Source organism: Manis javanica, chromosome 17, assembly GCF_040802235.1.
Source record: "Manis javanica isolate MJ-LG chromosome 17, MJ_LKY, whole genome shotgun sequence".
In the NCBI taxonomy this organism is placed as follows: domain Eukaryota; kingdom Metazoa; phylum Chordata; class Mammalia; order Pholidota; family Manidae; genus Manis; species Manis javanica.
In genome coordinates this window covers 36,293,344-36,437,522 of record NC_133172.1, presented here as the reverse complement: position 1 = coordinate 36,437,522, position 144,179 = coordinate 36,293,344, and the positions used below count along the sequence as shown (strand labels likewise).

At 41.6% G+C, this 144,179-nt stretch overlaps 1 protein-coding gene, 2 long non-coding RNA genes and 1 other non-coding gene across 7 annotated transcripts; 1 reads left to right on the top strand and 3 right to left on the bottom strand.

Annotated features, from left to right (window-relative positions):
- Positions 1-6,920: 6,920 nt before the first annotated feature.
- Positions 6,921-18,074, bottom strand: LOC118968923 (uncharacterized). Its single transcript, XR_005056801.2, has 3 exons — positions 17,965-18,074; positions 7,322-7,459; positions 6,921-6,976 (listed from the first exon to the last, which is right to left on the bottom strand). It is a non-coding gene; the product is annotated as an uncharacterized lncRNA (long non-coding RNA).
- A 21,612-nt stretch (positions 18,075-39,686) lies between these two features.
- IRX5 (iroquois homeobox 5) lies at positions 39,687-64,047 on the bottom strand. 2 transcript variants are annotated; one of them, XM_037001465.2, is made up of 4 exons: positions 63,435-64,047; positions 61,977-62,382; positions 61,032-61,808; positions 39,687-39,805 (listed from the first exon to the last, which is right to left on the bottom strand). In XM_037001465.2, the coding sequence occupies exons 1-4, from the start codon at positions 63,681-63,683 to the stop codon at positions 39,741-39,743; spliced, it is 1,497 nt and encodes a 498-aa protein (XP_036857360.1). In that variant the 5' UTR covers positions 63,684-64,047; the 3' UTR covers positions 39,687-39,740. The 2 variants fall into 2 exon arrangements, with proteins under 2 accessions (XP_036857360.1, XP_017528326.2); XM_017672837.3 differs by lacking the exon at positions 39,687-39,805 and having other exon boundaries at positions 60,712-61,808; positions 63,435-64,041.
- Positions 64,048-64,301: 254 nt separating this feature from the next.
- LOC108404974 (uncharacterized) lies at positions 64,302-119,595 on the top strand. Of its 3 annotated transcripts, XR_012127031.1 has the most exons (9): positions 64,302-66,073; positions 71,036-71,101; positions 72,053-72,170; positions 75,704-80,113; positions 80,963-81,070; positions 82,397-82,577; positions 114,918-114,992; positions 116,969-117,101; positions 119,262-119,595. It is a non-coding gene; the product is annotated as an uncharacterized lncRNA (long non-coding RNA). The 3 variants fall into 3 exon arrangements; XR_012127032.1 differs by lacking the exon at positions 114,918-114,992 and having other exon boundaries at positions 119,265-119,595; XR_005056812.2 differs by lacking the exon at positions 114,918-114,992.
- On the bottom strand, positions 114,519-114,620 carry LOC118968936 (U6 spliceosomal RNA). The gene has a single exon (XR_005056819.1). It is a non-coding gene; the product is annotated as a U6 spliceosomal RNA (small nuclear RNA).
- Positions 119,596-144,179: the final 24,584 nt, after the last annotated feature.

Here is a 144,179-nt window from a genome sequence, read left to right as displayed (position 1 = left end):
GTAGAGAGGGGTGACACTACCTTGGAAGGTCAAGAAAGCATCTTTGTAAAGTAACATTTGAGCCGAGAGCTGAATGGCAGAGAACAGAGACCCTGACAATGTTTGAGGGAAGAAAATATCCCAAGCAGAGGGACCAGCAGAAGGAAGAGCAAGTGCAAATGTCCTGGGGACAGGAGGGACCTTGGCACTTTGGAGGGAATGAAAGAAGAGTGACAAAACATAAAATGAGGAAGAGATGGATATGAGATAAGAGGTGAGAAGCTAGATCATGGAGATTGGAGGTTCTCACTCTGAGCTCTGCATTAGAATCGCCTGGGGAGCTCTTGACAATGTACCATGCTCTAGAGATGCTGATGTAATTGGTGCAGGGTGAGGCCCAGATGGTAGTTTGTTTCAAAAGCTCCCCAAGTGATTCTACAGAGCACTATGGTGAGAACCAGTGGCATGGGTCCTTGTGGACCAGCACAGGAAGTCTACTTAATGTTGTGGGAATCCGTGGGATGATTTTAAAAGTCTTCTCTGCTGCTGGGTGGTGTATGGATCTAATAGGACAAGAGTGGAATGAAGGAGTAGGGTATACCTAGGAAGCCTTGGATATGTGGGGCCCTGGGCCAGTCTTTTTTCAGGGCCTCTGTCTATATAAGTGATCTGAGTCATCCAAAAGTCAATGAGCCAGCACTGCTCAGGTGGCCAGAACTCACAGGATCCAATGAAAGAAATAATACAGTGGCCACAGGGAGTGATCTGCTTGCCAGCCTGCACTCCTGGAACTATGGTCAGGCTGTGGGCACCAGGATGACTCCACAGGTCTGAGTTCTGGAACTCCTTGGGACATCTGGTCTACTAATGTGTGTGATGGGTTAGGACAGAGGCTTGGAGAGGAGGGGACTGTGACTTAAACAAGTCCGTATCTGGACTCAGGGTGCCCAGTGGCACTGCTGGCCCCACCTGGTTCCAGGAACTAGAAGGGGACTTAGACTTACAAAATTTCAAGAAATGACTCCAAAGCACAGAACCCACTGAGGCCCAGCACCTGAACAGGTCTAAGGATGACACTGGGAGAGAGACCAGGGGTGAAGGTAAGAGATGATGGCAGCCTTCAGGAAGGGAGAGGCAGAGCATAGATGAAAGTGGATTGATCCAGCATCCAGGTTATACTGGGGAGGCCGAGCCATTCTTAGGAGTGGTATTTATGACAGTGGTAGTCATCGGGGCTGTTGAAAAATGCTTGGTTTTTTTGTTTGAGGATATATAATAGAATCACACTTCTTTGCTCACCTGAACTTGTGTGTGGCCATGTGAGTGGCTTCAGCCAATGAGATGTAAAAGATAGTGACTCGGCATGTTGAATAGAAGTTCTGAGACAGCTCATAGTTTGTCATGCTTTCCCTCTACCTGTGAGATAGAGCCTCCAGAATAGTCCACAGGGTGACTGCACTGAACAGACATCCCCCCACCCCACACTGAATGTGCCCCATGAGTGAAAAATCAGCTGTGTTGCTGGAAGCCTCTGAGGTTGGGGGCTGGGGAGGTATTTGTTACAGCAGCATTGCCAAGGTTATCCTGACTGACACAGCTACTCTTGGCTGGCCAAGGCTGGGGTCTCACCCACAGTATCCTCTTGTCCTTGGCTCACTGGGGTGCCTTCCAAGCCTTATCCGCCTGGCAGGATCCCAGCCTTATAAGGCAGCCATTTTCTGGGCCTTCACGGTCCCTGGAAGGAAAACAGAGAACATGGGCATGGCCCTGACCCTGCAGGCTGGCCAGCCTGGGCTCCTGCGCCCCCTCCCCGGCTGTGGGCTCATTAGATGAAAGTGCTATCAGCTGTCAGACAAACTGCTAGAACTGTGATAAATTAATGATCAAATGGTACAGTCGGCGCAGCTACTGTACTGGCTCGGCTAGTTACAAGCCGGCCGGGTGCTTAAAAAATGCAGCCGGCATTAAAAAAAAATCAGGTGTTAAAGGAAAATGTCACCCGGCTTTTCAAAAAGGATCTGTTTTAAAATGACCACAGACAGCTTGGTTTCAGAGTCTTTATTTGATTCCTGTTCTTTGTATTTTGTTTTATTGCTCACAGGGAAGGAAGTGGGGTGATGGTGGGGGCAGCGGGTAGGGTAGAAGGAAGGCTGGAATTTCTGACAGTTTTCACTAGCCTCCTCCACTGTGCAGTGTCTGACAGGGGATTAAGCCCCTCTTGACAAACACAGAGAGATTCTTCCCAGGGCCTGGATGGATTGACAATCTGAGCTGTAATTACTATACAAATATAATAGTTAACATGTTTTTTTTGTATTAAGATCTTTGCTTTCTTACTTCATTTCCTCACCCTGATAGCTTTGCTAGAAGGATAGCAATATCCCAATAAGTCAGATAAGAAAACTGATACTCAAAAAGTTACCTAGGTTAAGGTTCTTTGAGTGCTAATTATGTATACTTGACATGCACCATTCCTGTGATTGCCACGATGGCCCTGGGTGGATGCTACGAGGACCTGCACTTTATAGGAGAGGAAAAAGAGGATCAGAGAGGTTAAGCCACTTGCTCACAATCATACAGCAAGTAAATGGTAAACAGTTGACAGTTGTTCCTGGCTCCTGGGACCCTGGAATCTCATCTCTGAAGGCCCCTGGAGATAATTTCTTAAAAGAAACTGGAATAAGACTTCTCTTGACTTGAGAGCCCAGGCCCAAACCTGGACTCCCAATCATGAATGTTCCCTCTGTGAGTGTGTCAGCCCTGCCCGGCCCTTCCACCTACGGGTTTATGAGCTTAATTTATTCTTTTTAATATAAAATCTCATTACCTGAACACGATAGCACCACTTCCACTTTATCTTTGATATAAGAACAGAGAGAAACCTAAATCAAACCTTTAAATAAAGTCTATAATCATGCTGCACTTTCACTTGCTTTTCAAATTTCCAAACAAAATTAAGTCAAAATACCTCGAGGAGAGCAGTGTGGGAAGGGAAGGAGAGTAGGAGGGGGAGACCCCCGCACGTGGTTTGCCTGGGCAGCCACAGGGGATGTGATTACTCAGACAAGGAGAACATCTTCTGCTTGATGTTTGGCTCCTGCTATTCTTTGGCCCCCTGGCCCAGGTTTGGAGAGGGAATCGAACGAAGTCCGCCCAAACCGGTGTGTGCCTGGGATTGATCTCAAAAAGCCATTTGCCTCACCTTGATGTATTTTTCAAGGCATTTCCTATCCAGCGTTAATTTTCATAAAGGGGAAATTGATGATCAGTTTAAAGAAACACAGTCAAAGGTTTTTATTTCCCAGGAGTCTGGGGTGGGCAAGTTGAGGCCAAGGAGGGTCTTGGCAGCTGAGGGTGGCAGGGGTTCGTGGGAGAAGGAGCTCCTTCCTGGCCTCTGGAAGCACAGGTTTGGAGCACAGAGAAAGAGAATTTCAGGTCTGCTGCTTCCCTGCCAGGTAACCATGGGCAAGGAATGTCAGAGCCCTGGGCCTCCCTCAGTTTCCCCATCTGTGAAATGGGGGTGAAAACCCCACCTCCTCCAAGAACTGTGCACATGTAATTAAAATAACCTGTGGACAAGTGCCCAGGCCCCATGCCCACACACGGGGTAACTGACAATTGCTGTCAAATCTGAGCACAAAGAGCTGGATCCCTTGTTTCCTTTCTCTGGCACATCACTTATCTTGGGATCTGCCTGAAGTGTCCCCTCTTCTAGGAAGCCTTCCTTGATTTTGATAACAGATCTGAAACATCCACGGTTTTGCTGTCTTTAGGCCTTAGGTAAACAGCACACATCATGGCAGCCTGAAGGGGGCAAGCAGGCTCTGGCTCCAAGCCCTGGCTCAGCACGTCCTCCCTTGTGACCTTGGGAACGTCGCTTAGCTTCTGGTACCTCAGTTTCTTTTCTGTAAATCGAAAATATTTTTTACAGAATCCTGCGTTATAGCTGTTGTTCAGAATAAATGAATTAATTGATGTTAAAGTACTTAGAAAATGCCTGACACATAACAAATCTTGATCAAGATTAACCAGTCATATCATCAATATTATTACTAGCATCCCTCAAAGCAGTTCAGATGCATACAGCTCTGTGTGTACGTGCTTGTGCATGTGTTTGCGTGTGTGCGTGTGTGTGTGTGTCAGTGTTACGTTGGTATCTATATTAAAGTATACTGTACAAACAGAAATAAGAATTGTCAGAAACACACAGTTCCAAGAATTTCTGCAAAGCCTACACACCTGTGTAACCAGCTTCCAGATCGAGACACCAGCAGCCCCTCACAAGAGCCCCTTCTGTCCCCACCCCACCCCCTGAGGCAGTCTCCCGGAGGACAGAGCTGGAATAGACAGGATGCTGGAAGGTGCCAGTAGGATGAACCAGTTACACAAATACTTGACCCCGTGGTGGAGGAGGCCTAACGCCCTCACTGATGGTCTGTGAGGAATAGACCCCACTGCTCTAGGCTCTGTCTCCGCCTGGCTGTGAGATTAATCCCTTCCTTTCTCCAAGCCTCAATTTCCTCTTCTACACAAAGAAGCAGTTGGTTGAGATCACCTCTTCCAGCTCTCAGGATATATTCAGTCATTCATTTACTCAAATATTGGAGCATCTAATATGGGCTGGGTGCTGTTGCAGTGCTTGAGATACAGCAGTAAACAAAATTGATGCCCATCTTTGTCCTTAAGAATAGTACATTCTAGGAGAAGGAAATGGAAATAATTACTAGACATAATAAATAAGTAATAAACATGATTCTACGATTCTAGGGGAGAGCCCCAGCTGGAAGCTAAACGGTAGCCACCTACAACACCTCTCTTCTTCTCCATCTGCCAGGTCTGTGCTGTGCCTGGCCACAAGCGGCTTCAAAACTGATTTTCCTGAATCCTGTTCCCTGGAGTGTGAGTGTCAGTCTCTCCCTAAGGGGATGGAGGTGCCGGGAGAGATTTTTCCCATCTACATCATTTTTTCCAATTTGCCCAAATGAGGACAAACTATTTCAGACATACAAAAGAAAGAGTGGTAGAAATGAACAACCTCAGCTCATGAGATAGAGTTGAAGCTTTTGTATCCCTCTGTGGCTGCATGGACATATGATTTCTGCCGAGAAGAAGTTCAGCCCCGACCCATTGTGCTCTCTGGATTTGAAGGAACCAGTTCCCACATTCCCACATCTGCCAATTTTCCGGAAAATGAGCACTTTGCCCTAGGGGTCCCCTGCTTTCTGCCCTCATCGAATGCATGGAGGCCCTGGAGAACATTCTCTCTGCAGGAGGAGAGTGCCACTGCCTACCTCTCCCACAAGTAGGGGTTGGTGACCACAGACTGAGCTGGGCAGATGCGGGCCCTTGCTCTGGCCCAGTCTGTAGGGAAGAAATGATAAGAGACTGGTGGATGGCAGAAGCGAGTCAGGGGAGACCAAGAAAAGTTTGACCTTAAATACCTTAAACGGTCCTTGAGTAATAGGATCAGGGGTTGCATTCCAAATATGTAATGAGTGCATCACACAGGCCCCAACAGGCTTCCTGGAGCTCTGGGTGGCCCATGCTGGGCCAGGCTTTCCCCTTTCCTTTCTGCAATTGTGGGAAATCCAGGGATCCTAAGGAGGGCCTGAGCTGTGGGGTCAGAAGGTATGCAAAAGCTTGAGATGGCAGCTGATGGCCAACTGGTAAAATATATTTTAATATTTCAACAACCATGTGACCTGGGCTAGAATGGCAGAGACATGGGCTTTGATCACAAAGCGCCAACAGTGGTCTTGGAGGAAGAACTTTAATGTAGGGCACTTGAATACAGAAACTCCTGTTCCACCCTAAGCTTTGAGGGTCAAGCTTTACTCAGAGCACAAGAAGAAGGCAGAGTTCTCACAGGGGCAGCCATTTCAGCTGTCACCAGGGCACTGCTTATGTAAGGTTGCTGGTTGCCTGCCTACAATCCACAAACCAATGTGTTGGAAACATGGCATGTTTTCTTCAAAAACTGTCATTAGTTGGCAACATTTCTAAATGGGTATATTTCACATAAACATCTGAACTTCTTCTAGTTTCTCTTAGGAGATCAGAAGATGGGGCAGCTGCAGGCCCAGTGCCAGCCCTACTCAATGCCAGGAGCAGGTAGGGGCTGCTCCCCCAGATTGTGTGCACCCTCCAGGTCCCCAAGCCCCTCCACTTGTTTGTTTCCTGCTTCTGTCACCTGAGTTTGTCACCCTTGAGAAAATAGAAAGAGCAGAGGATTTGAAGCCAGAAGAGCTGGATTACTGCTTCAATTCTGGACATACAATCTTTTAGAATCTCAGTTACTCCATCTGTAAAATACAGGTCATAATAATTTCATCAGGGTAGTTATGAGAATCAAGTAAGATTGTACAACTCACTGAGAAGTGAGGCAGTCTGGGGATAAAGAGCAGAGGCATCAGACTGCATTTCAATCCTGGATTTGTCACTGCCAGGCTGTATGACCTTGGACATACCCTTTAAGCTTCCTGTGCCTCACTTTCCTCAACTGTAAAATAGGTATGATAAAGGGTCAAGTTGGCAGGCTGTTAGGAAGATTCTGTAGTTGACACAGTTCTTAACAGTGCTCAGAGTGGTGCCACATCATATGTACTCAATACATGTGCACAATGATTACTATTACAATGACTGCTACAATCATATGACTTGCTTTTCCCTTGCTTATGCCACTGGATCTGGGCAGAAGATCTGTCTTTGGAACGTTGCAAGAGCAATTGCTTTCTTTTCGCCCCAGAATATTACCCCCAAGGGAGGACACATCTTACATTGAAAAATTATTTAAAATGATTTGATGTCAGTGAATGAGTCCATCACTGAGAAGTCAGTTAACGACAATTATCGTGTTCAACTCTTTGATGGTACATTTTATACAATTCCCCCAAATGCTTTAAGAATCAGAAAACCTGCTGGTATAATTGCTTTCCACTCACCCTTTAAACATCTTCCGAGGACATCCTTTGCTGTGAGCAGACCAGGAGGCTGCATCCTGGGGACAAAAGGAAAAAGCTGAAACCGGCAACCCCAGGCATCTCCCATGAGGGCCTTAACCGGCTGGAAAGCTGCCTGGACTGTGAGCTCAACCCCTCTTTTGTCTCACAGCAGTAACATGATGATACCCCTTGCATTCTGCAACAAAAGTAAGCTCTTGCCCTTGCCCAGAAGTGATATGGGGAGAAGTCATCTTAATGGCCCACCTCAGACAGGAATGAAATGAGCAGGATGACAAATGCAGGTCAGGCAGCCTGGGAATTTGGTAAGGATAGAAACCAATCAGATGCTTCCCTCTGGGATGAAAATCAATTCCCCCAATGTATTATGCCTCCTCCCTCACCTGTGTCCCTGTTTCCAGCAGGCTGAGCCCACGGTGGGTGCCTTTGATGTCCAGCCAGTGGCCTCATGGTCTCCACTTAGTTAGAACTTACTGCAAAACACGCCAGCCCCGGCAGCATGAGCCATTGTCATTTTTGTCCTGGAAGAGAAAAGCAGAGAACTAAAACAGCTCTAGGAGATCCAAACAGGGAATATTTAAAATACCAAGGGATCAGGAAATGGGGCTGGGGCATCTCTTTAATTTGCTTCCCTTGGGGCAGCAATAGGAAAGTCTTGTAGCGCTCTGGGCAGAAAGGGCCCCAGAATATGGGATGGTCTGGGATCCAAGGTGCTGCTGGCATGAGGCAGGACTGGGAAGTTGGTAAAGAGCAGCAAGTTTAGAAAGGTCCCCTCCTCCCCAAACCAAAGATAGGTCACTGGTCACAAACTCAAGCCATGCACTGAGCATCTTGCTTGAATGCAGACTGTGATTCAGCAGGTCTGGGTGAAGCCTAAGTACCCGCATTCCCAGTAAGCTCCCTGGGGAGGCTGGTGCTACTGTTCTGAGAGCCACACTACCAGTGACAGGGCTCAGAGGGCTTGTCTTGAAGCTGTAATTGCACAGTTCTTACTAAAATTGTGCCACATTTGGGGGGGCCTCGGGGTATCTGATGGAGATTACCAAGGGGCTGCAATCCTTCATGACTTCCCTTTGTTTTCAGAATCAAGTTCAAACTTCTTCCTAAGACTTTTGGAACCTGCAGCATCCATCCTGGACTCCTTTCTGGCTTACCAAGCCCAGGCCCATGCCCTGTCCACCTCAACTTTACAGCCCAGAGACCACCCATCTGACCTGCTTACAGTGTCTGAACACCTCCACACTCTAAGACTTCCGGGTCTTCACACATGCTGTTCCCTCTGCATGGAAATTCAACGCCCATCTAGCTGTGTGGTAAACTTATATGCTTTCAGATTTCAATTCAGATGACCCTTCCCCCAGGAAGCCTTTCCTGATTATGATGGTGAAGTATGTGTCAGTTTGACTGGGCCATGGAATGACCAAATATTCGATCCATCATTATTCTGGATGTGTCTGCGAGGGTATTTCTGGATGCTGGCACTCTTGCAAGTAAGGGCCAGCTCCTGCTGCCTGACTATCTTTCCAACTGGGAGAAAGTTTTGGCTTTATTTCCTGCCTTTGAATTTAAACTGAAACATCAGTTTTGCTTGGGTCTCTAGCCTGTCAGCTTTCAGACTGGAACTTACATCATCAGCTGTCCTGGGTTCCAGTTTACCAACTTCAGATCTGGGGATTTGTGAGCTGCCATAGCCACGTGAGCCAATTCTTTATATTATATATGTAACATACATACTATGTATCTCCTGGTGGTTTTGTTTCTCTGGAGAAACTTAATGCACTGACCCATCCAGGAATTTCCTTCTTGTTTCTTCTTTTTCTTGTATTTTTAGCTTATACTGGGGATTTCATCTTATACCAGCAAAAATACCTTAGTTTGATTTTAGAGCTGCCCTATCCAATAATATAGCCACTAGCCATGTGGGGTGATTAAGAACTTGAAATAAGGACGTGTGAATTGAGATGTGCTGTAACTATAAAATACACATCAGAATTTGAAGACTTAGTATAAAAAAAGAATGTAAAAATCTCATTAAAAATTTATTGTATTGGTTACCTATAGAAATCATAATAATTCTGATATATTGGATTTGATCAAATATATTAATGAAATGAATTATACCGGTTTCCCTTTCCCTTTCTAATGTAATTATTGGAAAATATTAAATTATGCATATGCCTTAGGTTTATATTTCTATCAGACAATGTTGCTCCAGGACAAGGCACAGAGTGAAAAGTCCAGATCCCATGATGATGAAATTTGCTGAGAGTTTCCAGAACCTTCCAAGTTCCAGGAGTTGAATTCCCTCAAGATGGTTTCATAATAAAAAATATCTTAGGGTACTAGCAGAGGCAGAGGCAAACTACAGCCAGTGGACTGCACCCAGTCTGCCACCTGCAGTGTTTACATATCATCTAAGGCTGCCTACACGCTACAGTGGCAGAGTTGAGTAGCTGCAACAGGGCCTGTCTGGCAGGTGCAGCCTAAAGTATTTACCATCTGACCTCTTCTGAAAAAGTTTGCCAACCCTTGGTCTACAGCAGAAAAGTTGAGGCTGCAGCTCTGGGAGGCAGAGAGGCCAGTGATAGAGTGCCCACTCCAGTGCTCATTACTGGGTGACTCTGGGCATATTGCTATGGACTTCTGAGCCTCAATTTAGTTGTCTGTGAAATGAGATAATTATAATAGTTACTTCATGGGTTGCTATGACAATTAAGTGAGATGGTGCATCTAAAGTGGCTGGTACCTAAATAATAATAATAATCATTTACTATATGTCTTTGTTGTTTGCATTGCTGTGCCATGTGACTCTGTAGGCCCCTGCAGGGCTATCTGTCAGTAGGATATTTGTCTGATTCCCCAGCTGTCTCCTCACCCAGACCAAGAGTTCTCTAAGGATGGAAGAGTCTGTGTCTCCTTGCCCCTTGCATCCCCAGTCTGGTGCCTGTGCGTGCTCACTGGCTTGCTTGGGTCAGTGTTCCTCACTCCTCTTGCTCTGTGGACAGCTGAGAACAGGAGGACCATGAGGCCTTCCCCACACTGCATTCTCCTAAGTGGTCTCTCCATGTATCTGGGTGCCATGGGACCTTAATGAGCTGGGGGAGGCAGCCTCTCTCTGCAGCACTTAGCCAGATCTGTAGTGTCAAAGTGGTTTACACCCCGGCTGCTTACGGGGTGCCTCTGAGTCACTGAGGGACCCAGAGTAGCATCCAGATGTGCAGGAAGCCTATTTTTATCCTCTATTGCTCTCTCTTGCCCAGAAACCATCATTACCCTGGCGTAAAATGGCAGCTCCCAACAACAGGGGCCTCTTGGCCTCTCTGGCTGATGGGTGCCCAGCAAACTGCTCCAAGCCACCAGGCAGGGAACCAAAATAGCTTCATGAGACAGTCGTCTATGCCTGGCCCTGCTGGGGCTCTCAGAATAGGGCTACCTTTGACCCTTTCTAACATTATCCACAGCTTTTCTTGTCTGGTCTTTTTTGAAGCAAAGATGAAGCCAGTCTCTAATTGATCTATGTCTGTAGTTCTCGGCTCTGCTTGGCAGCTGGACAGAGGTGCAGGGCCTCTGCCAAAGTCCAGCCAGTAGCTGCTCATCTTCATGGAACCATTGGTGCCCTGGGGCTCTGGGCTCACAAAGGAATGACACTAGAGGGTATCTAGGGCCAAGGAAGATGGTGATGTTTTGTCCCCACCCATGTCAAGCCCTCCAGTCAAATTCCCTCTCCCCTTTCCCATAGCTAGGAGATAAATCCCTGCTCTTCTGAATGGACAGATGAACAAGCTCACCTCTTATTTACCCATAACTGCCCTGTGGTGTGGGGGTCAGTGGATAAGAGACAAAAATGCCCTAAATCACAATGCCGCATGCATAGGTTTAGAAGTTGGACAGCGTGAATCCAGTCCTGTGCTAGTTAACAACTGACTTCCTGGGGTTGGGGGACTGGCTCTTATCTGTGCCATTTAGTGATTCTCATGGTGTAAGTATCACCACCGTGGCTGTCTTCCAGGCACCAGTGTGACTATATGCACAGTTGGGAAAAGTGCACAGTGAGCTCTCAGAAGCCATCACACACCAGCTCCAACTCACCGCTGGTTCCTCAGCTCTGCCACTTGCTGCTTTGTGGTCTCGGCCAAGTTACTTAACTTCTCTGTTCCTCAATTTCCCTAAGTATAAAATGAGGATAATTCTAGTGCCTACTTAGGAAGATTATTGTAAGATTTAAATGACACATGCCTGGAAAACTTTTAGTGCTCTGCCTGGTACATAGTAAGCACTCAGTGGATTTTGGGTATAATTATTATCACTGGGCTTATGTTATTATCAAGTTCATAACTAGTTGGCAGAGCAGCATTCATGTACACACATGTATTCAGGTACATGTACACAGTCTCACAGTTGGGTACAAGATAGTGACCACTAACGTGAAAGGCCAGGCAAAGAGAGATAAGCATTGGCTGGAGCAGCCCTGAGAGGCTTCCTGGAAGAGGCAGGGTCTGGATCTGGAAAAGAGTAAGTGGAAGGTGGGGGGCCAGAGAGCAGAGAGAGGGACATATGAGGACACAGAGATGGACAGTGGAAGTCAAAAGGAATGAGAGTTCCTCACAGAGACTAGATCCTAACTCACTATTAGTGTGGGCTTGCTGGTTCATGGAGGCTGAGCCTCCTGGGCCTCACAATGGCAAGGCCCAGAGGGGAAGTCCAGGCCATGGGGAGTCTGGAACAGGGCACCTGGACCCCCTGGGGTCCCTCTGGCAAGCAGTTTCCTAGGGAATTGGCTTGTACCCCCAAAAGCCCAGAGTTTTCAGAACTGCCTCCCTTCAGGCCTGCTGCCCCAGCACAGCCTGGCAGCCCTGACTCGAATAATTTTGAGTGATAATTATTGAGTGTATACAAAGGCCTGGTTTGTTTTCTCGCGCGGGTGGGGGCCAGGGTGGCTTTGTTTGGGCCGGGAATTGTCGCGGGGCCTCTGTTTAGCCAGCGCTGTCTCCTCTTTGTTAACATTCCTCACTCACTGTGGCTCCTCTTGGGCTGGAGAAGAGGGAGAAAAGGCAGCACCCGTGCCCTCCAGCTGCCGTGACCCTGCTCCCAGCAACTCACCCCCTGGGGAACTTTGGCCCTGCTTCCTTCTCACCAGACCCACCCAGGACAGGACCATGGGGCAGGCGGCTGACAGGCCCAGAAATAACCCAGTTCACCTGGCAGGTGCAAGACCACATCTCCGGCAACTGCTTTAAACAAGGGACCTTCCCGTTACCCACTGTGGGCTGAAAACAGTCATTAGATGTCACTTTCTGTGGCAGCCTTTACTCTCTTTGGGGACAGAGGGGATAATTACATACCTGGGCCTTCACTACCTTGCCCAGCCCTCAGGACAAATGCTACCTAGGTCCTCTCTGCCCTTGGAGCCCATTCCCACCCAGCACTTAAGCGGCTGACAAATGAATGTTTTCGCCTGTCCCTCGTTCACATAAATAGCCGCAAATTCCTATAATTAACTACAGTGAGCTAGGCTGGGATTAAAACAAAGACGAGCTTGTTTACTGCGATGTTCTGAAACAAGCAATTTTCAACATTACAGTGTCAACTGCTGTCTCTGTCTTTGTTCAGCAAGGCATCGGAATAAAGGGGGGCAGGCATGAATGGCGAGGGGCCCCAGTTGGGAGTTGGGAAGGGGTGGAACGCTTCTGACGTGTTGCAGCCAAAACCCCTTTGTCCACAGGTTCTCAGGCCCCTAAGGTCCTAGGACGCACTCAGCCTCTCCTGGAGCCAGGCATAGCCAAGGAGATGCCCTCTCCTCCTCCCACATGATGTGGTCTGAGGGGCCCCAGAAGGGTTTCCAACTTCATTCCTGGTGAAAGTGTCTCCTTCCACCCACCCAGCAAAATTCCTGAAACTTCCACCATTAGGTATTGAAGTGAGATAGGGCTTTGGAGATGGTCTGACCCAGGCCCTCCTTTCCAGTTAGGGAAACTGAGCTCTGGAGAGGCGACCAGCACTAACTGCTGAAGGTTATTTGGTGAGTTGATGATCAGACTGCACTTAAGCCCAGGTTTCCTGATATGGAAACCAAACTTGGGCCCACCAGCCAATCCTGCCCTCCATCTACTTTTTTTACAGCCTGTAAGCTACGAATAACTCCTACATTTTTAAGTGGTTGAAAAAAAATTAAGAAGAGGAATAATACAACATGGCACATGACATTTATATTTTTCAAATTTCCTAAAATTTCAAAAAGTTCCACAAAAACAAGTTTTCCTTGAACACAGACTCTCATCCATTTCTATATTGTCTCTGGCTTCCTTCGAGCTCTACAAATTGAGTAGTTGCCAGAGATCCTATGGCCCGCAAAGCCCGAAGTGTGTACTCCTGGACCCCGTGTGCTGAAGCCTGTGCTGGTATGTTATAGTTATATGCTGCTCTATTGCTCTATTTTTTTTTTTAAGGTAGAACTGTTTTGTTTTGATTTGAAGAATTTGTCTTCTACTTGGTGGTGGAACACTTTTTAAACAAAACCTTGGGCAGACCCTCAGTGTGCAAAGCTCCTCAAAGGTGGGGCTTGTTCTGTTCTCCTGAGGAGACTTTGTAGACTCCCCGAGTAGATGGAGGAGTGTCTGAAATGCCCAGGTGAAAATTCCATCTCTTGCCAAGGCCTCCCTGTTCACACAGGGGTTCAGGGGTGCCAACCTGGCCCATATTACAGTCCTCAGTGGAGGACCCTCTGGGCAGAGCCTGAGAAAGGGATTGCCAGGAGACCTTGCTGGTGGATGGCCATACTCCACCTGTGCTGGGCAAATGAATTTAAGATGCAACCAGTAGTTCCTGAGCTCCCCCTCTGCCAGAAACTGTGCTAAGCTCCAGGGATACTGAGGTGAGCATACAGGACAACCTCCCTGCCTTCACGGAGCTGACATTCTAGTAGGAGAGAGAGGACATGAAGATGTTAAGTAACTGATGTCAAATAATTAATTTTTGCAAGGAAGAAAAACAGAGTAAGGAGTTAGAGAGAGACAAGGGTATAATACTAGATATAAGAAAAAGGGAAGGATTAAATTTGAGCAGGGAATGAATGAAGGAATGGGGCAGGGAGAAGGAAAGGAGAGAATGAAAAGGGAAGGGAAGAGAAAGAAAGGAAAGAAAATGTAGAGAATAATCCAGACTTTGCCCAGGGCTGAGGCAGGCTGGCCCAAGATAGGTCACTTGATGGAAGGCTCAGCAAACCCTAGAGGGAGGCAGACTGATGACCTTGAAAACTCAGAGATCTGTGCTGGGCTGGGACTAGGGGGCAGCCCCTATGAAGACACCACCTTAAATCCCTGTGCCCCATCACTTGTGATCCCAGCCTGACCCCCGCTGAAGACCCCAGAAGTACAGATGCTTGTCCCCACTGGCAAGACCAGGTATCTGGGGCACAAAAAAAGTAAATGGAGAAGACCCTAGAATCCAGGTCCCTTGACTCCAGGGAAAGCCTTCTGGAGGGCTCGGGGCGAGAGGGGGGGGGCGTCGCTGTTGGAGGCCACTTGGAGTCGCGTGTCTGTAGCCTATGCTCTTGAGCGGAACTCCCCATTGCACAACCCATTATATGTTTATTTGTTAATCTTAAAGGTTTGTCTTGGTGGTGGTGCCATAAAGGTAACTTGGTGTGTGGCAAGGTGACGAAGTTCATAAGGAGTCAAGAAGGCCTTTAACAGCCACCCAGTGGTGATGAGGCTCCTGCCAATCAGAGAGAGGCACAGAGGCAGGGAAAGGGAGGCCACGAGGGCAGTGCACTATGAGAGCCGAGCAAGTCAGGAGTTCCACCTGAGGTGACCTTCAGCACGTCATGTTCCCTCTCTGGGCCTCTGCTGCCACCTCTAAAAAATGGGGGTGAATGGACTCATAAATAACTATACAACCCCTTGGAGTTCCCTAAAGAGCCAGTGAGGTGACATGCATGAAGCTCTTTAAAAATGGCCAACGAGATGTGCAGGTACCACCAGTGATATTATTGAGAGCACTGAATACAAATCCCAGCACTGATACTTAGGGGTCATGCAATTTGGGCCAAATCACTTTATTTCTTGGCATCTCAGTTTCACCATCTATAAAGTGGAGTAAAAATAAATCTTACTTTATTTAAGGGTTTCTATCAGAACTGCCTGCATTAGTCACATAAATAAAGCAGTTAGAAAATGCCAAGTTCATTGCTATTAAGAGGGACCATCTTTGCTGCTGGTGTTGTTGGGTAATAGACTGACATCGGAAGATAGCCATTTACACAGGAAGGATTATTCTTACTGCTGTTTGGGGGCTGGTTTGTGGAACTGGGTGCTAGTGGGGGCTTTGCTTCTTGAGTTTCTTTCTTCTGGCTTTCTACCACGTGGCAGAAGTCAAGAACTATCCACATCTTCTGTACATTGTGGTTTCCTTCATCAAATGATTTGCTAATGCTGAATTAATGGAGCTCCGGGCATTGCCCCAGAGGCAAGGGACACGTGGGAATGAACAGATCTGCCTGCCTCTGAAGCGAAAAATGCATATGCAAACAAATACATAACAGGATCGTGGGGGCTAGTGACTGGTGCTGTGCAGAAAATGAGAGCAGGTAAGGGGCTGTGACTAAGGCACTGTTGCAGCAAGATGGTCAGTGAAGGCTTCTCCAAGGTGATATCCTCGCTGGCCCTCAGCCTCCTGACCTGTCTGATGTGTGGGACAGGGAGATCTGAGCAAAATCTTCTCTGATCACTTTGCCCACCTTGCTACCACCTTCTGGGGAGCTATCCTACTCCATTGCTGAGAGCAAAGTCCAGACCTGAGGCATCTGCCCCTGGCAAACACAGGAGCCAGTGAGGGGCAGGCACCTGGCTCCTTGGAACTAGTGCTACAGTTAGCCCTGAGGAGAGCTATTTTTTTATTTGGACCAAAGGTACAATTAACAGCCTCCGCTTGGGCCTCACCCGGCCCCAGGGCCTCTGCTCATGCCTGACTGCCTGGCAGGAGGGAGGGAGTGGGGGGAGGGCCCAGTACCCCTCTGTCAACTTCCAGGGCTATTCTGGTGACTGTTATTTGGGCAAGGAGTGGGCTAGTGGCTTGTGGGAGGGTGACAAGAAGGAAAGATGCTAAAAATACTGAGGCCAGACTGAGGTGACTGGCCTCTACCCTCTCATGGGCCTGGCCTCCCTTCCTGGCTGAGGAGAGCCTGGTCCTTGTCTCTCCAGGCTGCTGAGGGTTCAAACCTGCTCAGGAGCCCTTTTGTTTTGGCTAATGCAAGTCATAGCCACCATTACTAGGGAGGCCCCAGGGCCTGCTAAGTGACCTGCGAAGGTCACACAGGTGGTAGGTAGAGGACAGATGCTGGGGATGTTCGGGAGCTCTAAGTGGAGCAAAAGCCAGCTCAGTCAGAGTAGTGTCCTGCTGGGGTTATGGTTTGGGAGAAATCCACACTATGGCATGACCTTTCCTTGCTGCAGGAAGACCTCAGCCACCTTACCACCTGTGCCCTGTCTCCACACATCTAAATCCCACAAGCAAAGGCCAGCTCCTCAAGGGTGGCTGAAGTGAAGACCCCAGTCGGCTGTGATCTTTCTCTTCTCTCTCTTTTCTCATCTGCTAAGCAAGTGGGTCCAAAGGACCACTGGCGAGAAGACTCTTCTGAACCCTGGCTCAGTCACACCTTGACCTCAGGTGATTATGGACACAACACCCAACTTCCTGAGCCTAGATCCATGGCACTGAGCATATTGTAAACAGCTGTCTGCCTGACTCCCTGAGGGGAGCTCCACCTGAACAGGATCTGTGATTTATTCAGCTTGATGGTCAAGGTCTAGTGTATGAGTGAGCCCATCTCTACTCAGGCAGATGAGGCACATTAAAGGAGGGAACCTAGAAGGCACTTGATGTTGGGTTTTAGCCATCCATTCATTCACTTGTTCCTTTGTTCATTCATTCCTTAAATACTTCTTGAGTGAGCACCATCTATACGTAGGAATTCTTCTAGGCACTAAGAATCCATTGGGGAGCAGATCAAAACCCCACATCCTCATAGAACTTACATCATAGAAGGAAGAGAGAATGGTGCATCAATAAATGAATCACTATGTCCAGAGGTGACAGGTGCCAGGAAGAAGCATAAAGCATGGTTAAAGGAACAGGGCGTGTGTGTGTGTGTGTGGGCAGGTGATTGATTGTATATGTATGAGATTGTGTAGGGGGCTGAGAAAGATGATCAGGGAAGGTCATATTTGACCCGGACTTGAAGGAAGTGAGAGTATGAGCCATTCAAACACCTGTGGGAAGAGCATTCTGGAAGAGGGTGTGAGGGCCAAGGTGCTAAGGGGACAGCATGTCTGGAGGAGAGAGAAGGGAAGACCTCTGCACCCCAGTCCACTGCTCTCTTGCCCCACAGGTGCCGGGGCCAGGGCTGCCCCTGCACCATCTCTCGACCACCATGGGACCCTCTCCCAGGGGCAGTCCTTCCTCCTCTCTTAGCCCCTGGTGAACCTTCACCCTACAATTACCATCCTCTGCCCAGGGCTATTTCCTGCAGACTTGTAAATAGAACCTCTTTCAGCTCCACACACATTATGGTTTGTCTAAAACGGTGTCAAAGGAGCCAATTTTCCTGAACAGGGACCAGTGAGGAGAGGTAAAGTTTACAGAGGATTCCCGCAGAACCTGGGCCTGTAGGAGTTGAAAACAAGGGCCGGGGCTGACGCAACCGCCCTACAGATTCAACTTGAATGCACAGGCAGATCTTGGCCATCTCCAGGGGTGGATTTTCTCTGGGATGTGGAAGTAAATAAGATGGTTGGACTACAACTTGATTAGCATTACTAGGGAGGGGCCCAGTCCAGGCTCAGTGAGGTGGGTGCCTGGGTGCTAAGCCTGGTTCTGCTGACCTTTCTCTCTCTCCAGACCTGCATATGCTTTGTGAGCAGACACCAGTAATACTTGACTTGCCTATTGTGTCAAATTGCAGCCATCCTGCAGAAGTGAAGGAGTTTTATCATCAGAGAAAGGAAAGAGACGTAGAAAGTATGATACTTACCATGTGCCAGCCATTTGTGTTGGTCCAGAAAGCTGCAAGCCAGTATGATGTGTGTGCCCACGCAGGACAGAAGTAGCCCATAGACAAGGGGCTGGTAGGCAGGCTGGACTGGGATTCCCCTGTGAAGTTAAGGTTATTATCTCTACCTTACAGATGAAGAAACTAAAGCCCAGAGAGATGCCACGCATTTAATGCTCAAAGTTACACATTTGATAAATGACAGAGGCAGGATTCAACCCATGCTGGCCTGACTTCAAAGCTGTGAGTCTTCTACAATTTCAGATGCCTCCCAGTCCTGACTCTGCTCTGCCTCAGCACATCCTGGGCAGAGCCCTGTGAGCAGGAACCTGGCCAGACCATGACCTTCCCGCGGTCCCAGAGAAGTGTTACGTGCCAGCTCTGGGGCCCCCAAAGCCCTCCAGAGCCCAGGCCTGAGCCCTACCAGGCAGATGCTGCCTGCTTTGACCCAGGTTCCCGCCTCAATTACTCTTCTATGAATAAAGGTTCAGAGAGCATTTTAGGAACCTAAACCACCTAGTAATAGTCCTGCCTTTTTTTTAAAAAACAAAACAAAAACTAGAACAGATGTTCAAAGAACATTTTAGCTAGAAAAGTACACTCATTTGGATTATAAAAAGATGTCCCAGGAAGTAGAGGTCCAGGATCTGGTTCTGAACCCATACTGATCTCTAAGATATTTGACTTCGCTGAGCCTCACTTTCATCCTTTACCAAGTGAGAAAGGTGTTAATATCTGCCCTGTTAATATCCCATTTGCCTCAAGGGATAGTTGTGTGAGAAACAAGGCCTTGTGCTTGAGGACACAGGCTTTAGCATCAGGCATACCTGGGTTTGAATTCGCTGCTCCACCATTTCTAGCTGTGTGATCTCTGGGATTGGATAGTCTCCTCTTGGGTTCTCAGTTTGCTTAGCTGCGAAATGGTATTGACAATCCTTGTCCTGTCTGTCTTCCAGGATGAGCGTGAGGCTCCTGAGAAGCAGGGGAGTATAAGGTATCACAGGATTTTTTTCCTCCATTTGGGGATTTTTAGTTGTTGAATCATTCTTTTATATATAGAGAGAAGGTGAAATCATGACTATATACAATATAAAGTGAACATGTGTGAAAGATTGTATTTAACTCACTCATTAATGAGGTGATTAGTAAGATGTTATAACTGTTCAAGGATTCAAAGAACCCACGTATTTAGGCAATTGAGAAAGCCTAAGTGAATTTATAAATAGCTGCAAAAATCATCTACTCAAACAGCATGAATCAATTGCATTCCAACGAAACAAAATGCATTCGCATTCCTATGGACAAGAAGTGTTTGAATTATTATTTGTTTTCTACAACTTTTCAAGATGCATGATAGCTCAAAGACTATGAAATGTGGAGATACTTCAGAAGGATGTGCTAGACAGGACACACAGCAAATTTCTTTTCAGCCCATTTCCAAGCCTTTCTCAATTTTTCTGACACAGTTACAGTGCCCACTTTACCCTCACCTCCAAAATGGAGTAGCAAAGACTTGTGTGTGGCTTGAGCCACTCAAACCCAGGTGGCAGAAAAAGGTTCCTCTTGGGTGTCAACTTTAGCATCAGCAGTGGCTGCCTAGTGCACTGGATGGAGAAGTCTCCAAGGCTGTTCAGAATGGAAGGGAATGGGTCTGGGAGGGAGGGGTGCACAGAGCTCTCCACAAACTACTCCTACTGTGTGATCCTCTATGTTCTTTCTGGCTGGCTGGACTAGAAAGGACCCCAGGGTAACATTGGGAGTCAGGTTCTGCAAAGGACAGCCATAAGTGGGAAGGTGTCTGAATCCCTGGATTGTGGGAGAACCTGCCAATCAGAGATACTGGATGCAAGTGAGAAGTAAACCCTTGCCTTTGTAATACCATTGAGAGTCTGAGGATAATCTGTATCACCTTACCCTATGCAGCCTTTGAAAGCCTTGAAATCTTGCTTACTTGCTGTGCAATCTTAAAAATGTGACTTTACTTCTCTGAACCCTGGATTCCTCAAATGCATAAAATGGGGATTTTAATATATTCATCACAGTTTATGTGGGAGAATCAAATAAGAAAATATATATGGTAGGACTCCAAGGCCCCTTTCAGGGGGAGGCTTAAAATCAAAATCATCTACTAGGAATAGGTCCTTTCCTCCTGAGTTGAACGGTAAGATCTCTTTATAGTTGATATGATATTCTATATACTAAAAGCCAAGTTCATGTAGGAGCAGAGAGAGAGAAATTAAATGCTTCTTATTTCAATAAGTGTGAGGGGTGGAGTTCAGCAATAATTCTCAGTGGGCAATAGCAAAGCCTTGCTTTAAAATATATATATATATATATGACAATAGAGTCATGAAAAAAATAAAAAAGAAACTCCAGATGTTTATACTGTGGTCTTGAGTCCCTTTGGTTCAGCAGAGATTGGGGAGATGGTGTGGTCAAAAGAACTGGCAGCTATCTCTGCTCCTCTTTTTTTGGGAGCTTGAGACAAGGTTGGGGGAGAATCAAGCCCTCCTGGATGAAAATGTGTAGTCACCACTCATTATCAGCACCCAAGTGAGACTCAGGACCCAACAGCAGGCAGGCAAGACCTTGAGGTATGAAAGAGAAAGACCAAATGCCCTGATCTCCACCTTACCATGGACTAGGAGACTTGTTTCTGAGTCATGCAGATGTGAATAGGCCTGGTGCATGGCAGCGGGTGATGTCACACGCATACCCTTGTATATGCTTGAGGGCTGACAAGACCATGAAATTAACAAATGGCAAGACATTAGTTCCTAGAATGTGAGCATGTGATGCTTGTACTGAAGCATAACATCTAGAGCAAGGGAGGTGTTGGCCTTGCATGATCAGACCCCATTTGGGATGCTACACACACACACACACACACACACACACACACACAGATGAGTGCCTAGATGTCTTATATTAGGCTTATCCTATATATATAAGCCTAGATATGATATCACGGCAAAAAGTCCTAAGTTGGAAATGATGAGGAACCTGCAGAAAGCACTTGCTTTTCAAAATGTGAGACCAGAATTGAGCTCTGAACCCCCGGTTAATGCTGCTTGGAGAAAATACTGGCAAAAACATGCAAACTCTGCCTACTTCTAGTCTCACCCTCTTGATACCATCCTGTGGAAGTGACCATAAACCTTGCAATAAACCCTGATGTTTTTCTGAGCCACTTGTCTTACAAACCACATTCTCTGCCTCCAAATGAGGTGCTTGCTGCTCAAATGAAAGTAGATGGAGCTCTCGAGGCATAAAGTGGAGTCCCTTTCCTGCAAACTACATGGCCACCCACAGACATGGGGACACGTATAACTCTTGTGAACAGGTTTATAGTCAGAGACTGAGTCTTGGAGTGGAAACTGAACAGCTCCAAAAGCATCTATCATCCATGGACCTCCCTGGTTGTTGGGGAGAATTTGAGAACTATGACTTTTTAAGTTTAAACACTCAGAATACCCCACCACTAAGGTTTGGAAAGTTTGAAGTGGAAATGTTCTTGGCACTCAGAATCTTTTACATAGGTGGCTTTGCAGACTTGTACTCTAAACCACCAGACATGCCATGTTTTCTATTGACATTGCTTGCTGTTAGAGACTCTGCCTTTTCAGCTTTGTAAATTGCAGGGAGAAACACAGGATTTCAGATGATTTAGACTGGGATTTGAGTCCTACATCTGAATTTTCCTAGGTGTCTGACTTTGAGCAAGGTTCTCAAACTCTCTGTGCCAGAGCTCTTTGTTGGGTAAAAAGGATATAACAGAAGTTGTGGTCCCTTCCTTTCTAAGTGTATCAGTCAGGACAGGCTAGGTCATGCTGCATAACAAACAACTTCAAATTTTCAGTGGTTTACAGCAAGAAAGATTTATTCACTCACTCATACTACATGTCCATCACATATTGGCTTGGAACCCTGTTCCATATCATCTTCATTCACATATGCTGACAGAGCATCAGCTGGAATGTCCCTGGCCATTAAGACAGGGTGAAGGAAGAGTGGAGAATCATGAATTAATTCTGAAATGCTTCCACCTGGAAGTGACACAGTCATTGGTCTCAGTAAGCCACAAAGCCACACCTAACTTTAAGGGGAGAGGGAAATGCAATTCCTGTGTGTGTCTAAATGGGGAGAAGAACTGGAAATTTGTCAAGCAGGACTCATATCCACCATACAAGTCTGAGAAGGGGTATGTGACAGAATCCCTTAGATCTGAAAGGACTTTGGAGACTATAAAGAGTTTTCACATTCATTACTATTCAAAGAATATTCTGACTACTGGGATGACTGCCCTATAACTGAGAGCTGCCACACATTCCAATGACATGCCTACTTTTGTGTAGACAATCACATTAATGTCAAGTACAACTGAAATCACTGAAAGCTCAGGAGAAAAGAACAGAAATAAACTTAATATGAAAAGGTGTATTAATGCCAAATGAGGACAATTACAAATATATTATGGAATGTTTCTGGAACTCAAAAGAACATTGCTGTAGCAGTCAGCACCATATTCTTATTTCAAGTGATGATTTATTGTTGTAAAACAATATTATTCTTCATCTTAAATATTTTTATTTTAAAATCTGAGTGTTAATATTTTTTCTTCTCAATTTTAAGTGACAAAAAAGAAAGCATGGGGAAAGGTCACTTTATGTGCATCAGGGTAAGTGCTCATATGTTAACAGGGATGGATGACTTTAAGTATGAGGTTTTGGGTAATAGTTTTTTACTTTTTTTCTGGCACCCTTTCTGTATTGTCTGGGCTTTGGAGTACCTGTTTATTACTTTATATTCAAAGAAATTATAAGACTGTTTTCTTTTCGGAAGAAGAAAAGTAGAACTTCAGACTTGAACATGGTAAAGTCAGCCTTTCTCCATCCACTCTTCCCTGAACAATTACCTCAAGCAGCACCACCATCTTTAATCTCTCCTGGGCTGTGTTAATATTTTAAAATTTGAATGTTATTACTTTTTTAGCTAAGTTTATATTGAATTCATGGGGTTTCTTTTTTCTTGCATTATATAGCTACATAAGGGCTATAAGCTAGTTTTGTCTTTGTAATTTGCACAGGACACTTCCTGATCTTTTTTTTCACCCAGCGTTTGAATGCTTTTCATATGATAGTAGAATTCACATTATGAATTGGTGTCTGCTTCTGGAAGGAGAAGCTGAAAATACCAGCAATTTGCTTTCCCAGACTACCTTGCAGCTGGAGAATAATCACATGTTCTGGGCCCACCAATCATATACACTCTCACCAGACTTTGATCAGAAGCTTCTGATGGAAAAATAGGCAGGAGGCTATGTAGAAACCTTTCGGAGGAGGTTGGCAGCTGTGGTGCATCATGGATAGTGTCTGCAGAGAGAGGTGTGGCACCAGTGCTAGTGGTGGCCCCACGCCAGGCTTTGTCAGACCGGTTCTGCACTTGATTTGATGTTATGGGGTCTCCACCCTTGTTCTTTGGTCTTCAGGGAGAATCCATTAGCTATTCCATACCCTTTCATTAATACATTTCCTGCTTATATTAGCCACTGTTGTTTTCTGTTGTTTGCAACACATATATAAATATTGAAGTGATATTAAAAATAATCTGTGCCAAACCTTGGCATCCACAGAAGGACACCGCCCACCAAAAGGACTGAGTACACAATCTAAAGGTGTTAAGCACTAATCTAGTGGGACTCTTATTTAAAAATAGAGAGGCTGAGGATGTGATAGGAAGGAACCTGCCAGACTCCCACAATGGGTGACTAACTGAGTCCAGACCAGGACCCAGATTTCTTGCCTTCAGGCTCCAAGTGCCTTCCACTGAAGTGGCCCAGCTGGGGCAGTCCTGGCCTTCTCGGGGCACATGGCAGGTGAGGAAAACATGGGACATGAACAGCAGCTGATAATGGAAGCTATTTAGACATCTGCACCTCAGCAGCCACTCCTCTCAGCATCCCGACAAGAGGCATCCAGGACTGGTCCCTAGGATTGCTGGCCATGGGCCCAAAGCCAGCAATGGGTGGGGGGAGCAGCCCTTGCCCCTAGAGCCACCAGACAATTGCCTGGCAGACCACAGCCCTCCTGTATGCAAGCTGTTGTGCCGGAGAGAATATGATAACAGCAGGCCCTGCCATCCTGGCCTGTCTCTGTGCCAGGGAAGGGCTGCAGCTACTGTCTTAATGGACTGATAGGGCTTGAAAAGGGTACACATTTCTGAAGCTACATGCAGTTTCTACAAACCTTCTCCTCCTCTCCCTCTTCTAGGGCTGGGGGCTCCCTCAAACTTCTCCTGCAAGGCGCACGGTGAGGCATGCTCAAGAAAGCACAGCTGCAGCCTTCCTCACCCGTAATTCAAATCCACAGCTGCTGACTGGGGCAAGGGGATGTGGTCCCTGTTGAATGTCCCTGCCCAGGCCGTCACTGGGCCTGGAATTCCTTTATCAAAGAGCTGGTCCTTTTAGTAAAGCATGGATCTCATAAAGTACCCTCTTAACAACTGTAATCTCTGAGGACACCCAAGGGACTTCATAGAAATTTATTAGTTCAGAGCCCAAAAAAGAGCATATTAAAAAGTATGTCAGCACAGGTGTGGGCCGAGTGACAGTGGGGAGGGGTCTGCACAGGCCTGACTGAGTCTCTGAAAAGCAGTTCTCGGTGCCGCCCACTGGCTGTGAGCCCTGCAGGTCCAGACGGTGGGGTCGGGGAGCTGCCGCGGCATGAGCATGGAGCAGACTTCTAGGCTATAGAGAAATCTACTGATAGTGCCTGAACAGGACCTAGTATTACCCACTTAGTCTCTGTATGCTTCAGTATCCTCATCTGTAAAGTGGGGGTAATAATTCTATCTATCAGGACAAACTAGATTATCCTGCAGTAACAGACAACCCCCAAATCTTGGCAGCTTCCAACAACACAGATTCATGTCCCACTCATGCAACAAGTCCGTGCGGGTCAGCCTGGAGTTTCTGCTCATTGTACTCAAAGCAACTACCAACTCAAATATTTCTGATTGATGAACTGAAGGGAAAAACAGCGCTGGAGGTCTTGAACCAGCAAATCATGGTCTGGCCTATAAATAACACATGTCCTTTCTGTTCACACTCATTGGCCAACCCTAATCTCCTGATCCATCCAATCACAGGGAGCAAGGAAATGCAGCGTGACCATGTGTCCTGGAGGGGGAAAGTGGGAAATACATTGTGAACAGTATTCATGTCTACCACAAGAATCATAGAATGTACTCTGGGGTTGTTGAAAGAATTAAATAAATTCGTAGTAAGTTCTACAAGCATAGGCTGTTTATATGATGATGGTGATGATGGTGGTTATGGTCATTATTAATAAAAATAGCAAAATAGGACCCAAGTACACTATCAATGAAGGAATAATCACTGTTCTAAATTGCTATTAAGGTGATATTAGAAAATATGAGGTGATGCCAAGAAGGACCAAATCCTGGCTCTGCCAATAATTTGCGGTGTGATCTTAAGAAGGATATTGTCCATCTCTGAGCTTCTGATTCCTCTTTTGTACAACAGGGATCTTGGGCTTATTATGCAGGAATTAGCTTGGGGGTAGGTGGAATGTAAATAAAAGGAGTCAAAGTTCTGGTTTTGGCTCACCCCCGCTAGCAGGGGTGGCAGGCACCCCTTGGTGTTGAGCTCAGGGAAATCTCTGACATCGGAGCTGTCTGCATCAGGTTTATGAATCTCAATCCCTAAATTATGGGTGACAGTGGCTTCTTAAAGAGGAAATGAATTGTTGCAACACAATCCAGCCATGTTGTATCGATATGATTAGCTAGTTATCCACGGAGTGCAGTAATTTGCTTTGATTTTTAAGTATCCGTTAGCAGCCAAGTCCTAATGAGGCGGCTCTAAATTGATTAGATACTCCAAGATACAGCACGGTTCACAGATTGTTTCAGAAAACTGTCAAGATCCTGAGACTGGCATTTCATTGGATTTAATGATTGCTGGAGAAGGTGTGCATCCCAGCCAGATACAATCACATTTGTCAGCATGATCCTTTTAAGCACAATTCAATTAAAGTGTTATTCTCTAATTTTATTAGAACTGGAGCCCAGAGCTAATGCAAGTTCCCGATATTGCGTCAGGAGGGGAGTGCGCACAATTTAATTTCCCTAATTGGAGTTTAGTGATCTAACATGCTTTTCATATCTTAATTCTTGGGATAATCTCCAGTTTTTGCACCTGCTACAATTCCTTTAATGGGAATGAGGAATCAGATGCAATGGTTACGGCTTGCGTGGAATCACTGGGTCGCATCTGCCTCATTGAAGGGAATTTGCACATCTGGATCCTTTGCTTTGACCTCATCTTTTCCCACTGATCTCGGTCTTGACTTTGATAAGAAGCATCTTTAGCCAGGATATGAAAAGTTTTTCCAATCAGGTCTGCAGTCTTGGAGTGAGGGTGAAGAAAAGAATGAAGGCTAGTGTTGGATCTCAGCTCCATCATGCACCATCCATCCTGTTGATCAGTACTGAGTGGATGCCTACTATGTGCTGGCCACTGTGTCAGGTGTTAAGGGAACAAGGATGAGCAAATCAGACGTCGTCTCCAGCATCATGGATCTTACAGCCTGCTGGGAAGGGGGTCAAAAGCTAGCAGTCACACAAATAACAAAACACTTGTCCTTGTAATAAAAGATGGGAAGGGAAAGGACAAAGTAAAGAGACCTCACCCTCCTCTGGGTGGGGAGGGCCCCTAGGGATTTAAGCCAAGACTCTCAGGAGTTCCCATGACCTGAAGATCCTGAAGGAGGATCCAGGAAAGCGCTCAGTCCCCTGCCCCAGACGAGCCCCAGCCTTCAGGTTTTGGACAGAGTCCTAAGGAAGAAAGAAGCTTATAACATTTGTGGAGCCAAGAGTGGGCCATTTAGTTTAAATGAGATAGAAAGGGTCAAGGAATTAGATTAGAGAGGGAAGTGGGGGACCAGATCCCATAGGACCTTGTAGGTGTTAGTCAACATCTGTTGTCTCAATGCTTCTGTATAAGGCCACTCACTTACAAGTCAAAGTGCGAGGAGTATTAAAATTTTATTACTGACATTGTCTAGAATTGCTGGTGATGGTGATAGTAAAAAAAAAACCTATTTTAAGAAGAAACATTGCTGAAATGTACTGAGCTCCATTTAGCTCTTCCGTGCATTATCATTTAATCCTTTTGATAGCCATAGGAGGGCGCTGTGACTGTGATCGTGTGCTTTTTACAGATAGGAAAACAGGGGCTCAAGGAGGTAAGTACCTAGCACAGGATCATCAGCTAATAAGTAATAGAGCAGGATTTAAACCCAGCCTAGGGCTTAAAGTGAATTAACCACCACAGTGAATTGCCTGATGTCCTAGCCTTCTCCACACCTTCCACGCCTGCTAGAAGGAGAGGTTCCAGAACCTCATCCAGGCTGGGTTAGATGTCTAGAGCCTTGTGGACCCCACACACCCCTCCTCAGCTCCGGACTGGCGTAAGCAGGTCTGGCTCCAGCCAGAATTCAGCGGTAGGATGCCCAAGGCCTCCCTCATTCCTGACACAATCTCTTCTGGGACCTGGCCTGGCTGTATCAGCTGGTGCTGATCTCTGTGGGGCAATAACACCCCAGCAGTGGTCACACCTAGATGACAGGCAAGGCTGCTCCTTGCCGGTTGGAACTGGCTTCCCATTGCATTTAGAATCAAACCTCAAGTTCTTCCTGTGGCCCAGAAATTCTGGCCCCTGCTCTATCTCCAATTCCATCTCCTAATACTCTCCCTGTCATGTGCTCCAGCTATTCTGGCCTTTTTGCTACCCCCACCCGCTTCCTCTCAGTACCTTTGAACTTGTTGAACCTTCTATCTAGAACATTCTCCCTCCAGATTACCTTTCAAATCTGAGATCAAATGTCATCTCTCACACAGGCTTTCTGTGACCAGCCTATCAAAAATATACCTCCATCCTTAGTCCTAGCAATCCTATTCTGTTTTTCTTGCAACACTTATAATTGTCTAAATTTATCTTTATATGTATTTATTTGTTTATTTATTATTTCTCCTACTAGAATGTAGTTCCATTAAACAGTCCTTACTCACTATTTTGTTCAGCACCTACTACGGTGCCTGACGCATACAGACAATTGATAAGTATTTTTGGATGGATGGATGGAGAGGTGGATGGATAGGTAGATGGATGGATGGATGATGCATGGAAAGATGGGTGACTAGAGGATGGATGTCACAGAAAGAGCAGCTGTAGAACCATAGGCCATCAGACCTAGAATAATCCTCAGAAAGAAGGTCTGAGACTCTCATCTTTCAGAAAAATAAGCTGAAGTCCTGAGAATAGAATAGACTCCCCCAAGTCCAGAGACCTAGGCTACAGTATTATCTTTGCCTTGGTAATTACCTTTGCTAACAAAAACAAAAAAGTGCTGAATAACAGAGGAGGCCTGAGTGGTAACCTGGAAAGAACACACATTTTTCTGGGAGTCATCAATAATAAATAATATTTACCTGGGAATCAAACCATTTTGCCAAACAGACCCTTATACCCACTCAAATATCCACCCTCATATCCCTTAAACATAGTTTGGTCCCATGTGACCACCCCCCAACTTCGGCTGCTCCACAAATGGGGGATGCCTCACCAAAGAGCAGAAAATCCACTGAGTAGTCAGTGACCTGGCCCAAAGACATGAGCTAACTGATCCCATGCCTTTCCTTGACATCTGACCCAGGACCCAACAGGAGAAAGAAGCAACAGCAGAAACATTGAGTCATGATAAAGAGCAGAGTTGCAGACTGGGACCTGTGGACTTGTCTTACTGAGCCTTCAGAATAAGAGCTGAAAACCTGAATTAGTCACTAACCCATGTAAAAATCAGACATCATATAAAGGTCCAGATATCTAGGTTTGTTGAGAGACCAGATCAGGCAATGCTGACCCCATATGCCTATTGGGCAACAGGTGGCTGTGACAAGGAGTGCATCTGGGAAAACAAAACCCACTCTAGGAATTCAACAGGGGGAATTTAATGCAGAGAGTTAGCTACGGAGATTACAGGAGCTAAAAAATCAATGAAGAGAAGGTGAGGCAGAACTCTAAGATTAGTAACTGGGACTGGAAGGACAGAGGGTAGGACAGGCGCTCAGGAAAGAGACCACCTGCAGAGGCTAGAGCTACTGAGGTCCTGCGCTGAGAAAGCTCTGACTGTGGAGAGAGGGGCCACCCAATGGGAGGAGGAGTCACACAGGAGATAGAGCTGCTGCCAGAGATACCACCCACAACAGCCAGACGGGAGAAATGCCCCAGCTTCTCCCTTATTCCCCTTAATCCCCCCACCATCAGTCTCCCATTGGCTGAACTTGGCTGGCAGCCAGTTGTTAAAGAAACATGGGAAATGTAGTTTCCAGGGATCCACTGCTGGGATAGAGTACACAGTGGGAAAAGGGACAGGGATGGGTCTGAGAGCAAACAGGTGAATGACGAGCCGCATCTTCAGATGACACAGATGGTATCCACCTTGCACCTGGCCTGCTGGACCCATTATTTTAGTTGCATGAACCCATGGCCAAGTGCATTTGTGATGCACCATATTGAGAGAAGACCCAGAAGCCAAGCAAGGCCATGTGCAAGATGATGTTTTAAAGCAGCAAAAACTCTGAGAAAGCTGGTGTGAGGGTAAAGGAACAACATACTTCCTAGGAAGCTGGAGGAAGCCTTCAAGGGTGTAGAGCCCATACAGACAGGAACCCATGCTCTCTTGCCATAGGCCCGGGGCCTCCCTTCCATCCCTGACCTTCCTGAAGTTGGTGGTCCTTGTTTCTCTGGTTTCTACCCCATGCCTCCATGACATGAGGTCCCTGGAGTGGTGCGCTAGTTTTTGCCATCAGCAGAACCCAGTGGAATGAGCATCTTTGGACTGTGTAGCACTTTCCCCAATCTCAGGACATCTTGAGTGTCTTATTTGAGTTTTATGATAAGGTAGGAAGGGGGCAAGCCGTCATCCCCATTACACAGGCGAGAAAACCAAGGCCAAACAGAATTAAGGGGTCTGTCCCAGTCACACTGGGAGTTGCTAGCCTAGCGAGGCCCAGCCCCCTCAGCCTGACTTAGGAGTTTCAGCTCCTTGTCACCTTCTTTAGTTTGTTACTGACATGAGTTTCCCCTTCTGCCTTCTGCCTCTAGAGGAAGACTTCCTAGCCTGAGTCTGTCAGAACAATGCGGATTTTGGTTGAACACTTGGAACTTTGGCCCTGAGCCACAAAACACGAAGAGTGTAAAGAGAGGAGAAGAAATCCCTCAGAGATGATAGGTAGGTGAGACACATTTTTCTAGGAGTAATCCGTAATAAATAACACTTACCTGGGTAATGCGCTGTGTCAGACACTATGATAAGTGCTTTAAGTGAATTAACTCTTTTCATCCTTCCAATAACCCTAAGGAGGTAAGGGGTAGTATAGGCAGATGATGTAGCTGGGCACAGAGAGGTTAAGCAACTTGTCTGAAGTCACAAAGCTACTAAGTCATAGAGCTGGAATTTGAACTCAGATGGCCTAGCTTTAGAATCTTTGATCTTAACATGCCCTCATTCTCATTTCAGCTTCCCAACACTCCTGCAATAGGGGTACTATCAGCAGCTGCACTGTAGAGATGGTAAAACTGAGCCTCAAGGAGGAAATGCGCTTTGCCCAGGTTTAAGCCTTGTCAGTGGCAAGCGAACAGGTTTGTTCTGCTTGAGTCCAGGCCAGACAGCACCTCCCATACCTCACATTTGTGTCCCCAGGATGGGCTGTGACATGATAAATACTGATGATAACAAAGACACTGGATATGTATTTGTAATGCATCAGCCATGTAAGTGCTTTACAAGTATCAGCACATGTAATACACAAACGCTGCCAAAGAGGTATGACTTACCCCAATTATGCAGATGAGGAAACAGAGCCAGAGAGGGCAAGCAGCTCGCCCAGGATCACAGAGCTGGTAAGTGATATGGTCTGGCCCCACAGTCCTTCTGCTTTTCTGCTTTATCTCCTAAACAAAAGCTCTCTTTAGGCCTGAGGGGCAAACATATCATCTAGGTACAGGGAAAGGCTTCTGGGGAAACACTGGGCTCCCTGACTCTGAACGGCACTGATGGCTGGCCGGCGGGACCCAGGTCAGTGGGCAGGAGGCACCCTCAGTGGGGGCAGCAAGGACCTGAGAATGAGATGCTTGTGTTTGAGGCTCCCCCAGAGCTGAGTCCACTGACAGAAACCCACAGGACGTGCCCAGTAAGATACGTTGTGGACGGACAGGGGTGATCTCACTGTCAGGACGAATTAGGGGTCCAGTTTGTCTGGGAGCCAGACTGGGAGCCAAGGCAGGGGGCATAGGAAGATGAAAGGGGGATATTAACACAGCACGAGAAGCAGACTGGGCTGCAGGGGGTGAGAGAGGGAGAGAAGGGGAAAGAAGAGAGGCGCATTGAAGCAATTGGGAAAGAAGCAAAAGGAAAGAGAATGATTTTGAACAAGCCCTTTTCCATCCCCCTCCCCCCATATCTCTCCTCCTACCTCTCTTTCCCTCCCCCCATGCCCCCAAATTGATGACGGTTATCAATAACAAATAGAATGAGATGACTCTTGGAGAATGACTTAGGGACGTAATTAAATAATTGTCTTTGTGAGCAACCATTTCTTTCCAAGGTGGGGTCAGGGTGGTCGGGGAAGGGGAGGGGGGCCTGCTGCTGGAATTACCTCTCAGTCTCTCTCTCTCTCTTCCTTGTGAGTGGTGAAGATTCACTTCATCTCATCATCGTGTCTGACTGTGCTGGCCAGGTAGGTGCTCACGACAGTGAAAAATGACCTGTGGGTCCAGGAAGGGCCCCAGAGAGATACAGGCAGTCCCTCCAGCCTCCATTCCCAAGTGGGAGCCCAGACAGGGAGCCCAGGAGAGTCCCCCAAGACTCCAACAAAATCTGCAGCCCTTTGCTCCACGATTTTAGAGCAGGAGCATCTACTACCCTCCTGGACCCCAGGGGAAGAGGGGTTCACCCCTGCCCCAACAGAGCAGGGCAGGGAGGAGTAAGGAATATGATACAGTTTGACTTTTATTTGACTCAGAGAGATGAGCTTGTCTCCCCAAAAAGAGAAATTGTTGCTAACACACTTTCCTCAGTGACTCTAAATCCTAAATTCAGAGTTTATGTTTAGAACTCCTAGCTACAGATGACAGCCCCTGTGAAAGTCTTTGCAGATCATAACCTGTTTTTGTATTTTATTCTTATTCTGTATTTCTTTTTGCTTCTGTATTTGTATACCAGTGTGCTGAGGGTAGCTTCACAGCGTGTCGCTGTCTCCTACTTGGGTACGGCCCTTCCATCCTCCCTCCGTCCCTCCCCCCCTTCCTTCCTTCCTTCCATCCATCCATCATCCATCCTTCCTCCCTCTCTTCCTCCCTCCTTTCCTTCCATTCTTCCTTCCTCTCATTCTTATTTCAACAAATGTTTACTGAGCACCTACTCTTTGCCCAAACCCTTTTCTAAGCTCTGGGAATAAATACAGCAGTGAGCAAGAGAGACAAGATCCCTGCCCTCATGTAATCTACGTTCTATAAGAAATTACAGACAGTAAACTAACTCACAAGGAACCGTACTATAAAGTGTTAAGTTCTATAAAAAAAAAAAAAGCACAAGGGTCAGGATGTAGGGTGGGGTGGAGTGAGGTGGGCAGAGGGCACTCTGAGATTAGACAGCCAGGGAAGAAGTCTCTGAAGGGGATCTGTGACTGAGGTCACGTGAGAAGATGTGGGGTCAGAGCGTGCAGGACCCAATTTCCTGTGGGTGAGGTGGGACCTATCTGGCTGTTGTGTGGGAAATGGACATTCTGGCAATAGTCCAGAGGAGAGATGGACCAGGCAGAAGCAGTGGAGATGGTAAAACTAGGGGGATCCTGGATGTATTCGGAAGGCGGAGCTGGCTGATTTGCTTAGGAATTGGAGAAAGACAGGGTGAGCGCTGGGTGAGCAGAGCGCAGCTCCCCGCTGGGGTTCTGAGGAAGCCCTCCTCTCTGAGCTATGGAGGCCACCTTCCCTGTGGGGGGAAAGCTGAGGCGAACACCTTGACCTTCCTCCCAGAGCTCTCTGGCGGCCAGCGGAGGAGCAGGCCCTCCTCACGGAACATTTCCTCTTGCCGCCCTGCCAGTGCCTCTCTGCAAAGTGTTACTACCCCCTTTTTGCACAGGGAAGAAAATATGCCTCGATTTCCATTGATCCATCTTGAATCAATGCTTTTAAAAAATCTCACGCACATTTGGCTTAAGAGCCAAAGCATGCATTTTATGTTTTGACATGGTGTCATCGATCGGAGGTACGCATGTGTGCCCCACCTGCCGGAGCCCCCCACCCACCCCGGCAGCCAGCCTGGTCGCAGTGCGTCCTTAATGGCCTTGCTCCCGCCCGCACCTTGGAGGCCTCCCCTGGCCCTCAGCACGGGGCCCTTTCTCAGGTTTTTTGAAAGGATCGATAAGGTGCTGAGGCCTCCTGCTGCTGCCTGTCACTCACACTCTGCCATACCATAAATTATGTATTTGCCTCTCTCTCTAGCTCTGTCTAATTTCTATTGCATTCATTGCTGGCTCTGCCGATGGTTGACTCTTCTCAGCCTGAGAGGCAGGGTGCAGTCGAACTTTAGTGAGGACATGGGTGGGGTGGCAGGCTTAGGAAGAGGGGTTGTGAATTGGGGAGATGAAGGCAGCAGCTGCTGGCTATGAATGGAGGACAGGGGGCAGGCTGGGCTGGGGCTCAGGAGTGCAGAGCTGCTTCCTGTGGACCCGGGACCTTCTCAGTAGGTTAGGAGTCTATCAGAACCCATCCTCCCAGCCTAGGAAGAATGAACATATTTCTGGGGGAGAAGGGAGAAATTCAAGTGGTATAAAACGCCATCTCCTGCTGGGTCTTCTACTCAGGCTTTTAGGTCAACAGGGAATTTTGCTAAGGCCAGAGAAAGCTGAGGGCAGTGAAGACAGTGGATGTAGCATTGGCTTGGTGGGAAGTGGGCCTTCCTCCCTCAGGAGCCTCCACAGTCCTCGCCCAGAATGCTGAGTGATGTGTTAGAAGAGCAGTAGGCGGAAGGCAGGCAGCCCAGTCTCTGTCCCTCATTTACTGTGTGACTAGAAACCAGCCTGTTCTTTTTCCTCAAGGACAGAGCCAGGAGATCAAAGTAGCTGATCTTGTAACAGCCACCAATTATTGAGCACTTACTATGTACTGCCTCAGTTCATTTTTGCCAGGGCCTGGCGGCAGCCACAATTCCTATTTACAGATGAGCAAACTGAGGCCAGGGAGATCAACTCAGTTGCCCAAGATCACACAGCGGGGAGTGAGGGAGATTTGAACCCAGGCCTACCCAGCTCCCTGTCATGCTGCCCTGCTCTCCCGTGGTTCCCAAGGCCCTTCCTGCTCCCACCCTGTCTGGTTCTCTTGGAATCTGTTCCTAGGGTCTTCGCCTTTGGGCTCCCCGCCTGTCTCTCTCCCCTCCCCGTCCCTCTCCCCAAGGTCTTCCTCAGCTACAGTCTAGCCAGGCCTCTCCTCCATGCCCTTTCTGCCTCCCACCCTCAATCTGCATAACCGTCCTGCCCTCCTCTGTCTTGACATGACAATGGTTGGTTGGTGTGTTTTCTCCACCTAAGTAAATGTTTGCAGTGAAACAGAAAAAGATTTAAGCCAGAAATACAAGTTATAATCTCTACCTTATGGCGTGAGGAGCGAATCCTTCCCTCCATTTTGGCCTCAGTTTCTTCATCTGTTAAACAGGTAAAACGTGCTGCATGCTGTATGTCCCTTGCAATATACATGGGGAGGAGGAAGAGAAATAGGGTAATTCTTCAAGATCAAAGTAGATAATGAGTGAGGGAACATTTTGAAGCTCTAAAACATCATGTAGGTGAAACAAATTGGTGCAAGTATTTGTGCAAAGTGTTTTATTCTCACCCACAAAATACAACTTTAACAGAGGCTCTGGGTGACATGGGAGGGGAAAATGAGAAGATAGTCAAGCTCTGCAGTCCTAGTGACCTCTGGCTAATGGTCTTGGCATTCCACTGAGGCAGGGCAGCCCTTTGGACAATGAACAATGTTCACTATTCTCCCTATTTCCCTATTTCCATTCCACTGATGGGAGTGGATCTATTAAGACCAAGATCTAGCACTTGGACAGAGCCCCCAAACTTACCAGGCTCAGATCTGGGAATAATCTGTTCATCAGTTCATATCAGCCCTGGGTTGAGAACCAACAGAAGAACTAACTCATTCATTTGATGATCTTCCTATGTTCATTCACTTTATGAATAAGTTAGTATTTGTAAAGTACTTGGCACAATGTCTGGCATAGTAGGCACTATATAAGTACACATCCTCATCATTCCATCATCCTTTCACTCACTCACTAGATCACTCAGTCACAGGGCTGGTTTGTCCAACTCTGAGAGGTGACATTCTGTGGATAAAAATGAGAGTTCCTGTGGCCAGGATTCTCACCTGGCCGTGGTTGACTAGCTCACTGCACACCTGTGGGTAATACATGGCTGTTGACTCTATATAAAGAGCTCCGCCCAGTGCTCTGGGCACAACGTAGTGGTACAGCTGCAGGAGAGCAGAGGCCCAGAGGATGGCTGTGCGGGACGACTGTGCAGGACAGCTGTGCAGGCAAAGAGGCCCAGAGGATGGCTGTATGGACAGAGGGGCTCAGAGGCAGAGACCGGCTTGCTGCACGCAGACTTGCTCTGAATGAATGGGATTCTAGTGACTGACCTACCACCTGGAAATAAAGTTGGGTATAACCCTTTCACCCCAAGAACGTTTTGCTGTCCATTTCTTTGGTCACATTGAATCCATAGCACACTTGCCCAGGACTGAAACCCATTGGCAAGACACATTCATATGTATGCAGGGGCCCTGCTCATTCTCTCTATGAAGCCAGATACAGGGCCAGGGCCTTTTGGATTCAGAAATGAATAAGAGAGTCCCCACCACCATTCCCGAGGGTCTTACAGTATACAGAAGAGATAAAGATGCCTATAAATGTCAGTAATTGCAACATAAGGTAGAAAACAAGAAATAGCTCGTACAAGAAAAACTAGAAAGAGGAGAAGGAGAAGGGCAGGGGAAGGGGGAGGAGGGGATCACAGCTGCCTTCAGGGCTCAGTAGGTGATCAGGGAAGCACTACAGGTGGAAAAATCTAGAAATGTCTGCCCCACCTGCAGGGGGCAGCAGCTACCTATCTCCAGACAATTGCTTTTGTTCAGGAATGTGAGACCAGGATTGCCAGGTCTTCTGACTTTTTTTAGAGAGAATCTGCAAATCCAAAAATGTTTGCTATATTTTCAGATTTTTAAAAATATAGTGCAGATGAAACAAAAGGGCCACCAGTTTGCTGCTCTAGCTTGTGCTTTATAAGAAATTGATTCCTTCCCAAGAAAGGCCTCATGGTGGCATTTGAGCCTGACCTTGAAGACTCAGTAACTCGGACATGCAAGATGGGAAGACAGGATTGAGGAGGCTTCTCTCTCCAATCCAGTTCATCTAGCTCATTTCACAGGTTAGGAAACCAAGGCCTAGAGGACTGGTTCCTTTTGGTTGCTAGTTAATAGGGGATGTGAAAATGGGAAAGAGTTTGGAAGAGTAGGTTGGACACTAATTGTACAGGATTTAGAATGCCAGTCTAAGTAATTGGGTTTGCATAAGCATGTATGCCTAAAAGCAAATGCTTCTGAGTGCTTACTATGTGTGAGGCTCCGTGCACCATCTCATTTAATTTTCACAATGCAATTACTATCATCCGCATTTTACAGATGAGAAAAAAAAGGCTTAGTGAGTTAAACTTGCCAAATTTCACACAGCTGGGAAACGGAAGAGCAGGTACTCAGACTGCAAGCCCTCCTGACCGCAAAGTTTGTGTTCTTGACCACCAGGTTAAACTGCAAGAGAAAAATGGAGCAGTGGATTTTCAAAAGAGGTTCCATTGACTAAACATATTTTAACTTCTCTAACTCATTTACTCCCAGAGCCCTGTTTTGTTTTATTGACTTGAAGATTAGGTTTCCACATTTCTTGAGAAGTCTCTCCCCGCCCCTTTTTAAACACAGCTGTCTTTGAGGGTGGGGAGGAGGAGTGTTTTAAACAGGAGTTGTTTAACTAATTGCCAATTATCTCTGAATAGGGTATGGTTTGCAACAGCTGTAAGGGATTTTGGTCCCCATCCATGGCCTACTGTTGCTGGTACTTGGGAGTGTGTTGAGATATTCTTGGCCTCTTGCTTCAAAGAGACAAGTACATCTCCCCTCCTTCATTCTTGCAGACTGCCTCAGCCCTGCTTTTGTACTAAGTGGCAGGCTTAGGAGGCCACTGACTGTTTCTGACTCTAAGAAGATGGGTGAATACTGTCTCTGTCTCTCTCTGTCTCTTTGAGCATTAGTGGCTTGTTACTTATGGGAGCAGAATTCGCCCCCAGGACTTGGTACCTATGCTGTCAATTGTGCATTTTAACATCTCCCTTTTGTTTGGAGGGTTCTTGTTCAACTATGAAATCAGACTTTGCCTACTCTGTCCTGAATCTAGCAGAAAGCTCCAAAGAAACTCTAATATGAGATGCCAGAAGACCCCAGTATGGATGGGTGATGTTAATTGTCCCTTCTGGCCCAGTCTGCTGGATTCCTGGGAACAGGCCAAGGGCAAACCTCTGTAAATGTTAATCTCCTTATGCTTAAGATATCACACTGTCTTTGATGTTCCCAAACATGTTGACTTGTATCTTGGTTGAAGGTATGTGGCCCAGACAGGCCAAAAACTTGTTTTGTCTTCCTTCAGGAGAGCTCAATGATAATATATTCACCTCCAGCTAAAATATGAATGAATCCCTTTTCAAAGCAAGGCTGGGGAGGGGGACAAGATGCAATGACACTTGGGGTCACTACACTCCCATCCCCGGAATCAAACTTAATTTGAGTTATTTTCTCACTGAAGGCCCTTTGGATTCAAATGGATGAACTTACCTGTTTCAGACTCCTCCCACTGACATAGAGAGGGAAACAAAGGAATGATTTTTAATGATTCATTCATATTTGTGTGATTAAGGTAATGCTAGTTGCTGTAACAAATAAAACCAAAAATGTGTAACAGCTCAAATAAAATGGAAGTTGATTTATCCCTGATGTCAAGTCCAAATTGGATGCTCTTGACTGGAGGTGGTTTCCCTCCAAATGATGATCCAGCAATCCAGATTCATTGCCTTATGGTCCTTTCTTTTATCAGTGGTTTCCAAGATGCTATATTCACCTGCAACAACTCATGGCAGGAGAAGGGTGGGGGAGGCACACCCATTTCTTAACTGCTGGTGCTTAGAGATAACAAATGCCACTTCCTATCATATTCCATTGACAAGATTTTGTCACACGTCTTTGCCTAGAAGAGAGGCTGGGAAATACAGTCATGGCTTGTTGCTGCTTCCCACTGACAACCTATGCTACAGAAGTGGGAGCATGAATCTCTGCCACATACTTGAGCTGTGCAAAGATAGCTGGGATGTTGGAAGAAGAAAGCAGTTGAGTTGGAGTCAGAGGATTTTGAGGTTTAGTGTCTGGCTATATCCTTTTGGGTGTCACTTTACCTTTCTGAGCCTCAGTTTCCTAGTCTGTAAGATGGAGATAATGCAGAATAGGAAGAGATTATAATGGTGACCATGCTAGATATTGTCAAACATTCTACCTGTGGTTGCCCATGAAGTTTGGATGCCACAGTATTTTAGGAAATGTGATATAGTTGACAGTTTATATGGATTTCAACTTTCCCTGAAGAAAAATTGAAAGAACTAGCAACACTGGGCCTGCATTCCTGGACGGTGACTATCAGCCAGAGGTGAATGTAAAAAGATATTACTTTCAAGTCCCCTATGGTCCCTTATCATCCCATATGGCCTGCTTTGCTCATTTACATGGAACGCCTGGCCCCTATCAGCAGGTAAACTTGAGACTCCTGAGCTATGTGTCGTATGTGTTAATGATGATCACACTCAAATTTCAGGAGTGTTTTAATTCTCCTTTTCTTCTTTCCAAAGAACTTAGCCATTGCCAAACCTCCACTTGAGCTGCACAATCTTGTACATTGGCTTAATTAACTGATCATCTCTAGAAATTGCTTATTAATAATGAAAGTCAATGTATTTAGTTTTTTTTAATTGTTGATTTTTAAAAATCTTGGCAGAGCATTATGTCATGCATATTGTAGCACAAACTTCAGTATCTTGTAAATTTTTATAAGATAACAGATGGGAATTCCTGGAGGTTTTATTCTGGAACTCAGAGTCTTGTGAGTCCAGTAATATGATTGGGAAGGTGGCCTGCTGAGGCCAGTGCTGGGGAGGATGACTGATGGCCATAATTGATTGGTACTGGTGGTGATACCAGGGCATGGCTTTGTTGGGGCAGGCTGGTTATCTCCTGCCAATGTCCACTTGGATATTATTGGGAAGGCAGGAGATGGAAAACTTTAAACAGTGTGTTGAGAGAAGATAAGCTAAGAAATAGAGTTATATAAGACTACTGAGCAGAGGAGGGCAGCTATGAGAGAGAGAGTGGGAGGGCAGGAAGGAGGAGAATAATTCTGAGGATATTATGTAGGATAGGCTAAGATACACTGTTATAACAAATGACCCCAAATCTCAATGGCTTGAAACAACAAAGGTTTATTTCTTGCTCACGGACAGTATATATCCATCAAGAGTCAGCAGGGGTCGCTGCTCCACGTTGTCCTCAGTCTGGAACACAGGCTGATGGAGACTTCATCATCTGGAACGTCATGATAGGAAGGAAAGAGAAAGAGTAGTGAATCATGTACTGACTTTTAAGGAGCCCACCCGTAAGTGAAACATGTCACTTCTATGTATATTGGTAAAGGAAGTCATATGCCATGCCTCACTTGGAAGGGAGGAGAAGTACAGTCCAGCCACATGCTCAAGAGGGGAAAATAATAAACTCTGTGAAGCGCCATCATATCTACCTCTCATTGGATCCAGAATCCTGGATCTAGAATGGATCTGTATGAGTTGAGGCTCAAATCTTTGGGTTGCAAAAATAGAGAAACTCACACTACTTAAAGAAACCCCAAAATCCAGCAGTAGGTTGGTCTGTTTTCAGGTAAAGTTTTATCCAAGGGCTCAGTCTTTAAGATCTGTTCTCTTTCCATCTCTCAGCTCTGTCCCTTTCCATATGGACTTTGTTGTCAGGTGTCATAGTCCCAAGGTGCAAGTTCAATGGGAAAAGAAAGCCTCTACCTCTGGGTATAAATATCTCTCTTTATAAAGTTTGATAAAAATCCTAGGCCTCAATCTCACTGGACTAAATTGGGTCATATGCACATTCCTGAACCCATCACTGTATCCAAGGGGATAGAAGGTGAGTCAGGCTTAAATCATATGTCTAGCCTGGGAACCAGAATTGAATCAACTTCATTCAAAAGTATATAGACCAAGGGGAATGGAGGGGTGGTTCTTGAGGAAAATTCAGGGTGCTGAACTAGAATGGGAGTCTAAAAATAAAATAAAATAATACATGTCCACTATAGAAGATAGAGATGCTCCAACCCAATGGCTTTCTAAATGTTTGGTAAACATGCTTCAGACTGCAAAGCTAGGCTGGGGTTTTTATACTCTCTAATCTCCCTTTAAATTAGAGTAATTGTGCTTTGTTTGTTATATATATATATTAGAATCCCACATTAGATTTCTTTAGAACCAAAGAGGGAAATCTTCTGCTAAAAAAAAAAGAAGCAGCAGAAAGATTAAACATCACTACTCTTTGATCCAATATTGTCATTTTGCAAAAGAAGAGATGGAGATGGCAAAACATTAGTAAATTTCTCCTCATGTCTCCTCAGCCAGAATTAGTTACATGGCCACCTAGCTGCAAGGGAGTCTGGGAAAGGGAGCATCTACCAAAGGGGAATGGAATTATCACATTTGACCTAGACATCAATGGTTCATCCTCTAGGCTGGGCACATTGTCACCCACAAAACAGTTCTTTTGGAAAAAAAGAAGGAAGGAAATGGCTCTTACGTTGCTGTCAGCCATGCTGCTATGAGTCTGATCTCACTGACTTCCTTAAGACTAGGACTGGGCCTTACGCCTCTGTTTATTCCTCCATTGGTCTATGAAATTTGCCTGTCATGCCTTCAATACTTACAACAATCCTATAGGGTAGTAAATTACATATGGACTTTTAAAGTAGCCATATACAGACTGTCATCACTATGATGTGTTCCATTTTACAAATGGAGTAATTGAACTTCAGAGATGAATTGTGTACCTAAGGCCCACAATTGGTAAATTTTGCTCATCTCTTACTTGATAACTTTAGCACAGAGGTACAGAACACTGACAATGGAGGAATCTTTGAGCGAAGACTTTTTGCTACATCAGGACTGACTGTAGAAAGGTGGAAGGGAAAGTGAGGACGTGGGCATACCAGACAGAGGGAGCAGCATGTGCAAAGACCCAGAGACAAACAGTTTTACAGGTGTAGAGCATAAAGTTTCAAGAGCATCATATTAAGAGTTTGGACTTTGTATGGGGCAATAGAGTGTCATTAAGTATTTTAGGTAGTGGAATTATATCATTACCTATGCAGCCTATCTTCAGTAGGGAAAATCAACTCACTGCAGGGAGCAGGACTAGATCTGGGAGGCCACTGAGGAGGTGAGAGATAACAGTGGCCTTGATTATAGTGATGGCAGTGAAAATGAAGGAAAGTAGAGATTCAGGGAAAAAAAATCAAGATGTTGAATCCACCAAATATGAAACCAGATTTGGCAACTGGTGGTGACAATTTGGAGAAGATGGGAAAAGCTGAGGTTGACTCCAAGGTTTTTGATGGTAGTGTCATTTACTAAGGTGGCACGGGTGGGAGGAGAGCAAGGAGGTGCAGGAACCCAGGCTCCCAAGCCTTCCCTCTTAGTTACAAAGCACTCTGGATCCCCCATATCTGTCATTCAATACAGAAAGGTCAGAATTCGGGAGTAGGCTGGGGCTATTAAGGGAGTCCTGATGAAAGTGAAGTCCCAAGTTCTCACACAGCCAGCTCCACACCCTGCAAAGAGTACTGGGCACAGGGGAAGACTGCTCACTGCAATCTGGGAGTGAGCTACTCCCTCATCTGTCACAGAGCTACCACAGCCTTTACTCCTCCCTTCCATCCAAGATAAGACACCTGGGCCTCAGGTTCACCTCAGGACTGACTACCAGGGTTCCAGACACAGATCCTGACACAACTCTGGCATGCACTTTATTGTTCTCTCAACCTGTATCCTCAGAGAATCACTTGCTCTCACCTCATGATACTGAAGATACAACTCTGTGCCTGGCACAGTTTAAAGGAAAAAAGTGCAAAGATAGATTATTTCAACACTTTATAAAATCATCTTAAAATCTCTGTGGAAGAATACCCCCAAAGAGCTAAGTCAAATAGTTTTAGAAAACAAAAGCAAGGAGTAAGGACTGCCCTACCAGATTTTTTAAACTTATTTTGGTATCATTAATATACAATCACATGAGCAACATTGTGTTTACTAGATTCCCCCCATTATCAAGTCCCCACCACATACACCATTACAGTCACTCTCCATCAGCATAGTAAGATACTATAGAGTCACTACTCATCTTCTCTGTGCTGTACTGACTTCCCTGTGTGCCCTCCCATGTCATGTGTGCTAATCGTAATACCCCCTTTTCCCCCTTATCCCTCCCTTCCCACCCATCCTCCTCAGTCCCTTTCCCTTTGGTAACTGTTAGTCCATTCTTGGGTTCTGTGAGTCTGCTGCTTTGTTCCTTCAGTTTTTGCTTTGTTCTTATGTTCCACAGATGAGTGAAATCATTTGGTACTTGTCTTTCTCCATCTGGCTTATTTCACTGAGCATAATACCCTCTAGCTTCATCCATGTTGTTGCAAATGGTAGGATTTGTTTTCTTCTTATGGCTGAATAATATTCCATTGTGTGTATGTACCACATCTTCTTTATCCATTCATCTACTGATGGACACTTAGGTTGCTTCCATTTCTTGACTATTGCAAATAGTACTGCGATAAACATAGGGGTGCACATGTCTTTTTGAAACTGGGATCCTGCATTCTTACGGTAAATTCCTGGAAGTGAAATTCCGGAGTCAAATGGTATTTCTATTTTTAGATTTTTGAGGAGCCTCCATACTGCTTTCCACAATTGTTGAACTTCCCACTAGCAGGGTAGGAGGGTTCCCCTTTCTCCATATCCTCACCAGCATTTGTTGTTACTAATCTTTTCTATGTTGGTCATCCTAACTGGTGTGAGGTGGTATCTCACTGGGTTTTAATTTGCATTTCCCTGATAATTAGTGACGTGGAGCATCTTCTCATGTGCCTGTTGGCCATCTGAATTTCTTCTTTGGAGAAGTGTCTGTTCATATCCTCTGCCCATTTTTTAATGGGGTTATTTGCTTTTTGGATGTTGAAGCAGGTGGGTTCTTATATATTTTGCATGTTAGCCCCTTATCAGATATGTCATTTACAAATATATTCTCCCATACTGTAGGATGCCATTTTCTTCTGCTGATGGTGTCCTTTGCTGTACAGAGGCTTTTTAGCACAATGTAGTCCCATTTGCTCATTTTTTATTTTGTTTCCCTTGCCCGAGGAGATGAATTCAGGAAAAAGTTGCTCACGTTTATATTCAAGAGATTTTTGCCTGTTTTCTTCTAAGACTTTTATGGTTTCATGACTTACATTCAGGTCTTTGATCTACTGTGAGTTTACTTTTGTGTATGGGGTTAGACAATAATCCAGTTTCATTCTCTTGCATGTATCTGTCCAGTTTTGCCAACACCAGCTGTTGAAGAGGCTGTCATTTCCCCCATTGTATACCCATGGCTCCTTTATTGTATATTAATTGACCATATATGCTTGGGTTAATATCTGGACTCTCTAGTCTGTTCCACTGGTCTATAGGTCTGTTCTCTTGTGCCAGGACCAAACTGTCTTGATTACTGTGGCTTTGTAGTAGAGCTTGAAGTTGGGAAGCGAAATCCCCCCTGCTTTATTCTTCCTTCTCAGGATTGCTTTGGCTATTCAGGGTCTTTTGTGGTTCCACATGAATTTTAGAACTATTTGTTTCAGTTAGTTGAAATGCTGTTGGCATTTTGATAGTGATTGCATTGAATCTGTAGATTGCTTTAGACAGGATGACTATTTTGACAATATTAATTCTTTTTACCCAAGAGCATGGGAAGAATTTCCATTTATTAGTGTCCTCTTTAATTTCTCTTAAGAGTGTCTTGTAGTTTTCAGGGTATAGGTCTTTTAGGGTTAGGTTTATTCCTAGTCATTTTATTCTTTTTGATGCAATTGTGAATGGAATTGTTTTCCTGATTTCTCTTTCTGCTAGTTCATTGTTAGTGTATAGGAATGCAACAGATTTCTGTGTATTAATTTTGTATCCTGCAACTTTGCTGAATTCAGATATTAGTTCTAGTAGTTTTGGAGTGGTTCTTTAGGGTTTTTTATGTACAACATCATGTCATCTGCAAACAGTGACAGTTTAACTTCTTCCTTACCAATCTGGATGCCTTTTATTCCTTTGTGTTGTCTAATTGCTGTGGCTAGGACCTCCAGTACTATGTTGAATAAAAGCAGGGAGAGTGGGCATCCTTGTCTTGTTCCCAATCTTAGAGGAAAAGCTTTCAGCTTTTTGCTGTTAAGTATGATGTTGCCTGTGGGTTTGTCATATATGGCCTTTATTATGTTGAGGTACTTGCCCTCTATCCCCGTTTTGTTGAGAGATTTTATCATGAATGGATGTTGAATTTTGTCCGATGCTTTTTCAGCATCTATGGAGGTGATCATGTGGTTTTTGTCCTTTTTGTTGATGTGGTGGATGACGTTGATGGATTTTTGAATGTTGTATCAACCTTGCATCCCTGGAATAAATCCTGCTCGATCATGATGAATAATCTTTTTTATGCATTTTTCCATTTAGTTTGGTAATATTTTGTTGAGAATTTTTGCATCTATGTTCATCAGGGATATTGGTTTGTAGTTTTCTTTTTTTGTGGCTCTTTTCCTGGTTTTGGTATTAGAGTGATGCTTGCCTCATAGAATGAGTTTGGGAGTATTCCCTCCACTTCTACTTTTCAGAAAACTTTAAGGAGAATGAATATTAGGTCTTCACTAAGTGTTTGATAAAATTCAGCAGTGAAACCATGTGGTCAAGGGGTTTTGTTCTTAGGTAGTTTTTTGATTACCAATTCAATTTCCTTGCTGGTAATTGACCTATTCAGATTTTCTGTTTCTTTCTGGGTCAGCCTTGGAAGGTTGTATTTTTCTAGAAAGTTGTCCATTTCTTCTAGGTTATTCAGTTTGTTAGGATATAATTTTTCATAGTATATTCTCTTCTAATTTTTCGTATTTCTGTGGTGTCACTAGTGATTTTTCCTTTCTCATTTCTGATTCTGTTTATGTGTTTAGACTCTCTTTTCCTCTTAATGACTCTTGCTAGGGGTTTATCTGTTTTGTTTATTTTCTTGAAGAAGAAGCTTCTGCTTTCATTGATTCTTTCTATTGTTTTATTCTTCTCGATTTTATTTATTTCTGCTCTCATCTTTATTATGTCCCTGACATTGTACTGTATTATGTACTGACTTTGGGCCTCATTTGTTCTGCTTTTACTAGTTTTATTAATTATGAGTTTATACTGTTCATTTGGGATTGTTCGTCTTTCCTAAGGTAGGCCTGTATTGCAATGTACTTCTTGCTTAGCACAGCCTTTGCTGTGTCCCACAGATTTTGTGGTGTTGAAATTATTATTGTCATTTGTCCCCATATATTGCTTGATCTCTGTTTTTATTTGGTCATTGATCCATTGATTATTTAGGAGCATGTTATTATGCCTCCATGTGTTTGTGGGCTTTTTCATTTTCTTTGTGTAATTTATTTCTAGTTTAATACCTTTATCATCTGAAAAGCTGGTTGGTACAATTTCAATCTTTTGGAATTTACTGAGGCTCTTTTTGTGGCCTAGTATGTGGTCTATTCTGGAGAATGTTTCATGTGCACTTGAGAAGAATGTGTGTCCTGTTGCTTTTGGGTGTAGAGTTCTATAGATGTCTATTAGGTCCATCTGTTCTAGTGTGTTGTTCAGTGCCTCTGTGTCCTTACTTATTTTCTGTCTGGTGGATCTGTTCTTTGGAGTGAATGGTGTGTTGAAGTCTCCTAAAATGAATGCATTGCATTCTATTTCCTCCTTTAGTTCTGTTAGTATTTGTTTCACATATGCTGGTGCTCCTGTATTGGGTGCATATATATTTATAATGGTTATATCCTCTTGTTGGACTGAGCCCTTTATCATTATGTAATGTCCTTCTTTATCTCTTGTTACTTTCTTTGTTTTGAAGTCTATTTTGTCTGATACTAGTACTGCAACACCTGCTTTTTTCTCCCTATTGTTTCCATGAAATATCTTTTTTCATCCCTTGACTTTTAGTCTGTGCATGTCTTTGGTTTTAAGGTGAGTCTCTTCTAAGCAGCATATAGATGGGTCTTGTTTTTTTTATCTATTCAGTGACTCTGTGTCTTTTGATTGGTGCATTTAGTCCATTTACATTTAGGGTGATTATCGATAGGTATGTACTTATTGCCATTTCAGGCTTTAGATTTGTGGTTACCAAAGGTTCAAGGGTAACTTCCTTACTATCTAACAGTCTAATTTAACTCAGTATGCTATTACAAGTACAACATAAAGGTTCTTTTCTTTTTTCTTCTTTTTCTTCCTCCTCCATTCTTTATATATTAGGTATCATATTCTGTACTCTTTCTCTATCCCTCGATTGACTTTGGGGGCAGTTGATTTGATTTTGCATCTGCTTAGCTTTCCAACCCCACTAATCTCCAGAGCTCCATGCAATGTAGGTTTGTGCTTGCAAAGCAAATCTCCAGGGCTGGGTATTCAGCAGTCCCAGGCCTCCACCCCCTCCCTGCTCCATTTCTCTTCCTCCTGCCTGTGAGCTGGGGTGGGGGAAGGGCTTTGGTCCCTCCAGATCAAGGCTTTGGTACATTACCCTGTTTCATGAGGTCTGCTCTGTTCTCCGGGTATATGCAGTCTGGGGTAGCCTCTTTCCTGTTGCTCTTTTAGGTTTAGTTATATTAACTATATTTTTGTATTAAATGTGGTTTGGTGAGGAGTTCTCTGTCTCACCTCTCACACTGCCATCTTGAATCTTATTCTGCCCTACCAGATTTTAAGACATATTGTGAAGCCATACATAGTAAGACAGAGAGTATGGTACTAGCTCAAGAAAAATAGACCATGAGAGCTCAGAACCAGGTCAGTGTGTTTATGGAAACATGCATGAAAAGTTGAAAAGCCAGCTCAAAGCCCACAGAAGTGTATGTTTCTTGGAATCACCTTGTTTCCAGTCTTACATATGGGCACTCAATATGTGACCAATGGACATACTGGCATTGTAGGTGGAGCTAGAATGAATGACTTCCTAAAGCACTCCACAGACAGGCTTATACTTATTCTAATCAAATCCCTGGGACACAGATATGACCATCATTGCTCTACTGTCGAGGAACTGAGGTTTTAAGAAGCTAAGCCACTTGGTTAAGGTCACAAAGCTGGTACATGGCAGAAGTGGGATACACACCCAGCTTTTCCTGATCCCAGAGCTCCCACACTTTGTTGTTACTTCCTCAGCAGCAGCCCCATGTGGAGAGGAAGCAGTGTGAGCTGAAGCCACTGAGAAATCCCTAGAAACTTCTAGGAGAGCTTGAACTTAGTCTGAAATACAGTGGATTTAGATGGGAGACTAAGATGGATTGTTCTGAAGCAGAGGAGGCAGCTTGGGAAAGGGCTTGGGGAGTGACTGTTCCGCCAGTGTTACCACAACACAAGATACACATGAGGGATCTTAGGAGATAGGGCCATAGGAAAGTGGGGTCAGACTGATACAGAGCTTCAAAAAACATTAAGAAGAACTGGGACTTCTAATCTATTTGAACTGCAGCTTTGACTTTGTCACTCTCCTGCTCTATAACATTCCGTAGCTCCCCTGGCTGTGGTCTCCTGGTAATAAGGGAAGAGTATGCAGAAATAAGTCAAGGAGAGCATGGAGACAGAGAGATGTAATAGAAGGCTGGTATCGCAGTTCAAGAGGGAAGGGACAAGGGTGTGGAGGGAAGGGAGAGAGGAAGAGCATGCACTTTGGGGAAGGGCTTTGTAAGATGCTCTCCCTGTCACATCCTACTCCTCTCACCAAATTAAGGATCAGGGTCTTCCTGCTGCATCAGGTAACATTGCAAGCTTAGCAAATAGCAGGTACCTATTCTACTCTCAACAGAATTTATTCATGGATAGATAGAAAAACAACCACTACGTAGAGCAGCAAAGAGCAGCCAGCATCTCCCCATTACAGAAAATGAGTCGAATTTTCTCACTTCTGATTTTGGCACCTACTTATGCAAATAAACCTGTAAAAAGGTGATGATAGTAGTACTTACTCCATAGGCTTGATGAGGCTTCCTGAGATCATGTATATAAGCCATTGTATAACAACTGGCATACTAAGAGCTCAGTAAGGTAACTATTATTATTGACCTAAAAATAATTGTTTAGATATTATGTTAACCCTTGAACTATGCAATTAGCAGCTTTTAGCAGAGGAATTGGTGTGGGAATTCTCAAATGTCATTTGTTTTACCCCCAACATGAAGACATGGGCTTTATGACTAAGAAATGTCAGGAGATGAAATAAATTCCATTCCATTCAACCAAAAAGTTATAAATTGCTATTCCTCCTGCTATTAAGATTGCTAATTACAAATTGATGGAGAGATAGATGGACAGATGGTAAATCATGAAAGCTAATCATATCTTCTGTTTGAAGTACTGATAGCTAGAAAAAAAGAAATAAAAGGGGTAAAAAAACCCTGTTCTCCTTCCATAAGCCCCTGCTTATGTGACAGAAGTCCATGGTGTCACCTCTAGGAGTTTTCATTATTCAGCAGTTTTGGGAATGAGTGATTGATGTAATTAAAGTTATTGGTAAAGAAAGACTCAGTTACCAAGGAACAGATGAGTCAGCAGAAAGTTTAAGTAATGAAATAATGTTCCAAGGAGTGATTCTTAAAATAAGCTTTTTCTTTTCTTTAAATGTTTAACCATTGCTGGTCAGCAAAAAGATGTGAAGTGGTTAAGAACTAAGGAAAACACACTACATAATTCTAGAAATTCTCAGATGAAGTCATTTTCAATAAGATGAATCCATATTTATTGAGAAATAAGAGAATTTACATTTAGGGAGAGTCAACCATGTGCTTTAGTGGGCTTTGCTTATTTTATCTCATTTAATCCTCATTTCTGAGGTTGATTCTGTTACTATGCTCATTTTATAGATGAGGACATTGAGTTTCATAGGGGTTAAGGAATTTTCCCAATGGTGCACAACAGACAAATGTCACAGAGGGAGTGGAACCCAGGCAGTCTGGCACTAGCGGCTACCTTCTCTATCACCTCAGGCCTTGGACCTCTCTGTTCAGAGTTCTCAGTCATTTCATCTGGCTCACTAATTACTCAAGATAAGAGAGTGCAGCTAGGATTGGAACACCCATCTTTCTGACCTCAGACCTGTTTTAAAATTCTTATTTCTATGAGAAAGCAAAAGCAAGTACACTGGCTTGTGATCTATTCATTTGTTTTCATTTCCACTAACATGAATTGAATACTCAGGACATGTGAGGCTTTGGACTCTATGTTGGTACTACAAGGATGGTCAGGGCAGGGAGACTGCCAGGAGGATGTGAGGTAGTCCACGCAGCAGAAGACAAGGGCTCAGGCCAGAGCCGGGGGGCAGAGGCGGCTGAATGCAATCCCTCAGAAGGGTCAGTGCGACCTGAGGAGTGAATGCATGTGAGGCATGGGGAGAAGAGAGGGACCCATATATTTCTAAAGTCTTCCACTGACTATATGAGAAAGCCAAGAGAAGCTGATCTGGGCTTTGGGGTAAAGTTCAGAAGTGGGGGTGGACTTCAGTTTGGGACAATTTGAATGTGAGCTGCTTGCAGGTCTTCTGCCTGTAGATATGCTGTGGGTAGTAGGATGTGTGGCCCAGAGCAAGGTGGAGAGCTGGGCCTGGGCACCACACCAGATGTGCTACAGCTCCATGGAAGTTCATGGCAGGTCTTTCAGGTCAGGTGTGGGAGGACCTACCTGATAAACAAACTGTGCTAATGGGCTTCCACCCAGGGAGAAATGAGAGCAGAAAGAGGCAAGTCCAAGGGCAGAGAGTTGGGGTTGACTTTGAGTGATATTATGCAGCCAGAAACCCCTGGTCCCACTTATTAACCCTAAACAAAGTTGTCATGTGTCACTGTGGGCAGCCTCAGCAAGGAGTGGGGTGGGATGGGAACCTGCCACTTATAAGCAGCGGGAGAAAGGCGACATGAGGGAGTGCTGGGGCAGAAACCTCCTAGAGAGAGATGGCATCCACGCCTCAAGCCCACCCACTCCCAATTTTACTGAGAACTGAAGGTCCAAACTCCCTCTTCCCCTGCAGAAGGAAAGGAAAAGGGCCAGAGCCCTTTGTGGTGTCAAAGGGCATCTGGGGTTGTTGCTCTTGGCTTCCTACCCCAAAAAAGTGGCCCACAGACAGGAAAAAAGGGTTTCGGTCTTGAAGAACCAGTGGGACAGAAGGAACAACAGCTCAGCAGGTTTGTAAAGATCCTCCCATTTCAATCCTGCCTTCTCCAAAGTGCACGATTGGAGTGCAAGGGATTTATTATGAAAAAGGTGTGGGGGAGGGCAGGGTGGGATCAGGAAGGCAGCCATCCCTGGCTCTGTCACCAACCAGCTATGTGATCTTGAGCAAGTTGAGCAAATCAGGGCCTCAGTTTCCACATCCATAAAATAAGCAGTTACTTAACTTTCCAAAGTGTAGTAAGCACATTGCTGAGGGTACATGACATGATTTTAGGTGGGGGTGAAGAGATGCTCACTCCACCCATATAACTTTGAGGGCAGCCTGCAAGGCAGAAGGAGTGGGAATAGGGAAACCTAGGAGCAACCAGAGACCCTGCAAGATGCCAGTCACCTTCAGAGCCCAGAGGGCCAAGAACTTCATTTAATTACTTTGTTTTCCATAATAATCTTCTGTTGATGGCAGGTGATAATAGTTTTTCAGTGTTAATAGTAGTATAACTACTCCTTCCAAAATAAGTAAGGGTGAAAAAATTCGAAGGAAATGAATCTGTAAATTGTAGTTTCAATGGCCAGAGGTTATGAGAAAAATCTGGGGTATTAGTAAGTTTTAAGGAGCACAGAGCAAAGTTAGGGTTCATTCCTTACAGACTCAAGTCCTATGGCTCCTTCTCAGGTGTTCCTCCTATGAGTTTTAGGAACTGCCAGGCATTTACCAGATTAAAAGGGAAAATTAAAAAGAAAAAGAAAGAAAAAAATCTGGAGAAAAACAATTCCACCAACCAAAATAAACCAGGCCAATGATTTTTTTCTACCACACTCTTCATGAGAGCAAAGAGGTAGTGTTTATTCCAAATGAGCCTTTTTCTCCAACTTGCCACTAATCCACTCTTTTATGTGACCCAGGAAAATTGGTCCACAACTACCAATGAACATTTTTGCACATATGAGTATTTGGAAAAAGAGGTACCTATTACCACAGTGTTTGGATTTAGATGCTGGATGCAAATAGAGGGCAAACAAAACTAACAAACAAGCCAAAAAACCTTGTGGTTTGGAGCTAAAAAAAAAAAGTCTAAGAAATGACAACTGTGTGGGAAGTCTGATGCCAAACTGTGTTAGCTGGGAAGGTGTCTGGGAGACTGTGGAACTGTGAGGGTTTTCACAATCTAGGGCTAACAGATGTCTCACTCTGCTCAAAAGATGTCGAGATGCTGTTCCTAAGGGCCTGTGGGTTCCCTTGGGGACAAAGTCACTGATAGTTTTACATACACAAAAAAATCCCCAAGCTGACGACCTTGTATACAGCACAAGGAGTCAAGAAAAGGATGGAGGACAAACAGTCCAGCTGAGACATTAAAAAAATAAAAAAAATGGAAGAATGAAACTCAAAATAAATATATGAAGGACCCATGATTTGGGGCTTCCTCCTTCTTGAATCTTCATTTAAAAGAGTTGCTCTGTAAAAGGATGAACAAAGGAACATTAACTTTTGCTTGAATTATGTGAGAAAATTGTGGGTGGACAGACAGGAGAAAGGAGCAGGTCTTTTCAGATAGCAAATATTTAAGGAAGAACACCCTCCCTGGCAGGGGCAGCAGTCGCCGTTCCTCCTTGCTATTGGTGTCAGGGAGAGATGGCACATTCCTGGTTCCCCCTCATCTGTACTTCGGAGTCCTGAGGAGGCAGCCATCCTCTAGCAGCGTTTGAGGAGGGCTAAGATGTTTCCCAGCCCAGCCTAAAAATATCTCCCTTGACAACTTGTCACAGTGTCTGAGATTCCACCATTATAAATTCATTTCTCTCTGTTAAGGCATTTTGCTACCAGGAGTTCTCTGTTAACATACAGATAGCCCAGAGAACTTAGCTTGGCTGGGACCACAGAAGAACACAGCCTAGGAGTTAGGAGACCTGGATTTCCGACTCAGTTCTGCCTGCAAACTCACTGTGCGAGCTTGGGAAGTCATTTTCTGAAGCTCTCTTTCTCCACTGATAAAAAAGAAAAAGGAAAAGAAGACAGAAATAAGAGGGAAGACACAGTGGTCGGAGGGCTCTGACATCTCTGGTTTTAGGAGGAAGGATTTGTTCATTTCAGGGTTTGCTCTGGACAGTGTGTACTTTGCCACCATATCCAGCAACCCCTTTGGGCCCAAAGGATCAAGTCAGAGAGAATCTTACTTTCCCCCTCCTTGGGAAAAAAAATCCTGCTCCTCTCTTACTATCTGGCATCTCAGCAAACAGCATCCCCCAAACACCTGAGTACTCAGGCCCAAATCCTTGGAGGCACCCAGTACTTTTCTCTTCTCATACACTACACCCCAACTATCAGCAAAGCCTGTTGGCTCTACCTTCAAATATAGCCCAAACTTGACCACTTTTCCCCACTTCTCCAGCTACCATCCTGATTGGAGGCAGCAATACCATCCTCTAGGTTCTCCATCATCTTCACACCTGGGAATGCCTTTAAAACATAAATAAGATCCTGTCACTTCCCTCAAAACCATCACTTTTCTTCCTCCCTCTCTCACCATAAAACCCAAAGATCTCACCAGGAACTACAAGGCCCTCTGTAACTGGAATCTGGCTTTGCCTTAGCCCCATCCCCTCCTACCAAGGTCTCTTTGCTGTTCCTCAAACCTGCTCTTACCCCAGAATCTTTGCACTTGATATTCTTTCTTCCCAGATATATCACCCCCCAGATATCTTTATGGCCTAACTTCTTTCAGGTCTCTGCTCAAATGCTGCCTCCTAAGGGATGCTTCTCAGACTGCCTTCCCTTCCATGGCCTTACCATACTTAATTTTTCTCCTAGTACTTATCACCTGGACAATATGATAAGCCATTATTACACTCATTTGTTTATTTTCTGTCTTTCCCTCTAAAATGTAAGATACAGGAGAGCAGGGACTTTGTTTTGTTCACCATTGCATCATCAGATTCTAGAACAGTGCATTTGGGACATTACAGGTGCTCAATTAGTATATGTTGGAAGAAAGGAAGGGAACAGTGTAGGTGGAACTGCACTAGCACAGTGGCCAGCCCAAGCCTTCCACTGCAGAGGTCAATGCCAAGATTTTCCTGTGCTCTGTTTCAGCAAGGAAGGATGTCTTGGGGAGTCCAAGTTAGAGCAGATTGTTGAGAGAACTGGGTCTGGCAGCATGAGCTCTGTGAGGTGGGCTGGGAGGGAAAGAATCCCAGCTGAATGTATAAGTTCATGGGCTGCAGGTTCTTGATTGAGACCAGGAAATGTTGCTAAAAGACTCTTGTGGAGTCTGGAGAGGAAGGGTGGGTCATGAGTAGGAGGAACTCTGAACTGCCCTGAGAACTAACCTGAAATTCAGTTCTACCCCAAGGCAAGTCCTGCTGGCTTGTCATGCTCAGCTCTCACCAGGCCACTTCCCTGTCTAGCTGTCTTACCACATCAAGTCCCAGGGAGTGATGCATGGCCAGAGGAAATGGGGAGGAGGAGGGAAGTACGTAGTAGGAACATCAGCTATTCTGGCAGGATCCTCCCCAAGTCAGAACTCAAAACCTCAGTCTGCTGCCCACCCTCTTGCCCCCAGGCCTGGGCTAATGTCTCGCATGAAGTGAAGTCTGAGAGCATGACCCTAATAACCATATTGAAGAACAACTCTGTGCCACCCTCTAGAATCCTCACAAAACCAGGGGTGGTAGAGGCCCCATTTTACAGACGAGGCCACTAAGGTTCAGGGAGGTTATTTGATCTGTCCAAGACACCCGGATTAGGAAACTGCAGAGGTAGGACTAAGGCCCAAATGCCCAACCAGTAAGCCATTACCTTTGGACAATAGCTCATTTCTACATCTCCACGCTGCGTGGGGTGCCCTGGTCACACTTGAGCCCCAGCTTCAATGAGACAGAGGCAAGAGACTTAGCCACCTGGCTCTGGGCCTGCAGCCCTAGGAGCCCAGGTCTCCCCCTAGGGTCGAGCAGCCGGCCTGCAGAAGACGGTGGTGGGAAGGCTGGAGCTTGTGCCCGGAATCCGGCGGGGAGCAGAAAGCAGCTAAGGTGAAGGAAAGTGCTCAGGGCAAACCGCTGAGGAAACCTTTGCAGGCGCTAAGCACGCAGAGGCCGAACCCCAGTTGTGTTAAGCGCCGCCCCAAGGCCGCCAGTGCAGACCGGAGCTCTCCAGCTCTTGTTTGATGAGCAGCGGCCAATAAATTCATTAATCATCATTTTATGCCTCATCAAACCCCCTCCAAGCCCCTCCATGGGAGTTACACAAATTAGCCCCTGAAAAGACAGTAATTTCAGTATAGCGAGGTAAGTGCTTTCTGATGGGCTCCGCGCACAGAGCTCTTCTGACAAGCCAATCCATCAGTGCGTTGGGGACGGGGCGCTGCCGGGCCGCTCTGCCTAGCCAGGCCTCACCCCGCCCAGCCCTGCCCAGCCTCAGCTGCTCTACGCCTCCCAGCCGTGCCCAGCCTAGCCCCCAGGGGCTACCTGGCAAGGGTCTTGGCCTAGGAACCCCTTTCCCGGGCTTCCTTGCACCCACCTTCCACAGACTGTCTCATCCAGCCTCTTCACCCTACCCGACCTCGTTCCCAGCCCTTCTGAACAAAAGAGAAAGTTTGCTGGAAAAACCGAAGCCCAAAATTAGGGAACGAGGGTGGCAGAGATGGATGCACTGGAGCTTAAGTGCTGAACTCCAGCCCCGGGGAGGAAAGAGCTAGGCAATCCTTCCCTCTCCTGATGTCTGGATGTTGTGGTCCCGCGACCCCTTGAAATTCTCGAAGGGCTGTGTGTATTGCATGCTTACTTTACAGGAGGGGGGAGGCGGCAATTCATGGCTTCCTGCCTTTTCTGAAAAAAATCCCAAGCTCCAAAAGAGGGCCTTCTGGGAACAGAGAAGAAGGTCCTTCCATTTAAAGGGTGGCCCCACAGGACCCAGAGGGTGGGCAGAGGGGGAGGAGAGCATGTGGGCGCACCTAGTCTTTTTCGTGGCCCTCGGGTCTTTCTCTCTGAAACTGCCACCTGGTGTAAAAGACGACGCCTGGGGAGGAAAGAAAGGATTTTCAATCGAATAGCCGGGGCCGGTATGACTCTGGCAGCTGGGTTGTTGGGTAAGGAAGCAGAGGGGCACAAGTCAGAGAAAACTGGAGAGGGGTAGGGTATTTGCAAGCGCTAAGCCGACGCCGCGCCTTCTCACTTTCTGGGCCTGGTGGACAGAAGATCCCCCCGGGACCCGGCGGGCAGGACTCTTGCCAAGGAGGTCGACGAGGAACCTCAGCCCATGCCGAGCCCACCGGCCAGAGCTGGTTGGCTGCGGAGAGCTCGAGAGCCCAGCCACGCGCAGCTCCTTCATTAGCTTCCCCTCCGTGGCGCTGCATGCCTCGGAAAATAAGTTAGCAAACGGGGAGCCGTTTATCTCTTTTATCTTGGGGCCTGATCCAATTAAATAAGTGCACATTTACATTTGCATCCATCAGGCGGGAGCGCAGAGAGCCCGGGGTTTGCTCGGAGCAAATAAAAGCAGATTTCACTGCGAAAAGTGGCGTCTGGGCGAGCCAAGCTCGTCCCTGCGCCGGAAACGAGCGCGGCAGTTTAGGCGGCCTTGGGGACCTAAGGCTGGGGCCTGAGGCTGACAGGGGGCCAGAGACCCCCAAAAGCCAGGAGGGGCCCGGCCAGCTCAGGGGGTACAGCCAGAGCTGCATCTCTACGCCTGAGGCGATCCTCTGTTAGGCCACAACACGGCCCCGCCTTGCACCCCGGGTCGAAGTCACATTTAATGCGAAAACGAAAAAGATACCAACTCTCGCCTGGTCACAGAGGAGGACCCAGGGGGTGGGTCTAGGGACAGTCTCGCAGCTTTGGCCAGTGGGGGCGGAGGACAGTAGGCAAGCTCCCAATCAGGCCCGATTTTCTTCCAGTTCGTTCGCTGAGGGGCGCGGGATGCCAAAATCCAGGCCAAGGGCCCGCCCCTGCTTTCGCCCAATATCTCTGCAGTTGATACTACCCGTTAGCGCTTCGGGAGGCGTGACAGGGGGCGCTCAGGTGAGCATCCCCTGCTTTGCCACGCTGACCTCATTAAAGGTGCTTTTGAAATAGAAGAGTTCGAAGAACTGGAGGTTAGTTCTGTTTCTTTTTTCTAAAGATATCCAACCCACAGACCAAAAGATACAAACGATCTTGGAGGACGCGATTGCGTGGCAGACCCAATACGATAAACCGCAAATTAAACAAAACTTCGCGGAGCGCAGAGCCCTGGCTTGGAAAGGCCAGCAGGAAAGCAAGTGCACGCACCTTAAGCGGAGCCTCAGCAGCAGCGCCCTGCCTGAGCTGCGCACGGCTGCGGCCCCCACCTGCAGGCTGCTTCAGCTGCGGGTGTATTTTTCAAATGCCTGGTTTTCGAGGCTGTACTCAAGCTGCGGCGGGAATCCGTAGGGTTAAAACTGTGCTAGTCGCGGACCCTGTTGTCCAAATCTCTAGTTAACTGGGTCCTGGGACCTCGGAAGCAGCGAGTGGGGTGGCGGAGCAGTGTAAGTGTGACCCGCTTAGGGCTCAGAGCCAAGGCCCCGATGTGGGTGGTGGGCATAGCCGGGTCTAGCTTCACTCCTACTCTCTTTGAACCGCTTGGTGCCCGGGAACCAGTAGGCGGCGCCCTTCCTAAACTACGTCCGTGTCAACTACCTTTTGGGAGCACAATCACATTCCTTTGACTCTGGGCGCTTTGCAAAGCGCTATTCTGTGCCTCCACCCCAGTTGGCAGCTCGTTGTGGGGGACAGGTGGGTTGGGAGGCACGGCCCGTTCTAAAACCGCACGCACTACCCTCCCAGTCAACCTTCCATACTCCAAAAGCTGCACACCTCTCGCGGAAGGAGAAGTCCTAGGGCTTTGCAAACCTGGAGGCCTTGATGCGTACTCCGCATCCAGGCCAGGGAACAGTATTTCGGGTCCTGGCACCCTGAGCCGAGGAGCTGGAAACGGAAGACCCCCTTCCTCAGTCTCTCCTCCAGGCCGGCCTATGCGCCCTCGGGGATTGACTGGGCTGTTCGCTCCTGATCCGCAAATCCCATGAACTGATTCGGCCTGCACAGAGGAAAAAGGGAAGGGACTCAGCCCGTTCCCACTTTGGCCCTGCCTCAGTGATCCTGCCACCCCTGTTGCTGGGAATTCAGCGCCTCCTAGTCTCTATGTGCCAAGCTGGGCGCTCCTTGGGGGACTGGAACCCCTGCAGCCCAGCGCAGGTGACAAACGCCCGCGCAGCCCAGCACCTACGTGTTTTAGGCAGGCGCTGTCTCGCGCAACTTCTGCGCCCCAGTCCAAGCCTGAGAACAAACCTAAACCAGGCACGCGCCGGAAGTTTTCCGCCAGCGCCTACCAGATGCCTAGCTTTCGAGATGGCCCAAGATGGCTAAGCGAAGACTCGAGGAGGGGCTTGGGACCTTAAAGACACACAACTACTTCTGGGATTAAACGCGAGAGGCATTTCCTAAATGCCCGAGCCCCAATTTGCCTGGCAGGCCTCCCCCAAACTGAAGAATCTCTAGACACCAGAAAAAACAGTCTCATGAAACAGCTCTGGAAAGGAGAAGACCCCCAAATTGAATCGGGGGCTTATACTCAAGATGAAGTACGCAAATAAAACCGTAGACACTAGAGAGGCCAAGGACAGGAGGATGCGGGCAGGGGACAGCGACTCTGGCACCAGCCTTCCAGCCCCTGGAGCTTTCGCTCCCTAGCCGAGAGACTTCTTGTGCCGCCGCAGGTTGGGGAGAAAAGCCGCGGGCTCCCCGGCGCGCGGTTCCCGTTCCCAGGCAGCCCCGCGGGCATTCGGCTCCCAGTCGGGAGCCTCAGCAATCAGACTTGGGAGGCCTGCGCCATTTACATATGCCTGGTAACACAAGGAGGCCTGTAATTTTCTTTTTAAAATCATTGGGCAGGGTTTAGGGCCAGTGCTTCCAAAACCCCGCAGAGTTGATGTCGTTCTTAAACTCTCTTTTAAGAGAAGGGGAATGGCCTATTCTTCTGACTTTTTTAGAAGAGAAGGTGACTCCTGGGGCTGCATATTCAACAGGAGGGAAAAAGCTGATTGTGAACCAGTCTGTCGGGGGGTGGATGGAGGGGGCTGGGGCGCGGGGGGTAGGACAAGTCATCTCTGGAATTCAATTGTTTAAAAAAATCATTTATAATTAAAGGGACAAAATAAAATACGATCGTCTCATGCATATTTAATCATTCGCACTTCTAGCTTTGAAACCATTTTCCCTGCGTGAATTTTCTCACTAATTGAAACTCTTAAGTCGACTGCTGTTCGCAGAAACATCTGGACAATACAACCTCTCAAAGTTTCTTTCAATTCGATTAAGTTAAAGAAGCCCGTTGCCCGTTAAAGTAAAAGCTCCGGTGACAGTTGGGGATGTGTTTTAAAAACCAAGTAGGGTTAAAGTAATCTTGAGTAGAAATGCAAATACATGCTCTTTGATTTAACCCAATTAAACCGGTGTTATGTGCAAACACATTCTCTCTACACTCAGGCTTGGGTTTAATAGAACAAATGAAACCCCTCGCTGGAATATGTTTTTGCTGTAAACTCTCCCCCATCCACCCCACCCCCAGACCACCGAAAATTTCCCACGAAGTAAAACATGTCCGCGGTGCCACATCTCTGGCGCAAAATGGAGAAACGAGCACCCACAGAGTTGGCGGGCCTCGGGCGCAGGGCGGTGTCTCTGCCTCATTTGGGATTGAGACGCATCCTAACTTTTCATTTTGAAATGAAATATGAGGAATGAAAACAAGAAAGTAAAACCTCAAGAACTCTTTTGTAGCTATTCGGACTCTTGAATCAGAGACAAGAAGAGCGCTAAAGCGACGACAAGCCTGATCGAGTGAGTCCACAACAGCCTTATTGTCAAGGCAAATGTCCTCGAACTTTTGAAGGCCACTTGCCCAAAAAGGGGCCCGGGGTTGGGCATGATCTCTGGGTCGGTTCGGGGCTCCCCACAATTCTTCCAAGCGCCTGTGGCGCTCCCTCCCCCACTTCCGCCCACTGTCCAATCTCCAACTCAGAAAAGTGCAGGCTTGTAATTCAGGACAAGTGTGACACCTACCTGTGAAAGGGGGGAACCGTCCCCTAGCCGGTCCCGAGGCCCCAGCCCCACGGCTGCGCGGGGATCTACCGAACCTCCTACTACACGCGCTGTCGCGGATAGAACGTTTACTAATTTAATCAAGTACAATGAAGAGATCAATGCCCAGTTTTAAAGGGGTAGAGAAGACAGTGACTTGGGAAAGCCTTCTCCTTGGCATCTCCTAATGCTCCCCGCCCGCATTAGCCTACAGCACCTTTGAAATAGTAATAAGGGCTAAATCCGGCATAAAATCGAACTCATTAGCAAAGTTCACCAGCTGATTGCTTTGCATAAAACACGACACTGATTGGAAGTAATTAGGTTAAGCGATGGAGCTTGGGTGGTGCGTGTCTCTAGCTGGCTTTGCCATCTTTTCTCCCTTCTGGGCACACATTTGGGTCTCTTTCCTCCTTCCCCCAGGGTCCAATCTCCCCCTCGCAGACCACATCAGCGATCCAAATCTTCTTCCCGGCAGGGCCGGGTTCCCCCGGGGCTTGCAGCCTAATTATGGTTTCCCCCAGTACGCTGAGGTTCTGTGGAACCTTTCATTCCCCACTTCGAAAAAAAGTTGCAGTTTGCACCTTTTGTCCAAGGCGATGGACAGTTTATTGAGGTTTCTAAAAAGTAATGAGTGGCTCTGATTATGTTAAAATCTCTTTTAATTAAATATTTCGCATTTTACAAAGACGGCTGCAGTTTCTTTTACTTTTTAAATCTAAGAGTATAACCTGTTTCCTTTCTGTAATAATACTTCAGCTCATACCCAGAAAAATCAATAGGTGTAAAAAATTAAATTAACCTTGTATTTTCGAACTATGAAACACTTTTGGGGGAAACACAAATGTATATATTTATATTACAAAAAAACATTAAATGCCTGTACAGGTGTCTTAATTTCATAATTTACTTCAAAGATATTGAATTATCAATTTAAATACAAAAATGCTACATTAAATATACAGAATAAGATTTAATACAAATCCTTTTTTAAATTTTTCTTTTCAGTTGGTTAAGACATTTTTGTGTGTGTGGAGATGTTTACATTTTTATGTCACCCATCTCCATGAACTATAAACTTTTTAATAGGAGGGGTAATTTTGCTTTTCTCTCTTGTTGATGGAAAAATAACTGCCAAGGCCATGTTTTTTAATAAATTAGGAAAGTCCGGGACCGACGCAGCCCGCGTTAAATGTCGGACATACCTTTCTTCAATTCATAGGGAGAGTCTTTGCACAGGTCTAGCTGGGACTGGCTCCGCAACATTTTCGGGTCTTTAGCCAAAGCGTCCGCTCGGTTCAACACGGTCTGGTTTAATCCATTGAAATGCGAGCCCGGACCGGTTGTGGGGCCTGGCCCAGGCCCTGGATGGCCGTGAAGGTGTCCGAAGGAGCCATAGTTCGTGTAGCCGGGATAGAAGGGCGCCGTGTAGTACAGGGGTCGGGACAGCACCGTCCCGCCTGGAAAGGGACACTGCGCCGAGGGCGAGCGCGATGGCGCCGGAGCCGGCGACGCGCGGCTGCCTCCTAGGGCTTGCCCGGCTACGGGCCCGGGGCACGGTGGGCACGGAGAGCCCTCACTCCCGCCGCCCCCGTCCTTGACCTTGTCCGAGGATGTGGCTATCTCTGCCAGAGACCATAGCTTGGGCTTGGCGAGCACCGCCTGCGGCGGCGGTGGTGGCGGAGAGTGTATGACCGAGGGCCCGCCGGGACCTGGCGGCAGCTCTCCCGCGGCTGGGTGCGGGCCCGGGGCCGGCGCACCCGAGGGGTAATGAGGGGCCGGGTCCTCCGCCAGTCGCGCCGCCGCTGGCCCGCCTGGGGAGGGACCGCCGGCGCGGGGGGGCCCGGGCATCGCGTCGAGGCGGCCCTCGGATGGCGGCTCCTTAAAATCCGAGTCGCTGAGGCTGCCCTCGGTCTCCTTGCCGATTGGGGTGGGCGGCCCCTGCAGCCGTTCGCAGCCCGAGGCCGCCTTCTGCTCCACTCCTGCGGGTGAAACCCAAGCGGTCAGAGGCGCGAAGGCCGCGCGGGTCGGCACAGGTCCCTGCCTGCAAAGAACCCCTAGCCCCAACCTCCAGGCCCTGTGCGCCCCTCTCCTGGTCCCCCTTTTCATTCTTACTCCTGCTCAGCACACCCTTTCCCGCGTCCACCAACCTCCTTCGGGGCCCTCGGCGTCGCCCTTGTCCTCCGGCTTCTGGGGCTCATCCTCGTCGTTCTTCTCCAGATCAATGTTCTCCTCTTCCTCCTCGTCCTCGCTGCGGTTCCGCGGCGTCCACGTCATCTTGTTCTCCTTCTTGAGGCGCCGGCGCGCGTTGGCGAACCAGGTGGACACCTGGGTGAGGGTCATCTTGGTGATGATGGCCAGCATGATCTTCTCGCCCTTGGTGGGGTAGGGGTTCTTGCGGTGCTCGTTGAGCCAGGCCTTCAGCGTAGCGGTGGCGTCCCGCGTGGCGTTCTTCCGGTACGCGGGGTCCCCATATGGGTATGAGCCCAGGGGCGCCGCGTAAGGGTGGTACCCCAAGGAGCCTGCCATGCCCGGTGTATGGTCGTAGGGAGAGCCCTGCAGGGAGTAGGCAGAGAGAAGGTGAGAGTGGGCAATGGTCCTCGGTGCCACCTGGGCGACCGAGGCACAGGTTCCCTGGCCCGGCGGTTGTGGGCTGCGAGGTCAGAACTCTTGCTTCCCCTGGGGGTAAGGCTGGTAGGCTCAAACCTAAGGGCAACCCCTTCTCCTCAAAAGGCAGCAGGGGCGCTAACTCCTGAGTCGGTTTCTTCTGGGGCGCCTGAAACTGTTTTGGCCTCTCGGCAGCACCCTATAGGCCCCCATCTACCCGGTATGTCCGCACCCCATGAACAGATTCTGCCACCGGGGACAGGCCCTCCACCCGGAGAGAGGCCTAGGCAACGGCGGCGACTCTGCGCTTGGCGCCCTGGTGGCTGCATGTTAGGCACAAGGGGGGAGAACAAGGGAAATCAAGGCATTCTCCACAACCCCCAAAGAAAGGCAAACCCAAAGCTAAGCTTTGCCCCGGCACGTTCACCCCTCCAAAAATGTCACCCCAAACCAAAGCTACAGCGCTTTTCCTGAAAGTGCACCCGGCCGAAAAATCCCGGATACACCGCAGCTCCGCCGACTTTTCAGAAATGTAATACCTCCAAATCGGATTGCGAAGATAGGATTACGGATTTGTAACATTTTGGAGGACTAATTAAAGGTGAGGCCAAACACATTTACATACTTAGCACTCTTCTACTCAGATTTTTGGTCTATTTCTTTTGAGCTACTTTTCCAATATGGCAAAACCAAGAAAATAAAATGAAATAAAATTTTCAGGGCGGCCTGTAGCTCACGTTTGAACCAAATGCTGCGACCTCTCCCTGAAAAACGCCTTTTCCGCCAGCTCAGTGATCTGAGCAAGACGAGGCTCTCCTCTACCAGCAACTCCTGAGCCCGAAGCCAGGCGAAGCCGAGTAAGACAATCGCCCAAGTTTGCAGAGGCCGCCAAGCTTGGCGGGGGCAGTCCGCGGAGGCGCCGAGGCCCGTGGGCCCCGCAGTCCCCTCCAGCCCCGCGCGGTCGCTGATGCCTTCTCCCTCCGCGGTTCCGGTTCACTCACCACATATGAAGAGAAGGCGGCGGCTGCCGCCGCCGCGGGGTCTGCGCCGTACTGGAGGTGCGAGTTGTAGCCCGGCGAGGGCGCCGTGAAGGCGGTGGAGCCGGCGTAGGGCGAGAACGCTGAGCCCGACGACGAGCGGCCGAGCTCATCCGTACGGGGCCCCGAGATGACGCTGGTGCTGTACGCCGGGCACGAGTAGAGCGCCAGCGAGGCGGACGGCTGGTACAAGTAGCCCTGCGGGTAGGACATGGCCACACACGGGCATGGGGCGCGCCGCGCCGCGGCCGCCAACGAGCCGGGCGGCGCCCTGCGAGGGCGATCGGGCGGGCACCTGGCCTCCGGCTGCCCTGGGCCGCCGCTCCTCGGGTCCCGGCTGCCGGACTCGGGCCCGCTGCGCCTCCTCGCTGGCTTCCCGCGCCTCCGGCTGAGACTGCCAAGCCCACTCCTCTGCGCGTCTCGCTCTCCCCGGCTGGGTTTCCCCCCCTCCCTTGCTGCTTTTTCTTTTTCCCCCTCGCTCTTTGCACTGGGGGGCTCTGCTTTTGGCTTCGCAAAGGTCCTGCCAAGATGCTAAGTTGGAAATTGAGGATTCTGACGCCTTGTGCGCGCCTGAAGCTCCTCCTTCCCGGGGTGTAGTCGGTGGGAGGACTGGCAGGAGCCTCTGGGCGGCCGCAGCCAACCCAGCCGCCAGGCGCGCCTCACCCCCTCCCTCTTCCTCCCCGGCTCCCTCTCCCGCTCGCAGGCGCTCCCCTCGCCCCTCCCTCGTGCCCGCCTCTCCTCCGCGGCCCTCCTCTCTCTCCCCTCCTTCTCTTCTCCCTCCTCTCCTCTCCCCCCCGGCTCCTCTCTCTCTTTCCGACTCTCGAGCGCCGGCCCCAGGATGACAATCACATCCCCGACGCTACGATCTCTTCCAACTTTCCTTCCCTGCTAAGTCGAGGTGCAACCGAGGTTCCGACCGCAAGACGGGTCCAGGTGGCGGATCCGGCAGCGCGGGAGCACAAAGGGAACGAGGCCTTGTATTGAGCGCCGGCGAACTCTCTGCTCTGCCCTCGCCACAGTAAATCGCGAAGTTAGCGGATTTCTTGTTTTCCAGGAGGCCGGGCTCCTAGGTCGTTCGCCGCCCACCCGTCCCTAGCTTCTCCCCAAGTCAGCGGGCCCAATAACTAGTTGGAGACCCGGAGTGAAGGTCCATGGGAAAGCTGGATGGATGCCCGCCCTCGTTCGGGGCGCAGGGAGTCCGAGATGACTGTCCCTTTCCGCCAGCAGCAGCAGGTGGGATAGAGGCAGGCCTAGGACAGCTGTACTTCTCCCGCCCGGCCTTCCTTCCGCCGATTCCGGCCAGACGGCGAAGGAGACACGCGGGACCCGGGACTATGTGGGTAGCCCTTCTGTACACGAGAGGTAGTGGACAAGAGCTGTCAGATGGAGAAGCAGCTACATAGGAGTCGGTTTCAGGACCTCAGCACACACTCTCCCGCCCCCACAGTGCCTCGCTGCCTCCTTCTAGAGGCTTTGCAGCCCCAGCTCGCATCGCCAGGCCAGTTATGGTGGTGGACGGTGCGGGTTCTTTTGCCCTTCGCAGGCACGCTCGCACCCGCCCACCCTCCATTGCAAACATTCGTTAGAGCTGTGCCCAATCCAATCACTGTTTGTTCAGCGAGGCGCTGGCAAGGCAAACACACACAACTGAGTCACAGGCAAAGACCAGGCCACGACGGCCACACGGAATACAAAACAGATCCTCTGCCTGTCTCCTCACCACGTGCCGCCACAAGCCACAGACGCACTAGAACGCTGGGACAGACAGGGGCGCTGGTGAACCAGCACAGAGGCTGGCACAATGTTGGGCACTCTGCTGGAGCTCAGTATATCAGAAACTTTCTGGCTTTTTATAATGGAGTCACACGCAAGCGGAAGCACTACTGGTCCATATAGTTTCCTTCAGTGACTTTTCCAGAAGAGATATATTTTATTTCCTGAACTCCAGCCGCGGCACACAAACCCATTCAGCACACTCGCACACTCTCCGCTGCCGGACTTCACGCACGCGCGCTAACTCCTCCTCTCCGTCAGCTCCTGAGGCTCCGCCCTTCGAGCCGACCTTCTCCGACCGCCGCTCAGCCCAGCCCGATGCCTTCCTGCTTTCACCTCTAATTGGATGCTGGCTTCCATTGGCTCCGCCCTTCGGTGACGTAATCTCACTTCCCCCCGTTTCACTGCGCCGAGGGGCGGAGCTGGGCGGAGCGACGGCGCGCTATTGTCATGGAGACGAGAAGCCGGCCGGAGCGGCAGCCGCGAGTCGGTTGCCACTGAGGCAAGGCTGAACTGCCCAGACCGCCGGAGCAAGAGGGAGCGGGGAGCCAGCCAGTGGCAGCCTCTAAGACAGCCAAGGGGCGGTGTACTCCTGGGCTCTGTCTAGGCACGGGAGGTCGCTGAGGAAGCCCCGGAGCGTCCACGCCCTGCTCGCTTCGCGCCCGCCTCTAGCGGCCTCGGCTCCTCAGCGCCCGCCCCCGGCTCCGCCCGCTGCTGCCGCAGCTCTCCGCGCTAACGGTCGGTAGCAGCCCGCGCGCGCCGCCCGCCGGGGGCTTGCGCCAGCCACGAGGGAGCGTCCGCGGCCTGCGCGCCGGCGCCGCGGGGGAGAGGTGAGCCCCGAGTCCCTGTACCCGCCGCGTCGCGGCCGGACTTCCTTCCGCTCGAGCCGCGTGCGGGTTCCCCCGTGTCCCTCGCGCTGACCCGCCGCCTAAGTGTTAGTGTCACAGTTCCCGGCGGGTGCGCGTGGGCGGGACCTCTCCATCCGCGCGCGGCAGCTTCGCCCTCTCGGCTCTCGTCCAGGATGCTGATTTCTGAAATGGAGCCGTGGAGGTTTGTGCCACCGAGAATCAGTCTGTCGCACGGACATCCTCATTACATCATCCTGCCACTCTGGGTCGCTAGGCTATACACCCCCTTCTCCCGCCCCTCTTTTCTTTTACTTTCCTTTTTTTGGTGTCAAGGACTGGAGAGAATCCTGAAAGATACTGAAGCACTCAGAATGTATGGTTCTGTTGCTGTGGTTCTCACCTCCGCTCTACGTCAAAGTTAAGACTCATTTCTTAAGAATGTCTCTATTTTCTGCTTTATTTGAACATTGATGGCTCTGCTGCTCGGCTGGCCACAGCCGCCCTGCGTCCGAGACAGACTTGCGTTAATGTTATTAGGAGGCAGACGGGATACAGATAGCATCTGGTGGGGTTTCTCCGTTTTAGTGTGAAAGTTTTCGCATTTTTTTGCTGGTAAACACGAGGTTTAACTTTTTATCTTGGTAGTGGTGACGATACGTTTCCCTCTGCCCTCTTTTTTCCCCTTTATTGATCTGCTTTCCTGTTTGGGAAACTGTTTACTTGTTAGTAGTAGTTTCACTGGTGTCTTTTCGGTGTTGCCTTCTCCCCCAGAAGAGGTAGGAGCTATTTTCCTCTTATTCCAGGTTACCAAGACAATTCTTTTCATTTACTTATTTATTTTGACTTACTGTTGGATTTGTATCTCTCTTAACACTTTAACTACACTAGAGATAGGTATGCCCAGATTGTTTTAACATAGATTTTTTTTTTAGCAATTCTAATTCTAAGAATTCCTAAGGGTTTATTGGTATGCCGTGTCTGCACGTATCTAGTTATTCATAACTCTTAAAATTTAAAGCGTTAAAATGAGATCTACAATTGTCTTGATAAGATACGGCCGCAGAGCTTGCTTTTCGAGTTTTGGCTGTACACTTGTCATTGCTTAAATCTAATGCGAAAAAGGTTATTCCTGTTTATTAAGTGTAATAACTGTTTACAGTGAAAACTTTAAAGAGTCATAAAAGTAGGTCTGCTGTATTTTAAAGATCTCATCATTCTTGTGGAAGAGACACACCAACGCTAGGAAAGGCAACAGATTGCTTCTGTCATATCGCTTTGCTGTTTTGGAGTGTACTTAAAGGATTATGATTGATAAGGCTGTCTTGCCAGAGAATGTTGACACAGGTGTGCATCGTTATCTTAATTAAGATCCTGAGAAAATGTTGTCTATAAAATGGTGACATAAGAAGAGCTGCATATTTTTTGTACAGTTTTGCTTTTGGAGAATTTAATTGCACTTGAAACCTGTCTTTGAGCCTCCAGATTTTGTGATCCCTTTGGCAACAGAAGTTTTAGGGAAATGATAGTTTAATGTTAAGGGTTCTGGCATGTACTAATACTACTTGTGGCTTTTTGGCAATGCCTTTGTCGGCTTTCTTTGTGCTCTACCTTTGTGGAATAATGGTTACTAATTTGGAAAGAAACGCATAAATACAGCAGTGTATTATTAAGCAAACATTTATTAAGTGTTCAGAATAAGTCTGAGAGGAAGACACGCTTAATGTGCAGAAACAGGAATATAATAAAAAGGTAAATATATGAGAAATTTATGCCATTTCATTTTTTGGAAAACCATCTCCTAGAATGTTTTAATGATCTAAAATAATTTCTCTCTTCTTATCAAGTACTTAACTACACTGTTTGTAGAATACCTTGATTTTATTTCCAGAAATAGAAGAAAACTATTTTGTTTCTTCTAAAATATTCTTCTGTAAGTTTGAATCGATGAATAAGTGAAGATAGTGCATTTAGCCTCTTTATTAGTTTAAGTATCTGAATCATAACCTGGCTGACCACTAAAATAATATTACTGCTCTTTTCTTCAAATATCTGGATGCAGAAAAAAATAACAAGATGGATGCTGTGATTATATTACCCTTTGCTTACCCAGCACCTAATACCCTTTAACATAAGTATTGCATTAAGATTTACCCACTTTCTTTGTAACTCATGATTTCCTGGAAGCTGGTTGTCCATCAGCATGTATGTAAGATGTGTGAATGTTTTTCTCTAATATGAAAGCTCATTGTAGAAAGAGGAAATGAATGTGGAGGCTATAGGCATAGGATCGGAGAAGCCAGGTGTACAGTCACAGCTCATTCCCGACTCTAAGGATAATTAGCTGGCTAGAATTACCTGTTAATCTAAAATCAAAGAATGATTTATTTAGATTTGTTTGCAGAAACTAAAACAACAGCATGAATTTGAAATAATTGTTTTACTGTCTCCCAACAGCCCATCAAAAATTTTTTTTTCTGGCAGCTGAGATCAGCATCCCTGTGCTATTTATCCATACAGTATTTTCAAATTTGATATGATATGTTAAAAGAAATGATATAGTAATGTGAACTAATTACCTGCCATTTGTTTTAATGAATAACACTAAATAATTATTAATATAGTTTTACATTATAAAAATCTTAGGGAAAATGTAAATGTTCTTCAGTCAGTAACAGGCAAGTAAATGAAATGTAATCCTGAGTGAATTAATAAGCATGTTCTTTAAAACAGATATGAAAACAGTGTCATATTTTGGAATAATGTTTAACTTTGAGATAGCAAAGCCTGTTTTGTGTGGTAATATCTCAATATCTTTGTATATTTCCCTTCAATTTATACATTGTTTTGGCTCCTGTATTTTTTATCTTCTTGGAGTAACTGTAATCTGTTTTATAGAGAATAATTGTCTTTAATAAAATAGCATCTGATGCAACTCTTAAGAAAATGTAAAATCTTGGAATTATTTTTTTCTTGTTCACTAATGACTCTGTTTTGCTTTCACAGCACCACTCAGAAGTGAGATTCTTATGACTTATTTCTGCATAAATCTGCAGTACTTTTATAGCTAGAGTATACCCAAGCACCAGTTTAGGTTGGAAATTAACTTAGGTGCTTCAAAATTGAAAACTAGTACATTCTAATGTAGTTTGAGTTTAAATCTTTATTAGTAAGGAAGCATTTAACATTTGTTCAGGAGAAAGGAATGTAATTTTCTCCTGCAGTTGTCATTTGTATAATCAATTTTTTCTAGCCTTTTCTCTGGCTAATGATATTCCACACTTTGATACAGTCTTTATTTGTTTATTTGCCATAATATGAAGTGATACCTTGGAGAAAATTAGATTCATATTCATATCCAATATCCCCAAAGTATTTAGTGTTGTATGGTTCCTTAAACAGAATCATTTTCTGTGCAGGTTATAAGTATGATGCTTCCATTATGTATTTGGATGATTTCAGCTAAGTTCACTTCTGAACTATGGGGTTCCTCCAAATGTCGGCTGAAATTTGTCCTTGTAATCCTCAGGCTCTTCTGTGAGCGCATGTCTGCACATGGGGTGCTTGTGTGTGGAGCAGACCCCAAACAGCATCAGTGTTGGTTTTCCTAAGTATTTGTATTGGTAATAGGGACCAAGTACAGAAGGTAGAAAATGTCACCTACGGCCTTTGATTATTAAAATTTTCCTAATGCATTAAACAAGTAATGCAGTTTTTCAACAAGAAAAATTTTTGATTCACAGAAATACACTCTTTTATTTTTAATGATATCGTTGGATAATAAAATTTATAAACTCATGATTTTCATAAAAGTCAAGACTCAGGTTATGATATTTTAGAGAACTAGAAATATTACTTAAAGGAAATAATCTGTTTATAGCAAATTACAGTTTTTGATCATTTTCATGACCCATTTCTTTTAAGAATAAATTTAGTGGGAGTATCAGCTCCAGTCATGGGTACTAAACTCTTTTAATCACAGGGGTATACAGGTGTATGTAAAACTTCTCATTTCTCATCAAAACAGGGGCTACTCAATACAAGCAGATGAGAAGAGCTATAAGAAAAAGTTATTTTGCAGAATATTTGCCTTGTGTAGGGAAGAGCAAGGAACTGGATTTAGTGATAGCATTTCATCAAGTTAAAAAGATGGTTCCATCACCAAAAAAAAAAAAAGCTCATTTTACAGAAGGCAACTATAGTTAGTACAGCCTACAACAGAACAAATGTTTCTCTCTGAATACTTTCAAAGGCACTGAAGTGATGTTTAAGGTAATATGAAATAATATATCATTGTTTTTAAATAACACACTTGTGTTCCCCTGTCACTGATTAGGGCTTATGGAAATGGAGTTTATGTGTGATCAAGAGCTGAAGTATTACAGCAAGTTAGAAAATACGCAACACAAATACAAAGAAAATGATAAGCAGCAATCAATCTGATTCTTCTTTACCTTTAAGCTTCGTATTTTTGGGTTTTTTTGGTTTTTTAACTCACATAAGGTTGTTGAATTTAGAAGAGAATTTTTTTTCCTTCCTAAGGATAAATATGGGAAAATTCTAAGCATATATATGAATTGGTTGACCTTTATATCTGTTTTCTACCAAAAATTGTTATCAAGATTTGTATTTCGTGTCTATTAGTAGTATTCAAATGTATTAAAATGAATACTCTTTTTATATAAAATAGGTGTGTGTGGGAGGAGGTTCCTCACTCTTTTGAAAATATGGAGAAAACATGTCCTTTTAACAGTAATGGGTTTATAGTTGATTAATTGAGAAGGCTGTACTAAATGTTCTCTGGTGGAAATAGATTAAGTATACTTTTTGAGAAATGTATCATTCAGGGATAAAATCAATTGAAGTATTGGTAATTAAATTGTAATTCCATGAAGGAAAGAGGTGGTGGGAAAGATGAAGCTAACTATTGCTGTTTTTGTTTTTAAGAATCTACAGTTCATAATGAAGCTACTGTACTGCCTGTTGGAAGGAAGAGATTCTGAAGATAGGGAGGTAATATTATCTCTTTCAAAAGAATGCTTTCCTCTGTAGTCCTGAGCCTTTATTACATATAAGGACTTTATCTAGTAGACAGCAATTTCTTTAAATTTGGGGTATGAAAACGATGTGATTTTCCTGTGCTAAGTTTTTGAATTGCTTCTCCTAGGCCTCTGGGCTATGTTGGGAGAGGTGAGAAATCTCATCCAGGCATACTCAGTGCCCTTAAAATAGCTTCTTTCTGAGAATTAGATCTGTGATGGTGGCCTACACAGTTCTAGTAGATACTACTTTAGCGTGTGGCTGATGTGCATGCATTTAGCATGATGCTTAGCTGTCCTCATTTACTTCCCAGTCTTTGTTGCCTTCTCTGGGCAATGCGCTCTCTGCAGGGCGATATTGCCAGTCACAATCAGACTCTGAGTGGGAGACTTGGTGGTTGACAACTGGTTCTAGAGCTCTCCCCAGGGATTAGCTGAAACCAGCCCTGGCTGCTGTAGTGTACTGGAGGCTAGGAGCTCACACATGCGGGTTCGTTTCCTAGTTTACCCCTTTAAGTTCCTTTTCCATTTTTTGCATAATCCTGTGCTATGGGTAATACTTTCCTTTTCTTCTCATTAGGTTAGCTTGCTGCTTATTTTGCAGCTGTTGCGGGGATTCACATGGAATGGAGGACTATGTTTTATTCTGGATGATATCTTTGATGATATGCCCGTGTGCCTTTTTTCATTTTCAAAAATCTAATGTCGGTGTTAAAAAATGAATCTAAGTTTCTTGAAGAACAAAACTTTCAATTTGTATCAATAAGAAAAGCTGCTCTCTTCTCATGCTGTGTTGCCACACTAAATATTCAAACTAAATTAAAAACAGTAAAACCCTTTCTTATAAAAGACGAATTAGTATGTCTAAGTGCTTAGGTTGGCTTAAATTGTGTAATGGTATTTATGTCTTTTTTTTCTTTTTAAGAAAAATGATAGAGCTTTTTAGTCATCAGAAGTACCTACTCTCTGAACTATATATCTATGGAGGATATTAACAGACCAATAAAGGATTCATGGAGTCTAATTATATAATTAGAAAATTGGTAAGCAATGTGGTAGTAAAAATCAATTTATTCCATTTAAAAGAACTAGTGTACATGTAAAAACAAAACCCTTAGGAGAAAAACTCTTTAATTTTTAAATCAAATGATGGTTTTGGTTAACACAATAGGAAGGGGGAATATACCAATGTTAGATTCTTTTATTCGTGCCTAAGTGGAGGTTTCAAGCAGCTGAGGAAGCCATTAAAATGTAGCTAGAAAAAATGTTGACATCAAAGTGATTACTTGGAAAGCAGTTTACATTTGCAAAACAATTTAATATTATGACCTTAACCAATTTTTATACTTCATGTAGTTGGGTTATTATTCCAGTTTTTATAGTATCAGTCTATGATATATCTTGTGTATGGAATGCAAGAATATTTTTAAATTGAGTAGGTCTTGCCAGTCATCTTAAAATATTTACTAATAGCAGGAAAATATAAAATTTAATATCTGAGCAACTGAGACCTTTAAACCTACTTTAAAAGTATAATCTTGACATCTATGACACTATTTTTTGGTCTTTGTTATACAGATAGAATTATAGGTATGCACAATCCAATGTCTTATTTATTAATTCCAAATTTTATTCTCTCTAATAGACTTTTAAAATAAAAGGCAAATATGCTTTAAAGAGGAAAATTTTGAGTCATGGGCTAATTTATTAAGCATGAGCACATAGAAAAGCAGCCTTGATTAATTTAGAACTGTGAAAGGGGGCAGGTAAAACTGTTTTCAGCTGAAATTTACTAATGCAGCAACCATTTAAATTAAATGTTTGTTAACATAATAATGTTGGCATTTTCTCCTCCTCCTCCTTGTGGTTTTGTCCAACTAGATGTTACAGTGGCAGTTGCACTGACTGTTAAGTGTTTAAATGATGACACCATTATGTGAAGTGATTTTGAAATGAGAGATTCCAGCCAAGAATTACATCTGCTCCCATCTCCTTCAAATCATACTCTCTGGCAGTACAGATTATGATTGATTTGTTTGTGACAGATTGCAGGAAACAGTCATTGATTTTTCAATATTTTACCTTAAAATTATTTACAGTTGTAACCATGGGGAGGTATTTCCATGGGCTGTCAGCCCCTGAAAGACTAGGATAATATTCCCTGCTCTCTGACAAGACAAATTACCTGTAATGAGTGCAGTAGCTGAAGGGTATACTTTTATTTTAAAATATGTCAATAACCCCAGCGACTAAACGAATATTGATTTAGCATAATGAAGCCTGAGTAATGTGAAAATGAGCTTTTTCAAGGAGCATGGGTAGACTTTCTTTCTAGCTGGTTGTAAGAAGCTTTTCATTCTTTTCAACTAGCTAGTAGAGATAAGGAGTTTTATATGCAAACCGTCACGACTGACGGTGTTGTTTGTGATAATCAAGGTACAAATACTTTGTGTTTCCTTTTGTCAATTCCTTTTCAAATCTTATTTTGAGTCTTCATTTTAGGCATAGAGTAGCTACTGATTTGCTTGATCTTATCTTTAACCAACGTAGTATTTTCACAGTTTCAACATATTTTGCATTAGAATCTCTAATAATTAACGTTTAAATATAACTATATGTACAGTCATTCGTAAATGACGTAATAATTACCTGAAGACATTTCAAATGGAGTATCATAGTATTTAATGTGCCGTATTTTATGGTAGAATAATTCCCAGTCCCTGGACATCAGATTGCTTTCAGTGGGAATGAAGATTAATTTACGTAAGTCTTGATATTTTAGGCATCAGTGCATGTTTTCATTGTTGTCAGACCTCCCTCCCCTTTTTAAATGTAATTCTTAACTTTTTATGGATTAAGATCCCAATATATAAGTTCCTTCAAACAAGAATGATAGTACAGAAGTATATAGCTTTATTTTATAGTCCATCAAGGAGCCTGAAGATTTTATGCCTGAATAAGTATCTCCATGTCTGAATCAGTAAGGGAGAAAATAGGGTAAACAATAATGGTGATATATAGCAGAAAAGTTAAGTATTTGAACAAGTTGTCAAACTGATATTTCATGGAAACCTAACATATTTTATGATAACTAATAGTAATAAAATCTCATTAAAAGCAGTAAGTGAAGTCCCTTTAGAAATTAAAAATGAGTTATGATTTAAAGAGAATTCAGATAGTTCTTTGTGAGAGCTAGTTCTCTTGTAGCATGGCACTGGAAAGATTGCAATAAAATGAAAATATAAGCATATCTTTTAAAGAAAAATAGTATAGACTCTAGAACAAAAAAGTGTCATTTTATTTTTTTCCAGTAATTTGCCTAAGGGTGTGACACAGATGATCTCTAATTGTGTCCTGCAGTAAACTGGATGCCTTATAAAATACTCGTCCCCTGATTTTCAAATGCTGTAAAATTTCATCCATCACCCCTTCCCCCAAACTTTCCCTTTTTCTAAAGAAGGACCTTTGAAAATAGAAATAAGAATGATGCTGCATCATCATGTATGGAACTGTCAGCCTAAATTCTTTCAACCATTAATTTGGTTTATAGTTTTTTAAGTTGATACAGTATCCATAGAACTTACCTATGGATAAAGTGTATCTAGAGATATACCTTCCAGAAAAAAATTAATACAGATATTTTTCCTCAATACTTTTCTTAAATAAAGCATATTTTCTTCAGACAAATCTGTATTAAGGAAAACACCTACATTGTTGTTTAGCTTATTTTGGAATAAAATAGTAAGTGTATAGTCAGAACCTCTTGTTCATTTAGTTTAAACCTGTTTGTTCATTTTACAGTACATGAGTAGAACTATTTATGTGAATTAAATTTAAGAAGTATGTAGATAAAGTAAAGCTTTTTCTGGGGAAATTATTCTTTTGGACCCTATACTTTCTCCATTTCTTTTCTACCCTTGAAAAAAATATCCTGCCCTTGTTTTCCATTACAGAAAAACTATTTATATAAAGTATTTTTAGGTCATGTAAATCATAGCCTGGGGTTGGTTCAAACATTAATATTTTTGAAAAGGAGAAAATGCCTCCATTTTAAAAATCTTTCTTGTATTTGTATCTATTAAGATAAACAGTTAGCTTTGATATGGTACATACCAATCTACTTAGTTAATTTTTTTCCAGAACTCACTTCACTGTGTTTGGCCTGACCTTCTATGATAACTTAATATAGGAACAAATTAGCATATAATTCTATTTTCCATGTGACCTCAGCCAGTTGCAAAATTGTACCACCACTTTTGGGGGGCAATCTGATAGTTTATGTAGACTCTAGCACTAAGTGTTTGCAAATGTTCAGTGCATCCTGACTAATGTGTTATAGAAAATGTTTTAAAGTAAGTAGTTAGAGGAAATACTCACCCCTCTTACTCTCTTACTAAGATATTAAAATAACTCCTAAAGGTAACATTTTTAATTAGTGTACATACTGATTAGTGATTTATCTCCTTTCAAGCATAATAAAGCAGTGGCAAAGTTAAGTTCTGCCGGTGAAGTGTAAGACACTAGATTTGATGGTGACAATGATCACAACAACTGAATGGATTCTTTTTTCTTTTAGATTCAGCTATCGGTCTTTGAAATTTCCTGTGGTCTGTTCAATCTAGATGCAAAGGACATGGAAAAATCAAGTGCTCAAGTGGTTTAAATATGTTTTGGATGTTCCTATTTATAGACCAGTATTTTCCCAATTAAATCCTCTGTTGTCATACTCTTATTGATCACCAATTTTACTTGAAATGCTTAGTATTTTAGAGTATCACCAACATTTTCTGTTTTAAAGTATAGAAAAATAAAATCAATTTTGCATGTTGACTTTTTTCTAAAATGTCTTTATTGTACTGAGTGAATGTTTATACCTGTGAGGGTTCAAAAAAAAAGAAATCCCTGTCTCCATCAAAGTAATTCTTCTAGCTATCATTGTAACATCTATCTAGATATCATTAGAGTGGGTCAAAATCACTTTCTAATGTGACTCTATTATATTTATGGGAGAAAAAAGACTTGAAAGGTATCCACGTATATATTTTAATTCTCTATATTAGTTCCTCAAAATAGAACGTTTTCTCCTCGAAAAATCTATTACCTTAACTCAGATACTAGAAGAAGTTACCTTAACTGGCAGATCATTTATTATGTGTTTGAACATTTGATTTATGTAAAAAAGGTGACACCCAGTTCTTTCACAGAGTTCCTACATTTGGGTAGACTGAGTAATGACGGGTTGCCTTGCCACTGGGAAATATCTTGTGGGCTGTGGTGGCTATAGGGAAGTGGAAAGATTCCTCTGTGGCATATAGGGCTCTGGCCTCTGTGGTATAAACACTGTGAAGGGGTATATCTGACCAGAGATAGCAAGAGAATATAAGGGAGAGTCACAAATGTGGATGACATTTTTCTTTTTAATTAAACTTTGTTCTAAGATAATTATAGATTTCACATGCAGTTGTTCTAAATACAGAGAGGTCCCTTGTCCCCTTTACCCAGTTTCTCCCACTAGTAACATCTTGCAGTATATAGTAAAATATCAAAACCTAGACACTGGCATTTATACAGCCAAGTTACAAACCATTTCCATCACCACAAGGATTCCTCATATTGCCTTTTTTGTATCCATATTCACTTCTCTCCTGTCCCCTCTCCTTAACCCTAGCAACCACAGATCTATTCGTCATTTCTCCAATTTTGTCTTTTCAAGAATGTTGTATAAATGGAATCAAAGTGTGTAGCCTTTTGGGATGGGCTTTTCTCACTCAACACAATCTGGAGATTAAATTTGCAGTGTCAGTAGTGTATTCTTTTTTATTGTTGGTTGGTAGTCCATGGTATGGTTGTCTCAGTTGTTTAACCATTCACCAGCTGGAACCTAGGGTTGTTTCTGGTTTTTGACTATTAGGAATAAAACTGCTATAAACATTTCATGTACATATTTTTGTGTGATAACTTTTCATTTTCCTGGAATAGATGCCCAGGAGTGCAATTGTGGCTAATATAATAGCTATAATAGATTATTTCTTTTTAAGATTAGAATTGATTTGGTGTGGAAGTGGAAATTAAATCTACATTCTCATGGTGTTTCTGCTTTCACTGAGTTTTTTTTTATGATTTTGAAATAGACTAGCTTAAGTAACCTGTAGCTAGATATCAAAAAATATCTACAACCTAGATATTTTAATTTAGAAAGTAAATGTTGGGAAAAAATTGCTTTTTTTGGTGGGGAGGGTGGTAAATGATTCCTATGTAAAGGAATTAAGGTAGATATACACTGTCAAAAAGATGCTGCAAAATGAACAGGTTACTAGGAGAAATTTGGGAAGGGACTTCCCAAGTGTTCAATAGAGTTGACATTCAGATAAATTATAATACAGACTCTTTAGCTTAAGTCACTATCCTCTTGCCTGAAATTTTTATTTGTAGAATTCATTATCTTTACAATTTGTGTTCAGTGGTGTTGTATTTAGTGCTCATTTAATTCAGCTATATGACTTGGTAGAAAAAATAAAGAAAACCCCAAACCTGTCTTTTCCTAATACATGGCCCCTAAAAATGCAATGACTTTATGTGATGCTCAATGACAGAAACAGCCCTCTTCCCAACCCTGATGGAAATTATGTTTACTGAGACAAAGTAAGGCATGATATTCCACCATTACATATATAAAGAGAGACTTTAGAACTGTCACCAAAGAACATAGCTTCATTTCTTTTTTAGGAACACTGGATGTTGTTAACTAGTTACGATGATCCTCCTAACAAAAGTCAGTATTATGAATCTTTAACTTTTGTGAGTGAGGCACTAAGCTCAGGGGACCCTAATCTCTCAATGCTTCTAAATCTAGTTTCATTGTTAGCTCGTGGTCATGACCACTTTGATTTAAGTGACCTAAGAAATAAAATAGTGCTTGCCCTTAAAAACAACTTGGATTAAAAAAAAGCATGTGCACATGGAATCTTTAAATAGCAGCAGTCACTCATCCTCAGGTGGCTTCATCAAGAAGCATCCTATATTCTAGCTATTCTAGGCAGTGGGAACCTAGCAGTAAGGAAGAGCAATACAGCCCCTGTTCTCTTAGCATGGTTCTCATAGCTTTTAGACTGGAGGGTGTGGAGAGGGGAAATGGAAAAGGAAACAGAGACCAGCATGATTATGCATTAGTAGAAATGCAGGACCGTCAGAGTTCGGGAGGTAGACTGGGAGAGCTGAAACTGCTGGAGCGGGTCTCACAGCAAATGACAGATTGGAAATTTGAGAGTCTATCTATGATGCAGAGAAGGAAGACATCAGATATGAGAGGGAAGCTGAGCTGGAGTATGATTTGTTGAAAGTTGGGTGGAATCTGACCTGGCTAGAATTTCCTGGGGCTTCAAAGAGTATGTCATTGCCCAAGAGCATATTTGACAGCTTCCTATGTTTTAGGAACTTGCCAGAAATAAGGCATGCTTTTTTACAGAGTCATATTTGAACTTCAGTATGTAGGTTTGAGTGAAAAAACAAATGGATTCTCTTCCTCCTGAAACTAGGGCTTGAGAGTATCTTTTCGTTTATAAGTTTGGTTTGTTGTATGTGTATATATGTAAAACAAAACATTACTTTCCTCCTTTTAAGTTTGATAAGGAATAAGATATTTTATATTTTTCTGGCATCTTAAATGCATAATCTGTAAGGCTGTAATATTTTTTAAAATTTTATAAAACTTAAAGTTCTCTTGGAAGCACTCCAAAATTAAAACTGCAAGATCACATGTGGATAGAAAGTTGCGTAAAGAATATATTTGTAAGGGCATATAGAGAACTGATGGTCTTACTAAGAAACTATTTTGAGCAACCTAAGAAAATGAAAGTATTTCTGTGCATTACTTTTCTTAAGTATTCAAGGTAGTAAGAGAGCTAATAGCCTTTTCTGAGTATGCATCCAATTTTAGAGGCTAAAATAAAATAGGAAGCTATAACATGACTGAGGCCTATTTAACTTGGGAACTTGGAAAAAAGGAAGAGACCTAGAGTTCTTTTAAGTTTGTGTAACTCATAGATTTGATCAAAGAGGTTATAAAAGACATCAAAATTAAGGCACCCCAAATTTCATATGTAATAATATTGACTTAAGTATCCCCAGCTATATGATTTGCCAACTGGGAGGCCAAAAAAAATTGTGTTTTGTGAAAGGGCTACATTAGGTTGATGGCTTAAGGGTTCTGAGTATATAATGACCAAGTATTGTCAAATTATCTTGCAATACTGTGTATCTAGCATTAAAAAAAGAAGAGAGAAAGAAAATAGTGCAATTTTAGACAGTTTTTTAATTTTTTTTTTTTTTTTACAAATACTGCAAATCATAGGTTGGCTACCATTAGGCTTCCTGACTCTGGCATGATTGCTGTATTCTCTGTATGTTCTTTTAAAGTACCAGGCACTTTATAATTTTGTCTATAATTGTTTATATTTTTATAAATATTTTCCACACAGGATGTTTTTAGGATGACCTATTGCTAAGTTACCTAAACCCGCTTGCCATCTTTAAACTTTATGTATGAATATACTAAAGTGTTAGTTGCAAGGTACATTAGTAGCCTGTTTAATTTTTTTCCAGGGGCTTTCTTATTCAAAATGCCTTTCAAATTTAATTCATAAAAATAGCAGGTCACTTCACTTGCAGGTTTTTGAAGCTGGGGAAGATGTGATACATTGAATATGGGTTTAAGTAGCAAGTTAGTGTGTTAAACTCAGAACTGAATTTCACCCAATAAGCTATTCTATTTATTCATTACTTTTTATGCATCCCTGTTGCTGACACTGGGACAAACCCAAGGAATCTAGTACACATGCAACACATTCCCTGAGTTCAACAAAGTGGGCATTGGCACAGGCCTGGAGATGAGCTGGTGAACAGCATGTAGTGTTTGCCCTCGTAGAGCTTGCAGCTCAGTGTGTACTGTGGAGATGGTGGCATCAACACACCATTTCAGCACAGCACGGTGAGAGAAAAAGGCCACATGCTGTGGATCCACAGGAGCACCGTCCCTACCCAGGCCTGATGGAGGGTGGGCAGGGTCAAAGAAGGCTTCCTGGAGGAGAGGGAGATGGGGCTGAGCCCTGAAGTAAGAGGGCTCCAGGCATGGGGAGCAAAGATCAAAGGAAGGGTGAGCACAGTGTGTTTAGAAGTCTGTAAGGCTGCAAGAGGAGCAGGCATGTGTGTGCAGAAACGGGAAAGATGAGACTAAACAGGTCAGACTGACAAGGGCGTCTTACGTGCCTGATGGAGCAGCTTGGACTTCATCTTAGGGCCACCTGATCAGCATTTTAGAGAGAGCACTTTTGGTGGTGGTATGGGGAGTGCACTGGAGGCCAGCAGGATTGGACGGTGAAAGGCTGGTGAGGTGAATTTTGCAAGTTTGTCCAGGAAAGATAGAATGGTTGCTTGAGCTAAGAGAGTGGCTGGGGTAGGAGAGCTGTCAGTGTATTGGTGGGGGTGCATACTAAGATGCTAGAAATGAAAGGACTTGGTGACTGGCTACATATGAGGGTAAGGGAAAAGCATGCTACAGAGGGTGTCCAGAGGGCTTCAATGATTAGGTCATGGTGGTGTCTCAAGACAGGGAATCCCAGAAGAAGTAGAACCTATGGGAGAAAAGACACCCTGGGGCCTTAGTGGTTGATTTTTAGAGGGGCTAGCAGCCTATCCAAGGGGCTTGGGGCTCACGGTCTAGAAGCAGACAGCACAATCTATTCTTTCATATTGTGGTGCAGTTTTTTTTTCTCTTTAAGGGCAAATTCCTCAAAAATATGTTTTTTTCATGATTAATTTTTTATATTGTCTGATGCAGATGTAGCAGTCGTCCTGTGAAAAGCAAGTCTGAGATGAGATGTTCAATATTATTGGGCAATGTTTGTTTTGAAAAAGATGGGGTTCAGAAGTACTCAAAGGAAGGAGAGTAAGTGTTTCTAACCATAGTTGTCCCTTAAACATTTCAGTAAATTGTACTAAATTTTAATCATGCATAGAAGTGTAAAAATAGAGAAGGGCAAAACAGTTCCATGAAAAAAGCACTGGAGCATACTTTTGTTTTTAGAAACTTGATTAGTTTGGATTACAACATGTACTTAAATATGTAATGTTATCTGATCTCATTGCCCCTCACAGTTATTCCACAAGTAGGTACTGAGTACTGGACAGCATTGGCCATACAATGGAGACCCCAATGGGCATGGTCCTGCCCTCAGGGAGATTATAGTCTAGCTGGAAGATTATAAATCTTCAAAGTAGCTTTTTGTGATACACCTGTCTGTGTCTGCTTCATATAATTGACATACATCTTGAGGACAACTTATGACTCTCGCATCCCATAATAATGAACATTTGTACCTCAGAGGGCACTGCCATGTTCACATGAAGAAAGGAAAGAGGGGATTCAGGGCTGCCTTGAATTTTTGCCTGATGAGCTGGACCTGATGGAATGGCTCTTCAAAGCAGGGAGCTGGAGCAGATACAAAGAGTAGCTCCTGGCTGCTCCAGAGTGGCTAAGAACTAGGGTTATGACTTATTTGCTCACAAGAGTAAGGACAAAAATGTTGAGATTGGAAATGCAGGTTTTAGAGTTAGAAGGGAGTTGGAACTTGGTGTTTCCTTGATATTTTGACTTCAAAAATTTTGAAATTTTGATTTGGACTTAACATCAACTGAGAAGCTGAACTAATACAGATCTTTGATTGTAAAACCAAATACGGTCATTTTTTTGAACAAACCACAACACATTATTTCTATACCTTTTCTGTGCCCAGCCTTGCTTCCCAGCATTCCTCATTTTTCAGGGGAATGTGTACTTCTCCTATAAAACACTTATTTTCTCTTTTCCATTTTCTCCTGATTTCTTAGCTCTTTTTTGTATCTTAAAATTCTCCTTTTTCACTTTATTTCTTTTCCTCAGTTGCTCTCACTCTAAAATACCTACCTACTCTAGATCCAGTTCCTTCCTCCAAACTCCACTTAGAATATTATACTTCCTTAACTGCTGAGCTTGTGGAAGGATGTTTGTGGAAATGTATCTTTATATTATCATTCTCCACTCTCTCTTTCCATTCATCCCATGTAATCTGGTTTCCCAGTTATCTAAAAGCTGGATCTGATGGTTTTCAATTCTCACTCTACTTAACTTCTCCATGCTTGTAACTATGTGCTTGGCTTCTGGAATGCTGTTGTCCCGGATTCTTTGATGCCTGACTATCGTTTTTGCAGACCACTTCCCTTGTAATTTTCACAGTTCCTGCTTTCTCGAGTGCTGCCCTCTGCTTCAGTACTGCTCCCTGGACCGAGCTCTGGACTCAGATTTTTCAGCCATCTCCTGGGACAGCTCCTAATCGCCCCTCTGCCATCACTGCCCTGAGCCTACTGAACACTTCGTCTTGGTTCATGACATCGCTCTCTCCCACTTACCAAATCAGGTCAGTGTTACCCTCATGGCTTCTGTCAGGTTAGGTCAATTCTACTTTCTAAAACTTCTCAAATCCTACACTGTAGTCTATTCCCAATCTTGAAGATACTTGGGAAGACCAGGGTTGAGGAACTAAGGTCACTGTACTTAGAAAGGCCATAGTCTACTGTGAAACTCTAACTGTGGCCCATGGATTGTGACAGACCACAGCTGTTTAACAGACTTTACTTTTAGAGCAGTTTTGGGTTAACAGTAAAAGTGAGTGGAAGGTAGAGATTTTCCATATGTGCCCTTCCCCTACTCATGCATAGCCTCCCTCATTATCAACAACCCCCACCAGAGTGGCACTTTTGTTACAACTGATGAATCTACATTGATACCTCATCACCCAAAGTCTATAGTTTATATTACAGGTCACTCTTGGTGGTGTACATTCTACGGTTTTGGACAAATGTATGATGACATATATCCACCATTATAGAATCATACAAAATACTTTCACTGCCCTAAAAATCCTCTGTGCTCTGCCTATTTATCCCTTCTTCCCCACAAACCCCTGGCAGCTACTGATCTTTTCTCTGTCTCTGTAGTTTTGCCTTTTCAAGATGTTATATAACTGGAATCCTACAATATGTAGCCTTTCAGATTGGCTTCTTCCACTTAGTAAAGTGCATTTCAGTTTCCTCCATGTCTTTTCATAACTTGATAGCTCATTTCTTTCTAGGGCTGAATAATATTCCATTGTCTAGATATACCACAGTTTATTCATTCACCTAATGAAAGACATCTTTGTTGCTTCAAAGTTTTGGCAATTATGAAAAAATCTGCTGTAAATATCTGTGTGCAGGATTTTGTGTGGACATAAATTCTGAATTCCTTTGGGTAAATACAAAGGAGCATGAGTGTTGAATTATATAACAGTATTTAGTTTTATAAGAAGCTGCCAAACTGCCTTACAAAAGTGGCTGTACCATTTTGCATTCCCGCCAGTAAGGAATGAGAATTCCTGTTGTTCCACATCCTTTGGCCATTCTAATAGGTATGTACTGGCATCTCATTGCTGTTTTAATTTGCATTTCCCTGATGACATATGCGTGGAGTATCTTTTAAAGTGCTTATTTATCATATATATGCCTTTGTAGAGATGCCTGGTAAGGTATTTGGCCCATTTTTAAATTGGGTTGCTCATTTAAAATTGTTAAATTTTAAAAGTTTAAGAGTTCTTTGTATATTTTGCATAATAGTACTTTATCAGATACCTTTTGCCAATGTTTTCTCCCAATCTATGGCTTGCATTCTCTTGACAGTGTCTTTCACAGAATAGAAATTTTTGATTTTAATGAAATACAGCTTATGAATCCTTTCTCTCATGGATCCTGCCTTTGATGGTATATAAAAAGTCATCACCAAACCCAAGGACATCCAGATTTTCCCCTATGATATCTTCTAGGACTTTTATAGTTTTATGTTTCACATTTAGGTCTGTGACCTATCTTATATTAATTTCCACAATGGGCATAAGGTTGTGTCTAGATTCATTATTTTTGCATGTGGATTATCTACTTGTTCCAGCACCAATTGTTGAAAAGACTGCCTTTGATCCATATATTGCCTTTGCTTCTTTGTCAAAGATCAATTGACTAGATTTATGTGCATCTATTTCTCAGCTTTCTATTCTATTCCAATAACTTATTCATCTATTCTTTCACCAATACCACTTAATTACTGTAGTTTTATAGTAAGTCTTGAAGCTGAGTCATATCAGTCCTCCAACTTTGTTCTCTTTCAGTCTCGTGTTGGCTTTTCTGGGTCTTTTGCCCCTCCACATAAACTTTAGGATCAGTTTGTCTACATCCACAAAATAACTTGCTGGGGTTTTTGGGGGGATTGCATGTAATCTATAGGTCAGTTTGAGAAGAGCCATCTTGATAATATTGGGTCTTCCTATCCATGAACATGGAGTAACTCTCTATTTATTTAGTTTTTATTTGATTTCTTTAATCTGAGTTTTATAATTTTCCTCATATAGATCTTATACATATTTTGTTAGGTTTGTACATAAGTATTTCATTTTGGGGAATGCTAATGTAAAAGATATTATATTTCTAATTTCAAATTCCACTTATTCATTGCTAGCATATAAGAAAGCAACTGACTTTTATATAAGAAATTTATATCCTGCTGTCTTACTGTAATTTCTTGTTAGTTCCAGGAGTTTTTTGTTGATTCTTTCAGATTTTCTACATAGATGATCATGCCGTCAGTGTACATGGTTTTGTTTTTTCCTTTCCTATCTGCGTATTTGTATAAATCCATTTATATACCCATAGTGTATAATTCTGCACCTGTGGTATATTATTCTTTTTATACATTGTTGGACTTGATTTACTAATATTTTGTTGAGGATTTTTGCATCTATGTTCTGAGAGAGATTGGTTTGTAGTTTTGTTATAATATTGGTCTCATTTTGGTATTAGGGTAATTCTAGCCTCATAGAATAAGGAAGTGTTCTCTCTGCTCCTATCTTCCAAAACAGACTTGAGAGAATTGGTATAATTTCTTCCCTAAATGTCTGGTAGAATTCACCAGTGAATACATCTGGGCCTAGTACTTTCTGTTTTGGAAGGTTATTAATTATTGATTAAATTTCTTTAAATATATAGGCCCATTATAGATTGGCTATTTCTTCTTGTGTAAGTTTTGGCTGATTATGGCTTTCAAGGAATTGGTACATTTCCTCTAGGTTATCAAATGTGTGATCATGGCATTCATAGAATTCCTTCATTACCCTTTCATTGTCCATTAGATCTGTAGTGATATCCCCTTTTCATTTCTGATATTGGTAATTTGTGTCCTCTCTTTTTCTTAATTAGCTTTGCTAGAGACTTAACACTATTATTGATCTTTTCAAAGAACCAGCTTTTGGTTTCATTGATTTTCTCTATTGATTTCCTGGTTTCAATTTCATTGATTTCTGTTTTACTTTTTATTAATTTCCTTTTTTCGGCTTACTTTGGATTTAATTAGCTCTTCTTTTTCTAGTTTCCTAAGGTGGAAACTTGAATTATTGTTTTTAGGTCTTTCTTTTTCACTAATATATGCATTCAAGGTTATAAATTCCCTCTGAGCACTGCTTTCCCTCCATCCCACAAATATTGGCAAGTTATATTTTCATTTTTATTTAGTTGAAAATGTTTTAAAATTTCTCTTGAGATTTCTTCTTTGGACCATGTGTTATTTAAAAGTGTGTTGTTTAAGTATTTGTGGTTTTTAAACTTTCTGTTATTGGTTTCTACTTTAATTCCATTATGGTTTAAGAATAGATATGTAATTCCTATTCTCTTAAATTTGTTAAGATGTGTTTTTTATGGCTCAGAATGTAGTCTATGTTGGTGAATGTTCCACGTGAGCTTGAGAAGAATGTATATTCTGCTGTTTTTGGATGAAGTAATCAATAGATATCCATAGTATCTAGTTTACTGGTGGTGGTGTTGAGTTCAACTATGTCCTTACTGATTTTCTACCTTCTGGATTGTCTACCTTCTGGATTCATCTATGATAGAGGGGTGTTGAAGTCTTCAGCTATAATAGTGGATTCATGTATTTCTTCTTGCAGTTTTCTCCTATCAGTTTTTGCCTCACATATTTTAACATTTTGTTGTTAGATACATGCACATTAAGAACTGTTATGTGTTCTTAGAGGAATTGACCCCTTAATCCTTATGTAATGCCTCTCTTTATCCCTAGTAGCTTTCCTTGCTTTGAAGTCTGTTCTGTCTGACATTAATATAGTCCTCCTGTTTTTCTTTTGATTAGTATTAGCATGGTATATCTTTCTCCATCCATGTTCCTTTCATCTATTTGTGTTTTTATATTTACAGGAGGTTTCTTATAGACAACACATGCTTAGGTCTTGTCTTTTTTATACACTAATACAATCTCTGTCTTTTAATTGGTTTATTTAGACCATTGACATTTACAGTGATTATGGTTATAGCTGGATTATCATCTACCATATTTGTCACTGTTTTCTATTTATTACCCTTGTTCTTTGTTCCTGTTTTTGTCTTCCACTTTTTTTTTCTGCCTTTGTGGTTTTAACTGACCATTTTATATTATTTAATTTTCTCTCCTTTCTTAGCATATCAGTTATACTTCATTTTTTAAATCATTTTAGTGGCTGCCTTAAGAGTTTGCAATATACATTTACAACTAATAAATTGCACTTTCAAATAATACTATACTGCTTCACGGGTAGTACAAGTACCTTATAATAACAAAATAATCCTAATTCTTCCCTCCTGCCCCTTTTATCATTGCTATCAGTCCTTTCACTTATATGTATATGCATCACAAGCACATATATGCATATATAAGCAAATATGTTATTTCTGGTGTTGCGTTGAATGAACTTATGGTAGGTCAATTAACAATAGAAGAACAAAAGTTTTTCTTTTACCATCACTCCCTCCTTTTCCAATGTTCTTCCTTTCTTCATATAGATCTCGTTTCTGACCTATTTAATTTTCCTTCTCTCTAAAGAATTTAGTTTAATATTTCAGCAACAAATTACCTGAATTTTTGTCTGGCTAAGAAAGTCCTTATTTCTTCTTTACTTTTGAAAGATAATTTCTTAGTCTACAGAACTCTGTATTAGTATTCTTTTCTCTCAACTTTTAAAATATATCACTACACTCTCTTGCTTGTACAGGTTCTGGGAAGAAGTTGGATATAATTCTTATCTTTGCTCCCTATAGACAAGGTGTTTTTTGTTTCTGGCTTCTTTCAAGATTTTTTCATTATGTTTGATTTTCTATAATTTAAATATGGTATGCCTAGGTGTAAGGCTTTTTGCTACTTAGTTTCTGTATTTATATAAGTAGGATGCTTACTGTTCTCTGAATTTCCTGGATCTGTGGTTTGGTATCTGACATTAATTTGGGGAAATTCTCAGTCACTGCTTTGAATATTCCTTCTATTCTTTTCTTCATCTTCTGGGGTTGCCATTGTAGATATGTATATCTTTTATAGTTGTCCTACAGTTCTTTGATATTCTCTTTCAGTTTTTTTCAGTCTTTTTTCTCTTTTCAGTTTTGGAGGTTTCTATTGATATCCTGAAAGCTCAGAGATTCTTTCCTCAGCCATGTGAGTCTACTAATAAGCCCATCAAAGACATGTTCATTTCTGTTACAGTGGTTTTTAAATTCTTAGTCATTTTTTTTTATTCATTCTTAGAATTTCCATCTCTCTGCTTTCTTTATCCATCTGTTCTTGCATGCTCTCTACTTTACCCATTAGTATTCTTAGCATACTGATCATAGTTGCTTTAAATTCCCATTTTGATAATTTCAATATCTCTGCCATATCTATTTCTAATGCTTGCTCTGTCTCTCCAAATTGTGTTTTCTACCTTTAGTATGCCTGATAATTCTTGTAGTTTTTTCTTGATAGCCAAATAGGGTATACTGGGTAAAGGAACTATTATAAATAGGCCTGTAGTGATGTGATGAGCAGGCATGGGGTGAGGGAAAATTTTATAGATTTATAATTAGATCTAAGTCTTTTAGTGATCTTATACCTCTTGCCTGAACTTCACAAGTGCCCTGACACCCTCCCCCACCCCACACACACCCTGTTCTGCCCTGGTTAGGTGGAATAGAACACTTACAGTGGGCTGGAATTGCACATTTCCCCTCTTCGCTGTGGAAGCCTAGAGCTACCTGTAAGCGGGTGTTTTCTTTCTGCTAGCTTAGTTAGGCTCTGATAAAACCCTAGCAGGTTAGGCTTAGTTAAAACGGTTTCTCCTGAGGGGCAGATCTTGTCAAGAAGAACAGAGTGCTCTGGATCATTTCAAAATTCCTCACCCTGACAGAAGCGTGAAGGGTTTTTATCCTTGATATTCACTGTGAGAACCTCATTGAGTTCCTGCAGGTAAAACTCACAGAAATGTGGGGAACTCCCTGTGACCGGGTCCTCCTGGGGTTTTTTGACTCAGAGTTGTCCAAACTGAGTCCCCAGCAATTTGCCAATTACAGTTTAGGTTCTCTTACCCTGGCATTGGTTTCCAAGAAAGTTTCTGCTTGTGGGTTTGGCTCCAGTAAATTGTGATATTCTGGATTCACCTGTCTGTCTCTCCAAATTTAGGGGAAGTGGTTTGCCTGTAACTGCAGTTCTCTTATGGATCTAACAGGATTGGTTGATTTCTCCATTTGCTCAGCTTTCTACTTGTTGTTAGGGTGGGGTGACAACTTTTAAGCTCCTTACCTGTTGAACCAGAAATTGGAAGTCCACAAACACATTTTTTTGGGTGGTAGTGGTTGGAGGGTGTTTTTATAGTTTTATTGAGAAATAATTGACATATATCACTCTATAAGTTTAAGGTAAACAATATGGTTTAATTTACAAATTTTGTGAAATGATTATCACAGTAGGTTTAGTTAACATCCATCATCTCATATAGATACATAAAAAGACAAGAAAAAAATTCTCCTTGTAATGGAGAATCTTAGGATCTACTCTCTTAATAACTTTCCTGTATAACATACAGCAAATGTTAACTGTGGCTCATTATGTTGTACATTACATCTCTAGTATTTATCTTATAAGTGGAAGATTGTACGTACCTTTTGACCAGCTTCCTCCAATTCCCCCTCCCCCAATGCAAATCTGATCTCTTTCTATGAATTTTTGCTTTGATTCTACATATAAATGATATATTTTTCTTTCTCTGACTTATTTCATTTAGCAAATGCCTTCAAGATCCATCCATATCATCACAAATGGAAGGATTTTCCCTCATTTTTTATAGCTTAATAATATTCCACAACTTCTTTATCCATTCATCCATTGATGGACACTTAGCTTCTTTCCATATCTTGGCTATTGTAAATAATGCTGCTGTGGCCTTAGGGGTGCAGATGTCTTTTCAAGTTGGTGTTTTTATTTCTTTTGGATATATTGCCAGAAGTGGAATTGCTGAATCATATGGTAGTTTGAGTTTTAATTTTTTGAGGACCCTCCATACTGTTTTCCATAGTAGTTGCACCAATTTACATTCTGACAGTGCACACGGGTTCTCTTTTTCTCCACATTCCTACCAGCATTTATTATCTCTTGTTTTCTTGTTGATGGTCATTCTAACAGGCATAAAGTAGTATCTTGTGGTTTTAATTTGCATTTCCCTAATGACTAGTGATGTTGAGCATCTTTAATGTACCTATTCATATATCTTTTTTGAAAAAATGTCTACTCAGGTCCTCTGCCCATTTTTTAAATTGAATTATTTGTGTTTTTTGCTATTGAGTTGCGTGAGTTCTTTATATATTTTATCAGATATACTTATGAGATGTATGGTTTGCAAATATTTTTTTCCCACTATATAGATTATCTTTTTTACTTTGTTGATTTCTTTTGTTGTATAGAAGGTGTTTTATTTGATATGGTTCTGCTTGTTTATTTATTAGTTTGTTGCTTGTGCTTTAGGTGTGATTTCCAAAAGTTCATTATCTATGCCAAAGAGATTTTTTCATATTTCTTCCAAGAGTTTCATGGTTTACATTTAAATCTTTATGTCATCTCAATTTTTGTAAGTGGTGTAAGATAGGGGTCAAGTTTCATTCTTTTGCATGTGAATATCCAGTGTCCCAGCACTGTTTATTGAAGAGACTGTCTTTTTCTATTGAGTATTCTTGGCTTCCTTGTCAAGTATTAGTTGAATGCATATACTTGACTTTATTTATGGGTTCTTAATTCTGTTCTGTTGGTCTATTTGTATGTTTTTATGCTAGCACAATGCTGTTTTGATTACTATAGCTTTGTAGTATAGCTTGAAATCAGGAATGGTGATGTAGCCTACTTTGTTATTCTTTCTCATGATTTCTTTGGCTGTTCAAGGTCTTCACTGATGCCATGTAAATTTTAGAGTGTTTTTCTAATCCTATAAAAAAGTGCCATTGGGATCTTGATAGGGATTGCACTGAATCTATTGAGAGCTTTTGGTAGTTTGGGCATTTTAACAATATTAATTCTTCCAATCCATGTATATGGGATACTTTTTCGTTTATTATTTATCTTCCTTGATTTCTTTCATCAATATCTCAGTTTTCAGAGTAGAAGTCTTTCAATTCCTTGGTTAAATTCGTAAGTGCTTTACTGCTTTTGTGTACTGTTATAAATAGGGAACTATCTATTTCTTTTTCAGAAAATGAATTATTATTGTGTAGAAATCCTATTAATTTTTGTTACACAAATAAAATATGTAACCTGCAACTTTACTGAATTTGTTGATACAACTATTTTTTATCAACCTGTAACAAAATAAATACCAAAAATAAAAGAAGGCTCTGAGGAACTTGTGTGGCAATTTGACATTGCCATGCTACCCAAGTGCACAATTTTGTATTTTACAAAAATATTGGCCTTCAGAAATTGGAAAATAGAAACAAAATAAAACAATTGGTCCTTCACTAGATAAATGGAGAAGCATGGGACAAGGAAACAGTCAAAGAAAATGATAATGTGGAATGGAAACTATATCATTTTTGCAGTTCAGAAGGTACACAGAGTGCCCAGGGAAGATGGTTAAACTGTCTGGACTGCATAGGGAAGGATGACCAGGGATTTGGAGTTGGTGTGGTAGGGAGGTAGAGCAGCATATGGGAGAGCATAGATGACCTCACTACCCATCTGCCTTATCCCTGCTGTCTGAGTGGTCATCCTGAAGTGGAGATCTGATCAAGCCACACCTTTGTTTAAATCCTTGAGGGATATGCTCCTGCCTAACACTCCTCAGTTTCTCAGTGCCATTCACAAAGTCTCTCACTGCCTGACCAGCAGCTTCTTCTGGCATTGATTTTTTTACTAGTCTAACCCATGTACCTTCTCTACAGCAGCTGGACCCGGAGCAGATCCCAGCATGCAATGCTGCCTCCATGCCTATGCTGCCTTTTCTATTTGGAAGGCCCTCCTATGACCCTGTTCTGGTGATATCCTTTAGCATCATCCTCTTTGAAATTTTCCTTTTCTTGATGTTAAATGCACAGGCTGGCCAGGCCCAGGTACTCGATCAGTGTTGAGTGTGGAGCTGGAAAGGGAACTTAGAAATTCAGCCACACCTTGGCTAATTTCATGGCCCCGTGTCTTCACTAGTATCTCATAAATGGAAAGCGGGAGGATGCATTTTAGGCCAGTAGGTAAGAGCAATTACCAAATGACACTGAATGTAGCATCTGGGCATCTAAAGGGCATGGAGAACAGAGAAAAGCTTATTTGAGGTTGGGGACAAGGGAAGTAGCTTTCCAGGACGGAGGGGGCTTTCCTGGGATTCCCATCCTTCTCAGAGACAAAACCCTCTAAAGCTTGGCTTGGCAGACTTGTTCTGTAAAGAGCCAGATAGTGAGTATTTTAGGCTTTGTGGGCCAGACAATGTCCATTGCAACTGTTTCATCATTACAGTGCAAAAGCAGCCATAGACAAGTGGGTGTGGCCGCGTTCCAATAACATTTTTACAAAACTGTTCCAGTAACATTTAGGAAACAAGCTGCAGCTTGGATTTAGCCCAAGGGCTATCGTTTGCTAACCGCTGCTCTGAAGGAAAAGAACATCCCCTTCTCCTGCCCCATCTCAAAACAGCTTGTCAGAGGCCCTGCTGGGTTTACCTTAGAGTTTCTAGATCTCTGGGATTTTTTTTCCCTTCAAAATAGCATGAACAGTGAGTAATCCGCCCCTACTTGCCAATCAGTTGCGGAAGCCTGAAATGTCCTTTGAACAGTGGAGTGAAAGATGCATGGCATGCGCTGAACACTGCATTTGTAAAATTAATTCTTAACCCAGGTCTTTATGAGATTCTTACTGTGAAACTATTCAGAGACTAAACCTTTGCCATAAAGTGATTTTGTAATGTCAGTAGTGCCCTGCCTGTGTTTTCACGGGCTGTGTGAATTTTGGACCTGGAAAGTAGAGGTAAGCTTTTCATAAAGTGGGGTAAGACTGGGGATTTAGAGGATACCCGTGTTCACGGTCGAGATATGCTATCTAGAATTCATAGCCTATGTGAAAAACTGCAAAGGTTATTAACATCTTTGAGTTAATAGTGGTAGACAGTATAGCAATGCATAAATTAAGCCAGCAGACAGTACAAGCAAACCCACCTACTTTGGTTCCATACTCTATAAAACACCTGAACCAAATAGCCATTTAAAATCTAAAACAATGGGGTTACTAAAACCCTGACAGGGAAGGAGGTGAGGGTGGCTTGCTGATAGTATGTACAGCCTGTGTCACCTCCCCCTCCCCCTAAGAGGCTGTGGAGATCACCCTGCCAACCTATTTCCGTAAAGCCACAGATCAGGACATCTTTTTTTGGCCTGACTGAACAGGACCACCTAGTAATGATGCTAGTGACAGGGAAGCTGTGAGGCTGGGAATCTGACTTTGTCCTCATCGTTCCCTGCTACCATTTTGAGCATCTTCAGATTGGCCACAATCTCCTACTCTGAAAGCTAACCAGAATGGGACCTAGTCCATCCAGTGGCTTTGACCCCAGATGCGGTTGAAGTCAGTGTGTCTTTTATAGCCATTAGTGGAATGGTTTCCTTTAAAATCTCAGACTCCTCTCTTTCTCTGTCCCTTTCCTCCTGTCTTAGCTGTCTAAAAATGCCCCAGAAAAGCTGCTGATAATCTTGTTATCTCCTATCTTTCATTTCTATGATATCCAAACCACTTGTAAATTACATTTCAGTTCAACACCAGTTTATTGGCACCTTCCTTGTCTTCATGATGTCTTAAAATCAAACAAGAAGGTGGTGTAGAATATTACTTGACTGTCACACAGATGCATAAGCTAGGTTTGTTTTCCTACAGACTCTTCTTAAGAGTGTAGTATGTAATTATTTAGAGTTTACCAAAAGGGTATGAATTAGCAATTTGATACCTCTTTTCTCACCATTTAACTTTGGACATTTATTTTTTCAGTTTGAAAGTCCATTTTGAATAAACTTATTGTCAGTTTTGAAGAGGACTAGTTTTAGTTTATTCTAATGTTATGTACTTTTATGCTTGAATCATTTACTATGGGTTTGGTTATTGACCTATTTTATTTGTCATTTTACGATATACATATTTTCAGTGGAGACGCTTAGGCTGAGCTATATTTATTTATACCACAATACATTAACTATAAAACCATTTCACTGTGGTAAAACCACAATAATCTGGAACCCTCAGGGAATGGATTACTCAAGATAGCCAAATTTTAAGAATAAACATTAACGACTTTGATGGAAACTTTTAAAAAATGGATCATACCTTTCTCTCTCATCTTGAAAACAACATACTAGGTCTCATTGAACTTTAGCAATAACCCATATGACTGCAGTAAAAATTGCTTGTATTGCTCAGCTCTCACTAAAGGACGTGGGTGTTTGTTTTTTTCATTCTCATTGGCATTTGTTCAAACAGTCCTATTTCTTCAATTGCTGTGAACTGTAATTCCTCAGTGGCCCTCTTTAGTCCTCCTTCTGCCCTTAAAATTGCTGCTTTTATTGCTTCTGTGGACTTGGAAAATAGATGATGGAGCTTGCTAGAAGACAGGTGTGAGAAAGGACTTCCAAGCTCAGATACTGCAGTTTTGTAGTTATTTGCAAACAACTCTTGTCCCTGTAAAAACCCTTATTCACTGATGTGTGGGTTCCCAGTGTGTTTAAGCCAGTCAGGTATTTAGATGGGAAATGGGATTATCTGCTGTAACTCCTCCCTTCAACACGCTTTTCTGCTTGGCAGGGCCCTGCCGGAGCCGATTCTAGCCAGGGTAGGGGAGCTCTGAGCCTTGTGTCTGGGAACTAAGGCAGCTAATGAAACACTCTGTACAAAAGAAAATCAGATTTAAAGCAGGCCTCCTTTTAAGTTGATAGTTTATTAAACAATGCTTATATTATGATAAAACACTTAATTCTCTTATTTATCCTATTGCTTCTTTTTCCTTTATAAAATACTCAACATATATTTTTTTGGCTTGTAATTTAGTGGGATTAAGTCTAAAGCTTTAATTCTAACAGAAATCTCTAGTCAAAAATTCTAAATAAAACTCTAATCCTTAATTATGCTAACATTTTCTCTTTTAAATACACATTATTATGGATGTGTCACTGAAATTTTTTACTTTAGGTTCTTGAGCAAGAACAGAATTGAACAGAATTAAAAATGCTTTGTTAAATTTACTGGCAGGGCATGTTAGACTAGAAGTCTTGGTTATCTTACTTTCCATGGTGCTCACAGCTTCTCCGTTGTTTTCATCATGCTTTCTCATCAGATTTTCAGATAACGCAGAGTCAGGAGACCAGAGGTGCAAGGTGTCCAGCGACCTGCCCAGGGTCATACCACTATTAGTGCTCTTAGGACTGAGCCCAGATTCTCTGCTTCCCAGACCCATGGCTTTTCCCCCACTAGCTCTCAAGTAATTGTATTGGTGAGTAAAGTTCTCAGTGTGCAGATTGGGGCTGCCAACTCCTTGGGTATATGAAGTGTCACATCATCTAAAGTGAGAGAGGGAACTTACTTGGCATGTATGTGATCCTGAGGCGAGGAAGTCTGTCCCCTTTAACTTGGCATGATCCTCTGCCACCGAGGCTGGGTGGCCACTGCCCATTTGGGATGAGAGAACCAACTCGTCAGTTGGGTGCGATCATGTGGGGACCCTGGAACTATATATAGTGGCTTTAGTTATGTAGATAATTGCCCAGTGTTTGTTGAGAATCAAATATTGTTTTGTTTAGTTGCGTTATGGCCACATATTAGTCAGTTAATGAAATTACCATTTTTTGAAACTAGGCACTTAGTGTTTTGGAATACATTTTGATCCATTTCTTAATTCAAACAATACCTGTATCACTTGTATCTTCATTTTCTACTTTCAGATTTTAAAATATGGCTGTTCTTTGGGCTGGAAAAAAATCTTTGACAAAAATAATTTGCGTAACTGGATTTAACACGTCATTTACAAATTCTATGGCTTTTGGTTTTAAGACTTGCTAATAATAAGCTATATTAAGCCAATGTTTTTGAAGGTCTATTAAGGTCTAATAAGATGTTACATTCCATATAGAATAATATTTAAATAAACCTAAAACAGATTTATATTTTTCTTTTCATGTATATGTGTGGGTATGTATTTGCTGGGGGACTGAAGATTGCTTATGGAGAAGACAACCCAATCCCCAAATTCTAAATGTTCTCGTTATTCAGTTCAGTGTTTTTTTTAAATCAGAAATTCAGGCTGATCTATTTATATTAGCAGAATGTACTATCAAGTTAATCTTGTTTATTTCTCAAAGATGTTTTAAAACCTTAGAAATATTAAAGATTTAAACCCTAAAAATTGGTATGGAAATGATGAAATATTCCATGTTATTTTTTCCTTCTCTCCCAGAGTGATTAATTTCACTTTCTGTGCCTTCTTCCATGAACCATAATGCTTTTGCTGAGATTCCTAATTCAGTGAAACCTGTTTAGGGGATCATCTCCGTTAGAAAGACAGCTGCCGAAAAGGCATTCACTTTCTGAGCATGGATTTTAGATCATGGCCAATCAAGACTCGGAACTGGAAGAACACCTGTCAGAGACGTTTTTCTACAAAGAGATGGTCTCTTTAATCAGATTTCATTGCACTTCAGAAAAAGGTTCATTTTAAAATGTGGGTAGCATGGCATCTGCTTTTATGATTCATCGGCACCATACTTTTAAAGCTGAAAAAACACTTTAGAACATATTTATGACATTCTTCAATGACAAAAGAAATTGCAACAGTGTTTAAAAAAGAAAGACTTTTCCAGAACATTTGATTTGAAACTTTCTATTGTGAAAGAAATGTTAAAATGTATTTCTGAACTCTTTTGTGTGGCTGTAATTAACAATAGGAATTCTTACTGGCAAACTTCTAAAATGTCTAAACCAAATTGTGAATTTGGGAAGCTTTCCTCTGTTGAAATTTGTTGCATTGATCTGTGAACAGTGCAAATCATTATTGATAATGACTGGTGTTTAGAGAAACTACACTTGATTTTCAACTCTGCTCTAATTAAAGGTACCGGTTAAATACATAAAACCCAGGTACTTTCTCACATCTGCAGGCTACATTGAGTGTAACTATTAGAAGACAAATTTCATTTTGCAAATTGTAATTTAATGGTGTAACTGTGCAGACTGGAATATCAGTTAATTTTCAAAACATTTTATTCTACACCAATTAGCTCAGGTCCTGGAGGGCAAAATGACAAGAGGTTACTCGTTCACTATGTATTTAATTAATTGAAAAATGCTCAAATTGCTTTTACAGTTGTTATTAAAAAGTAGAATCAGTGTTGCCAGTGCTCAACCATAATTGGAACCCCAGGGAATTAAATATTTAGCATTAGTAATGTAACAGCACTTAGGACACAAATTTCTATTTTCGTAATGAAAGCTATACACTGTGAGTGCAGGCGGCTGAAACGACAGCCGTGACAAGTGAAACGGCCTGGGATATTTCAATAAGACACCTCATTGGACAGCAAGTCTTACTGCATTACTCGTTTGTAAGAGATCTGCAAGTTTAATTCCCAATAGAAACCCGTTACCCAAGTATTTAGATTTCTAATTGCATGCAGAATGAACAGTTGGGCAAATGTCTTGCCATAAATGGCTGAAATGTATAGCGCTTTCCAAATAATCCTATGTAAGTTCATGCCTTTGTCAATTTAAAAATAGCAGAACTGTCAGGGAATAAAGATCTTGTTTGTTTTAAGTTTAATTACATTTTAAGCATAAATGCTTTCAGTGTTACAATGAGAAAAGTTGGATATTGGGCTCTAATGAGCTGCAGTGGTAGAGGCTGGGGATCCCTAAGGGACTCCTTCCGTAAATTAACTGGATAAAAGTACTCGGTTAGGGTAGAGTTGATGGCTGAACTGTTCTTAAAACCCAGTTATAGAGCTGTCTCTTGCTCCTGTTTTCATTCTAAACATGTCCTGCAGAGACTTTAACAGTTGCCTGTTACAACTGTTCAACTTGTCAAAATGTATTATATTACTCCATTAATAAATACCATTAAAGGGTATTTGACTCCATTTCTCATTTTCAGAGGAGATCAGGTTGATAAACACAACTGGCTTACATTGGCCTTATTTTAATTTGTTTATGTCATCTAAGTAATATTGAAGGTCCATGGTTTGAATTTTGCAAACATTATTTTCCTAGGGATGTAAAACTTACAAAATATTATAGACAATGGAAGCAATTAGTGGAGGCCGTTTATTGTAGAATCTTTGTCCCTGAGAGATGTTATAACTGACATTTTTAGCCCACATTCGAAGTATTTGTAAAACGATAGCTAAGTGGACACTCTTCAAAGCATAACTAGGCTAATTTCTTTGCCAGTCTTTCTATCTTTTCTTGAAAAAGAAGTGTTACAGGATAAATTGCTTTCATAATTTTCTTTTGCTTATAATAGTTTGTATGTCAGTTTTTTGAGAATTTATTCGGACTGATTCTGATTTCTCTTCTATTTTATTTTTTGTAATTTTTAGAGCAATGCATACTTTAAAAGAAAAGAGAGACAAGAAAAATGTAGATGTTTATTTGATAAATTCTCCCTTTTCTCCAGTCCCACTTACCTCCTTGGTTGTCACCTCTGTTAACAATTTGATAGCATATCAAACATTCATAACGATTTTTGTGCATATCATACATGTGCACATCCATATATATATATATGTGCAAGAATTACATATAACATATTTAAAGAACATAATTTGACTCATTCCATAGAAGCCTGAGACTTGCTTTGTTTGCCCACTTAATTTATCATGCACATCTCTGTATATTGGTGCCCATTGTTTTTAATAGCTAATGTCATTCCAGGTAAAATGTATTTATTTATTGCCTACTGATGCCATTGAAAGTCATCTTCAGTTTTTTGCTATGGCAAATAATGTGACAGTGAACTTCTGAGTATGCCTAAGTGTGTGTGTTTCTAGCACATGGTATGTGTGCATTTTTGTGTGTCTATCATAGTAAACCATTGAGCTAATGTCTATTGAATGGTCACTCTGTGCCAGGCATTATTCAAAGCACATTACATATATTAACTCATTTAATCTTTTCAATAATGAGTTAAGATGTATTATTATCCTCATCCCTATTTTATATAGAGGGATGCTGAGGCTCAGAGAGGTTAAGTAACTTGCTGGGATAAATCCTGACAACAAATATGTGTGCATATTTTTATGCATACTTTAAACTTGACAAATTCTGGGAGAGCCAAAATTTGAATGTAGGCCTGTCTCCAAAGTGCCATCTCACATTATATTGTCTTCTCAATAGACCTCGGGAGCCATAGGACGATATTTTTATTTTTTCTAGGCAGTGGGAGAAATTTGCAAAACTGCTAACTTACAAATGACGATAGCTTTTTTAGCAATATCCTAGGCTCTGCTTTGATAAGTTAAAATTATACTCAACACCTGCGACTATAGTTCTCTTGTTTCCTGTTGGTGCTATAACCAATTACCAAACAATGGCTTAAAACAAAAAATATTTATTCTCTTATAGTTGTGGAGGCCAGAAGTCCAAAATGGGTCTTAAAGGACTAAAGCCAAGGTGTCAGCAGGGCTGGTTCTTTGCGAGGCTCTAGGGAGATCTGTTCCTAGCCACTCTCAGCTTCTGGTGGCTGGCTATATTCCTTGGCTTATGTTAATAATTTGAGTTTAAACACTGTTTTATTTTGTGCTCTGTATGATCTCAGGTTCTTCCTGATCCCCTTTTCCTGTTTGTTTAGGTCTTTCCCTTTTATGGCAGAGGGATCTCCTTACAATGTCTTGTGGTCTTGAGAAATCATCATTAAGATGAAGTTACCAAAAAGCAGATTGGAAGCTCTACGTACATTCATGGAGCTTGTTGGTGTGTAAGTTTCACTTTAGGATGATCAAGTGGCAAGCAGAGAAAAGGAAGGGGTCAGAGAGCCCCTCATTCAGCATGCTCCATTTTCAAGCCCGACGCCTTGCTCTAGCCCTTCTCTAAGGCTATAGCCTCTAATTTAATTTGTCCTGGCCCAGAATGTTGCCTGGATGCCCAGGAGAGGGGAGGAGTTCTGAGACTGACTGCCGCCTACATAGACTTCCAACCTATCTCCAGGGCAGCCCTCACCCCTACTCCACAGCAGACCTGGTTCCTTCCATTCCTGAGCCTTCAGATGCCATGGGGTCTGTTCCCATCGTGCTCCTCCCCGCAGAATTCATCTTCTAGTTTCCTTTGCCTTGGGAGCCAAATTATCACTTTACCCACTCTGGATTCTAAAATTATTTTGATGCCCTTTAAAATGACTTTGCTATCTTTTGTGCAGTGATGTCTTCATCTGTTCTCTGTGTCCTTGTGCGCTGTGCTCTTTTTCCTTTCTTTGAAGTAATTTAGGGGATTTGAGGAGAGAAGGAAGATTAAGTGTGTGGAGTCCATTCCCTATAGCTAATTTTTCACTAGTTGTCCACCCATCTTCCAGAAATTCCTGTAATGTCTGATGGGTTGATAGCTCCTTTCCTGCATGCAGTGATGTCACGGAAGTATTTGTTTTCATTCTCCAATTTAACCTGGAACTTTGTCATCTTGAAGTGAAAGTCTGCCATGCTTTCTTATCCTTACCAGAATAGCATATTTATTCAAATAATATGAGGGTATTTTAACTTTTTGTTTTGAAAATTTTTAAACTTATGGAAAATTTGCAGGGGAAATGTTATGAATTTGTACATATTCTTCACCTTGATTCATCACTATTTCACATTTTGTTACGTTTGCTTTCTTTCTATCTAGCTCTCATAGATCGCATGTCCTCCTCCCTCCAAATACCTTAACAGTACAATGATCAAATTCAGAAAATTTAACATCGAGACAATACTATTATCTAATCTTTCATTCATATTCAAATGTTACTATCCCCCAAAAGTTATTATTTTCCCCCAGTCTAGGATCCAATTGAGGATCACTCTTTCATTTGTTGTCATGTCTACTTTAGAGGTATTTGAAAAGTCATCTGTGATCTAATGGATATGGATATAATACACTTCTAGATTTTAATAAAAACAAAAAACTTTAAGCAGGAAAGAACAAAAGGGGATTGGAACCAGGGCCGTGAAATCCTTACATCTGAAGCATCTCAGGGGAAGTGGTTTTGGGTGAGAAGAGGAAGGAGAATGAATGTGTCCAGGGAAAAGGGGGCTAGCTCAAAGGAAATCTCATTGGAGTGAAATCCTGATGAGGAGTCTCTGTTGGGTCCCACTGGCTTGGAGATGAACGGTAGAGCTCAGGAAGCAGGGCAGCCCTGGGGCTCAGAGAAAATGCCTTGCTGTCTGAGGGCTCTCTAGTGCTGAGAACACACAGCTTTGTTGTGTATCTACATCCCTCTTTATGCCACTGAGCATTGCCTCCGGGACGGTGACAAAATACATCCACTGTCAAACTCATCATCTTTGCTCTAAACGGTGTCTGCTAGATCTGTGCTCTGCTGGAGTGTACATCCTGGGGAAGAGAGAGAGAGTGCACAAGGGGACATAGATGAACTAGATGGCTTCAGATAGAGATAAACTCTGAGCTCCCCTGGCTAGTCCTGTCAGTGGGATCCTGGCTTTTTGGGCCCATGACTGGCCCGATGCTATTGCCAGTTGCACAAACCCTTCACATGCATGTCCTGACCCTCCTGCTAGTTTGTATACGCTACAGAAGCTGTTTCTATCCTTTGAAGAGAGCTGTTCTCATAGTGCTGTGTATATAGTAAGCAGGCATCAGTATGTGCATGCTCATGGAAAGTTCGAGGCAACCCCAAAGGACCGACTCATGGATGGACTCAGACATGCACTGTGGGGCTCAGTGAGAAGAATCAGTGGCCTGGTGATGATATCTTTTCTTTCTCTTTTTAGTCTTAACCCATGCCAGGTAAAAAGGAGTAGTAGAACTAAATTGCCTAACTGTAACTAGGATATAACTTAGAATTTCTGCACCTATGAAAAGACTGAATTCCAGGGAAAGGAGCTGTGTAGGGACTGGCTATGCAGGCAACAGTAGAAAGGCATATGGTAACCACCCTCGCGTCCCCTACCGTCTCTTCTCATTTTCTGACTTGATGGAGAAGGTTATCCTGGTGCTAATTTTTCAGTTGTGAAAACTTCTGAGACCTTTTATGATTTGAGTCTATCTACCTCAGTTTCATCACAGACAGAATAGCAGAGAAGGATCTCAAGGTTGCTGGGTGCTTGTGCCCTCAGGACCCTGCAGATGCATGAGCTAATGATCTCCATGTGAAAGCTGGAAGGAAGCAGCCTTGACGGTGATGCCTGGAGAGCCATCCGGAGATGTTTTGCTGTTGCTGTTTGACTTTTCCTGCTTCTCCTAGTTCTCTCTCAACCTCTGGTCCTTATGCTTTGCCTGGAACTCTTGTCTCTTCCTTCAGGTCTCAGCTTAACTATCACCTCCTCAAAGAGCCCCTCCTGGACCTCCATATTCTCTTATCACGTATTTCCTCTCCTCCTCTCTAGGCTGCAAGCTTTGTCTTTAACCCCTTTACTCAAATTCTGGCACCTGCTTGATACACATTTGTTGAATGAATTTAGCAGGACTAAATTGTTCTAGACTGGAAGAAGGGTGAAGTTTTCCTTCTGCCAGACCGAGAGGAAGCTGCCATCAGAAGCACCTGTGTTGCCTTGTAACGTGCCAGATCTGGGACCACATAGTGCTTTATGAGGGAATGAAACTGGGATCCACATGGAGATGAAGCTTCTGCCTGCTCCTCACTTCCCCACATCTGTGCTCCAGTTGTGATGACTTAAGCTCTGTCCCTTTTGGAGGAAAGTGTATAAGTCAGTGCTCTCTTGTTGGTCATTGATTCATAATGTTAATTAGAGTTCACGTTTGCTGAGCATTTACTATGTGCCAGGCACCATACTACATGCACAATATGCATGATCTCATTTAATTCCCATAAGGGACTGGGTTATCCCTATTATTCCTATTTTTACAAGTGAGGAAACTGATGCTCAGAGAGGATGAGCTCATGGGTTTCATGAATGAACTAGGACTTGGATCTAGGTCCGTCTGATGCCAAAGCTTCTGCTGGGATAGCCAAGTTTGGCTGTTTTCTGTGGGGTTTTTCTCCCTTTATATTTCAGCATCACAGATTCGCTGGCTGGAATCACGGAGGTCATTCGTCCGGTCTAAATCCTGTTGGCGGTGAGGAGAAAATATAAACCTGACATTTCTAGCCACTGATCATTTGCAAAGTGAGCACTGTCATTTTGCAGTTGATTACTCACCTGAAGGTAGGACTCGAATCTGAGGCTTACTAAGGCAAAGAGGAGCATAAAGCTGGCCCCAAATCACTTCTGGCAATGCTCACAGCCCTTTGCCCACAGAATAAAGGGAACTGTACTCGGGAGTGATATAAATAAATACAGTGGCTCGCCTGAGAGGACACTTTGGGGACCTACCCAGACATATTTTTCCTTCTGACTTACAATTAATGTGAAACACCTAATATTCCAGTGGCCAGCTTTCCAAATCCCCTGTGTCACTGGACTTTTTGTTAAATGCAGCACTCTTGCACCCCCAGACTGCAGACTCAGGGAACAATGTGGAAGAAAAATAGCAGGACATGGTTCCAAGATTAACTATACAATACAAATTTGGGGCTTAAAATCACAAGATGTTTTTCACCATTCTTACCCCCAAGTACATCTACTTCCACAGTTCCTTAGGTCTGAAAAGATTTGAGGACAAGGGGGAAACCACTGAAGTAAGTAGGTTTCACATCCTGGTGATGTTTTTGTAGCTGCCACATGTGGCCCAGTGTTAAATAGCTGAACATTTCTGCTTGCTGGCAGCCAGAGTCAGCCCTCACCTCCTAGGGAGCTCCTTTTGACATCAAAAAGCATTTCATGGAGTTGCAGAGGAGAAGGTTACCACTTACACTGCCTGAATTCAATTTCCACCTTTGTGCTTTCTGGTTATTAGGGTCATGCAGGAGACGAAAGTGCAGAGGAACTTGAGGGATTTCTTCAGATAAAGTGCTGGAAACCCCTGTACTTGAATGAGAGATTCCATTCTCCTTGAAGCAACATTTTTATAAGGATAACTAAATGTAATTTCAAATGGGAAGGTCCCTATATCAAATGTGCAAGGTATACTGAATTAGTCAAGGAAATCCTTGTTATATAGAAAAGCTCATCTCTTTGCATCTCTCAGAAAAAAAGCAGTCACTTGGAGTGTTTTCCACTGTAAGTCAGTTCCGCTGGTGGCAGGCAAAGCCAGCCTGAGGACCAACTGCAATGTGCCATTTACAAACTGTCACAAAAGCATGAATAGGGTTGGAATAAATATAAGCTAGCTGGGCATCTCCTGATCTGGGAAGTCTTGACAGTGGCTAGCCTGTTGAATTTCTTAATTTTTTTCTTTTGCCTGTTTTAGTTTCTCAGAGTTCAAAGAGGTCTTGAAAGTCTTCTAGATCATTTTCCATATCAAGAATAAGCCAACATATTTTTTAAAAGGAATTTTAAAATGAAATAAAAATACAAAAAGGAAAAGAAACCAACATAATCCTTATTTTGTTCTACTGTATATTTTAAATGAAAATTTAAAGTGATTCAACAACTGAACTTTTGAAATATGCAAACTTGGCAGACTTCTGAGCATAGCCCCATAGGTAACTAAGACAACTTACTTGAACCAATTTAATAAGAGATTAGCTTAGTTTGTTACATTAAAGGAACAGACTTATTTTTATTTTAAAACATAGCAGACAAATGTTTATTGCACATCACCGTGTGTGAAACTACGCTAGATGCTGTAGGCATCGCATGTTAGGGCAGAATGACTGCTGCGAAACACTGGAGATACTCTGCTGTCTTTCCTACTGCAGTGATATACTGCAGTCTTGAGTGAATAGGTTACAATTATCTTGGGTAAGAGGAGTGGGGTAGGAGGGGTGGGTAGGAGGGGATGGCCTTGGAGCAGCGCGTGCTCTTGGAGCTGTTCCACAGTGGTGCTGAGCTTGACTGGAGTCGATCTTTTTCACTCTGTCTTTGCCTCTGCCTTCTAACCTTGTGAGGGACTCTGGTTGGAACTGAGCTGGAGATTTCTCTGCGTGAAGCTAATTGGCCCATTTGGGGCTTAAATCCAGATTCGTCGACTTCTTAGCACCTTTCTTTAAACAACTGGGCTTGACACTTTGGATGCAAATGCTAATTGTTAATCATTAGGAATGGCTTTCTCCAAAGGGGTCACAGAGGCAAGGGAGGTGCTAGCTTGGCACCCCTGACTCACCCCTACAACATGAGCTCTCGTTGTCCATGTCTGAGCGAACAGAGGTAAGACATTGTGGGCCTTTACGTCCCCTCTCATTTTCTAGGGGATGGCGCAGAGGGCAACCCACTCCATGACTAGCTACTCCATCATCATGCATTTATCAGGAGTTAAACAGTACCTAGAGATTGCACAGCCACTGATAAATATGTGTGAGCTACAGACCTAGCTTTTTGGTAGCAACCAAAAGGCTTCCATGGTGACTTTTTGAGGAAAATCTTGTCTTCCTCTGAAAATCTGTGAATCTATAATGTAACTCAAATTTTAGAACCTAAAAGGTGATTCAGTTGTTGGCTTTTGTTAGCTCAAGATAGAATGTTTTCCTTATGTTCTTAAATAACAAAGCCTGAATGTCACAAGAAATATAGAGAAATATTGACTTTTTAGTGAATTCAGAATTGTTGAGTAATAATATTCAAATGCATCCAATATGCACAATAGCCAAATCTCTGATAGGCCTTAAATTTAAGAGATGAGTGTCAGAAGGGCTCGTCAACCAATTTTCGGATCCAGAATAGTAACTATGCAGGAACTTAACTCCTATCCTCCTGCCATGTTCAAACAGCTGTCACTAATCCCTAATTCTCTGAGCCCAGATGTGTCATCAAACCTTTGTTAACACAAAGTTCACATTGGGTGATTAGAACTGGCCCTTGAGATGACATTTATATGGCAGCTCTGATATAGGCAGTTTCGTTCAAGGAAATTTCAGTGTTTTGTGTTTTGATAGCCCCATTCTCTTTACATAACTGCTTTTGTGTATAACTTCAAAATGGCAACAGTTTCCAACCTAGACTTAAAACATGTGCTCTGCTAGCTGCAGGAAGGAAAGGAGTTTTTCCAAGTCCCATGCAGTTTAACATCACAATATGATGCAATATATTAGTAACTGACTTTTAACCAGTGTTAACTAGGCCTTATTAGTTTGAAAAGAGAACTATATTCAATCTTTTAATTGAAGTTGCATGGAAAACCTATTGAGTGGGAAAGCAGTATTTTTAGATTATGTTTTAATTCCTTAAGATGCATGTCCTTTAAGTATAAGCTTTAAAAAGTATTAAGCTTTAAAAATAAAGCTGTGTGTGTGTATGTAGTGTGTGTGTTCACAACTGAACTAATAGTACAACCTTTTATTGAGCCCTTAACTATTGCCAGCTACTATGTTAATCATTTTAAATATGTTTGTATTAGTTTTCCAGGGCTGCCATACTAAAGTACCACAAACTGGGTGGCTTAAACAACAGAAATTTGTTTTTTCCTACTTCAGGAGGCTGGAAATCCAAGATCAAGGTGTCGGCAGATTTCGGTGTCTCCTGAGGCCTCTCTCCTCGGCTTGCAGAGGGCCTCCTCCCTGTGTGTGTGCATGTGTACCCAAATTTCCTTTTCTTGTAAGGACACTAGTCAGGTTGGATATGGCCCACCCTCGGGTCCTCATTTTAACTTAGTCACCTCTTTAGAGGCCCTATCTCCAAATATAGGCACATTCTTAGGTGCTGAGGATTAGGGCTTCACATAGGAATTTGACAGGGGGCAGGGAATACGGAGAGGGGAAGAGGGAGGTAATGATTCAGTTCATGACTGTGTTGAAGCCTCACAACAATTTTTGTAATAAGGATGCTATCATTATCTCCATTTTAGAGATAAATAGAGTCATTTGCTGGATGACCTTCATACAGCAAGCCTACATACCAGGTACATGCTCTGTATTTCTTAAAAGCTCTGTAGGTTAAAGATATAATTTAGTTCACAGAGTGAGTTTCAAAAGGCCCATTGGAATTTCTAGATTCCTTTCAAAAGAGGCATATGTAGCAAATTTGTTCACAGAGCTCTGTTAACTTGCCGGTTGTATGACCTCTGGCAGGTTCCCTCACCTTTTCCACCCCTGGTTTTCTTGTCTATAAAATGGGGATATTAATAGTACCTACCTTAGAAGACTTGCAGGAGGATGTGCGACAATTCACATAAAGTCCTTGTAACGATGTCTATATATAGAAAGTTTTAAACATATGTTAGTAGCCATTATTATTTATAATTACTGTTTTTCTGAAAACAATGTACTTTCAGAAGGGGACAAAGTGACTATCCATCCATTTTAATTTGAAATTGTTATTACCTGCCAGCTATTCAGATCTATATATTATCGCAGGTTTAGATATCATGATTTTCAGTATGATATGTCATTTTTTGTTATGTTATGTAAATTAAGTCAAAAGCGATTTGAATCACTGGTCGCGTGTCATAAATGTGACACAGCACTGAGAATCAGTCGACAGTGCCTGCTTTTAACATGTATAATCCCAGCATGTTTTCCTGGGAGCTGGGTGACATGCTATGCTGTTGTAACAGCCCAACAATTTTTTGGGGAGTTCAGAATAACCATAAGAGATTATAATCATCCCTAAAAACCAGCTTTCAAAAGTCCCCACCACAAAATGGCTCTGCAATCACTCTGTTACGCTGAGGCCTAAACTGGGTAAATAGAATGTTGTAGAATGAGATCCACAGGAGCCTCTAGTGAAAGGTGAAAGATGGCTTATCTTTCTCAGTAAAGGCTTTTGAACTCTTGGTCTTCAATTTTTAAGAACAGATTGAAGTCAAATCAAATGAATTAAGGAATATTTGAAGTGCTTCGTCTATCCTTAGGTTAGGTAGGCGACTGGAGAGTCTGTACATTTGATTATTGTTTTATGAATATTGTTTTTTTATTTAGAGAAACTAATTAAAATAAATGGTCTAACTTAGATATATTATTCTGATAAAGACATGATGCAAAATTTGTATATTTTTTACAACAAATTTTTCTTAGTGTAAGGCCATGGCTGAAAGTACAGAACTCTGTTTTTGTCATTGATGAGACACTTAGGGGAAGAGAAAAATGAACCTAAAAGAATTTTGTATTTCAATCTCCTTTCTTTGCAGTCACTGAAAAAATGTATATACATTTTTATGTCTGGATAAGAAGTTTCTCAGAGATTCAGCCTCTGAAGGTGATGCATAGCTGTCTCTGTGGAGTGCTGAGCACAGCTCCCCACCCAGTTCAATGGGACAAATGTAATTGGGTGGGGGAGTGTGTGAGTACTAAGTTTACAGGCTTAGTGCACACAATAACATGGGAAATGCAGCCAGGAAACAGGAAAACAAGAATGTAATGTGGGGTTGCATGGAATATTCCTAATTTCCTATATTCTTCCCTTCATTCAGAAGTTGAAGATTCATCATTCTGTACTTCAAAATGCATCATCTAACCCTGAAATTAAACATATTTGGACATACTTAACCAAACAAAGGGCAACTTTATTGTATAGTAGCTTTGTATAATGAGAGCAAAACAAATAAGAGGGATACACTATTTAAAAAATGATAGACATCACCACCATTAAAAAAGTTGAGCTTTGTTGTTCATGTAAATAAACTATTGTGGAATTCGCTGGGTTTTGTTGGCTGCTGGTGTAAGTCCAGGACAGTATTAAAAAGTACCTTTGTTCAGGTGTCTCATTGGGATTTGACTGCTTCAGAGTGGTGACCAGGCCTTTCTGAGCAGGTTCCCACTTCCCTGTGACACCTTGAGTGTCATACTCAGGGGCCAAGTTTTCTCCTTTTGATAAATAGACATACTAGCTCACACCACTGTAATCCATTCCCTGAATGTCTGGTGTCCCACAACTTAACAAAGTCTTTCTAATGGCCCAACAAATAGGGAGTTATTGGCATCAGTAAAAATAACCATCTCTACTTCTTGAGTGTCTGCTATGTGTTAGGCCTTTTATATGTAATTCTTATATGATCCTTTGAGCCCTTCTGTAAGGTAAATATTATTCTCATTTTGTAGACGAGGACCTTGAATGTAGCAGAGACAATACTATATGTGTTGAGCAAATCCCATTTTGTAAAGACTGTGCTCCCCAACTCCCTTGGGAGCACACGACTAGTTTTTGCAAATGGAAATGGCATGCGTCACTTTCAGAGGGAGCATAGAAGAGTGGGTATGAGCCACCACTCTCTCCTCCCCTGTCATGGCAACTGGGAACCTTGCATTGAGCCGGCAATGTCACCAAATAGAGGCTGGATTGCTCTATTCGAGGACAGCCACTTTGGTGAAAACGCCCAGTTCACAAAGGACTTAATGTGAGTAAAACAATGTGTAGTATATTTAACCACTGTGGATTAGAGGTTTTTTTGCTACTGAAGCATAGCCCAGACTGTCCTAACACACTGAATCCCAGAGAAAATAAGTCACCAGGTCATAATTTCATGTTCATAGAACTCCCACTCAGATCTAGGGCTACCAAACACCCTTTATCCTTTCTAATGTTACCTCTTTGGTTAGGACAGGATGGAAAGTTGGAGTCCAGAATGCAACATTTTAGTCCCTCTAGAATTACATGCTGGTATGGGACATCACACTAATTTTCTTTGTCTTCTTACTTCTCACCAGTTCACAAATGATGGTGAAAGGAAGCAAGTTGGTGGCTGGGCAAATGGATGTCCAAAGGATATTTATTCCTCCTACCCCAGATGGTTTAACTTGAGCCACCCATCCACACCCATAGCCTAGATCCATCTTAGGACCAGGGCATTTCCCAGAGGGCTGAGTGCAGTAACAGAGGGGTCAGGACCATGGATTAGAGAAATGGCAGGTAGGGTCCATGTGGGTCTGGGTTTATAGAATTGTAATTCCACTAGAGCCTCTACACAATGCCAAAGGATATCATGCTGGTAACATGGTGGGGCCACAAATATGACTGTGCTGTCCAGCATGGATTATACCAGGTTTATAGGTAGTTATTCACAAAGATTTGGTGATTTATACTGGACACTCATTCATGTGTTCATTCATTGGTCATTTTTAATGTTTCCAGGTGTTAGAAAAAGAAAGATGAGTAAAACCAATGTCCTTGCCCAGCAGGAGACAACCATCTTGATGTTGAATCTGACAAGTGAACAATTATAACACAGCACGACAGTTACCACACTTTATGGAGACAAGCATGTAGTGCCATGTAATTGCCACCGCAGGCCCCCTGAGTCAGCTGGACTGGGCATGGGCAAGTCAGGAAGGTCTTCCCGTAGGAACAGCCTCAGGGCAGGGTCTTGAAGCCTAACTAGTCCAGGCACAGAGCTGTGCACAAAATCATAAAGTCAGTGCCATTCTGGCATTGAGGTTCTCTAGGGCATCTGATCCTTAAGCTCAGGGCCTTGAACCCACACCATCCATGGATAGGTCTCATGGGTTCTGTAATACCCCTGAAATGGACCCAGAATTTTTCCATCCTCCATATGATTCACTACAGTGACTGAATTTTTTTTACTGAAGTATAGTTTATATATGTTATATTGGATTCAAGTCTGCAACACAGTGATTCAGCAGCTATATACATTATGAAATCCTCACCCCAACTATTGTAGTTACTAAGCGGTGGAAATTTTTAAATTCAGTCTCTAGTACCCTGCCTACCACTCAGAAACGTGCTGGATGAGTCTATGAAAGATTGGGGTAAAAGAATGGTAATTGACAAAGGGATGAACCTTCCTAGAAAGGTGGTAAATTCAAGGATGCTCTGAGACTTCTTCAGGGGGAGGAGATGAAATTAAGAAATTTGAATGAAGACATTAAATTACTTTGAGGTAGCTTTAAATAATTGATGACATAGTTTTAAACATTTTGTGAAGCATGGATCATCATACTTGCAAGCTTTCACAGCTCTGAAACTTAAATACTAAAGAAAACTCAGTCATCTAAATTACAGAGCCTCTAAAACCTTCATGTGCATATAAATAACCTGGAGATCTTGTTAGGATGCAAATTTGGATTCTGCTGGGGGCTGGGATAGGACTGAGATTCTGCATTTCTAACTAGTTGCTTGTGCCCAGACCTCACAGTAGGTAGCCAGGCTCTAAAATACATAGCTTCTGAACATTTCCCCCTTATGCCTGGATCTTCTGCTCACATGATCCGTTAGTATTTATGTGCATGTACACACATGCTTTATATATGGCTTTGTGTTTCTGCTCTCTAAAATAGGAATCAAGAAATAGGCCATTGTTGCAGAAACCACAATGTATTTCATGGAAAACCATTGGGTACAAAGGCAAAACACTGACAAATTGATATTTTCTTGCTCGGTCGTGCCTGATTTAAGGAAATAAACCCCAAATAGGCTATGTGAATTGGAAATTGACTTCAACCACATTTAAATTGTCCTCCTTTAAAATATTAGCAGTTGAGTGTGTAAACCAGTATTTAATTTCTAATCAAAGGTTTGCAGCAAATGGCTTATAAATGGAAGAAATGAGGGAAGAATGCTTCAAAATGTTTCTAGTAATAGAAATGGACATAGGATATTCTATTTCTTTAAATGGCAGACACAGGCCTCAACTAAGTCATCCGACTCTGGGAGGAGGAAATTGTATGAAAAACTGACCATTATTTAAAAATCCAAGGCCAGCACTTCTCTGCCAGGGATCATAATAAATATTTTTTGATAGAAAAAAGTTGAAGATCCAGCTACATTAAGGGAGAATTTATTAGCAGAATAATTGTAGAAAGAGGACCCCCTTAAGAACAGCTTCCAAAATTCCATTATCTTAACTGTCACTCGCCACTTTGAGTTGTCTTGGCGCTGTGTGTTTTCATGAATTACCCGAGCTGTTTGTTTTTCCTTTATCAGTCATCACCCTGTCAGCTGGGCCATTCATAACAACTTTTGGCAGCTCATCAGGGGAGTTCAGAGCTTGAATAGGACCCTATCAACTCTCACACCTCATTGTGTGAAACTGTTTACCAGCATTGCCTTTTTCTGTAAATATTACAAGCAGAGCCCTGAAAGGAGAGAAGTGTGAAAACGAAATGGCCTAACCTTGTAGCAGTTGGCTGAGATGGCAGATCTGGGTTGCCGGAGACTTTACAAGTCCTTGTGATTCATTTATTCAGCTGAATAATGCCTGGTCCCTGGTCTTGAAATCTTGTACATACTGGTTAATTAGATGATATTTAATTTGACTTAACATCTGTGTCAGTTTAGTGAAAGTGAGACTTTGTAATTAGTGGGTACAGATCGGCTTTCTGTCATAGTCTACTCCCATACTCTAATTTAATGCACACTTTTTCAGTGTATTGTCACACTTGATGGGCTGAATTTCCCCCCACTGTCTTTTATGCTTGACTAGTAACAAGGTGGCCCAGATTATACAACCAATAGCAAATGGACTCGGTCTCCTGGACTTAACGGCGCAAAGTTTCTGCCAGATTCACCCATCAGAAATAATTCCCTATTTGAAATGAATGTCAGTAATTTTCTCTTGATGCTAACATCACCAACCTGCAAATGGGCATGATTTTTTTGTCTTTATTTTTACTGGTTATTATATGTGCACAGATTTTAATGTGTCAAATAGTTCTAAGTTTTATGAAGAAAAATTGGTCTCCCCAGCAGCCCTCCCCAGAAGCAACTACCCTTGGCTCTTGTGATTGATTAGTTAGAAAACAATTTCATGGTAAGAAATAGGTTGTTTTGCTTTGCCTATTTTTAAATGTTATATAAATGGAATCATATTTTTGTGACTTGCTCCTTTCACTTGACATTACGGTATTTTTTTTTAAATTAGTCTTTTTACAAATAAAAGTATTTGTAAAAAGCCAATGAAATGCTCAGGCTTTAAATGTACAGTTCAATGAGTTTGAACAAAGGAACACATCCACATAACTGTACCCCAGTCAAACTGTGGAATATTTCATCACTCCAGAAAGTTCTCTTGTATACCTAAGCAGACAGTTCCCTTCCAGGAAGTAATCATGTTTCTTATTTCTATTATCATAGCTTACATTTCTCCATAATGTAGGTACTCTAATTAGACTTCTAGGAAGCTCTAGAACTTTCTATATGGCATCATACAGCAGGTACTTTTTTGTGTCTGGTATCTTTTGCTCAAATTAATTTGAAACTCATGCAGAAATTGATTCCTTTCAATTACCAAACAGAGTTCCATTGTGTGAGTGTACTACTGTTTATAAATGTATTTGTTTGATGGTCATGTACAGTTGCTTCCAGTTTTTGGCTATTGGGTTGTGTTTGTGTTATCAAGTTGTAGAAGTTCTTGTATAACTTTGTCAGAAATAGGTTTTGTGAATATTTCTCACAGGCTGTTTAATCGTTTCATTTTCCTTATGGTGTCATTTGACGAGCACAAGTTTTAAATGTGGATTATGTCCAATTTATTATTATTTTTATGACTACTGCTTTTTATTTCCTGTCAAAGAAATCTTTGCCAACCACAAGATTATGCAGATTATTTTCCTATGTTTTCTTTTAGAAAACATCGAAGATTATAATTACAGTTTCAAATTTTACATAAAGGCCTTCTACCTCAAGCTAATTTTTGTGTATGGTGTGAGGTTGAGGTTGAGGTTTTTTTTTTTAATATGGATATACAATTGTTCTAGCATCATTTGTTGCAAAGCTTTTCTTTCCCTATTGTGTGTGTGTGTGCCTGCTTTTTGAAAAGCAATTGACTGTAGACGTGTGGATCTATTTCAGGGCCTTATGCTGCTTCACTGACTTGTTTATCTATCTTTATGCAAATAACTCAGTGTCTTAATTATTGTGGTTTTATAGTAAGTCCTGAAAGCAGGTGATATGTCTTCCAAATCTGTTCTTCTTTTTAACATTATTTTTTCTATTCTTCCTCTTTTGCATTTTCATATATATTTACAACCAACTTGTTAATTTCTACTAAAAGCCTCCTGGAGGCTTTTGTATTTTGACTGGTATTGCTCTGAATCAATTTGAGGAGGATTGACACATAAACACATAAACAATCTTAATTTTTTCTGATCCCTAAGTGTGTTATGTGGTTTAAGTTTTTATTTAATATCTTTCTACAATATGTAGCAGTTTTCAGAATACAACTCTTACATATATTTTCTTAAATTTATTTTTGAGTGGTTTATGTTTTTCTTGTGATTGTAGATGAATTGCTTTTTGATTTCATTTTCTGTTTGCTAGAAAAAAATTGAAATGTAAAAAAATTTTTTTTGTATTTTGACCTTGATTCCTGTGACTTTGTTAAATTCACTTTTCAGTTCTAGTAGTTTTTTGGGGATAGATTCCTTAGGATGTTTTACATATACAATCATGTCAACTGTGAAAAAAACAATCTTACTTCTCTCTTTTAAAATTGTACACCTTTATTTTTTTCTTACATTGTTGTACTGTCTAGGACATCCAATATATTGTTGAATAGATGTAGAGAGAGTGAATGTCTTGTTCCTGAACCAAGAAGTATTCAATATTTCACTATTAAATGTGACATTAACTATTGCCCATTATAGGTGGATGAAATTCTTTTCTTATCCTAGACATTTTTGTTTTTCTGTTTTTTTAGATTTTTTTAAAAAGTATAATTGATACATTAATTTATATTGGTTTAAAGAACACAACACAGTGGTTCAACAGTTACCCATATTATTAAATCCTCACCCCAACTAGTGCAATTACTATCTGTCAACATAGAAAGATGCTACACCATCATTAGCTATATTCTCCATACTGTACTACTATCCCCATGACCAACTTATATTATGATTAAAAATGTGGAATGCTTTACAGATTTGTATATCATCCTTGCACAGGGTCATGCTAATCTGTTATTGTTTGAATTTTAGTATATGTGCTGCCAAAGAAAGCCCTCTTTTCCTAGTTTTTTGATAGCTTTCTCATGAATGGTGTGAAATTTTATCAAAAATGTTTTTGTATCAATAGAGATATACTCTTTTCTCTTTGATTCTACTAATGTGATGAATTATAGCTATTGATTTCATAATGTAAAACCAACCTTAATCTTGGCATAAGCTCTACTTATTAATGACATTTATCCTCTTCATATAATGCTGAACTTGATTTTTTAGTATTTTATTGAGGATTTTGTATGTTTATTCCTGTAGGATATTGTTCCATAATTTTCTTTTTTGTAATGTTTTTGTCAGGTTTTTATATCAGGGTTATGCTGGCCTCACAAAACACCTTGAAAAGTATTTCCTTCTATGTTCTGCAAGAGTTTGGTAAGACTGGTATTAGCTGCTTCCTTAAACCCTGAATACAATGTGTGAGTAAAGCCATCTGGGCCTGGGGTTTTCTTCACTGAAAGATTTTTAATTATGAACTCGATTTTGAAAACAGACATAAAGATACTTAAATTTTTCTGTTTCTTCTTGGTGAAATGTGCTTTTCAAGGAATTTGTCAATTTGCTCTAAGCTGGTGAATTTATAGGCATTAAAATCATTAATGCATTTGACTTTTTGGAGAATTGAACTCCTTTTCGTTATGTAACAAGCCTCTTTATTACTGGTAATATTTCTTATCTTAAGCTACTTCAGCTTTCTTTTCAGTAGTGTCTGAATGACGTGTCTTTTATCAAATTTTTACTTTTAACCTATCCAAGTCTTTATATTTAAAGCGATATTTCTGTAGACAACCTATAGCTAGATCTTGATTTTTATCTAACCTAATGATCTATCTTTTAATTAGTTTGGTTTACATTTAATTTGATTGTTGATAGGATCGAATTAAAATCTACCATCTACGCAGCTGTTTTCCATTGTCCTGTTTGTTCTTTGTTTCTTCTTCCCTTTCTTTTTGATTGGTTGAGCATTTTTAAAGGATTCAGTGTTATTTCCCCTATTGGATTATCATGTATACCTCTTTTGAGAAATCTTCGGTAGTTACCTTAGGGTTTACCATATATATATTATTTAATCAAGGTCTACCTTCAAATAATATTCTGTTTCATGTCTAGTATGAGGACAACATTAAATCCCCAATTTCTCACTTCTTTTCTTGCTCCAGTATTGCCATGTGTTTACTCTTTCATATGCTATTAATACATAACACTACTATTTTTGCTTTAGGTTTTTATTTTCTAGAGCGATAAAATAAGTGTTGAACTTTTTTTACCTTTAATTATCCCATCTCCGGTTCTCTTAATTTCTTTGTGTAATTTCAAGTTTCTGTCTACTTTTATATTTCTTTCGCCTGAAGAACTTCCTTTGACATTCCTTATAGTATGGATCTACTGGTAATGAATTCACTCAGCTTCATTTTTTGGCTTTGGTCTTGGTTTTCGGCTTGGGAAAGTCTTTGTTTCTCCTTCCTCTTTGAAAGGTATTTTTTGCTGGGTATATGATTTTGATTTGACAGGTTTTTGTTGTTCAGCTGCAGAGACATTCCATTTTCTTCTGGCTGGCTAGTTTTTGATGAGGAGTCTAATGTTTAATTTTTATTCCTTTATATGGAAGTCTTTTTGCACTGGCTGCCTTCATAATTTTCTCTTTGTCTTTGGTTTTCAGAAGTTTGAATATGATATGCCTCTGGTGTGGGGATTCTCTTGGGAAGAGAGCATTTATTCTGCTTTGTGATCTTTGAGGGTCTTGGAACTCTTATTTGATTCCTGTTACTCATTTTAGAAAACTCTTATGTATTATTCCTCCTCATCTTTTCTTCCTGGCCTGATAATCACACATAGGTTAGATCTTTCGGTATTGTCCCCTATCTCTTGGGTGTTCTGTTGTATTTTTTCCTTTACCTCCATCCTTTCCCACTCTTCTGCAATCAATGACAGAACTTTTATAAATCCAGTTTCCATATTTGTAAGGGTCTGATTGAAGATATTTTGATGCAGTTGTCTCTTCTCTTCTCCAAACCCTAGTGGGTTTGTCCTTTTAAAGTATTATTTTCTGGCACTTTAGGAAGGGGGTGAAAGTAGGTGCATGTATGCAATCTGCTCTCTTTACCAGGAAGTCAAGTTTGAATTTCATTATTTAAATTAAGCTTAAGTGATGATAATGACTAAATTTACTATAATCTTTGAAATGAACTAATCTACTATATCTTATTCTCACATTTTAAAAGTTTTACATTCTCAAAAATTAGAAGGGTCACAAATAATAATTAAGATGTATGTCAGTGTTGTAAATGCTGCTCTGTATTAACTAATTTAACTCTCACAACAATTTTACAATATTACCTTAATTTTTACAGATGAGAATAAACAGAAGCACTGTTAAATTAAGTCATTTGTCCAAATATGCAGAAATAAGAAATGACAGAATTTGGCTTCTTAACTACAATATTCTAAACTACCTTCAACAAATGGGAAGATAATGGCTTATAGGTAAATACCTTTGACTTTGGTCTCTACAACTGTTTCTTCATGTACTACTGTTACCTTCCCCAAAATCTTAATCTATTAATTAGCAAGCACATTTAGTGCCTGTTGTGTGCCTGGAATGTTTTTGTTCACTGTGGAGGTATGAAGAACTATAGCAGGGCTCTTTACTTCAAGGAGAATTTATCTCTCCAACGAGAAGCCCCCTACAAAGCTGAAAATAAACTTTATGGTATAGACTGGTATCACCACTCAGAAAAAAAGAAAGCTTGGTTTGATCTGGGTGCTCAGCAACCATGACAAACACAATGAAAACAATGTGGGTATTCAAGAATTTGCTTAGCATCTGGATTACCCAGGCTGCTTTTCATTTTTCCCTGTACCTATTTTTTGACCTTAATTCTTAGCTATTATTCTGTTTATTAATACTTCTTCCACAGCACAAAATTAGTGGACTGTTTATAAGTTTAAAAGATCTGTGTAAGTTTAAAGTGGGAAGACTCTCAGAGTCTTAGTCATACTGATACATAGATTTCAGAAGTTATATATACATACACCTTTTATCCCAACTATCTTCTTTCCCCATCAAGACAGATAACTGAGAATTAACATGTATTAACATTTGGTGTTCCCTAGTATTTCTGGAATAATTGGAGCAAACAAGGGTTTTAATAGATGCAATATTATCTTTAGATTGGCTAGCATAACATCTGACTCCTAAGAGGTATCTAACAAATATGTTTATTGCTTCACTAATTGAATGAATGAAACTGAAGGAATGTTGAGGTAAATCTTTTTATAAACTAAGTACAATATCCTAATGAGTTTGTATTTTAATTTGAAGAGATTTTCTGAATGAAACTCACATAAATATATCTTAGGGAGAAAGTTGTAGTTGATCCAGTATCCGTACAAGGAAGATCTATAAGATCAAGGGACTAGATCCATTCATACCTTATGACCATTTCCTCCCCTGTGCTGCAGACAGTAGGTACCTGATAAATATTTGTTGGATGGAAAAAATGAATCATCAGACAATATCTAGTTGATGGTGAAGAAAGTCCATATCCTATAGAACAACTTATCCCAAGGGTAGATTCTAGATAAGACTAACAGTAACAATAGGACAACTTTTCAGAAAAACTTGATAATGTAGTGTTCAGACTATGTACTCTGGAGCCACACAGACCTGGGATTTATTCCCATCTCTGCTACTTATTGCTACCTATGTAACTCAGGAAAGTTGTTTAACTTCTCCAAACCTCAATTTCCAATCTTTCAATTTGGAGTGTAACAATGTTTCATATGTCTGGTGTAAGGATTAGACAAAATACTCCACATCAAGAGTTTATGTCATAACCTACAGTAAGTGCTCAAAAACTGGTAGATAAATTGCTATTGTTCTACAGATATGCAGGAGTTGAGGCTATAACCATTTGGGTCTATAAAAATTCTTGACAAACTAAAACCATGCTTCTCTTTTCTTGCTTCAAGAATTTTGAGTGTTTGGCTACATAGGTATGTGGAAAGAAACAGGACGGGACAGGAGCTAGAAATCCTTTCCACTTTTAGAGAAATGCCCTCTATCAAGGATTTCTGCTAACACGCAACAATAGGTCCACCCTATCAGCTGAGAGTGAAAACAGCCTGAGACAATGGGATAGGACACAGTAATGAGTTCTCATTTGTCTGGTGTCAGCTTGCTGATGTGGTCTAAGGGTATGGTGTTCAATAATTCTTAGAAACTGATAATAATAATGCCATTTATGTGGCAGTTCCTTTTACAGTTTCCATAGCACTTCCACACACACAGTTTTAATTTCCACCACAGTGTTATGAGGAACCTGAAATAAACATTAGCATTCCCATTTTATAGATGAGTAAATACATTCTGAGACATGAAATGACCAGTCCCACACATCAGTCAGCTACTTAGTAATTGATCTTGAACTTGAACTCAAGTCCTCACTCTGGGTTTATTATTTTTCTTTTCCATAAAATTAAGCAGCCTGTTCGTTCTGCAGAAGCCATCTATTATGATTATTAAGTGTGCTTGCGAGCATGTTAGATCCTCAACAATTTGTGTTTATAAGATCATTTAGTAATCAGTAGTAGCCGCTGAAAGAGGCAGACTGTCTTTTAAACCTTACTATCTTTTTGGTCCAGCAGGGAACAAAGTTTGTCATCCAGATCTTTAATGATGCCCATAAGGAAACATCCACATCCTTTGGTTAAAAGACTGAATTTTCAAGGATCTCTGGGTGTCTGAAGGAGGCCATCGTTGTTCTGATGAAGTGTAAGGCTCGGTTTATTTGACTGGGCACTCCACCGAGGGCCTAAACCTGCTGAGCAGCACGGATCTGAGGACAGACAGCAGTGGGACTCTGGAAGGTGTAACTCCAGCAGCAGATGAGGTATTGATGAATGCTTCCTGCTGATGGAGTCCTCTTCATCTCTAAATACGTATTCTGAGTTGTTACCTGGAATAAATTCGATTATTTCTAATTGTCCTTGTTTTGAATGGAAAAGGGAGAAAATATGTAGCTACTCCTGGAGCAGTGCAGCACATATGTCTAAAGGGGACTATCTTTTTCCCTCATGAATAACAGTCATCTTTACAATTCCCCAAAGTAAATGATTTTTGTGTCATTGGCTTCCTATTTGTATGGAGTGGTGGTATCCTATATGAGTTTCCAGATGACAATTTGTTTCAGGAAGAATTCTCTCCAGAAACCATTTTTAATCTTATCATCAACTACCTTAATGAAGAATTAAAAGACAAACTGGCTAGGCTAAGTACACAATCAGTTGGCAATAGCTAATCTCCTCCCTTCTGCATTCTTAACTAACACAGCAGGTTGCATGAGAAAGCTACAAAGGGCTGTTGTCCATTCCAAGTCTTCCAGTGTGAGGGGAGCAGCGCTATCACAGTCTTATCCCATACTGAGCTTGTCCTGCGTATTTCCTTGAATTTGTGATTCCTGCACACACACACATGCCTTTTGATGAGATGATGATGGCAGTGATGAATATGAGAATGTCACAGCCACTGCGTATATTCATTCTCTAAATCATCTCATTTTATTCTGACAACAGCAATTTGAAATGGGAAGAATCATCACATTTTGCACATTTTGAAACAAGGACTTGAATAGATTATGTACCTTGTCCACAGTCAGACAGCTACTAGATGTCTAAGTAAAGACTGGAACTTAGGTCTGTCTCTCTGTCCAACCCAGAATTTTCAGCCATCACCCTCGTTGTCTCAACCAATGAAACAGCTTCCCTCTGGTAACTGTTAGAGGCTGGAAAACGTGGGCCAGAGAGAATTAAACATGAAATTTATAACTCTTTGTCTACTGAGATTCTTGTCTTAAAAGACCCAGAGGAAGATTATATTAATATATTTATTTAACATTTATGTACAATGTTTACACTTATAAATGCTTTAGAGTGAACAGAATGAGCAGACATTTTTGGGGGGCATATAATTATATTTTCTTTCATATTTATATATTCCTTTGACTTGTATAATAAGTTCTCCACTTGATCTTCTGAGATCATGTAGAATAATAACAAAATTTAAAAGGGGATTAATAAAAGATTATTTCATATCGCTCATTGAGAAAATGGACTAGGGCCATGCCAGTCTCTGTTCTTTATAAATACAAAAGAGCATAATATCATCCCCAGAATACTGTGTATAAACATCGGCTGTGTTTGTTTATGGTGCTTAAAAATACATACAGTTCTTTTTCCTTGTTTATTTTGTGGTTTTCACTTCCGCCCTTCTGGTGGTTGGGGCGCTCAATATTTTGGATGACAAACTATGGGGAGCATATCCCAAGTAGCCACACTATGTCCTTTCTTCGTTGATCGAGCAAACATCGTCTCCAGAGCTTTCTTGCCCAGAATTCCCTCTGCCTGGAAATTTTTCCCCCAAATGGACACTTAACTGCTGCCTTCTCTTCATTCAGGCCTGAAATCAAGTACACCTTCTCCACGAGGCCTGCCCTGACCCCAGATCCAAAAGAACCCCCGTTAGTGGTATATCCTGGCAACCTTGTTCATTTTCTCTTTAGTATATAATACTTTGTGTTAAGAACCCTCAAATTCCAGGGTTCTGTGAGAACAGATATTTAAAATACTGATAAGCTAATATTTTGTCTTTTATAAGTTGCTATGGTCTACTGTAAAATGAATTTTTGAAGGATTTCTTTAGTCTATAGTACTCTGAAGGCTTACAGCAAACACCTTGTGTTTTGAAGGACTTAGATCATTATTGAAAAGGGTATGAAAGTATTATGTGGCTATGGACAATGCCTATATTTTGTCACCTCACGGTTCTAAATAACCTGTGTGTGCAATCAGTAGATTAAAAAGTTATTCTAAAAAAAGGTGTTCTTATCTTTGTATACATGTGTGTGAATATTAATTTTTTCTTTTAAAACTTATATGCAGGGTGCTTAGCTAAGCTGTGATTAGAAAAACCAGTGTGCTTGGAGAGAGGGTTGGGGGACAGGCAGGGTGGTTATGTGGTGTTCAACTCAGGCTGCATATTATTAATAATGATACATCCTACCAGGACCAGTCCAATCAGGATCTTGGGGAGTGAGCCCAGGCATTAGTAGTTTTTAAAGTGTGCTAAGTGATATGATGGCCAAGGATGAAAACCATTGGCTTAGAAGGCAGCTAGTAGTCCTTTCTTGGGAAAAGTGAATGACCAGAGAGCAACTGTCAGCCCCTGCTGTCCCCAGCCTGCCAGGAAGAGGTACCTGATTCTCATTCATCTCTGACTGAACCTCAGAGAGAGTGCAAATCTCCTGTCTGTACCTGTCAGTGATTTCTGGAACTAGTTTACTATCTTCAGTACAGTATACAATGGGCTGAGAGGTGCACCTCTCCTTGATCCTGGTCTTTGATATCCTGATGGTTCTTCAGCTGCACTTCTGGACCCTCAGCCCAAACTTTACCTGCTTGTCTCTACCTGACGCCTCTCCTGCCAACCTCTTTGGGAAGTCAGGGCTTTGTTCCCTATGCCCCAAACCATCAGCTGAATCTTGCTTCAAACAGGTTGAACCAGCCAGAATCACAGTGGGGTCTCCCTCCGAATCATCACAGCCTGGCCACTCCTGCTGCTGACATTTGTCTTCTTGAATATGGGCTCCTTAACAAGACCTTGGAATTCATGGAGAAAGGTCGTCCTTTCTAGCAAGAGGCCATGAAAAGTCACATGGCAAGGGACCTGAATACAGGGAAGGGGTGAAAAATGGGGACCATTAATGCAATCAGTCAACCATAGATGAGAAGCAAATCAGGGAGATACAGATTGAGCATTTCTGGGAAGGAAGCGAAAATGGTGTGAACATCAGCTCTACAGGGAGTTTAATTTGATCTGAGATGAAAATTAGGTGTGACAAAAATAATAATTATGATCATATTGCCATGAAGTGTCCAAAAGTTTGGCAATTCAGACGTGACTTGAGAACGGTGTTTAGGTCAGTTAATGATGGAAACTTCAGAGTGACACTCCCACGCAGGAACCAGAAGAAGGAATGGGATTGGATGAGTTCCTGGTCCGGCTGGCCACAGTGCAAAGCTGCCTTCACAGGGAAAGGAAGCAGGGGGTCAGAGCTACAGCAGCTGCAGGTGGGGTCCCGGAAGCCTCTGTAGACTTGGTTGTGAGGGGGGCATTCAACTCATCACTTTGCTTCTGGCAGAGGGTCTTCAACTTTCTGAATCTCCTCTCCTCCAGGCATCTGGGCTGACTGTACCTCCCTGCCCCTTGGAAATGTGAAAGGAAGTTCCTATATCACTTTCTCTTGGTAACAATTAAGAGATATTGCACTATTTTTTGTTGTTTTTTTTTCCCCCTGTGACATTGAACCACCAGCCTCATGTTGACATCAATAGGTGGTGGATCCTTGAGTCCCTGAGGGACTAAATTGAGCACAGCCACTTGCTGACCTACAGTGAACAGAAAGCATGAAAGATGCGTAAATCTTTATTGTGTAAGTCAAAGAGCATTGTTCTTTTTTTTATTGTAGCAGAGACTAGCCTATCCTGACTATCTCAAGGACTTTCCCTGTGAATGCTCCTGTAAACTCTTTAAAATTTTAACTTGACCTCTAGCCTGATAAAGTAGAAGGAAACAAATTTTTCATCATCGAGAGAGGGAACATCTTTCTGTCATTACCATTCTATGCTCAGGTAGACTCAAGAGCCTAGAGGATGGAAGGAAACTAATGTTGGTTGATCCCTGATGACCCCAGGCATCATGCTAGGTGCTGGGCATACAGTCAGCCTTCAGAACAGTGTGGCTGGAGAACTTTGATTTTTCTATTATAGATGAGGAAGAGGAGCTCAAAAGAGCTGAAATTACATGCTGAAAAAAAATCACATAGCTAGTAGATGTCAGAGCCTGGACCAGAACTCAGGTCCATCTGACTTCAAAACCTATGCCTTTTTCCTATAACATAAACATACAACTAATGAGCTTTTAACCTCCTTCTAGTCTGTTAGTGCTTCACTCCTAACCATAATCTCTTTAGAATAATCTTTAGTTATACCAATCTACTATTCAAAGCTATTAGTCTTAGAATTATTTTGTTCTTTCATTCTACCCAGATTTGTTTTTACAGATCTTTGACACCCAAAGTGCTACAAATCTGTGTTTGTTTAAACAACCAAACACACTCATGTCTGTTTTAGGTTGGAACATCATCACCTGGATGTCTGGAAATGCCTCCTTTGTGGCTATAGCTTTTATAAAATGTGCTATTTGTCCTTTATGGGAAGGAGCTTGAACAAGGGAAATAGAAGGAGATGTGCAGAAAACAGGTTTATTTGTAAAGAAGGAAGAAGGAAGGCTTTATCAGTTAACACAGGCCTTTTGGTACATAGGATCTTTCCAGTTGCCATCTCCATGACCCTTAGAGACATATGATGCACCTACTTGAGGAAAGCCCCAGTGATTCCCTCTGGGCTTCACCAAAATAAAGTGAAATTTCAGTGCAAATCCACAACGCACCCTCTCTGTGCATATGGGATGGTTCACTTGGCCTTTTAAGGGCAGCCAAGCCGCTCCATAAAGACTTCAATGGACGGCATGCCTCGGCCTGCCTTCTCCCACTCATGACATGACTTCTCGATGGAGAGCCAGGATTTCTCTCAAGTGTAACAATATTAATTATCAAGTCACTTTAAAACATGTGTGATGTATGTGTGCATTTATTTCACAAGAATGGTATAGAGATTAAATACTTAATGAATCCATTTTTCATATCAATGATATATTCACCCTATGCCTAAATACATCTCTTGCTTCTGTTTCTCATGAGAAATACAGCTATCTTTATTATGTAATCAGTAATATATCATTCCTTCTAAGCTGGATCTAATTTTAGCAACATGATGAATGGCCCAGGAATGCATTCCACTGCCCTCTGCAGAAAGGAATATATATCAGACCTGCTCAGGTGTGTGTCATTTCTTTATACTGGCAGTTTTCAGCTCCCCAAGTGGCAGTCGGGGTTTTTCTGGCTGAAAACCCCAAGTTATGTCTCTGGTTTGGTTTGTGCAGACACCATTAGGAAAGGTCCATGTGTTAACGATAACCAGGTTTGCGAGCTCCAGCCAATGAAGTATGTGGCTCTCCTGTATCTGGGCTTATTGTACCAGCTAGAAAATGACCAACTGGTTTTTTTTTCACCTCATTTATGTGAAGGATCTGCTTGTATAGGATTACCCTCAAGTCCCCCATGGCCATCTCCCATATTTTCATTATGCAGAGATACTTCTTCAAAATGCAGGAGTCATTCCTGTTTAACTAGAAGCATAAGAATTAGTAACTTTGATTTTCTTGAGCTTCTAAGCTGCAAATGGCCATTTTCTTTCATGCTACCTGTGAGTTTTATAGCTGCTTCTACACATTCATATGTAGATGTTACATCTTGATAATATTTTAACTTAAAAACTATTTTGAATTGATTTTTAATTGATCTGTAAGAGAGTCAAAGCAGTATACTGTCCCCATCTTGTAGATGTGAAAATTGAGGTTCAGAGAAATAAAATGGCTTGTTCAAGTTCTGAGATATGTATGGCCCAGTAAGGAGTAAAACCTAAACTCCACATCATATGACTGCTTATGCTTAATATTCAATGACATCTCTATAAGGTGGAAAATAAAAGTTAAAGGTGCTTGTTTTTACAACAATAGTTTATGTGAAACTCTGACATTTTTGTGCAACTACTGCATTTACTGATTCTAAGGTGTCCTTTCTTCTTATATTTGTGTCTCTGAAACTGGGATGCATCTTATAATCAATGGGATATTGTAATCCAGTTGGCAGTGTTTTTCTTCTTTAGTGACTGTGGCAGATTGACTGTTAAGCAATGTCTCTTTGCAGCTCCTCCCATTAAAGGGTCACATCTATTTCCCTTGCCTTGGCAATGGGTTGGCCTTACCTTTATTTATTCCCGTAGAGGGCACCATTGTTGCCCCTCCCATTTCCCTTTGCTCTTGTCACTTCAGCTTGCCTGCCTGTCATCTGCATTTCTTTGCCTGAGGACTGTTTCTGGCTGCCAAAGCCTGCTTTGCTGGCTGTGATGGCTTCAAAATTTATTCACCGACTCTTTGACCCTCCTCCCTCCTCCCCTCTTGAAGGTGGGTCAGACTTCATGACTGACTTGCTTCTGTCAAGCAGGGTGTGGTGGAAATGACAGCATGACTCTCAAGATTAAGTCATAAAAGGCACTGTGGCTGCACTCTCTCTTGGATCACTCACGTTGGGATAAGCCATATGTCTTCTCACAAGGACACTCAAGTGGTCTTAGAGAGGTCTATGTGGTGAGAAATTGAGGCTTCCTGTCAAAATCTAGCACTGACTGGCCAACCATGTGAATGGGTCACCTTAGAAGCAGAACCTACAGCCCTAGTCAAGGGTGCAGATAACTACAGCCCTGCTGATTTCTTAACTGCAACCTCATATGGAAACTCAAGTCAGAACCAACCAGATAAGCTACTCTAAAATTTCTGACCTCACAAATAATATGAGATAATAATATTTATTGTTCTATTAAGCCACTAAGTTTTGGGATAATTTATTGCTCATCAATATATAACTAAACACATCCATGTGGGCAAGCTTAGAAAAGTTGGTGGATTATCTCTAAAGATGATACACACTAAGTTTGTATAAATAGCACAGCTTCCTCACCCCTCAAGTAGGATAACTGAACTCCCAGTTTCTTCAGGGGGACTAAGTTACAGTTGCCAGTATAGTAATTGGATTGCTAACACAGTTTATTGGCTACTTTCCCTTACCTGAGTAACTTCTCCTTCCTATAATGTGTTTCAACACCCATATTAATTACTTGTTCTCATGTCCTTGTCTCGAAGCTCCTTTTTGGGGGCAATTGGAATGCAAACTAGGTCAATTCCCTGTAACCAGCTGTCAAGTCCTTTACATTTTTAATTTAAAATTCTCTTTCCATGGCTGTAGCTCAATAGCACTTCAGTTGATGTAAAAAAACAATTACAAAACACCCCAAACAACAACCAAATAACCCTCCCACTTTACACATATATAAATGCTGGTGAAAATATGTCCCCTCCCCAATTTTTAATACAGCTTCAAACTCGAAACCAAGAAAAGAAAATCCACAAGTGTCAGAAACAAATACTCAAAGTTACAGTGATAAGAGGAAAGTGAACTAAATGCTAACATGTGAATCAGGAGGAGAGAGAGGCTTTAGCAGCTGAAGCTTTGAAGCTCTGGAGCAGGAACTAGGCTACCTGCATAATGCCAGGGGTCCTGAGAAGCTTATCTAATATCCTCTGAATCAGTGCTCTAGTATCTACAAAAGCCATCCTAGCCTAGAGGAATCACAGGTACACTTGTAATTTTCCTGGACCATTAGACTAATTAGAATCAACCAAAAGAAATGGAAATTTGTGCCACAAGTGGTATAAGGCTTGTGTTACTCATTGCTCATATGAGCTACATATGCTATATTATTCATGAGCTACTGCAAACTAGAAAGTGATCCTGAAAGCTTGTCCAGAATTGGTAGATGTGAAAAACACCTCACAGGGATGCTCGAGAGCCCATGAAACTTTCATGGACTCTCCCTTTCCATCTCATCTCCATGAGGAAGAGTTCACAGAAAGAAAAAGAGAAAAAATACAGAAGGAAGCCAACCACAACAGAGTGGAGCCAATAGAGGAAACAAATGAGAGAATTTGCAACTCAAGTACTAGGAATAATAGAATAACAGTCTAAAATTACTTAAAAATAAATATTTTAAGACATTTCAAGACATGGAGAAAGGAATGGTAATCACAAACCAAGAATAAAGTATTTGAAAATGGGCAGATTTGGGGGGAAATTCTAAAAATGAAAACTATAATAATTGAAATGAAACCTAATATATCAGATGGACTGTAAAGTAGGTATGGTAGATGAGAGAATAAGGGAACTGGAAGACAGATCACAGGAAATGACCCAGTGTACAACATAAAATATAAAGAGACAGAAAACATGAAAATTGATCAAATGAGAAAGTCCCATCTATCTTTATTAAGAATTCCAAGTGGAAAAAAAAACAGAATTAGAGGCAAGGAGATTGTAGTCAAGAATTTCTATTATCTAAGACATGAGTCTTCAAATTAAAGAAGTATGCCAGGTCCCATGCAGTATAATTAAAAACAAACCAACTTTTAAACACAGTAGTTGAACTGCAGAGTATCAACTTTAAAAACAAGCAGGTGAAAGAACAAATTTCCTATATGTAAATGACAATTAGACTGACAGCACACTTCTTAAAAGAACAATAGCTGGTAGAATCCAGCTATAGTGTTATAGATGCAACTATAAATGTACAGGAATAATGCATTTAAGTTGCTGACACAAAAATTATCAACCCAGAATGAAAGTAAAATAAAGTTAATTTCAGACATCAAAAGACTATTTGGGCAAGTAGCACTTTGTCAAATAATATGTAAAGATTTACTTTGGTGAATAGGAAAATTACCATGAAAAGAAATGAGATGTAAGAAACATTTAAAAAATGGATAAATGTATTGATAAAGCTAAATAAACCCTCAATAGTCATAATTAAAAATGTCTCCTTTATGAGTGTTTAAAAATAAGGAATAAATAAATTTCCAAGTAATAAAACCATGGAAAATGGGAGAACAGGTCAGAGATAAGGCATACATTATTTAGAAGGAGGTAAGTCATATTGATTAATTCTGAACTTTAATGAAGGTGTGACTATTTATGTAACTGTAGCCACAAAGGATAGAAATAGAATGCATAATTTGCATACCAGTAGAAAGAAAAATATGAAAACTGGAATATTAACCATTAAATCATGAAAGTATTTCTTCTTGGGAGAAGAGGTGGTTGTGTCCAGGAAGGGCTTGTAGCAAAGGAAATTTCAACTTCACCTGAAATGTTCTACATTTTAATAACATTTAGGAAAAGGAAGAAATAGCACATTCTTTTTCTCATTGCCTGTGAGATATGGCTCAGGTTTTTCCCTGATATTCAAGATCATTCATAACTTGCTTCTATTTTTTCCAGCTAGTTTAGGTCTCACTTCTCCTCCCAATGCATATTTCCCATTTACATAAGGTCAGTCTCCTCATTTTTCATAATCCGCTGCTTATTTTAGGATTCATGCCTTTGTTATTCAAATTTGGCCACTCCTTAAAGATCCTTCTTCCTATAACCCAATATTGATAACACCAAATAGAACTGTTTGTAGCACATAATACATAATCTGTTCTGCTAATTCCCTAATTTTTATAGAACTTTTTAATATTTTATATCTCCTTTTAATTGTTTTATTTTATTCAGTATATTTCCTTTAAAGGATTATAGAACCCCAGAGGTCAAGAACTGTGGTGTTCATTTACACTGCCCTGGAATCCCTCATTCTAAGCATGTAATAGATGATCAGAGTATATTTGTTAAACTAAAAACAGTCCCTCTTGTAGACAGGCAGTGGAGAAAAAATGAACAAAGGAATCTTTGGTCGGTAAATTTCACAGGTAAAACAATAATAAAAGTCATACATTTCAAAGTTATTTTGAAATGATCTAGAATATATTTGAGATTCAGAAAAAGTTGGTTAAGAACAAGGGCTTTGGTGTCAGACAGACCTAATTTTTTTTATTAAGGAATCATTGATATACAATCTTCTGAAGGTTTCACATAAACAACACTGGTTTTAACATTCACCCATATTGTCAAGTCGTCACTCACTCCATTGCAGTCACTGTCTATCAGTGTAGTAAGATGCTATAGAGTCATTACTTGTCTTCTCTGTGCCAGACAGACCAACTTTGAGTATCAGTATAGCCATGTTATTATTATCTTTATGATTGTGGACATGTGACTTAGCTAGTTTGTGTCTTAATTAATTTTTTCATGTGTATAAAGAGGAGCATAGGTATCCCATGTAAAGCACCTTACACAGCACATGGCACATAGTAAAAGCACTCAGTAAACATAAACTGGGATTATTATTAGCCAAAATATATAAACTCAAAGCTGCATATGAGATAACCTAGTTTTCCCTTACCACCACTGGCAGCCCATAATAGAATTGCATGATCTGCCCTCTAGAAGTTAAGTGTGGCCATGTTATTTGTGTTTCATCAATGAAATGTGAGCATAAAGATGTGATGTGATTACTTACTGAGGAATTCACCGCTCCCCTCCCTCTACCTGGGGCCTATGGAAGCACAAGTTGAGATGGCGCCTCTGTCAGCCGGGTCCCTGAATATCAGCCACGCTGAGGAGAGCTGTCCTGCAGCCCAAGGGAACACATAAAATGAACGAGAAACACACTTTTGGTGTGATAAACCCCCTGAAACTTTGCAGTTGTTTGTTCTTTCAGCAAAACCTGGCCCATCCTGACTACTATAATGCATTAAAGGCCATACAGGTTCCCCTCTCAGAAAAAACTGAAGCCATGAACTTAGAACTCATTTATTCCTTAAAAAGACTTCTATACAACTTGCTTATGTGGTTTCCCATCTTGTAGGATGTTAGAAGCAAAATACTAGATGAGGTGTCACCTGCAGTAGGCACTGACCCCAGGGAGTGGGATTATAAAAAGAAAAGTAAGGAAACCATGAAGAGACAATAAGGAGCTCTGAGGCTGTTTAGAGAATGCAGAATTAACCAGGCTTACTAAAAAGCTTTTGAAGGCCTCTCTATCTTAGCAATGCTCTTTCAATGAATTATAGTTTTATTATATTTTTATTTTGCTTATTCATTTTATTTACTTCACTATACAACTGCTTTTTACTATACTTTTTAAAAATGCTTAATACTAGTTTCAAAAAGAAAAAAAAAGACATATACACCCCTTTGTTTATTGCAGCACTATTTACAATTTACAATAGCCAAGAAATGGGAGCTACCTAAGTGTCCATCAGTAGAGGAATGGATAAAGAAGATGAGGTACATATACACAATGGAATATTATTCAGCCATAAGAAGAAAACAAATCCTACCATTTGCAACAACATGGATGGAGCTAGAGGGTATTATGCTCAGTGAAATAAACCAGGCGGAGAAAGACAAGTACCAAATAATTTCACTCATCTGTGGAGTATAAGAACAAAGTAAAAACTAAAGGAACAAAACAGCAGCACAATCACAGAACCCAAGACTGGACTAAACAGTTACCAAAGGGAAAGGGACTGGGGAGGATGGGTGGGAAAGGACGGAGAAGGGGAATAAGGGGCATTACGATTAGCACACATAATGTAGTGGGGGGCACAGGAAAGGGAGTATAGCACAGAGAAGACAAGTAGTGACTCTATAGCATTTTACTATGCTGATGGACAGTGACTGTAATGGGATTTGTGGTGGAGACTTGATAATGGGGGGAGTCTAGTAAACATAATGTTGCTCATGTGATTGTATATTAATGATACCAAAAAAAATGCTTAATACTCCAAAGCACCATTCGGAACACTTTAAATATGCAGCAGGTCACGTAATGCTCCCAGTATCTCTTAGAGATGGCAGGTCTTATCCTATCTCTATGGATGGGAAGATGGCAGCTCTCAGAGATTGGTAAATGCCCATAGTTTCAAGGGCAATATGGCAGCATTGGCGTTTCCTGTGAATCACGCCTGTTTAACGTCAGAGTCCTTTCATGCATTAGCAAAACTCCAGAGGATGACCCTCAAGAAAGGGTAACTTATGTTTCAGGAGAGTCTGTTTAAAAAAGCTGGAAAACATGTGTGACATTTTAGAAATTTTTCTATCAAAAGAAAAAAAAAGATTCAATTTTAACAAGTGCTGGTGCTTCAAAGGGTATAAAGCTTGGGTTATCAAGAAAAGCCACATGTGGGAAGCAGCCCCCTCTCTAACATTGCTAGATAAATGAAACAGTCTTGAATTTCAATGATCTTATAAATGCAACAGGAGTGATAAATATACATCTATTAAAGCTCTTTCATTTAGAACAAGGAATCTGTATTCTTTGACCATATAACTTTTTTTTTTACTGCATCCTTCAAACAGAAAAATTTGCTTGCCGTTGATGAGTCATTTCCTTGATTCTTTCCAATGTAAGGGGAAAGGACCAAAAGGTGGGGGTGGGGGAGTGCATTCTGCTCCTCTCCAAATGATTGCCAGAGAGGCCCCAGGTTGCCATGTCATCTCTGCAGTTGTTTCCTTATGCGAAGCGAGACTGCTGACACCCAGGGGTCTCCCCCTTGAATGAAAGAGCAGAGGACACCGAAGTTGGGAATCCCAGAGAAGTTACGCTTCTTATAGGATAACAGCAGTTTACTCCTCACTGCCAGAAGGACATTTCTGGGGCTCCACTAGCATGCTCTGGAAACCCACAATTTTCCTATGTACCACACACATTTTCACTAGAAATCTGATTTTTGTTTTCATTTCTGTATGACCATTCAACAAGTAATTGAACATATTTGTCATAGAACGGTAGCACTGTTGTTTAAACATGGCAATGGTGATTTCGGTTCTCTATAGGGACTATTAAGGATGTAGGGTCCCTTTCCCTGAGCTGTGTATTCATCCCGTTACTGGGGTGCAGTGTGTTAACATACCTTCAGAGCAAGTCAGATATGCCAGAAAGCGGTGAGGGGGTGACTACAAACGCTTACTATCGGGCTACTTCTGACAATTCCTAATGTAATCCATACACTATACATACATTCTAGTTACACAATTTATGAGGTATAACAAGGGGAGAGAAGTGAAGCTGGGATATAATTGTGACTGATGTGAAACAGACATGTAGAATGAATGGCCTTACAACATTTTCTTTGAAGTTTGTTAAAAGCAGTAAAGTGATATTCACTATAAGTGAAACCTGCTGTTACAGATATCCACTAGCTTGGGGAGCATTTTCCTTTGACTTTATTTCTTGAATTTTAATTTGCCACTTGAAGTTTTTGAAAAATTTTCTTTCGATGTGCACTGGAAGAGAAAGAGGATAGAAACTGTGGTGTACCTACTACGTGCTCACTCGGTGTGGATGCTTGACATCAGGGCTGTTGGAGGAGCCACAGAGGTCACGGTGCTTAAAGCCCATTGATATGTTTTACTTTTAATTTCTTTTAAAATCAGAAGAAAACAATGAATATAATAATGAAATAAGAATATGTTAAGAAATTCACATAATAAAATTAAAAATTAATATAATAATAATGAATCCCACCTGGAGTACACTAGTCCTTTAATTTCTTTTTATGGAGGAAGGGACCCATGAAAGGAAAGTGCCAAGGGCCCATGAATTTCATAATGTGGTTCTGCTTGATATAAATTATCTCATTTAATTGTGCTGAGTAATTCTAACAGACTGGAAGACATGGGGAAATGTTGCTTTGAAGACTTAGGGATTTTTCCTAAGGTGTTAAAACTAGAAGTGGTAGAGCTGGGGCTTAAGACTATTGTCTAACTCTTTCCACTGAAGAAGAGCTTAAGGTATAGGCAATTCTACACTGGAGCACCTGACTCTAGGAATGAAAAATGTCTCTAGTATATTTGGTACCAAAGAAATGAATGGAAAGTCAATTTTGAAGTTTGCGTGTGTTTTTCCACATGGTGTAAGATGTCTAGGAATATATGTAACTCAGATGCCCTCAAGTTTACCTGCTTCAAGGTCAGAACTTCTTTTTAATACTCAAATACTCCTCTAAGCCTCTACAGGAAGTCAAAGCTTGATCCCATTCCCTAACACCTTCCCATCTTTCTCCTGGGCTCTCTGAAGACCATTTGTGAGTTCCCCTAACCAGTCCTGGTTAACACTCATAGTCGCAGCTGGCTGCCTCCTACCAGGTTATGAATGTCATTTTGGGCAGGTTGCCGCAGCTTTCTCTTCACACACGGATACATGCCCTTCCCTCTATTCCCCAAAACAGAGCTAGGACAGAGCTGGGACTACCAATCAGGTTTTACTGAGTTTTTGAAGATATATCAATACTATAAAACAGAGAATAACATATGATTAATACCTAGGTTGACCAGGCATCCCAATTTTCCCAGAATTAAGAGTGCCCAGGAATTTTCAGTTTTAAACTGGGACAATCCTTTGTAAATCTGGACAGATTGTTCACCCTGCTAATACCCCAAGTGTCTCCTCTTCAACCTATGGCTCTGACTTGACCTTATTTTGAGGCCTCATCTTTTCCAATGGCCTATCTCAGCTTGGTTAAACTGGTTTGTCCCCATTCCTGTAATCTCTAATCATGCTCTTTCCTCTGATTCTGGACCCAACTTTTCTTAGCTTCTGAAAGAGGAAGAAATATCTCCTTTAGTCTAAGACCAACTTTTATTCCCGCTTCAGCCTGGTCAATAACAGGAACCTCTCTCCTCTTGTAGGGAAAGAGCTGCTCTCCATTAGCGTACCATTGAGCCCTCATTGTCCAGACAAGACAAACCCAAATGTCTGCAGGACTTCTCCCAAATTCAGAGTCATTTGGTCTTAAATGACACCATGTATGGGACCCTAAGAGTCCAATAGAAGCAATTCTGTACCAAACTCATGCAATTTCTTATCACAGTCTCTTGGCCTGCAAGATGAAAGAGAGATTGGGTCATCTCTATAATTTGCAATGTCTTGTGATCAATGTTTAGGTTAGAACACAAACACTTTCCCCAAGAACCAAAGGTTATTTTCAGGCAAATATCAGTCTAAACACATTGCCAGAGAACAGAGGTTTATGACTCTCCAGGAGCAAAAATACCACATGCATTACCAATAAAACACTGAGCACTTCTGTGTGAAGTGTCTCCATTTTGGTTACTGTGCAGATTCAGGACTTTTGCCAGAAACAATGGGTAGGTATATGTCTCATATATACACTGTCCAACTTAACTAGTATTGACTAAAACAACCTTCAAATTGCACATCCCTGAAAAAAAGGAAAATTATTTTCAAACACCAATTCTAAATCCTACCCTACAATTTGCTATGTTTATAACTTCAAATGATGAGTTTGAAATTTTGAAAATTTAAAACTTAGGTCTACTAGGAACTGCATTACATGCAGCATCAGAGATTACCTGGAGATGACAAATTCCTAACAATGTAGTTCAGTGCCACATGAGTGGAAAATATTTATCACTAAGAGGCCATCTTGGGTGAAGTGACCAGAAATTAATAATTCTAAGGAGGGAAGATAAATTAGAGAAGTGAGACAAAATATTGTTAAGAAAGCTGATTCTAGAGGACTTTATACTGAGTGGGTAAAGAATACTTTACTCGCTCAGTTGGTGATATTACAGGAGGAGTATCACCAGCGTCTCTACCATTACTTATACCAGACTTATTTAAAAAAATTATTGTCATAACTCTTTTATAGCCTTTCATCATTATGCTACCTTTCTCCATTTTTTGACCAAAGAGTATATGTATACATTTTGCAGGGGGATGTTAAACTTGAAATGAAAAATTAAGCCACCTGTTGATAATTTTTCTGTCACTCTCCCAAATTACTGTCACTTTCTCTTTCTTTTTCTATCTGGATAATCAGAAGAAACAGGATACAACTAAAATTCCAAGTAGACCTAAGAAGTTTATTACTCTGAGGCCTGGATAGACTTAGGAACACATGAATCCAGGAAGAGTGGGATCAGAAAGCAAGATAGTTCAACAAGTTTTTGCCTTGGTGAAAAGTCAGAATTCCATAAGCTGCAAAAATGAGGAATTAGAGTAAGGTAGGAGGGCATCGGAGGGCCAGTCTGTGGTGACTAAAGACCAGGATGAGGAGGGCTATATTCTCAAGCTCAGCTTTTGAGAGTCAAGGCAGGGTAAACCAGAAGCCTAGAGATGGGAACAGATGCAAATAGCTGACTGGATGCTGAATCAGGCCAAAGAAATTTACTTTCCTGATGAATTTACTTTCATGTAAATATATTCTCAAAGTTGAGGTTTGGGGATGAACTTTCAAAAGAGCATAAATAACAGGATGAATGAGATATGATCTGCCCCAAAGCTGTCTACAAGGCCCCTGATAAAATTCAACATCCATTTTTTTATTCAAACATCCCACAAATTTTTTTTGTTTTCATCCATGTCAGAGTGCTGACACTGGACCAGTCATGGCACTGTAAACAATTTTAAGACTGAACAATGTATGTAGCAACTGCTTTCAGATGTTGGGCAGGAGAGAGTCCAGGATTGTGACCCACAAGAGAAAGGAGACACAGGAGGGGAGCCCCACATCTGCACTGGCTTTCTAACTGGAAGTACTTCCTGGATCATAGCACCTGGAGGGGGAACCCGAGCAGAGCACTAAGGTCTTAGGATATGAGGAGACAGAAATTAGAATTTGGGGCTGGTTAGGTCATTGGAATTTGTGGGAGGCAGACCACTGGAAAAGAGAGATGTGTACAGAGAAGATCTTCAGAAATCCACACAGGGACTCCAATGTCTTTGGAGGTACCCAAGAGGCAGAGAAGAACAATCAGAGTGTGTGTGAACCAAATAAAGATCTTCGAAGTTTCACAGTGTTGAGACACAGAGGGGTTATAACTACACAGAGTGGAGAAACCTTGTTGAACATCCTAGGTATTCAATTAAGATCCCAGAGACGCTGTGTCTTGGGAATAGGGTGATGGCAGATCTTCATAATAAAAGATCCAGATAGGAAATATGTTAAGTTTTGCAGGCCATGTAGTCTCTGTCACAACTATTCAATTCTGCTGTTGTGTGAAAGCAACTACAGATAGCATATAAATGACAGTGGCTACATTCCAATTCAATTTTATTTATATGGATGGTGGGGCCAGATTTGATCTAGGAGGGATAGTTTGATCTCCCTTGCTCTAAAGTATCAAGTTGACAGCAAATTAAATGACTGCTAGAACTAAACACAAAATTATTTAAAAAAATACAGAAAAGTCCAGTCTCTCAACAATGTAGTATTTGCAATGTCCAGCATATAATAAAAAATTGCTAGGAATGCAAAGGAAAATGCAATCAATAACCAGAACAAAAAAGTAATAGAAATTACAGAAAAGACAAAGATGTGATTAGCATTTGAAACAGCTGTTATAATTATGGCTAAACAGTTAAAGAAATACATGGGCATAATAAGTGACCAGATGGGAAACCTCAATCAAGAAATAGACATTTAAAAAAAAAAAAGAACCCAATGATAACTCTAAAACTGAAAAATGCTATGTCTGAAATTTAAAAATATAATGGATTTGGATTAGCAGTAGATTTCCTGTTGCAAAAGAATACATAGTTGAGCTTGAAGACATGGCACACTAAATTAGACAAACTAAAATAAATAAAGAAAAAAGATTAAAAAGATAAGCAGAGATTTAGTCATCTGTGAGTTATTAAAATATCAAATAATTTTCACATATACCTGTGATTGGAATCTTAAGAAGGAGATAAGAGTTTGGAACCATAATTTTTTCAAGTTTTGATGTAAAGTGTTAATCTACAGATACAAGAAGTTCAACAAATCCCAGATAAATTCAAAGAAAACCATATGTGGGCATATCATAGTCAAATTTCTAAAAACCAATGACAAGGACAAAATCATAAAAGTAGTAAGATAAAAAGAAACATTGCATTTGGGGAAGAAAGATAGAAGTGTTTGCTAATTTCTTGTCATTAACAATGAAATTTGAAAGAGGAAGAACAACATCTTTAAAGGCTGAAAGAAAAAATCTAGAATTCTATATTAGCAAAGAGTACAATGTTTAAAAATGAAAATAAAATAAAGACATTTCAAAACACAAAAGTTGAGAGAATCTGTTACCAGAATTGATAGAGAAATGCTAAAGGAAGATCTCCAAGAAGGAAAATGTACCCTTGGAACTGCATAAAAAAATTAAAGATGATCTCCATAAAGGAATGCAGTTTTTGGAAATGATAAATAGGTGAGTAAATGTAAAAGAAGTTTTCTTATTTCTTAAGTTTTAAAAAATGTAATTCACCAGAAACAATAGCAATGTATTAGGTCTTAATCACATGCACAAGTAAAATTCAGAACAATAGTCCAAAGGAAAGGAAGAAGGAAAATAGATGATACTGTGTTAAGGTTCTTAGATTAGACATGAAGCAGTAAAATATTAATTCATAGAAAACTATAAATTAAGGATAATATTATAATATCTAGAGATGCCAATAAAAATAACAAATGATATCTCAAAAACTTCCAAATATTTGGAAGTAAACAATAGTTTCCAAAACACCCTTGGCTGAAATAAAAAATTACAAGACAAACTAGACGACAGTACAAACTGATAATGAAAGTATAGCATATCAGATGGGTAGGATGCACTTAAAAAAGTGCTTAAAAAGAAATTTCATAGCTCTGTGTGCTAATATATTTGAAAATAAAAAAGGTTTTAAACTAATGTCCTAGCCTTCTACCTTAAAAAGCAATAAAAGGACTAGTAAATTAATTAACAAAGCAAGCAGAAGTAAATAATAAAGATAACAGCAAAAAAAAACAATGAAATAGAAAAAGAGAAAATAACAAAGAAAGCAATTGAAGTTAAAAGTTGAATAGTTCAGTGAAATTGACAAGTTTATAGCTAGACTGATCAAGAAGCACAAGTTATTATTAAGAATGAAAAAGAGGAATCATCACTAGAGATACTATCTACACACATTATTAAAAGTATAAGGACATGTTATAACAACTTCATGCTAATAAATCAACAACTCAACGAGATGAGATGAACACATTCATTGTAAAACACAAACTACAAAAACCCACAAGTAGAAACAGAAAATTTAAATAGCCCTTTATCTGCTAAATAAAATAAATAAGAAAAATAAAAACCTTCTTACACAGACAATTTCAGACCCAGATGCCCTTATTGGTGAACCCTATCAAATAATTAAGGAAGAAATAATACCGATATTATACAAAATCTATCAGAAAATAGGCAAGGAATATTTTTGAATTCATTTTACTAGGGCAGCATAGCCCTGATAGTAAAATGGGTTAAGATTTTGACCTATAAACTCCAGGTCTTGATCTATAAAGTCAATGAAATCATAAAATTAGATAATTACAGACAAATATCTAAATCCATCAATACATAAAAAGGATAATATACCAAGACCATGTGAGGTTATTCCAGGAATGCAAATTGATTTATCATTCAAAAACTGATGCAATTCACACATTAACAGAGTGAGAAAAACCATATATCCAATTTATAGAGGCAATAAACACCTGACAAAAGTCAGTACTTATTTATTATTTTGAAAAAATCTCTCAGAAACTAGGAATAAAAGAAGACTTTCTCAACCTGATAAAGGCATCTTTGAGAATCCTATCACCAGCACCGTACTTCTTAGTGAAATACTAAACATTTTTCCCTAGGATTTTGAGTACAAGATAAAAAACACTGTTCCACCTCTTCTATTCAACATTGTGCTGGAGATTTTAGCCAGTACAATTAGGGAAGGAAACAGCACAGATTGGAAAAGAGGAAATGAAACCATTTTTATTCACAGATATCCCTCCTGTGCATAGAAGATCCTAAGGTAACTACAGAAAGAAGTGCCAAATTAATAAGTGAAGTTAGCAAGGTTCCAGGATACAAGGTAAATATATAAAAATCAATTATATTGCTACCTACTAGAAGCAAAAATTTGGAAAATAAGATGTGAAAAATTTCAATAACATAAAATATATACTCAAGAATGAATTTAATATAATTGTGCAAGACCACCATACTGAAAACCCTAATGTATTGCTGAGAGGAACTGAGTTAGACCTAAATAAATGGAGAGATGTAATATGTCCATAGATTTGAGCACTCAATAATGTTAAAATGTCAATTCTCCTCAACTTGATCTCTAAATGAAATGCAATCACAGGAAAAATTCCAGCTGGCTTTTTTGGTCTAGATTAATAAGCAGATTATAAAATTTATGTGGAAATGAAAATAGTCAAAACAACCAGAAAAATAAGAACAAATTTGGAAAACTCATACTACCTGATTTCAAGACTTACTATAATGGTATAGTATTCAATATAGTATGGGATTAGTGAAAGAATATAGACTGATCAATGAAACACAATAGAGATTCCAGAACTAAATTCATACTTACATAGGCAACTGACTTTTGACTAAAGAACCAAAATGATTCAGTAAAGGAAAACCTTGAACAAGTAATACTGGAAGAACTGAATATCCAGGTGGAAAAAAATGGACCTTGATCCTTACCTCACACCATATACAAAAATTAACTTGGGATAGATCATAGACCTAATTGCAAAAGCTAAAACTATAAAGTTCCCCCCCCCAAAAAAAATAGGAGGCATTTTTAAGACCTTGGGTCCACTCTGCAAGAAATAACCATAAAATTTAAAACAATGATAAATCAGATTTTATCAAAATTAAAAATTCCTGCTCATCAAATCACACCATTAAGAAAAAGAAAAAACAAACTACAGAGAGGAAATAATCATAAAAATATATGTGCCAAAGAACTTGTATCTAGAACATATGAAGAACTTTTATAACTCATTGCTAAAAAGACAAGTTTTAAAATATGCAAATGGTCAATAAGTACACAAAGAAACATTTTACATCATTATCATTATCAAAAATACTAATTAAAACCATAATGGGATACTACTTCATACCCAATAAAACAGCAAAAATTTAAAAAGACTGGCAATAACAAATGTGAAGGAGAATGTGGAATGACCAGAATTTGAATACACCACTGGTAGGAATTTAAAATGTAACAAGCACTTGGAAAACTCTGAAATTTTCTTGTAAAGCTAAACATACACTTATTTTGATACCCAGCAATTCAACTCCTAGCTCTTAAAGGAGGTGAAAACCTAGTTTCATAAGATGTGTACAAGAGTGCTCAGAGCAGCTTTATTCAAACAGCCCCAAATTGAAAACAGCCTCAATGCCCTCCCATGGAAGACTATATAAACAAATGGTGATATAGTCATAGAGTTAAATACTACTCAGCAATAAAAGGGAACAACCTACATGAATGAATCTCAAAAACATTGTGCTGAGCAAAAGAAGTCAGGCCCAAGAAATTATTGCATTTATATTAAGTTTTATAACAGGCAAAACTAATGTATGGTCCAAGGTATAGAATCAAGAGAACTGAAAACATATGTTTACACAATACCTTGTACATGAGTGTTCATAGCAGAATTATTCATAATAGCAAAATAGTGGAAACAACCCTAATATCCATCAACTGATGAGCCATCAAATGAAATATTATTTAGCTATAGAAAGAAATAAAGTACCAGTATATGAAACAATATGGGCAGACCTTAAACACATTATGTTAACTGAAATCCAGATGCAAAATGCCACATATTGTATGTTTCCATTTCTATGAAGTGAGCAGAATAGGCAAATCTGTAGAGACAGAAAATACATTAATTACTAGCTGTCAGGGGCTGGGAAGAAGAGGGAGCACAGGGAGTGACTGCCGATGGGTATGTGGTTTCTTTTTGGGGTGATGAAAATACTCTGGAAATTAGATAGTGATGTTGATTATAAAACTTTGCGAATAGAATAAATACATTGAACTGTATATACTTTAAAAGGGTGTATTTTATGGTGTATAAATTATATCTAAATAAAGAAAACTAAACTATAGTGACAGAAATCTGAGCAATGCTTGCCTCAGACTCGGGGTGTGGATGGGGATTGGCAAGGATAAGAAGGAATGCTCTGGAATGATGGAAATGGTCTTCTTTTGTTAGGAGTGTGAGTTATATGGCTGTAAGCATTTCTCAAAACTCATCAAACTAAGATGAGGAATATCTGTGCATTTTACAAGTAAGTTTTTACCTCAGCAAAAATAAATAAAAGGCAAGAAAAAGAGAGAAAATAGTAAAACTGAAACAGAAATCTTCCTTAATTTAAGTATGGCAGTTTTATCATACATATAATCTCAAATCAATAGTCAATACCTGTTTACTCCCTAAACCCACTAGAACCATTACAGTTGGAAATGAGACCACTACGCCCTATTATGGGTGACATGCTTTAATAAGGTTCTGTAAGGGCTCACCAGTGTAATTAGTGAAAATAAGAAATAGGGTTTTTGTAATAGAAAGGAGGTGGCAAAAATATTGCTAGTTTTGCAAAAAAACCCAAGAAATATCGAGAAATTGTTAGAACCAAGAGGGTTCGCTATTCTAAATGTAAAACCAATAGCTTTTCTAAATAACAGTAAACAGAATTTAGAAAATACAGTGGTGTAAACAATCTCGTTCAAAAAATTAACAAAAACACAAAATGCCCAGGACCAATGTAAGGAAAGTTATTAAGGGACATAAAAATAACTTTAATAATTTAAGAATCCATCTCTTCTTTGCATGGGTCAACTTAATATAATAAAGATGTCACTTTTCTCCAGATTTATACACATATCTAGTCCTAAGAAAATCCTAGCAAGTCTTCAATGAAATTTTAAAAAAATTCTAAAACACATCTGGAAGTATCAATGTGTAAAATAGCCAGAAAAAGAAAAATAATGAAGGTGAACTTTCTTCTGCCAGATACAGGAATTCATTTACTAAAGTTGGTGCAGAACTGGCATAGGATGAGAGAGGTCTAGATAGAATATAATAGGGCCCAGACAAAAATTCAAGCATGATATCGACTGGGGCAAAGTAAAGGTAGCATTAAACTAATTGGAAAAAAGATCAGATTGTTCACCAAATGATGTTGGGTCACTTGTTAACCTAGAAATAAAATGGGCTACCTATTACACACCTTACAATACAACAAATTGACTATGGAGTAAAGGTTAGGTGTAAAAACAAAACCATACAAGTACTGGAAAAAAATAGGTACATCTTTATTAACTTTGATCAGAGAAGGATTTTGAAGAGGCTTTCTGTTGTATATCAACAAAAATAAAGAGGGGAAGGATTGACCCCTTAAAAATGAAAAACCTTCATAGGACAGAAACCTTAAACAAAATTAAAAGACAAACATTGGGGAAAACACTTGCCATATGTGTGACAGATAAACTGTTACTACCTTCAATATGTGAATTTGTAGGGCTGCTTTTCACCTAAAGTGAAAGGAACTGGCTCAAAGTTGCTGAAGCATACAGGGAGATTTGCTGGCTTCTGGAACTGGAAAGCCCCGGATGGGAGTTGCCTCAAGCTCTCTTCATTAGGAAGCCGTGTTTGTGCCTGTATCCCAGTCCCTCCAATCCCACCAGATTAACAGCACCCCCAAACCCTTCCGAGGGAAAAGTGCTGCTTTTTGGATGGCACCAGCAGAAAAGTTTTTTAAATTTTTAGTAAAGTATCATTGATATACAATCTTATGATGGTTCCACATACCAAAACAGTGGTTCCACATTCACCCATATTATCAAGACCTCACCCTCTGCATTCCAGCAGAGAAGGTTTTGGAGGATTTTGACCCAGTTTAGGTTACAGGTCCATCGCTGAATAATCTCTGTGGCCAGAGGAACATTTCTTTTTCTTTTGTTTCTAAATTCTAGTGGGTTATCCACTGATTTTTTCCAGCCAGGCATGAATTATGTGCTACCCTAGTGGTAGGGAAAGGGGTAGGTCAGTGCCATACAAAATTCTTGGAATGCAATTTACATAATGCAGAGTGATTCTCTTACCAGAAGAGGCAGAAGGAATGCTAAGGGGCAAAAATAGCAGATTTTTGATAATATGTATAAAGAGTTCTCAAGGATCAGTAAGAACTGTGTTCTGAAAAGGACATGAAAGCCATGAAGATTCATTATTAATTAAAATTTAGTTTTCCTGAGTCCTGTTCTTTTATATTTCTGCTGAATGTTTTCCAAGGTTGTAGTTGACTAATTTGATAAATTAAGCATAGCACCTTATCACAAGATGCCAATATAAGGAGCTTCCCCTCTCCTTTGGAAGCATGTAGGGTATGGACACATTCTGATGACGATGTTTTAATTCAAAGGAGTGTCTCTAGTTGTGAGAGTTTGAGGCATGATGACTAAGGTACAGCCCCTCAGGCAGAATGAATGTTCAGATCTTTATTTCACTGGAGTTCAATAAATCTTTCTTCTTTCATCTTCGAAAAGTGAGGGCAGGCCCTGTTCCCTTATTTTATTTTTTTTCTTGAATAACCTGTAATTTTGCCATGATTTTATGTCCATATTTCTTAAATGAATTTAGGGACATGGATTTTACTGAATTTATTTCAAATTGGTTTGTCTAACTGAAAGAAAAATTAGGTTATTACTTTTATATGTTTTACATAATGTTTTTATGGTTGTAAACTTTTACCTATTAGATTTCAAATGATTGATTTTTTTAAAAAAAAGATGTATTTTTAACACTTGGAACCCCAAAGCCCTTGAAGCACAATTATTGTTTTATTGTTTGTTTACTTTTGTAAATATTGCACATCATTTTCATGAGAGAAAGAAAGAGAAAACCAGCAAAAGGGAATAAGCTCAAGAGGTACCTGCTCTAGGTTGTAGTCCATTGAGTAAATAAAAATACATGCTCTCTCATTTACAGACTGTGTGCTCGGACAAGTTACTCATTTTCTCTGTGCCTCAGGTGGATCATTCATGAATGGAGATTATGACAGT

What these genes read in the sequence shown, in the direction of transcription:
- IRX5 (XM_037001465.2), bottom strand. Translation starts at nt 63,683, where the DNA reads ATGTCCTACCCGCAGGGCTACTTGTACCAGCCGTCCGCCTCGCTGGCG. An exon ending in CCGCCTTCTCTTCATATGTG is followed by an intron (nt 62,383 to 63,434) that starts GTGAGTGAACCG and finishes TACTCCCTGCAG; the next exon opens with GGCTCTCCCTACGACCATAC. An exon ending in TCCCTATGAATTGAAGAAAG is followed by an intron (nt 39,806 to 61,031) that starts GTATGTCCGACA and finishes ATGACGTTCCAG; the next exon opens with ATGATGAAGTCTCCATCAGC.